Source organism: Mus caroli, unplaced genomic scaffold (assembly GCF_978045245.1).
Source record: "Mus caroli unplaced genomic scaffold, Mus_caroli_1 scaffold_5, whole genome shotgun sequence".
Taxonomy (NCBI): domain Eukaryota; kingdom Metazoa; phylum Chordata; class Mammalia; order Rodentia; family Muridae; genus Mus; species Mus caroli.
In genome coordinates, this window is record NW_028227260.1 from 127,476,646 (window position 1) to 127,585,954 (window position 109,309).

At 37.2% G+C, this 109,309-nt stretch overlaps 1 protein-coding gene across 3 annotated transcripts; it reads right to left on the reverse strand.

Annotated features, from left to right (window-relative positions):
• Window positions 1-27,917: 27,917 nt before the first annotated feature.
• Smarca1 (SNF2 related chromatin remodeling ATPase 1) lies at window positions 27,918-101,895 on the reverse strand. Of its 3 annotated transcripts, none has more exons than XM_021152993.3 (24): window positions 101,571-101,895; window positions 96,455-96,556; window positions 93,349-93,515; window positions 92,898-92,998; window positions 92,685-92,785; window positions 88,746-88,925; window positions 85,470-85,625; window positions 84,244-84,375; window positions 82,899-82,967; window positions 78,285-78,394; window positions 77,425-77,651; window positions 75,259-75,380; window positions 71,392-71,544; window positions 69,434-69,566; window positions 68,473-68,621; window positions 65,865-65,984; window positions 57,961-58,071; window positions 57,231-57,344; window positions 47,657-47,779; window positions 45,278-45,410; window positions 42,432-42,550; window positions 42,106-42,318; window positions 29,828-29,938; window positions 27,918-28,790 (listed from the first exon to the last, which is right to left on the reverse strand). In XM_021152993.3, exons 1-24 carry the CDS (start codon window positions 101,739-101,741, stop codon window positions 28,719-28,721), a joined length of 3,189 nt encoding a protein of 1,062 aa, XP_021008652.1. In that variant the 5' UTR covers window positions 101,742-101,895; the 3' UTR covers window positions 27,918-28,718. The 3 variants fall into 3 exon arrangements, with proteins under 3 accessions (XP_021008652.1, XP_021008654.1, XP_021008653.1); XM_021152995.3 differs by having other exon boundaries at window positions 96,470-96,556; window positions 101,571-101,894; XM_021152994.3 differs by having other exon boundaries at window positions 28,712-28,790; window positions 29,797-29,938.
• Between the last annotated feature and the right edge of the window lie 7,414 nt (window positions 101,896-109,309).

Genomic DNA, 109,309 nt, shown 5'->3' on the forward strand with positions numbered 1-109,309 from the left:
GTTGTAGGTTGTTGTTTGGCTACCGATTGGTTGTTGGTTGCTGTTGGTTGCGGTTTGTTAAATAGTCAAGTGCAAGGAAAAAAAGAACAACAGTAAGAAATTAGGTATCCTGAAGGTGAAGATCAAACTTGCCCCCACGAAACTCAAAGCCCTTAACCAGCAGGAAGTAGTATAAAGATAATTTGACACACACACACACCCACACTTTCCCCTCTATCCTTCTTTCTTTCCTATCTAGTGTTATGGAAATGAAAGGGTATGAGAAAAGTGGTGGGGAAGGGTAGAAGTTAAAAGAATCTACAAAGTAGCCAAAGAGAGGCTACAGTTTGCAGACTGAGATTGGGGGCAGGGCTGCAGAAGAGTATGAGGGGGAAAACCAGAAACTTTGGACTTCATCAAAATTTAAAACTGTTGGTATTCAAAAGACATGTAAGGCCAGGTGTAGTGGCAAACACCTATAGCTGCAGCACTCAGGAGACAGATGCAGGAGGATCTCTGTAAGTTCGAGGCCACCTTTATCTACATAAGCAAGTTCCATACCACTCAGGGCTATGCAATGAAAACTTTAAAAAAAAAATAAAAAGATATGAAAATAGAATCAATAGAATGGAAGAAAATATTTGCAAAGCCTGAATCTGATGAAAGATATATTCAGATTATGTAAAGAAAATCAAAAATCAAAATCAAGCAACTCAATTAAAAGTATGTTTGAATGACCTGGAGAGACACTTCTCCAAATATTTGCTACTGACCAAAAGCACATGAAAAGAAGCTCTCCGGCCCTTGGTCCTGTGAAGGCTCAATGCCCCAATATAAGAGAATGCCAGGACCGGGAATGGTAGAGGGTGGGTTGGGGAACAAGGGGAGTGAGGAGGGGATAGGGGATTTTCAGAGGGGAAACTAGGAAAGGGGATAACATTTGAAATGTAAATTTAAAAATCTAATAAAATATTAGTTCATATTTTTAATCTTAAAATAAATGTCACACAACATTTTTAAAAAGAGGCTCTCTGCCGCTGGTTATAAGTGAAATGCAAATCAGAGTCATGATGTAATAATACTTTACACTGACTATGATGACTATAATAACGATAAAGAATAACAAATATTCAAATGATGTAGAGAAATTTAAACTCCCAACTTATACCTGGTAGGACTGTAAAATAGTAGTCACTATGAAAAATTATATGAAAGTTCTCTAAATGACTAAATATATACATACCACAACATCCAGAAATTTCTTCCTAGATATGCATCAAAGAGAAATAAAGATATATGTCCACATGAAAGTTTTCGGATAATCTTAGAGCAGTATTCATAATCAACAGCTTAAATGTCCATCAACTAATGAATGCATAAACAAAATAAAGTATTGTCCCTGTAGTTAAATATTATTTACTCCTGCAAATAAAAATGATTGCTATATGCTATAACATTTATTAACCTTAAAAACAATTTTCTAAGTGAAAGAACTATTGGAATTGATCATATATTGCATGATTATAACATATATTACATTATTTTATTTTTATATAATGTTCATAGCAAACATATTTTTAGAGCATAAACTACATTGGTAGCTGCTTAGGCTTGATTTAGGGAGAAGAAAAATTGGGAGGAAGTACTAATTGTATGGGATTTCTATCAAGAATGATAATTCTGAAACTACATTATTATATAATACTGTGACTATACTAAAACTCACAGACAGATCCTGTCATTTTAACAAGTGAATTAGTATAAATGTTAGTTACATTTTAACAAAACTATTGTTGTGAATTGACTTACATCTCCTCCGAAAAGTATGTTCATTTGTAAATAAGGTATTTAATGCTGAACTCATGTTAAGAAAATCATCAGCTTGATTTCAATTCAAATATGTCTGGGTCCCTATAGAAAAAAGACAATTTGAACAATGACACTCAAGAAAAATGTCATTTGACAAGAGAAGGAGATGGAGTATTGTAGTGCTAACCAGGGACCAAAGATCACAACTAGAATCTAGAAAGACTTAAGAAAGGATCCTTGTGTTCAGTCCCAATGGTTTGCTGCAAGCATCCCCATCTGTATTTGTCAGGCTCTGGCAGAGCCTCTCTAGAGACAGCTATATCAGGCTCCTGTCAGCATGCACATCTTGGCATCAGCAATAGTGTCTGGTTTTGGTGTCTACAGATGGGATGGATCCCTAGGTGGGGTAGTCTCTGGATGGCCTTTCCTTCAGTCTCTGCTCTACTCTTTGTCCCTGTATCTCTTTTAGATGGGAGCAATTCTGGGTTAATATTTTTGAGATGGCTGGGTGGTTCCCTCTCTCAACTAGGGGCCATTCCTAACTTCTGGATATGGTCTCTACAGGTTCTCTCTCTCCTTTGTTGGGTATTTCAGCTAATGTGATTCCTGTTGGATCCTGGGAGCCTCTTGTTTTCCTGACATTTGGGACTTTCTAGAGGCTACCACTAGTAGTACCTCATCCCCCACCTCAATGGATGAGTTAGGGGAAGGACTGAAGAAGCTGAAGGGGTTTGCAACCCCATAGGAAGAACAACAATATCAACCAAACAGATGCCCCAGAGCTCCCAGAGACCAAGAAGTACATGGCTCTAGCTGTTTATGTATCAGAGGATTGCCTTATCTGGCATCAGTGGAAGGAGAGGACTTTGGTCCAGTGGAGGCTTGATGCCCCAGTATATGGGAATGTTAGGGTGGTAAGATGGGAATGGGTGTTGCCCCTCATAGAAGCAGGGGGAGGGGAGGGCATAAGGGGTTTGTGGAGGTGAAACTGGGAAGGGGAATAACATTTGAAATGTAAATATATAAAATAACCAATTAAAAAAGAAGAAAAAAGAAAACCACCAAAAAAGAAAAAAAAAAAAAAAAAGGATTGTCCCCATAGAGGAAAGTGTAGCTATGCTAGCACCTTGATTTTTGAGTGATAACTTCCAAAAATCAGAGGCAATTGATTGTTTTAAGACACACAGTTCATGGTATTCTGGACCTCTAAAAGACAGCTAGATTTTCTATTTACATGTGGTGTTGGAATCAGAACCAAGAACTTGTATATACTAGGTCAGTTCCCCATCAGTGAGTCATATCTTCAGTCTTAAAACCACAATTTGGGGAAAAGAAAGTCCAACAACACAATATGTTTTAGTATGTATGAACTGTCAGAAATGACACTGGGCTAAGAGTTAAGATTCTGTCCCAACTCTGCTCTGACCCCACTCAAGACTTCAGTTCTTTGATTCTGTTTTCCCTTTTATATAGTATATAGATGACTTTGCATGATCACTAATTCCCTTGAAGATGGTATTCCCCCTCATTGACTAGATTCATTTAAAATTCTAAAAACGTGGCAGAAGACCCCAAAGTGAAATAACTCACCAATGAGCTCCTTCATTCTGGATACTATTTTTTTTTCTCATCTTGAATGTTCACTGGGATTAAAGTTAGTCCATTTCTTCTTAGCCACTGTAGTAGCATGATGTCACTCCATAAGGGAATATAAGCTACTTGCTTAGATTCCCAACAATTGTGAGTTAAGAGCCATTGTCCTTCCATTTCCACTCTATAAATGTGTTTTTATGAAACCTATAGAATGGCAGCAACTAAGCCTAATCCAAGAAGGAAAAAAAAAAAACACAACACTGTCTCAGTTCTTGCTTTTACATTCAAAGACGCTTTGTGTAGTTTGTAAACTACTGGTTTTGATATAAATAAAAGAAATCCCATGCTGATATCCTTTGTTATTAAAAATGTACTGCATGTTGCTGCATGACACGGCAAGTGTTCCTAAAGTCATCCCTTCCATGGTTCGTAAGATCTGGTACATAATGCTACACTTTTTTCCTTTTGTGTTTCATTTCTTTTTAATCTTCTTTTTATTCTCCTGCAGTCTTGTGTTTGCAAGAAAAGTCACTTGACCCTATTGACACTGCATTGTAGCTGAAGGAATAGAGTATACATCAGTTCTGCAGATGCTATAAAAATGTCTTCTCTTTAACACAGCGCCATGTGAAGTTTAAATTAACTTTCCAAATCACCACAAACCAGCTGAGTGGTTTTTTTTCACTGACTGAATATTCAGGAAGCAGTTTTATATTTAGCTTCAAAGTAATGAACTCTTCTCTCCTAAGTGCCAATCATTGGCTTTTTGGCAACTCATTATGCAGAACGCCAAAGATAAAACAACAAAACACAATAATCCTACAAAGAAATGACTATTACATCGACAATGGAAGCTCAAATGAAATGGAATGATCACTTCAAAGAGATGAGGGGAAAAATCCTGCTACCCCTGAAGCTTGTTCCTGGCTAAACAATCATTAAGAAATGAGAACAAACAAAAGTCAGTTTCTGATAAACAAGACTTATGAGCATTTTCCACTCACAGACCTTTGCTGAAAGACAATGAAAATATGTACCTCTGTAAGAAACAAGTCACGATTCCAGAAAGAACACTCAGGGCATTAGAAACACTTGGTAAGCAGAGAAAATGAGAGAGATGGTTTCAAATAGAAAAGGCACCGAGTTTTAAAATAAGTAGTACAGTCAGGAATAACTTCATGATAAAATTAGTATACTAGGAAGTAACATGGAAAAGATAGTGAGATTTTTTTTTCATTGTTCAGAGAAAACAGATTTTTATGCCAGGCATGGTGGTAGTTCCAGCATTTGGGAGGCTTAAGCGGGAGAAGCTGGTTGATCAAGAGTTTGAGGCCAGTCTTATCTCCATAGCAAGGCATTGTCTCAACAATATCTATCAGCTCTCTTTAAGTCATATTATTTCTATAATTTTCAAGAAAGAAAGAACTACTTAAAAAGAAGACATGAAATGTCTGATTTCCGAATGAGTAGACGATGGAAACAAAAACAAAGGAAACAAGAACCATCACTGGCAATTCCTCAAAAAGCCTGACAGTTACTATGTGGCCCAGCAATTCCAGGCACAGACGCATAGCCAAGAGAACATGCAAATGTTCTTAGGAGCAATAGCCATAGGAACTAAAGGGGACAAACAACTGAAACACAGATCAATTGATGAACAAGTAATCAAGCCATGGTTTACCAATGTAAGGGAATACAATTTGTCTGCAAAAGATATGATTATCACCCATACTATAAGAGTGAGCCATGAAAACCTGTTGCTGGTGAAAGGAAGCCGAACATAAAAAGGTACGCATTTGGGATTGCATTTTTAAAACAAAAAATAATTTTTAGTCTTTAATATATGCAAAAGTGTTTGCATACAAAATGATTGTTTTAAAATAAATTATGATTTACTACCAGTAAATGTTTAGCTTATATACCTTCTTTTTAATTTCTGAGGGTTCCATAAATGAATACACTGCCTCACTCCAACCCCTCCCTTGCATTTCGATTTTTATGGCTAGTCCAGAATAGGCAAATTCATAGAGACAGCAAGACAGGACAGGTCACCAGAGGTTAGCAGATTCTGTTTCTTACAGCTTGCTTCCTAAATCCCCCCCAAACCAAGCTTTGAACACAGTGGACAGTGCAGGTGGCAGATTAAGATCTGTGTGTGTGTGTGTGTGTGTGTGTGTGTGTGAGTGTGTGTGTGTGTGTGTGTCTGTCTGTCTGTCTATCTGTCTGTCTCACTCCCTTCTCTTCTCTTGTTTCTTCTCTCCTTCCCTCATTTCTTCCTGTCTTCCTCTCCTCCTCTTCCTTCCTTTCTCCCTCTCTCTCCTATGTCTGACTTCACCTTTCTCCTGCTACCATGTGCTGAACAGATTTCCTGCACTGTGCCCTCCTTACTGTCATGTTCTATCCAACTGCAGGCCCAGAAAACAATAGAAAATAGTAGCCAGGGCCTGCAGCATCTAAGACAGTGGGCCAGAAGCAATCTTTCCTCCTGCAGGTTTACTCTCTCAGATCAGCAAAAAGCCACTTAACATACCATTTGTGCAACAAATGGCACAAGTAACCATTTTTAGCAATATGGCTGGATAGCAAATCAACATGTGACCTCATCACATCCCTCTTTCCTTCCATAGAGCTGGCCATGCTAACTTGCTCAGTCTCTGATTCCCAGACCATAACTGCAATGGAAGACAACCCCACTGCTTCCCACTTGTACCTACCAACAGTAAAGCCTCCATGTAGGTAGAGACTTTGGGATCTGGAAAGCAACCAAAAATGGATAGCAGAAGAGGCAGGAGCACTGTGAACAGAAATGAGAACAGGGGCAAAAGGGTATGCCCTGGCTGATTCCACTTGTATCATAAGCTAGCCTTTGAGTGATAAGGAGCCATATTAAGGCCAGTGCATAGCTCACTGACGTCTTCTAAAATGGATCAAGGTTTTCATAGATAGCCTAGAAGCAGAGTTACATATATATATATATATATATATATATATATATAGAAACTCAGTATGTAACAAATGGACTTTTTTGTTCTATTTGCAATAGTAAGGAGAGGGAATCTACCCAGATGTCTATCTACTAATGAACTATGCTTCATATACACAGTGGAATTTTATTTAGGCACAAAAATGAAATTATGAAATCTGCATGAAAGCAGAGGGAACTGGAAAATACTATATCAAAGTTGTTCAGGCTCAAATGGATTTTCTTATATGCAGATCCTGCCTTCTAATCTGAGTTCATGTGCATGTGTGTGTGTGTGTGTGTGTGTGTGTGTGTGTGTGTGTGTGCGTTTAGGGGGCAGGAAACTCAAACCAGAAGTATGGGACTGAAAGAAGAGACTTTGGCAGAATAGAAGCAGGAGAGATGGTGGAATACGAGTTATGCTGAAATGGAAGGAGACATAAAACTGGGGTGGGAAAGTTTAGTGTGGATAGGGATAATGACTAGATAGAGATGGGAAGGAAGAAGGGGGGAGTCTCAATCCAAGCCAAGGTTATATGAAAAGGTCATAAGCAAGCTGCATACTTTGTAAGCTAATTTTAACAAATTAAACATGAGTTTGAACAGAATAATGTAAGTAAATAATGCTGCCTCCAAAAGCCATAGATTATTAAATAAAAATCCCAGTTCTGGGTGTGGGATCTCTTTCTGAACTGTTGTTTAAGAGATTTTAGAGGCTCTTAAAACAATGCAAGCTATTGCCATTTCTATTGGTTGCCCACTAGAACAAGACAATAAAATCCCATTTCTGAGTACAGTACATGCTTTGGTCACAAGACAAAATCAAGCTGGAACTGAACGACAAACTTCCTCCCTACTAGATTAGCCCCCATACTCCCAGAAGCTAGTATTTAGGCAGCTGGGGGATAACTGTCATGACTCATAAGTGAGTCTTACTCACTTATGATCCTATGCTACCTCAACTGGCTAGACCTAGTCAAAGTCTGTGTCTGGAGAAATCATAGGCACTAGTGGGTAAGCTACTGATGTTGTTTTGCTAAATAGACATGATGTGCATAACAAATAAATTTCTTAATATTTTACTATGACCATAAGTCAGTACAGCTGTTATCTTTGGTAAGACTTGTTTTTGCAGTGTATGGCCAAAACAAGTGACATAATGCTGGGGGTGGGAAATATAGTTATCCGATGTTCAGAACAAGAATAGGATCTTGCTAACAGGAACCTTGTGTGGTTATTTCCTGAGAGGCTCTGCCAGAGCCTGACAAATACAAAAGTGTATACTTACATAATTCCATGGGACTTAGCACAGAGATCCCAATGAAGGAGTTAGGGGAAGGACTGAAGAAGCTGAAGGGGTTTGCAACTCCATAGGAAGAACAGCAATATCAACCAACCAGATGCCCCAGAGCTCCTAGGGGCTAAACCACCAACCAAAGAGTACACATGGAGGGACCCATGTCTCCAGCCACATATGTAGCAGAGGATGGCCTTATCTGACATCAATGGAAGGAGAGGGCCTTGGTCTGGTGGAGACTCGATGCTCCAATGTAGAGAAATGCTAGGGTAGTGAGGTGGGAGTGAGTGGGTAAATCCTCTTATAGAAGCAGGGGCAGGAGGAGGGGAAAAGGAGTTTGTGGAGAGGAAACTGGGAAGGGGAATAGCATTTGAAATGTTAATAAATAAAATAACCAATATTTTTTGAAAAGGGACTTGGCTATAGAATTAGCACCCATGGAAGGAGTTACAGAGACAAAGTTTGGAGCTGTGATGAAAGGATGGACCATCTAGAGACTGCCGTATCCAGGGATCCATCCCATAATCAGCTTCTAAACGCTGACACCATTGCATACACTAGCAAGATTTTGCTGAAAGGACCCAAATATAGCTGTCTCTTGTGAGACGATGCTGGGGCCTAGCAAACACAGGAGTGGATGTTCACAGTCAGCTATTGGATGTATCACAGGGCTCCCAATGGAGAAGCTAGAGAAAGTACCCAAGGAGCTAAAGGGATCTGCAACCCTATTGTTGGAACAACGTGATGTACTAACCAGAACCCCGGAGCTCTTGTCTCTAGCTGCATATGTATCGAAGGATGGCCTAGTCGGCCATCAATGGAAAGAGAGGCCCATTGGACTTGCAAACTTTATATGCCCCAATATAGGGGAATGCCAGGGCCAAAAGAATGGGAATGGGTGGGTAGGGAAGTGGGGGGCGCTATGGGGGACTTTTGGGATAGCATTGGAAATGTAATTGAGGAAAATATGTAATAAAAATATTAAAAATCAAAAAAAAAGATCTTATAACCCAAAATTATCTCAAAATAAAAAGACAAACTTAAATACAAAAAAAAAAGAATTAGCAATATAGGAATTAATAGTTGAAATATGAACAATTGATTCCAGATGCAATTTCTTATGCAAAGATATATCAGTAATCAGATTTCTATTCCAGATGGGCAGGTTTTTCCTCTGGAGAAATTAAACTGTCCTAGAACAAAGTCTCCAACCTTCTGACCCTGCTCCCTGCCAAAATTACCCTAAAATGAAACACAGTTGAAAAGCCTTATATAAGCACAGGTCTCCTAAGCAGCTGTATATTATTATAGAAGATGACACTCAGGCATGATCAGACATTTGAAAAAAAGTAATAGAAAACTATTGTTTATAGATAATAAACATGAAAATGGCTCCAAGAGAAACAGCAATAAGAGGGGAAATAAAGAGAACGTCACTACTAGTGAGAACAAAACAGGGACTTCAAGGAGATTGAAGATATTGTAGAACTAGGGACAAATAATATGTATTGCACCTAATCCCCAAGGCTCAGGGACCTGCAGCAGAAGCAAGGGCAGAAAGATTGTAAAAGCCAGCACTTGAAGTGAAACATCATCTTCTGACCATGATAGGACCAAACACCTGTGAACTCAAAGCACCTTTGGTTGCCTACAAAATCCATGCACAAGATCAAGATGGCTAACATCCTAGCACAGGGTGGGAAAGGGTTCAGAGGAGCTACAGGCAGTTGATGATCTCTGAGGGAGGCAGAGTCAGTTTATCTTAAGGGTGTGGTCTTGGTAAGTCAACCATGCTCCATTGAAGGTCCCCAAGCCCATAAACAGCACAAACAGGACTAAGTGGATTATATTTAAAAGTGGGGGGACACAAAGTTGGGAGGGTAGGGAGGTGGGGTGGATCTGAAAGGAGTTAAAGGAAAGGAACAGGGTAAATATGATTTTTAACAGCATTTTTATTACAATTTCAAATTAATAAAAATGTTTGGATAAAAAATACTACAGCCCCAAACCATGAACAAAATGTGAAATCAATGAGCCAATCAGAAGACAAGAAAGAGCTTGTGCAAATTTAAAAGTTTTTTTCCAAAGCAAAATTTGTGATGTTAACCATAAAATTTAGGAAATTACAAGAAAATAGAACAAAAAGGAAAATAAATAAATAAATAAATAAATAAATAAATAAATAAATACAAAGGGCAGGGGGAAATCCATTTTAAAACAAAACAAAAAGTCAGAGAATTTAATGGAATTTCATAAATTATAGTGTCTGTATCAGATGAGATCCTTTAGAACTCAGAACAATAATTCCCACAGCAAGCTGCATCACCCTGGATTTTAGAACATAAAAACAAAGGGAAGTGCTAAAAGCTTTTGAGAAAAATGAAAAGAAAACTGATGGTCTATAGTAATGCAAGCATTGTACCAACAATACCACGCCTCATCAGGAACACTGGGTCCTAAGAGACAATTGAGCCATGCCTTCAACTTCTAAACAAAACTGACTTTCAGCTGAGAATTCTACAGTACAAGCCTATCAATCAAAAATGACAAAAGAATCAAAACAGCTTTCCTCCGAAAGTTTCTATCTCACACATTATTTATTAGGAAGTTACTGGAGGCATGGCTCCAGCTAAACAGAACAGTAAGCCAAGAAAGAAGTCATTGAGATATAATAACCCAGTGGATCCATCCCAAGACTGCAGTGAAAAGAACTCACGGGATGACTGACGTATATTGGTACCAGACAGCAATCATGTCAGACTGAAAAGAGAGGAAAGAAAACTCTAGGAGGGAACTATCAATTGAAAACAACAGGAATCAAGAAACTGTACACCATACTTTAAAAATGAAAACACCTCAGGAAACATATAAGACAGCCTATACTCTACAATTAAGAGAGATATCATGCAATCAAAAACTTAGGTAATATAGTCCCAATGGAACCTTTTGGAAAGAACTCCTTTAGTGATGAAATCTACTCAAGAAAGAGATAATCAAAACTAAAAACATAATGAGATCCTTCAGAGAAATCCATACATTTTCCAAAGTATTAAATCGATGTAAATATAAATCTAAAAACAAGAACCATGGAAATGGGAAAATACAGTTCATCAGTCTACCCAAAATGAACCCAGAGTAAAACAGGGAAGGCAGGTATTTGGGACTGCTGAAATTACTTTGTTTTTACCTTCTTCATCTTTGCTTCTTGTTTGAACCATAGACATACGTAAAACTTCAACAGTCATATTAATCTTGCCAATGAATTTCACACCCTAATCATGGCCAATCAGAAAGCAGCGAGTATCTGGATCTCTAATGAGTCATGGCACCTTGAATATGATCGCTGGACTTGCTTCACATAAGAAATAATTCCTTTTGCTTGATTTTGATTTTGTATAACATGGTCTTTCTGTGTAGCTCAGAGGAGATCTGGCTAGCCTCAAATACAAAATCATCCATCCTGCCTCTATTCCCCAAGTGCTGGGAATTAATGGGGTCAATCACTGAGACTTCATCAAAACTGAATTTGTCTGTGTTAAGTTTCTATAGTTTTTCTTTTACTAACTGGCAAACAAAATCCATAAATGATTCCTTAAACATAAAGCAAATATTACAGTCCTGACAATGTAATGTATCATTTTATAGATAAAATAATATTGAAAAAGAAGAAAATACAAGGGATTTTTCTCATTTGTCATAACAAGGCATCAATCAATAATATCTACAATTGAAAAAAGTTTAAAAAAAAACATAAGAACACCAACTTTTGAGTATTTTCATCACTTTTTCCTCAACTTTAAAGGGATCTGTTGGAAATTGATATCCCTAGCGGGAAATGAATGTTTGTCTCCATTTTATATTATTTTATATATTCCACTAAATCCTAGAAAATTACATTTTTATTAAAATATGTATAATATGATCCAAATTTCATTAAAATGGTTCCTTTTACTTATCACCTGTCTTTAGGTACACAATGATATATAAGGAACGCAGCTAACCTTGTGTTAATAGTAGTCATATCAGGATGGCAAGATTTAAGGGAGTTTTAGCTCTCAACATTTTATTTTGAATGGCTAGAATTTTTATAATGAAAATGTACCATTTTTAGAAGAACAATAAAATCATTTTCAAAATGAGATTAGAGTCTATGGTTTCCAAAGATCTCAAAGCTCTGAAAGTATGATTTAATGTTCTATGAAGGAAACACAGATCCATAATTCAGTGGCAAGATGTTCAATAATCTTTTTGAATAAGCATTATTTCACTGACTCATTTATCCTCCATTGATCACTGATCTTTGTCTAAGCCCAAGGCCTGTAAAAAGAAAAATCACTAGCTGACCTCAAATAACCTTAAAGAACAGTGTATTTTCATCAACTGAAAGCAAAACTTTTAATACAAATGAAAATCTTTAAAATCCTGAGTGAGGTAACTCAGGCCCAAAAGGGCATGCATGGTATGTACTCACTAATAAGTGGATATTAGCCAGAAAAAGAAGAAGAAAAAGAAGAAGAAGAAGAAAAAAAGAAAAAACCCATAGAGAATACACAAGCCACAGTCCACAGAATTCTAAAGGCCCAACAAGCTCAAGTGAGGGTGTCTCAGTCCCTCTTGTGAGAGAGAAGAAAGCAATCACAAATGGGGATGGAGGGAGGGAGGGACTTGGAAGAGAGTGTGAACTGGGTTGGGGGCAGTAGGGGTGTAAAGGGGAACCTGATCTGGTATTGGGTGAGGGAAAAGGGCTGAAGCCCTGAGAGGGCCAGCAGAAAGAATGGAAACAGGCAACCTCAGGAAATAGGAGGTTGGGGGGACCCCCCAGAATGAACCAGAGACCTTGGAGGTGAGAGACTCCCAGTACCCATAGGGAGGGACCTTAGATGAAATGTCCAAGAGTAAGGAGAAGGAACTTACAGAGTCTACCTCCAGCAGGAAGACAGGGCATCAAGTGAGGGATGGGGTTGCCATCCCACAGTCACACCTCTGACCCATAATTATTTCTGTCTGAAAGAATTACAGGGATGGAAATGGAGAGGAGCCTGAGGAAAAGAAGGTCCAGTGACAGAAACAAATTGGGGTTCAGCTCATGGGAGGTCTCAAGGCCTGACATTATTGATGAGGCTACAGAATGCTCACAAAAAGGGATCTATCATGACTGCCCTCTGAAAGACCCAACAAGCAACTGAAAGGGTCAGATGCAGTTATTTGCACCCAACCAATGGACAAAAGCAGCTGACCCCTGTTGTCGAATAAGGGAAAGCTGAAAGAAGCTGAGAAAGAGGGCAACCCTGTAGGGGGACCATCAGTTTCCATAATCTGGACCCCCGAGATCTCTCAAACACTGGACCACCAAACAGGCAGCATACACCAGCTGATATGAGGTCCCCAACACACATACAGTAGAAGACTGCTGGGTCTGTGTTCCGTCAGAGATGAAGCACCTAACCCTCAAGAGACTGGAGGCCCCAGGGAGTTTAGAGGTCAGGTGGGGTGGGGAAGAGGTGTGGGATGTGGAGCAGTCAGATGGTGAATGGGGAGGGGTGGGGAATGGAATATGGAGTGTAAAAAATGAATTACAAATAAAATTAAATTTAAAAAGTCATGTAGCTTATATTATTTTGCATTTTTCCTAGAAAGATGAAGATATATCAATTTACAAATAGTATAATCATAGTATTTAATAGAATTTTCCTCTCCTTATTGAAAGCAAGAGTCCAAATAGATTATCTGATGATTAAAACATTTCTAATTCCCCTAATCTCCAAGCCCTTTCATATTTCTCCCTTTGCACAAATTCTTACATTCTTTCCTGCATCTATATTTGGCCAAATGCCATTTTCTGCAAAACTCAAGAATTTTACTACTACTACTACTACTACTACTACTACTACTACTACTACTACTACTACTACTACTACTACTACAAGCATATGGGAAATATCTCTGTCATAACAGTTCTCAGGACCACCACCTGGAACCGTCAATGAGTTGAAATCCATCCTGATGTCAGCTGCCAAGCTAAGCCAGGCTGTACCTGCCTAAATAAGGTCTTTATATTACATTTGCATAGAAGTATCTTATAATTTTATGTCAACTCTTTCAGCTGTTTGGGTTAAAATCAGAGACAGACTATAGATGCCTCAGTAGGCAAGATCACTTGCTAGATGAGGATGAGAATCTGATTTCAAATCCTGAAGTCCTTAGCACTAACAGAAAAAAAGCCAAGTATGGTTGTATGTAGTTATTAACCCAACAACATTGTGGTGGATATGGAGGATAAGAGGATTGCTGGGCCGCTAGCCTTGTTCAGGTACAGTGAGAGCCAACTTTAAAGAAATATGTTGGAAAATGACAAATGTAGATGCCCAACATTCTTCTCTGTCTTCTGTACAAATGACTAAACACACACACACACACCCCACATTCACAATAATCACACACATGCAGAGAGAGACAGAATGAGTGACGGGGGGGGGACCTCAAAACTATGCAGTGTTCATCCTTTTAGTCCCAGCATGCTCTCAGTTCCTGGCATTTAATAAGGACTTCATGTTTGTTTAATGGGTGCTGAATAAATATAACATGTAACAAAGGTTGCCCAACCCACACCCTCAGGGCCACACTCATGACAGCTATGAATTCAGCCCAACTTGTTTGCAGATCACCACGTCACAATGTCAAATGGTTGGACACTCTCGACAAATTTCTTAACCTATTAAGAACAAAAATAAAAATTGTTAGAAATTTTTTTCTCTCCCTTCATTGAGGTTGAAAAAATATGCTTTCAGTTCAGGGGAGAAAAAAGGGAATATTTATTGAGTAGTGGCTATGTATCAGGAACCTCACTTATACTGTCTCTTTTCATGTTCTCAATAGCCCTACTTATCAAGTCTTCTTAATTGCAATAGCCAAACTATTTAATTAAAAGGATATCATGGACACCAATCAATCAGAGTAGACACTGGTCCAGGAAGAACTGAGCTCAATTATGAACAAGTGTTCTATCCATGCTGCAAATATGAGCTGAATGTCAATCCTAGGCATATCACAGATGGGCACATGGCAGCCAAGTGAAAAAATACAATTAAACTTCATAGTCATTGTATTCCCAAAAGCTGTGTTGTTATAATCCTTACTCCACACATAACATACAAGTACACACGCTGCTTTATACCCTTGCTTTGTTATTTAATAAATAGGAGCTGTATGTTTTTATTACTTTCAACACCAAATGGACCAGCAAAAGATACAATTATTATTAAACAATGCTGTTTTCTCCTTTTGTATTTCCTAAAGTCTATGTTCTTTAAATGAGATCAACAAAATGTAGCTCTTTTCAGAAAACATATTTCATCTGCTGGAAAGTATACCCACCATGATGTTCTGTGGAAGTTCAGAGCAATAGTTTATATCCTATATACTTCACTGTTGTTGATGAATTCTACAATTTTTCAAAGAATTGTGTGTCCAAGGAACCATTATATATCCATCTGGGGACATGGTTATTTACTGCATCCTTCAATCAGCCATTGCATACCATTGTGGCCAGACATTGAACATCATGCCGAATCCCTACTAGGAATAAAAACATTCAACAATGTTTGGTTTGCTCTGATGTTGTTTTTCTATTACAGCCCTGTAGAACATTCTAATAGATTTGCTTCTGCTATGAAATCTATTCTACTCTGCAAAGAACAGAGGAATGTTTTCTTTTGCTCAGTTTTGCTGGTATGTCATATTGATCTACAGCTAATCAGTTCTATTTAGGACCAAATTTATTTTTCAGGCAAAACATAATGAACCTAAGCAAAGATAATCACTTAAAAACAATTTGAACACATGATTTCTCCATGCATGTATATGTGTGTGTGTTTATGTTTAACAAAACTACTGGTAAGTACTTAATTCAGAGTAGGAAATGCTAAAATTGCTTTATTAAAAAATCAACTAAACCTCTAAATACATGGTTTGTAACTATATCAAAATAACTATATACATAGAACATATTATATAAGTATTTTTCTTAGTAATGTAACTTTTGGATCTTCTGTCTATGTAAGTCATGGAAGTGGCATCCAAAATAGTAATTGGTATGACATAAACATCAACAAATCAAAATGGAAGCTAACATTAGCACCAAGAACAAAGTCTAAAGCACAAACAGTCCATAGTTGCTGGCTAGTCAGAGATTACTGTGAGTTGCAGGAATAGATCAGGTCACTTGAGACTTAGCTCAGTTAGTTATTAAATAATTGTTAGTATTATATTTTAATTTGAGTTATAGCCTGTAATATATTATGTATGACTATTACTAAAACCATCAGTATGTTGGCAATAAATTAACCCTCTCAGTCAATTTACAGTACTCAAAATGTCCATTACTACTTTCCAAACACCAAGCCCTCAGTCCAAACACCTACTGCCTAATCAGCTGTATTTATCCTGTGACTCTGGCCTCCACTAGCTAGAGCCATTACAACTCGGGATGAACTCACAATTGGAATCACTCATTAAGTGTGAGGCACATAAAGATAACGTGGTCAGCTGACCACATTCCCAGTCTTGGGAAATTTGATGTACATGGAGGTTAATTCTTTCCAGGCAGGAAATGAAGTTGGAAGACGTTCTGACCATAGTATTACTGAATTCTCCACATGAGGAAATTAATTCTGCAGAGTCTGATAAACCAGCAGTGACTTTCACTGAAGAAAATGCCAGACAAGACAATAGTGATGTTCCTCAAGGCCCACCAGTAGTTTCTTCTAGACCTATAACCAGACTCAAGGCAAAGCAGACCCCTAGAGGGGAGATAGAAAGTGTAGTCCATGAGGAAATTCCACTACACAGTGTGGAATTCCACTGTGTAATGGACGACAAGAACTGGAGATTCATTCACCCAAGAGGCAACAGTTAATCATAAAAGTAGCTACAAAGATACAGACAGGAGCACAAGGGGAAGAAGTGCCAAACCTGCTACCAGGAGGGACAGAACCCAAGGAGACCTGTTTGTGGTTTACAAAATGAAGGGTTCAGAAACTAGCAACTAGGAGACAGCCTTGAGAATATTTTTCTGGGTGTAGCTTAACCAACAATACAGCAAAAACTCACTCCTACTCAGCCACGAAAAGTCTGATTCAAGCCAACATCCAAGAATGATGGGTCTCTATAGTTCCCCAGCAAGGTGAACACCACTTAAAAACTTAGAAGGAATGCAAATCCCTACTGACTTGAAAATGCAGAGGGTGCACTTTAGGAGTCACCGGCTATCCAGGTAGTTCTGATCAAAAATCCAAACTGTAAGTGAACTAAATCTGTAAGTTGGTTTTGCCCAGGGTGCAGGATTACCTAGAAGCAGACCGCTTCTGCCCTTTAGGTATCTCAAAGGCAACACCTCCCTTGAGGCAGATTCTCCAGTTCTCAGAAATGCTGGTGAAAGAGCTCACATCTCTGCAATATATTTATGCTTATTGCCTCCAACTAATAACCATCTCCAAGTAGCTACACAATGCAATATGTACTCTAGGAAATGACAGGCCAAGAAAATTGGAAGCATGAAGACATTCCCTAAAGATTACAGTCGCTATATCTGACAGCCAGTTTTTAATGTGTTCCTTTGGAATTGCTTCCAAATGAAACTGGCTTGTCTTCATTCTGGAGAAGAGGTTTTTGTGGTTAAGGTGTAAGAGTTGAACAAGTCTAGGCAAAGTCAACCCTGTTATTGCATTGTGGAGAATATTAGTGCACTAATTGACAAGAAACAGACTTTAGGGAGGTGTCAGTTGTGGCCTGATAATACACTACTTTGCTGCATCCTGTTGCTTATAATTCCCAGTTTTGTATTACATTGTTTCACCCTTTAGCCATAGAACATGGTCCATGTCCCACCTATAGCTAGGTCAGCAAAGACATGTACCTATAAGTGGCCTTACATAGGAGACAATCTACCTATATGAGCCTCCCATCCAGAATTTGAAAACACTTAACAGGGAGAAATAAGGGCAAAGATTTACAAAAATGTAGCCTAAGGTTAGAAGAAACATGATAAATCATAATAAAATGAAAGAAAATGTATTACACAACATGGAATTCCAAGAAACAAAATCATTGGTCATCCCTTAAGGTGAGGGTAAAGATGGGTAATGCTTTGTCAAAAGCCAAACTTGGGAAATGTACTAGGGAGTGAAGACCGATATTTCAAATATCCACTCTACTAACAACTGAGTCATATTCTTTTGCCTGGCATGTTTCTGTGTAAAGCCATTACTACCACCCTTGTTAGGATTGCCCTATTAGCTGATGTTTTCTTCAGGCATTACTACCTCCACAAAGCCCTCCCTTGATCATCATCCTACAGGAGATTCAGTACCTGTGTGGCTAGAATGAGAATGGATCCATATACCCATAGGTTTTAATGCTTGGTTCCCAGTTAGTGAGAAATTTCCTTGTTTCTGATGGATTTGGGGGTATGGCCTTTTTTGAGGAGGTGCATCACTGGAGGTGGACTCTGGGGTTATAAAAGCCTACCACATTCCAGATTCTCTCTCTCTCTCTCTCTCTCTCTCTCTCTCTCTCTCTCTCTCTCTCTCTCTCTCTCTCTCTCTCTCTCTCTCTCTCTCTCTCTGCCTTGTAAGCTCTGTCAGGTACTGCTTTAGCATTGTGCCTGCCTGCCTGTTGCCATGCTTTCTCCATGATGGCCATGGACTCTAACCCTCTAGATCCATGAACCCCCAAAGTAAATCAATCTGAGGAAACTGAATATCATATATCCTGAAGATCAAATATCCACATTTTTATTCCTAAAAGTAGAAAATTACAATGATGAAGTAGCAACAAAATAATTTTATGGCTGGGTCAGCACAATACGAGGAACTGTGTTTAAGTATACAGTACCAGAGAAAACTGATGAGAGACACAGACCAATGGGAAAACAAAACTGAGACAAACAGTTCATTCCTGCGGCTTCAAAGCTTGAAAGACATTCTGTGGGAAAAGTAGTCATAGACAAAACCCCTTCTCTCAAGGGTTTTGATCTAAAGTCTAGTTGGAAATTAATGTATGAAAGAATAAATAGATGCATGAGTGACAGATGTATAAGTACATTCGAATGAGTGACTAAAATAGGAACATTCATTGGGGAATGCAGAGGTGTCTCTGGACAGGGCATACAGTACAGAAACGTTTTTAATTATCAAATATCAGTAAGTAGAAAGGAATGGAAAGCAATGAGCCAGTCTTTGCTCCAGCCCCTGTAGTCTGACAGACACAGGACTGAATCTATGAGGTAGGAAACTCAACACGAATAGTGTTTCTAAAGAGCTGAAGTGTTTAATTTCTAGAATAGGTTTTACTACAACACCAGTACTTAATAGTGGCCTCAGTAAGGATCTCACTTAGGGGCCAATGAGATGAGAGGGATGTTTTGCCCCTGGACACATCGATTTAGTCATAACAGGTGACAATAAAGCTGCAGCACAAACAACAAGGAAATGGCAATCAAGGGATCACAGACCTTGATAGTTTGGGGAGGAGATACAGGGAGGTGTGAAAGTTTGTTCTGAAGCAGATGCCTTGGATACCAGAGGCGGATGTCTCATGCCTCAAAAGGGATGATTGTAAGCCTGGACCTCGGGGCCTTCTCAGACAAAATGAGATAACCTAGTTTGACCCTGCCGTTTGACTGCAGAAGCATTTTTGTTCTGCATTCTGCACTTTCCTCCACTCAGAATAGAGCCCACTTGAGTTATAATCATCCACCTTTCCTTGGAGTTTCATTTAATACCCCCTTTCAACTCATAAGCATTTCTGTGGATGCATTAAAAAAAAAAACTTAGACAACTGAATACATGACATAGTGGGCTTAACCCAAAGTGCCAACCTAACGAAATTACAAGATAAATATTGTTCTGAGGCACTAGGGTTTAGGGTGATTTGCTATGCCAAAAATCTGATAGAGATTCTAACTAAAGTAAAGCCAAAGCAAACACAGTTGTTGTCAAAGTCTCAGGTTAACAATTCTGAATATAATTCACAATGTTTGCCTTCAGTATAGTGAGTCCAAACCTCCTGCAACACAATCCTAGGGTGCAGGTCCATGAGTCACACATAGTGCATCTTGCCAGGTCACAGCACTTACCTAACACTATTGAACATTACCGCAGGAGGAAATTATGCCATGAAAATTATATATGCATAGTTTAGATTGATTTTCAAAACAACAACAACAACAAAACAATCTATTTCAAAGCCCAGACATATTCAAATTGCAGCAGATGTGTGTTTGTTGTAGCTTATAAAAGGAACTTATTTTCTGCTGGTATGGTGAACAGCAGCAGTTGCCATCTTTCAAAAGACTCAAAATACTGGCATTGATAATACAGTAACACATTGTTCTCAAGGACTTGGGCTCGATGGAAGTCTCATCAATACATTCCACGCCCCCTACACTCACACCAGTATGTGGTAAGAATCTCATGTAGAGGATACCATTCTCATCACAAGCTGAGAGTTTGGGACCTGGGGGAATAATTCACTACTTACTGAGCATATGCAAAGTCCTGGCTGGATTCAATCCTCAGAATTGTACTTGTGTATCAGCATGCTTTTTGTAATACTTCCTATTTTACTCAGTGTTCTAGCCACATAGGAGTGTATACTTAACCATGAGCTGTAGAAAGTGCCCCCATTACAGAATCTGAGCACCCTAAGTTTGGTGACCAAATTGATTTACAAAGAAGTCCAAAGATCCTCTCTGGTCCACTATCCAGCTACCTTCTAAGTAGCAGAAGAGTACTGAAATGATTAGCAATATCCTTGGGCACTGAAGAACAATTTTTAGTGTATGGAGCCTTGAAAATATATAAGCAATACCACATAGATAGGAAGTCTCTATTCTGGTCTGGTAGCTATGATTATTTTTCTTGCTGGAAGAACACATTTAGAAAGTTGATTTTTGGCTTAAGGGGATACTCATTCTTTTTCAGTTTTGAGTTCCAAGCTATCATCCTAAGCCCCCTTAATGATCAAAACTAGATCAGTAGAGTGTTGAACTAAGGTTTGGGGCTAATGTCCTACTTAATAAAATATATGTGCTTCGTGTGTCACCCTTTGGGCACATGAATCCTTTGTGGAATAAAAATGGATGGTAGGGATAACGCAGGACTCAAATATTCTCTGGGCTGGTTATCACCATGATTTATCCCTTAACAGCATCTGGAACTCATCTCCATTGCTCACACACACTTGATCTAAGAAGGTAAGAGCAACTATTTGCCCCTGGCATTGATTTTGGAAAATAAGGTTACAGAGACTAGACAGCCCTCATACATGAATCACTAGTGGTGGAATATTAGGATGTAATCCTGTGTGTACCTGACAAGTGTCAGTTTTCATGAAAACATGACAGTTGAGAAACTAAGATTGGCTTGACCATGATTTGAACCTTCAAGAGCAACAAGATTCCACATCAGCTAAGTCTCTTTCATATAAATAAAATAACTGTGTCTCATACATGTGGCCTATTAGATCATAAAATCCATGTACTCTGGTAGTCAACTAGATGACAAAGTCAAATTGTTCTTCTTTTAAACTGTGCTCAGAGATATGTAAAAACTGACAGTGCAATAAAGTCCTAGGGTGTCACAATATAGTCTCATAAGTCCTTTCCCCAGAAGATATTCTCATATTGGTTTTAATTTGGACAGTGTTAAAACCTACATATTTCTTAACAGCAGATAAAGAAAGAACCAGTAGTGAACTTCAAGGACTAACCAATTGACAACAGACTCCTTATAACTGCTTCTTGATCAAGAATCTTGGCCAAGTATCTAATTATGCTTGTGGATTTCAGAGTCTAAGTGCAAACACTGAAAGCAGGGACAGAGAGTTTACTAACAAAATGGACTGAGTGTTTTTCATGAATTGAGATGGAGAAAGAAACTTAATGAAAGAATAAACAAGACCCAAAGCAAGAAAGACTGTAAATAATGGCTAGGACCAAGAATGCCTTTGCTCTGAGAATTGGGTTGGCCTAGACACCCTTAAAGACCCTTGATTAGCAAACAGTAGCTACAGGATCTATAAAATGAACAAACACACTTGTCCAGGGGGTGTTTTCATTTTAGAAGTTATAAGAGACAAAAAAGAAAATAATTAGGAAATAGAGAAAAAGAAGAAAGTTTAGGATCTTAGAAACCAGAAAAAAACATATGAAAAGACTTGTTGATATACCCACAATGATATACTCAAATCTCAAATTTAATCATAATTAATGGAGGCCATCTACTCAATTGTAAACAATGCAGATAACACATGCTGGGAAGCAGTGGGTGGAATACCATGTAAACCTTAGTAAAAGAAAGACTAATGGTTCTATTCTGGCAAGTCTGATTGCCAACACAAAACTAAACAGCCAACATGTTAAAAACATCACTTGGGAACTAACCAGGGTACCAGAGTAATTGATGATTAGTAAGATACCAAATAGTCTAGTCAATCTGGGCCTTAAGGAAAGAACTTTTTCTGTCTTAGATATGTCAAATAGTCTTTGTCTCCTGAAGGTGACAACATTAATTCAAAACTGTATTTATGATATAAGTTAAAGAGGTGGGTATGATTAGTGCTTACTATCAATGTATTAGAGATGTACAGAGACCATCAAAAGCAACTCACATTATTTACTAGCCTAGCATATTATTAAATTCTAACATTTATATAACAGTGAAAATATCAAAGGTGCAAAAGGCAGGTCTTCTAGGAAATATGGAAAGCAAGGTTTAAAGCTAGGTTAATAGTTTAGGTTGGATCTGACTACAATAGCCTAGAAAATTTTCCCAAGAGAAAGGCAAATGTTTTATTCACTAGACCTATGGCTGAAAAAAATCAAGTGTCACAAGAATTCTTTACTGCTTATACATCATGCCACAAAAAAAGGCCAAGTCCAACCAATAATCAGCCCAACATGAGATCCATCCCATGGGCAAGAACCAATCCCTGACACTATTACTGATACTCTGTTATGCTTGCAGACAGAAGCCTAGCTTAACTGTCCTCTGAGAGACTCCACCCAGCAGCTGACTGAGACAGATACAGATACCCACAGCCAAATGTTGAACAGAGCTTGGGGACTCTTATATGAGAGTTGGAGGAAGGATTGAGGACCCTGAAGGGGATAGGATCTCCATAGGGAGACCAAGAGTCAACTAACCTGGACCCTTTGGGTTTCCAGAGACTGAACCATCAACCAAAGAGCATATGTAGGTTGGACCAAGGCCCACATATGTGGCAGATGTGCAGCTCAGTCCACATGTGGGTTGCCCAACAACTGGAGAAAGGGCTCTCCCTAAAGTGTATCTGTGTAATGCATTCCTCAACAAGGCTGCCTTGCCTGACCTTAGTGGGAGAGGATATACCTAACTGTGCAGAGACTTGATGCATCAGAGTGGGATGATACCCAGGGTGGCTCCTCCCTCTCAGAGAAGAGAAGGTCAATGAATGGAGAGATTCTGTGAGGGAGGGACATGGGGCAGCAATTGGGATGTAAAATATAAAAATAAAACTAATAATTAATAATAATTAGACTGGGTATGTTGTTTATAAGAACTGGATCTGAACTATTTGAGATTGATCATCTCAACAAATTTCTGCTCTGCAGTCTACAGGGACACAGAGTTCAAGATGGAAACTTTTCTACTGTTTCTTACTTCTATTAAAGTGTCAAAAAATTAATAATAAGAAATAATGTATTTTTTGCTCAAAGTTATCTTTTTTAAAAGTTCAAGTAGTCCAACACACCACTGGTTTTGAAAAAGAGTGCCATCTAGCATAGAGAACAATTTGAGACAGTAGCCTGGACACCAACTTTGGCCTTACTAAACCCTTGGGTATCTTGTAAACTGTACCAAATAATTTCCAGTATTAGAGCTATTGATGCTATGAGAATGTTTTCTCAATAGAGAGAAAGTAGTACCCAATGTTGTACCTGTCCCAATGCAGCCACACTGCGTATTAACTCTTCTCAGAGTGCAGTGATTATAAGAACAGATCTGTGATTCGTTATCTGGTCATTACTTTCCTTATCTTTACACATCTTCCAGCTTTTCATGAATTCACTAAGGACAAAGAAGAGGTATCTCTGCAGGATGTATTAGTATGAGTTTCCTCAGAAGCAGGACCTAAGAAGAACAATTCTGACCCCAGAACATGTATTTAAGAACTGACCCCAGAGCCAGTTGTGCTGAAACAGTAGGGTCATAAGTTGCAGGCAAGTTGGAGCTACATAAGCAACCCTAGGGAAAGAAGGGGGAATAGGAACAAGCAAAAGAGAAAGCTAACCTGAGAAAAACACTGTGAAGGGTAGCAAAGTGATAAATTATACAAGAAAATAGTAATCTAGTGGCAATTTGAGGTTTTCAGGAACCGGTAAAAAAACACCTGAAGAGAAAATAATGTGGACTTCAGTATTAATCATGCGCCTGGACATCAGTCAGGGGAACCTAAGTACTGCTAATAGGGGAAACAATTAGACCACATGGACAAACCTTTGACAAAACTTAGGGAAATGGCATTTTATTTCAGCAATCATGGATAATTCTACCAGTTAAATGGAGGGTCTTTTCTTTCAAACCAAAACATGTATCATAGCAAGCAATGTAGTTGTAAATATTCTATTTAGTAAACTGTGATACACAGAGGGTCTCAAAATGTAAAATTTTGTGAACATATTTTCATAGAAAGAAATACAGAATCAGACTGTGCACCAAGGAGATCCAAAGAGTGAGGATGAGAAAGCAATGACTGAGCACCATCATGTGAATGTAAGGCAATTAAGCCAGAGCTTAAGATGACTACTTTACAAGGGACCCTATAAAACCTTGCAGCTTTATTTATAATAGCCAGAAGCTGGAAAGAACCCAGATGTCCCTCAACAGAGGAATGGATACAGAAAATGTGGTATGTTTACACAATGGAGTACTACTCAGCTATTAAAAAGAATGAATTTATGAAATTCCTAGGCAAATGGATGGACCTGGAGGGCATCATCCTGAGTGAGGTAACCCAATCACAAAAGAACTCACACAATATGTACTCACTGACAAGTGGATATTAGTCCAGAAACTTAGAATACCCAAGATATAAGATACAATTTGCAAAACACAGGAAACTCAAGAAGAATGAAGACCAAAGTGTGGACACTTTGCCCCTTCTTAGAATTGGAAACAAAACACCCATGGAAGGAGTTACAGAGACAAAGTTTGGAGCTGAGACGAAAGGATGGACCATCTAGAAACTGCCATATCCGGGGATCCATCCCATAATCGTCTTCCAAACGCTGACACCATTGCATACACTAGCAAGATTTTGCGGAAAGGACCCAGATATAGCTGTCTCTTGTGAGACTATGCCGGGGCCTAGCAAACACATAAGTGGATGCTCACAGTCAGCTACTGGATGGATCACAGAGCCCCCAATGGAGGAGCTAGAGAAAGTAACCAAGGAGCTAAAAGGATCTGCAACCCTATAGGTGGAACAACAATAGGAACTAACCAGTACCCCCCAGAGCTCGTGTCTCTAGCTGCATATGTATCAGAAGATGACCTAGTCAGCCATCAGTGGAAAGAGAGGCCCATTGGTCGTGCAAACTTTATATGCCTCAGTACAGGGGACCACCAGGGCCAAGAAGTGGGAGTGGGTGGGGAAGCATGTGGGGGACTTTTGGGATAGCACTGGAAATGTAAATGAAATAAATACCTAATTTAAATAAATAAATAAATAAATAAATAAATAAATAAATAAATAAATACCTTGCTGTTGTTGGAGGCCTCTGCGGGAATGTGGGTGTAGGGTAAGAAGGGGGAGGGAGAGAGCCCACATCTGGCCAAAGTTCCTGTGCTCTGGGCAGGCAGACACGGGAGGACTGACTGATGTTTTCCACTGGCCCCCATGGTGGGCATCTGGCTCTGTGAAGCCACTGACTCCACATGGCAGGGGGTGGACAAGGGGCAGCCGCTGGTACCAGATTCGCAGTCTCTGGCATCCCACGCTGGATACGACAGAAGAGCTGAAAACAGAATAGGGGGCCCCGGGGTGACACGCAGGCGAGAGTCCTTAGTCCGGGCCTTAATAAACAGAAACAGTCTATGGTTTTAGAGCTTTGTTGTAGAAAGGCAGAGGGAAAGAGAGAAGATAAGAGAGAGAGAGAGAGAGAGAGAGAGAGAGAGAGAGAGAGAGAGAGAGAGAGAGAGAGAGAGAGAGACCAGCCATGTCCAAGAGGAGAGAAGGGGGAAGGGAAAGAGAGAAAGAGAGTTACTCGAGAGTAAGAAAGGTGAAGGCTTAGAGAGAGATAGAGGTAAAACTTAGAGAGAGGGAGAAAGAGAGAGAGAGAGAGCTTAGAGAGATAGTAAGAAAAGTAAAAACTTAAGAGAGAGAGAGAGAGAGAGAGAGAGAGAGAGAGAGAGAGAGCAAGATGGGGCCAAGCAGCCCGTCTTATAGTGGGCTTGTTATCTTGCTGTTGCTAGGTTAGAGTCATCTAGGCTGAAGGTCAGAAGCTTGGGATATTGTCTACATGACTACTAACCACGCTTCTCCTGTGGGGGCTGTGGGAGCGGTAACTTCCACAGGAGCCAGGGGTCCAGGAGACATGAGGGAATGCCTTCGGCCCCATGTAGGTGAAAATTACCACCACCAGGTCCTACCGGAGTTCACAAACTCAGCTCAACTGGAGATCAGCTGTCTGTGCATAGCCCATTGCCTCACAGATCTATCTCATCGGCCATTGTCTTCAGGATAGATTCTTTGAGTGAAGGAGACTCCTAAGGGTCAATGTTTCACAACCCCCTTATCCCTTCACACTTTCCAAACAAAGAATTGGGTTGGCAATCATTTAGAATGCTGTTGCTAGAGAACGGGAGTGCAGGGTCATTGTGCTCTTGTAGAATTCCATGCGCATATGTGGCATTCTGTTCTGCTTCTCCTGGCCTTCAAGCAGCTGATCTGGCAAACTGTCTCTGCATCTTTCTCTCTGGAACATGGCAGCCACCTCTAGGGATATGATTCCCTAAATCTAGACCTCTTGTTTGAAATGTTATTTCTCTACTGGAATTTTAAAATTGTCTATGCCAGTTTGGTTTCTCTGTAAATTTAATAAGTAAAAGGGGTTTTACATTGCCCTCAGTGTGACATTATTTAGATTGTGCTATCATCTGGTGATCGCTGTATATGTGGTCTTCTTAAAAGTTTAAGTCCAGTAATGCAATCACCTATCTTTAAATACAAAAGATATGCTTCACCGTGTATAGTGTGTGGCTTGTGACTCTTACATAAAACCATTTCACAAGTTTCTAAGGATGACATCTCAAGATTTCACTGACAGTCTTTGAGAGCTTGATGCCACAGCTCATGTTATAGACCAAGAAAATAGCCTCATGACAAAGCTTCAAGAACTTACCTGCAAATTTTCTTCCTTACAGCAGAAAACAAACAGCGTATACATTAACCACTTTGAGCTAACAGAGAAAGAATAAGATGTCGAGACGTCCACTTCCACCTGCCCATGTTTCTGCCCTTGATATTCACCCTCCCAGAAAACAAACAAACAAAGGTTCCTCTAATACAAAGAACTTGGGGGCATCCAGTGAACTTCTGGGTATCATTTTCTCCAACTCCGGTAACTGATGGAAGTTTTTCAACTCATTTGAGTGGAAAAATCCCAAAATCTGATTTGAAACTTAATAGCTCTGGATTGCAGTTTGTGGGTCATAGTATGAGTTAGTGAAAGAGTAATGTAGTCATTTTCATGTGTTCCTCTACATTTGCTTATCCTCTTGGAAATACACAGGGTCACGTGGCTAGCTGAGGACAATGTAATCTAAGTAGGTGTGGCATGTGTCACTTCTGGGCTGAAGCAGTAGAGAGCCTGTATAAAATTCTCCAGTCTCTTATTCTTCCCCTACAGTGACAGATGAAAAGGCTGTGTGCACCAGATGGATAAACTACAAAGCAGCAGAACTTCAGTTCAGTGTAGACCCTTGAGTGACTGTGTGAAGCACATTCCTTCCCATCCGATTCTTCCGACCTGAATGGGATTTGCAGTGTGAGCAAGAAACAAATTATTGCTTTTCAAAACCCCTGATGCTCTGAGCTTGCTATGTGAACATGAATGTATCCCTAATGAAAACAGCTTCCCTTCTTCCTCAATGCACAGCACTTATGTCATCATCTTATAATTTAGTTGTAACTAGGTATGTATGTTATACCTAGAGTCCTCTGTATTAGATGTATGGGACAGACGATCATGAACCAATCAGCAAGCAAAGTTTTACCTTTTACCCAAAATACATAGCTGTGGGCAATACAATTCAGGAAACACAATTGCTTTCTACTGTACAAAAAACAGGAAATAATTATATTTCTTATAGACAGTCCTTTATTATATTTTTCCCACTTGAATATTTAGAGAATAATTTAAATGTAACACACACTGACAGCAAACACAGTATCAAATATTAGGGTTTATTTTTAAGATTTTTTTCTTTCTCACCCTTTATTTCCTTAGGAAAAAGTATTTAGATGACCTCAAAGAAACAATTATTATGATAATCACAGTATGCAGTAACACACACACAAACCCAGACTCAATACAAAAGAAAGCAACAAAGAAGTGAGAAAGTCTTTCTCCTCAAATCGTTTTAATTCATTTTTTCCCACAGCCATATAAATGTAAAGTCTGAAACAACAATAATACAGCTATAGAATCTAGGTTCTCTTTCAAAGCGGCGGCATAGAAAACATAGAAAAGCTAAAACCTCAGCACAAGCTTCAAAAAAACAAGGACTGAGAGGAATTTGATGAAGACATGAAATGCACAAAATACAGTACAGAAAATACTAGAATACATAAAATAGAAAGCTACACATTTCAGGTAGAAAGCATTGTAAAATATATAAAATATGCAAGAAATCAAAACCAAAGAGTATTCTTTTTTTTTTCCTTAGAGTACCATGAATACACTGGAACTGGTAATTAGCATTTGAAGATGGGGACAAGAAAATAGCAGTTTCCCATTTAAAACTTTATTTCTAGGCTTTAGGATTTCACCTTCTTGACATCCTTCCTTCCAGAGCTCTCAGTAGCTGACTCTGCTTTTCTTTTCTGTGACTAAAATGGAAACAGATTTAATGTTCTGCTCCAATATGCACACTTTTAAATGGCCCAACAATGTTAAATCTAGGATGTAAATGCATTAAAAATTTTAACATGAATATTCACTTCAATGTTAGACTCACAGTTAATGCTCTATATAGCCCAACAAACTATATAACCCAATGTAAAATAACTTTTAAAGGTGTTTCTTTTTATGAAAAGACATAAAATATCCATCAAAAATAGTCATCAAGTATCTACTTACACATGGCTTATAAATGTACTTTTATCTTAAAGAACTACTTAATATTTAAAGTTTCTGAGGAAATTTTTATTTGTGAGTGTTATTTAATAACGTTAAGATAAATGTTAACACACCATATTTCATATCTTCTATGATGCACATTTCTTTTCCCCATTAGCACCTCTGAAATCAGGATGTACTTTACAACTGATAACAGATGATACTTGGCATCATATCTCTTAGTAGCACAAAAAAGTTTTGTCTTACAACAGAAAGCATCATAGATTTGATGAAATATGGTGCACTACTTAACACACTCAAACAGAATACTTTGAATCATTGATATACACAGTAACCCAACAGGATTAAAATCACATTTTTATCCAGCAGTTAACTTATTGCCAAAACAGGCTATCATGTCTGCTCAGGGTTCTTTTGTATACACAGTTCCACAAAGATCAAACAACTTATTTGATCAACTCAGGTTTCAGTCTTCACACCATCCCATCACTACTCTAACCTTCCGCTGCCCCCACGGCGACCTAGTCTCAATTCATAGGATCTCACTTGTATTGTGCCTCTGCTTAAATTTGCGAGGAATTTCTTAAATACTGAGTCTTGTAACAAGGGAATTCCTAACCACATATTCTTCAAACAAAAAAGAAGTACGTTTATGATGTGATTCTTCTTTGATCTAAAACAAATTAGCATTTCATAAAACCCAGAATTAAACATAGTATAAACATTTGTAATTATGTAAAAAAAAATGAGATCTACCTAAAAGTTAGGAAAATGCTGAAAATTTTACCATTGGAGTTTTAGTTGCCCGTTTCTTCTTTTCTGCTCTCTCTCTTTCCTCAATTTCCATATTTTCTTTTTCAATCAATGAAATCAAAGTATTACAGCGTCTCTGAAATTCCTAAATGAAATAATAAAGAACTTAATTTCTAAAACGTATCCTCTTAAAATCTTTTAAGATAAGATACTTCTTTAATTTTTTTCATTTCTGTACAAGAGTCTTTCCAAAGTTTGTATTTTTTCTCTATCCTCCAATAAAACCAGTATTTTTCAGAACACCATTCCTATAGGGTATTAATAGGTCCCAGTAAAACAGAGGTGGGCTAAGTGTCATTTGATGGATGACAAGTTAAACAACCCAGTCTGTTTTACCATGGAACTGTATTCAACAATAAAATGGAAGGAAGTATTTACACATAAAACATCATGGAGTCCAGAGAATTACGCTGAGTGAAAAATCCAATCACAAAGGTTATGTCTAATATGCTTCCATTTATATAACATGTTTTTGAAGCATGGTGTCATTCTTTAGTCCATGCTAAACTAGAACTCATTTATGTGGTCAGGCTGGCTTTAAAATGTGCAGCAAGCCTCCAGATGCTGTGATGACAGGTATGGGCCACTATGCCATTAAAGGATAGAATTGGAGAATAGAACAGAACAATGTTTGATGCTAAGAAGAGTAGAAAAATCCATGTAGCTAGAGGTAGTACAACTGAGTTGTGGAAACAATGGTTTCTATATGTCTATAAATGGTACCTTTCCATAAAGATACACACACACAATGATGCCTGTACAAATGATATCTCAAGTTCTGTAGATTATACTAATATGAATTTTCATATTGCAATATTACTCTATAGCTACTCAACTCCTGTCCATTGGGACTGAGCTCCACAACTGTATATTTTGATTGGTTGTGGTTTGCTAAAACAGATTTCTTTATTATAGGGCTTTATGGAACCTTCAGAACCTGATGATCACTATGAACCACTAAGAAGGGGATATAAGATACAGCTATTCCCAAAGCTACTTAGCCAACAGAAATCTCAGTATACATCTTATGGGATTTAAGTTTTGGGAATCAGGGATGAACTTGCTAATTCAGAGTAAATACTATCTGAAAAGATTTTTGCATTAACCTTGCCACTACTATATTTTACTGCCAGCAATCAATGCATCCAAACTATAAACAGACTTTATGAATGTATGGTGAGCATTAAAGATATGATTCATTAATATGGAAACTCATTTATTATTAACCCTGTATACTTTGCTGTGTTCAAAGGTAAATAATGGATTAATATTAAAGGATAAATAATGTTTAAATATATGACTCCTTTTCTGTGTTAAAAGAAATGCCTGACAAAACAGAAAACAGTTAAACACTCAAAACAAAACAAAACAACAAAAAAATTGGGAAGCCAAACAACATCATTTCTATAACATTAGTAGTGATGTGCCCATGCTTCTCGAATACTTGAGTGCAGTGTGTGTTCTTGTTTGTAGTAAGATGCAAATGAGACCTTCCATTCACTGATGTTGAATGACAATGTTACTTTTTATAAACCAAACTTTGTCCCAAAAATTAAACAGTTAAAGTGCAAACTGTCATATTTAGGAAATCCATGAGATCTGATGCTATCTTCTGCCTATATTTGAAGATGCATAATTTACAGGAGTATTTAAGGTTAAATGAGTTAAAAGGGGTAGGTACTAACCCTTTCATCGCCTTTTCATCATGTGCAAAAGGTGGCCATCTACCCAATAGATTACCCTTGTTGGCACCTCAATCTTGGATTCTAGTCCCCAGAACAAGACAACAAAAAAAAGAAGTGTTGCCTACCCCATCAAGTCTGTGGTTCTTTGTTACAGCATTAAGTAGAAAACTGATACACTTCCCTTCAAGAAAATGAATTAGAAATAGCAAAGAGATATTTCTAAACTTTTACATCCTGTGACTTAACAATCCCATTCTTAGACACTTACTATAATAAGGAGGTACATAAAATATTTCCAGAAAGTACTTAGAACACTGATAGCAAGAAAACTACTGAACAAAGATGCAGACACTGGAAGTAGCTGAAAGAACACTAACTAGTAGCTGACACTAGCTAGCTCTGAAAATAGCACCAGTGGTGAATTTTGCTTTAAACAGTTAGGTCTGTTTATTCTGCAGAGGATGCATTTACACCAAAGTTCTAAAGACACTTTTGCCATAGCAACTCATTTCTATATTCCCAACTTTTCTAAACTGATCATTTAGGTTTTGAGAAAATTTATAAAGTTGTAAGAAATGGCAAAACAAAAACTTTAAAACACAATTTTATCATTCTAAGTAAGATCTAGAAAACTGCCACACAACATAGGGAATGTTGAAATTGACTATATTATCAACTAACCAAAATTTTTTATACTCTCTAACTCAAGCCCCAAAACAAAAATAAAACAATAGACTAACCAGAAAGATATTTTGCATTAACAAATGTGTGTTTCCTAATTAAAAACAATAAACAATCTTATACAACACCAGAATTTTCAAGTTTCTTAGACATCCATAATTGCCCAAGATTAGATAAACTGATAATAATAACACTGTAATTTGGATTACTTACCAAAGTAATGCTAATACATTGAATATGCAGACTAAATATTCATCATAGTTTCACTCAATAATACATACACATACAAATTAAACTGCATGTTATTCAATGTATCTATTATACAAAGGGCTAAGTTGACCCTGATGAGATCTGATCCTTGGTTTCTAGGGAGACTACATAGATTCTTTATAAAAACCTATTCTTGAATCATTAAGCTATACCCTCTGGCTATTATTATTCTCAATAAGTAATAGTTGCCTGCGATTGCAGATATCTTTAGATACATATTCATGGTACATATGAATGATTCAGGGACATATACTAATACTTTCAGACAGTCTTATATGCATGGAGATAGGATATTACAAAATGATTCAAAATATTCACAAGAAAATTCTCACCATGATTCCTTTGAACCTGTCACTAACTACTCCAAAAAAAAAAAAAAAAAAAAAAACAAAAAAAAAAAACAAAAAAAAACAAAGAACAAAGAATAAAGAATCCTCTTCAGAAAGGCAACAAAGAAAGGATGAGCACTTTTGTTTCTCTCTTTCTTGTCTTCCTATTTTTCTGAGGTTACGGGAATGGTTCATGGAATGTCAAACAACTTCTATAATTCTGTAGTCTAATTATCTCTTTCATCAATTCCCCGCTCTTGATTTAGGAATGAATTTGGAAGAAGGAAAAATAACACAGGGAAGTCAGAAAAGAGATGCCAAAGCAATTAGGGGCAACAGAAGACAATAAGAAACAACAAATTGAAAAACTGTTCTGCTGGGTTGGAAGCTGTGGGAAATGGTTTAAGAATTCTGTGTTCACACGTGTGAGAAACTCAAAGAGGCAAACAAACTTCTCAAAGCTGTTAGCATTCTAATGGAGATTGGAAGTCTCCGTGGCAAGATTCAATGTCAGCATGCCCCAAATCTATTTTTCTGGCACAAAACATGTTTCTGGTTCTGAAATAATGTTTAGTAGATACCGACTTGGCAAATCATACACAAAATAATAGCAGTGGCTAAGGCTGTTATCTACAGCCCAGGAAAAAAAAAAGAATTGAAAGTTTATACATAATTTCACTGGCAAAGGGAGCTCTGTGACAAATTTTTAGCAAGAAGGGAGACACAATCAACGTGTATTTTGTGTTTAGAAACTCCTTTATACGTATTAGCACTTCATAAAAATCTCAGACTCAAAATTAGGAACAGGTTAACATTAAAAAAATGTTCAAGTTGATACAGGAATCCTCAATACTAGATCCTTGCATCTTAGCCATGTATCTGATTCCCTCCAAGGTCAGAGTACTTGCTACCCTCTAAGCCTCACTATTCAACTCTGAAAACCTCAAACACATTTCCTTCTGCAACACTGTAATTTGTTACCTTATCATATCTAACAACTGGTTCCATATCTAACCTGGATAGTCAAACAGAACAAGCCAATTTCCTCTCTGCCTAACAATCCCATGTTTCAAGAGAGCTTTCTCAACCAGAATCATCTGCAGAACCACAAATACCCCATGTTTAGAGTAAATATCCTCTCTTTACCTATCCTTCATGTAAAACGTTTCTTGGAAGATGCATAACACATAAATCTATTTGTGATGGTTTATCTTGACTGTCAACCTGATGGAGTTGAGAAGATCGCAGATTGGTAGAGCACAGCCCTCCATCTGCCTTTGAGAGTGTTTTCATAGAGGATTAAATAGGAAACCCTGACCTGAATGTGCATACAACTATCCCATATGCTGGGGGTGCAGATGGAATGAAATGGGGAAGGAGAGAGACCTGCAGGATGTTTTCTTGATTAATAACCAACATGAAAAGGCCCAGCACACGGTAGGACAGCAGTTCTCAACTTGACAGTCATGACCTCTTTGGTGGCTGCATGTCAGATATCCACTAATGCAAGCATTCTCTCTCTCTCTCTCTCCCTCCTTCTCTCTCTCTCTCTCTCTCTCTCTCTCTCTCTCTCTCTCTCTCTCTCTCTCTCTCTCTCTCTCTCTCTCTCTCTCTCTCTCTCTTTCTCTCTCTCTGCTTCCTGGCCATAATAAAGAAGATACTCTCTCTGCTCCACCACACCCTCCCTACCTTTATGGCCTAAAACCTCTGAAAGTGTTCACAACCATATATCTTTCCTTCCTTGTTTTTCTCATGCATTTATTATCACAATGAAAAGTATAACTGAGAAATGTAATCATACTGTGACTACCTGGTAATGTGCCTCAGACACCTTTACAGACAGCTTATTGGTGGAGTTTGGAAACACTGAAAGAACTTGGGTAGAGAAGAATAAGGAGAGATTAATGAGAGATTCTGCTGGGAGTTCCAAAGACCAGAACACCAGTAAAAGCCTAGAGAGAATCAAGACTGTGCTCATAGGTTTCAGAAGGGAATGAGGATTCTATTAAAACTTGGAATAGATGTCATATATTATACATGGTAAAGACCATACATACACTTTGTTCTTTCCCCAAAATCTTTTAGTAAAGGTTAATTAATGGACTAATTTATCTGTGGAGAAAATTTCAAGGCAGCATAACATTTACTGCCTGGTTTTTTTTGTTTGTTTGTTTTTTGTTTTTTGTTTTTTGTTTTTTGTTTTTTGTTTTGCAAAACTTACATTGGGAACTGGGAACAAAAAGAAGAGTGGTATCCTGGTGTGTGTGTGTGTTGTTGTTTGTCAATTTGACACAAACTGTAGTTATATGGGAAAAGGAGCCTCAATTAAGGAAATGCCTTCATCAGATTGCCTGTAAGTATAATGGATGTGAAAAGGCCTAGCACTCTGTAGAGCAGCAGTTCTCAACTTGAGGGTCATGACCCATTTGGTGGTTGTGTATCAGATATCTTTCATACCAGATATTTACACTAAAATTCATAATAGTAGCTAAATTTGTTATGAAATAGCAACAAAAATAGTTTTATGGCTGGGAGTCACCACAACAAACTGAACTGTATTAAACTGCATTAGGAAGATTAAGAACCTCTGCTGTAGGGGATGCCCTGAGCAGTAGTCTTGATTTCTTTATAAAAGTATAAAGATAATTCTTAGCCTATAAGCCATATGAAACAAGTAGTGGGTTTCAGTTTGTATGTTAGGGTTGAAAGGCAAAAATGATGAATAAGCAAGGAACCAAAAAAAAGTAAATTAAAGAAAGCATCTACACTTCACATGTGTGTCTCTGAATTTGTACATGAAATTCTGTAAGGTTGGAATTTTGGGAACGCCGGGGCCAAGAAGTGGGAGTAGGGGGGTAGGGGAGCAGGGCGGGGGAAGGGTATGGGGAACTTTCGGGATAGCATTTGAAATGTAAATAAAGAAAATATCTAATTTAAAAAAAGAAAAAATTAGGATTTTCAGTATAACAAAAAGGGCATATTTTCTCCTTTGTCATTTTGTTCTTTTATGTAATCCATATACATATCACCCCAAAAAACCTACTTATTTGAAATAAATATCGTCATCTGCAAATCCTACAATATATTTCCCAAACTTGAAAACACTTTTGAACGTCTGTAATACTAACAAAAAAACAATGGCGGTATATAATAGACAGTCATAACCCAACATTGTCGGCAGCTGAATGGAAGTTCATGTTCAAATAAAGGTAGCCTACATTATCCAAATAAGTTTTGTATGGTGGGATATTTTATGTAAGTACTGTCAACTAAAAACTTTATTACTTTATGAAATATTTTTGTTATATCCCACCTAATGATACACTGGTGTAAATACCCAAAATGATCCCTGTTTAGTATACTAACTGTATTTCTGTTTGTTCAAATAATTGAGGATTACAAATGAAACACTATAGCTACATGTGTAGACACAAATGGTATTTGCAAGTGATACACAAACATACCAATAAATAAAAGCCACAGGACTTAAGGTCAAAAGTCTACCAGGATACAGGGTCAGAAATAAACTGTAGCATATTGGTGCAATTCCTTAGATTCCATCCAAAACTTGTTCAGTTGCAGGGGTTGAGACAAACTGAAGCCCAAACAATCTGTGTTGGCTTATTGACCTAATGCCTACTCTGGGTAAGATCCCATGTTGTTCTCCTTGAATAAAACCAGTGTCACTTCAAGATTAAAACTGGTAGGAAAAAAATGACTCAAGGACAGAAAGTCAGTAGTACATTGGTCAAAGGGAGCAAAATAAGATAGGAAACAGGGTGGAAATAAATTTGAGAATTTTTACTATAGCTGTTAAGTGAAGTAAACATCTATAGAGATGTGTTTACAATACATAAATTTGATTGTCCTGATACAATCTGTCATTGTCTCTCCTACTTCCTGTACACTAATGACCCAAATCTAGTCTTCAGTGCAGCGCCGCAGCTTTCTCCATCACTTGACTCCTGGTTACATCTTCTACCACTTCCCCATACATACATTACTAATTTTGGAATATACTGGGCTTATTTATCCCTTTTGCATAATCCTGCTCCCACAAATTGAAATGTACCTCTTCTATGAAGCTATTTCCCTGATTCCTTTGCCACATGGCAAAGTTAATCACTACCTTCTCTATTCTAAGACATTTTCAAAATTAAGGCAGAGAGGGAACATTCTAGTCTTTCAAACACAGGGAACTGAACAAGTTCCTATGAGTTAAAATGTACTTGACTTTACAATGAATTAGGTTTTATTGTGTTTTTCTAAGAAAAATTTGTTTTTGTTGTTTCTCTCGGCCTCCACTTCTTCCTGACCGGACCTTCCTTTTTCTGCCCTCCTACTCCTAAGAGCTTTCTCTCCAGTTTTAGGTCACATACAGTGCCACACTCAAGAAGAACCCATCAGAACATTTATAGGTTATCGATTTTGCCAGCATATTGTTAATCTTTCTTATATTCCATTAAGAACTCAGTCTCCTAAAGTATCAACACTAGATGTTCAATGCAGTTAAGTAATAACGTAATATATTAGAGTCATAAGCAACAAAGCATCACTGCGATTATGGAACAAGCAGGAAATTTCTGTTTCCCTTTTATTCCTCTAAAATATCTAAAAAGAAACATCCTTTCTGACTAGATTGAACAGTATTCTGTGCAGAACCAGTAACCTAATTAGCATTTACTAGCCACTGTGATAACCATATAAAGTGGGAAGCAAGTTCATAAAAAGCTATAACAATAATTTCTAGAAAGTAGTTTTTCTCCTACAGTTCTAATGAGAAATGTCACTTTATTACTTTTAAATAAGGCACAATTTCATTAATAATAAAGATGTGATTTGAAAACAAACTAATAACATGAAATTTTTATTACCCAGTATTCAACAGTGTGTGATTCTCTGAGATGCTATCGCCAAAACTCATTTAAACAACTACAAAAGACAGGGTAATTGTAATGATTAATTACTAATACTCAGCTTCAACTGTAATGTTCTTGGCCACGGGCAAAGCAACACACAGCATCCTGAGCTGGCTGACAAGAAAAAAAAAAATGTTCTTCAGCAATTGAAAGGTAAAAAAAAAGAATTAACTAAAATTGAGAACCAAAGTCATCCTATAGAGGAAACAATAAACGTTTTATCAATGAATGTTTATTTCTGAGAATTAAATTTTACTTTTTCTTCTTTAACTACCTACAAGAAAACTAAGAAAGATTAAGGCATTACTGATTGAAGGCTAGGTTCCTTTCCCATGTGCACTGTCCAATGAACTGACCAATGTCTTATGGCCTTTAGAAGTCTCAGATTCTCTTCAACATGCTATGTCTCATCAGTCACTAATAAATGAACAGAGATGGCAAGAAAATTAATGAGCTAATGTTGATAAGGAGACAGGTCAGCATCCTATAAAAAGACAACTTACATAAGTACAGCATATTAGTAGTTTTTGAACAACCAAATAATAAGGTCCTATTCTAGGATCCCCCGGCACCGAGATGAGAGTGGAAGGCAATTCACATGCTCTGAGCTTAAAAATCCGAGTTCAGCATGTGCTTCCTACTTGTTTATGGAGTTCAATAGAGGCTGATTACTTACTTAAAGACCACACAATTTCTCTGCGCAAAATTCACGATCTTTTTAGCACAGAGAGATGGAAGTGAATCTTATTTTCTCTTTTGTACAGCCAGCAGTTTTAAATGGAGAAGAGCTTCGAAATCTTCAACCTTTAGCCAAAGCCTTTCAAAGTGTGGCATATTTGAAAGTGGGGATTCATTCCTTTAGGCACTTTGTGTGTGTTAGTTAAGTCAGATGTCATGAATTCAGTACTTTGAGATTAGCACATAAAATATAACTATTAATGTTCTTACAAAATATAACTATTCATGTTCTTACTTTTTTTTTCTAAGAAAGATTTCACATTATTTAGTGATGTGTCTGGGAAAGAAAAATCTTTTTAGTAAGCTAAGTTCAATTATTAGAAAGATTTCAATTTAAACACAACTATAGTCACAAAACGAATCAAATTGCATCCTGTATCTCAAAGATAAGATTTTTCAATGATTTTCCAGTGTTGTTTATTACAGAACTCACAGCTGTCTCTCTTAAGATGGTGGATTCTCTCCCTAGATTGTGAAAATGACTCACTAAAAAGAAAATTATTTTTAAAACAATGGAGGTAGAAGATTTACAAATATTAATAAACCATTTTTTACAACTCTATAACTATTGATATTAATGTAATATAAAAAGATGATATAAATATATGCATATTTTAAATATATGACTTGTACTCTAATTCCAGAAATATAAGTAAAAGTTGTCCACTAGTTAGAAGAGAAATCAAATTTTAGCGTAAGAGAAAATTTTACCTAAAACCTATTAAATTAACATATTGAATTATAAAATAAATGGCTATATTTTTAATGAGTCTGTAAAAACTAGAAATTCTACTTTCTAAATGGTAACAAAGGACACAGGCATTCCCAAGTTTAATAGACAAAATACAGGTTTACATTTGTAACCACTCATATAGTTAATATCTGCCTTTCAGCAAATATGCTCTGAAAAATTAAATATCTAGAAAAAGAAAAGGCATGGAGGCAAATGTCTCAAAAAAAAAAAATAATAATAAGATGGAGGAAAACTAAAATTCTTTACGAGGGAGTTCAGAGACATCTAGTGGTTGTTAATATATTGGAGCTTTTTCCTCTCTGTGACTGAGTGTGAAGGCTAAGTAGTTCTATGGTCATCTTATTGCAAACAGCGTCTTTCCTTGCACCTTCAATCTCTTTCATCCTATTGCCTCAGTTTAATAACTGAAGAAATCAGACCCAACATCAATCTTTCAACCTTTTAAAAATTAGTAAAATATCACTGAAATATCACAGAATTCAATAAATGTTTCATCACATAAAAGGGCACGTATGTTTGAAAATGCGATTTCTTGAAAAATGCAGTTAAGCATTTTTTCTTTTAGAAATCATTGGTGCTGCCCTAAATTATGTCATTACATAAAAACAAATAAATAAATAAATAAATAAATAAATAAATAACCCAAGCAGCTAGAAAGCTAAATATGTGGCTTTGAAAAGAGTCATCCGTTATGCATATTCATGGATTCCCTGAATGAGATGACAAACTAACTCAGTCAAAATAAAATCTTATTTCCAAAAGAGAATTTAAAAAAGCAGTTCTACATTTGTTTCAATAATCTCCATCAATGATCCGAAGAACCCTGTCAAACAACTGTTCTTGTCCCTAAGGCCGATCATGGTCCTTTGTGCTGCAGATTAATCCCTATCTTTTTCATTCTTCCTTCAATCCTTCTGTATTGTAGTAATGTACACACCGCTCCTTGTCCTTTCACATAAATACACCATTTGAATGTCATGCTGAAAATGTCAACTAAAACATTATTCCAACTAGCCTAAGTTCTCACAGAACCTGGATTTAAAGGAAGTACTTGCTAACTCTCCCAAAATTATGCCATCTATATGTTTGATGGTAAAGATATATTTATTAATGTTTGAACAAATAATATTGCAAAGCCTTTTCCAAAATAATGCCTTCCACAGAACAACACATATTTTCCTTTTATTCATCAGTGTGAACTGAAGGTATAAAATAAATCAGAAAAAATATGAAGCACTTTTTCATAACCCAAAGAACTTTTAGAAAATAAAATATTTATGAGAACAACTTAAGAAATGGATGCCATTTTACAACTAGTCACAAAACCACTTCTGGGATTGTTGGGTTTAGGCTCTTTTTAGTTTTAGGCAATATAACTCTAGTTTTGTTTTAATGGCCTTGGCTCATGAAAGAACTTCAATGACAACCTTAAAAATGTTTTCATGTGAGGCTGAGCATGGTGGGAAAGGCTGTAATCCCGGGATTTGGGGGGATAATGTAGAAAGAGCTTTAACTCAAGGACAGCCTGGGCTACATAGAAAGTTCTAAGCCAGCTTCAGCTACAAAGTGAGAACCTGTCAATAAATCTGTTTGCTTGTTTGTTTGCTTGTTTGTTTGTTGGTTGGTTGGTTGGTTTATAAGCTGCATGCATTTGAGTGTCATCACAAACAGTGCTGTTCAGGAACAGTAGAATTTACAAAGAGCAGAATTCATGTTGGAAAGCTATAGAGGAAATTGCAGAGGCAAGAAATAAACTAACTTTTACTTAACTATACTTTCTTATGATGTTCTTAGGAAGACCCAGCTTGGGTTACAATCTCTTTTCACTGAAAACAAATCCTCAGGTCATCTCTACACTCTCAAATGTCACCTGATTAGTTACAAAGGGAAAATGTACCATAAAAAGTGGTGAGCCTTGGGAATTATAGCATAAACCAAGTGACCAAATTGAGCAACACAAGTAGTGTGATAATCTGATGCAGTATTCCTAGTGACATGCTGCAAAAGGAGACATATGAAGAACTGCCAGAAGTCTCTTTATGGGATTTTGTATTATTGAGTGAATGCTAATATTTCCATGTGATTATAGTTATTATGTAGAAAGATCTTCTTATGAGATATATATTCTTTTATTTTATTATTCACTTTAAAGGTTTATAATTATTTGTACATATTTGTCTTTCTCTCTGTGTCACATGTATGTGAATGCATGTAGAGATCAGAAGACATATTGGAAGCCCTGGAGCTGGCATTACAGGTGGTTGTGAGCTACTGGGAACCAGTATCTACTGGGAATTCAGGTCCTCTGGAAGAGCAGCAATTATTCTTAGCCAATGAGTCATCTTTCCAGCCCTCCTCGTTTTATTTTCCATGAGTTGGGAAGGGGAGGGCATATGTGTGTGTGTGCCTGTGCAAGTGTGTGTATGCATGTATGTGTGCACATGTGCGTGCATATGTATGCGTGTGCATGTGTGTGTGTGTTTTAGCATATGAGTGGACCCATTGTCTGTGCATGTGCAGTGGAGGCCTGAGGGTGATGTTAGGAATCATCCTATATGCTAAAGTATCTACATTGAAGATTCTACAATGAACAATTTTGTTGTCTGCAACTTACTTTAAAATGGTTCATAAATGTATACACTTACACAAATATATCACATAAACAAATTGTTATTAATATAAAATTAGGTGTTTTTCTGAAGATAGATGTTCTGAAATCTCTGTTACTTTGTGCACATGTATATCTAACTCTATGTTGAAAGAGATGGGAGAGAAAGCTAATAGAATGAAATGTTATCAATCGGGGAACAGAGTAAAAGAGAAACTTTGAAATGTGTACTTTTCCAAAATAAATAAGCAAGAAAGGGGGTACATACCATGGCAGTTCTCGACTTGATGAACCAGTCAAATCTAAACTGGGGAGCATTCCGTACACACTGCCTTAATTCTTCATATACATTTTCTCTGTCAAAACCCATTTTGTGTAACATACAAATCAAGAATCTGTCTTCCTCTTCAGTATAGTTCTTTCCTTTACTGGTTCCATACTGAATACGCAACTGATGAAATGGAGCCTTGTATCTTGCGATCTGTAAGTTTCAAAAAAAAATTGCTCTTTTAATAGAGAGTGCAATAACAAGTCAAAGCTAATCGCTACAGCAAATATAATAATCTACTAATAAACTGAAATAGAATATACTACTTTGGCATCCAGTGCTTTCTTAATACTGATCCTTCGCTGAATTCTTGCTTCTCCACGTTCAATTTGAGCCATAATTTTCTCAATGTCCTGTAATTCATTGCAGCGTTCCCAAAATACAGCTGAAAAGAAAGTGGTTACTTTAAATTACTACCATTTAAGCAAATGAATTTGAGGAATTACAGAATACAGAATTAACAGGCAGCTATGGTGACATCTGTGTGTAAATAGCATATTCAGTAATTAAATGTTCTTAAGTTACCATTTTACCTAAATATGATGCAAAGGAAACAAAAAAATTAATAAAGTGAAACAGAAATAAGATATTCATATAAATGTAAATATAGCTTTCTAGTAAGCAAAAATGAAAATATACTTGCTACCTTTTTCCTATGAAGTGACAATTTCTACAGAAACTGTTGGTTATATCTGCGATCATTCACTAATCTTATAGTTCTAGTCACCTTCTTAAAAGAAGAGATATTTTAACTGGACACCCACCGAAAGATATTTAAATCCCCGAGTCACCCAACCAAATTTTACTGATGACCAAACAATCTGCTGCATTCATGTCACATCTGTTGATTTCAGTGAAAGGCCTTCTAATAACATCTTCTACATCCCAAAATTCTTCCATTTTAGAGCATATCAAGAAAGGTATGTTAGCTCTTGATGGCTTGCATAAGCACTTATGTTCACTTATGCATTCTCTCAGCTACTCATTCAACACACATACATACCTACATACACACACACTCACATACACACACACAGACACACACACACATGCACACACTTATGTATGCAACTTCTTACATTAAGATACAATATACTCATGAACATACGATTTTGTATAATTCTTCTCCTATCAATCAATCAAATAAGCCCACTCAATTCTCCCCCACCTCTGACATGACCTCCAATCTGATGAACCACAATTAAACAGTCCTGCCATCTCTCTCCAGTCTGAAGAAAATCCTTTAGAAAGGCTGGAAGTGTGCACAGAAACAGAAAGGAACACTTGCTTGGACTTAAAGGCCTGGGCTTGCTCCATAGAACTTGAGGATAGAAGAAAGAAAATTCTTCAGAAAATCTCACTATACCTGCCTTTCACACTCATTTCCTCGTGCTTGGTTTAGTGACAATCTTAAGGGAACATCTACCACTGCACTAAAACCCCAGCTCAGTGTATCTTTCTTTTCCTCTCCAGCTTTCTTTCTCTCATTCCTCCTTTCTTTATTTTAGAGCAGTAAGTGGAACCTAGGACCCTTGCCATGACACCTTAGCCCTTATATTTCTAAAACATGACCTCGATATACCCAGGCTGGCCACTAACCTGCTATACAGACTAGGCTGCCATCAACCTCAGGATTCTCCTACCTCAGACTCCATACACTGGGATCACAGAACTGCATCTCCATGCCTAGTTATCTGATGTCTTTTAGAAACAGTTACAACTTACACTTGACCCACATCAATGCCATGTCTCTTTACATCCTTTTCATTCAACTTTCATGAAAATTTTATCTCTTCCATCTATTGCTTCCCAAAAGAACTCATAGTTTTCACCCTTCACATAATTAGTAGTATCCGGTTACTCTTCAAGAAAAAAAAAAAGTTTCATGATTTTGATGTTATATAAAATAAAGTCCAGACAAAATTAACTTTTAAATTCCCTTTTAGGTTTCCATGAGGGAAAATAGAGTAGGTAGGTGTTCTCTAATTACAACTGATTTTCTTTACGTGCTAACTAGTACTCTAAATAAACTAAAAACTATATCTAGTAACAATTAAGCTTTGATTTATTTATGAGTTTTTTAATGTTTTCTTTTATTTGGTTGGTATTTTTATGCTAATAAGCACAGAATTTCAGTAGTTATCTCAAATATCTGGCAGGGAGGGGACAAAGAAACTATACAACTACTTTTTAACATTGCATCCTTTTTATGGAAAACTCTCTCAATTATAAATACCTGATATTCAGACTAAATTTGAAAGGTCAGCCTATTTGAAATTTAACCACACACAGAAAACAGATAGATTAACCTATTTTAATAAAATTTCTCTCCAGAAGCCTGACAGTTTAGATATGCTCTGACACAGGAATTAATATTAACTCCACAGGCTTCTGTGCCGCTATTCTGACTCTGATTGAGGCTAAAGACACAGCTGAGCAGGAGAGGGAAATGATTCAAGGGCCACTGAACAGACTTAGCCAAAAAAATCTTTTTAGATCTATTCTAAATTGCCTTAAGTTAATAGGGCCCGCCACTACCTGATTGAATTCCTTGAGGGCAGTTGAGTCTCTAAATGGGCCTGATAAGAACTCTATATTTCAAAGATGACCTACAATGACTATTTCAAACCACTAAACCAGAAGCCTCGGGATGAGACTTTAGAAAGACCAAATAAGAGAAATGAGAGAATAGAAAAGCCATGCAGTAGCCACTTTTGTTTATGCTTTACTTGGCAATCTTAGTTGACTCCTAGCCAATCATATTACATCATTACTTACATCTCATTCACAAAAGTTTTAACATCTCTGAACAAAGACACAACTAAATTAATGACAAAGAATCAGGAGTTGGAGAGATGGCACAGTGGTTAAGAGCACTTGCTGCTCTTCTAGAGGACCAAAATGTGGTTCCTGGCACCCACACAAGACAGCTCACAACCTGTAACTCCATCTCCAGAGTATCTGATGCCTTCTTCTGTTCTCCGTAGGCACCTGTTCATACATAGGCTACATCCACATGGACACAAACGCACACAGAAAAATAAATGAATCTCTTTTTCAAAAGACAGGCATACATTTAAATAAAAGTATCTATTTGAAGTGACATACAAACCTGAATACTCCATGACCTCCTCGGGGGACTTTCCCTCCACCTCTCGAGCTATATTATCAATGTCATCTCTCCCATACTTCTCATTAGCTTTAATAAACTGGTTAAAATCTCGCTTAGTCCAGTTTGTGAAACCCTATGAATAAAAATTTAAACATCATCAGTAGATGGCAAATTAATAAAGTCAGTTACTATCCTACTTATATCTGCACAATGAAGCATGAAAAGCAGTTTAAAATGCTTAACATGTGCCCTTTTATAAAGTTCATTTCTTTAATGTGGAATCAAAAAGCTGAGTTTGAGTTGTTAAAGAAATAACTGCTTTTTTACTTTAAAGAAAATGTACTTTTCAAGTACTTTAACTTGATTTATAATCTTAAGACATTGTATGGTCTTAATTCCATATTTCCAGATGCCCACATTAAACTACAATTCTGATATAAATTCTAATGTAAATGCTTAAGTTCTGATATCCCAGGGTCTCAATGACTTTTCCCACAGATCTGTTCTCATGTAAATTAAGAGAGATACATGTGGTTGTATTGAATTGAAAGAACACTGAAAGAAAATCCAGGAAGAATGCAAGATGTTCGTTCGATCATTCCTAACTACAATAAATAAATCATTTCTCTTCAAAATTGCATTCATAAGGACCAGCAAGTTGGAACAGAAGTTGAAGGTGCTTGTCATACCAGCCTGAAAACCTGAGTGCGAGCCCCAGATCCCACTGTGGAAACAAAGAGCTGATTCTCAAAAGTTGTCCTATGACCTTTCCGTACATGCTAACCATGCACACACCTCTTTTAATAATAATAAATAACATCACTTTTAAAGACTCTATTCATAAATAGGACCTCTATAAATACTGTAGTCAGGCATCTGAACGGTTTTTACTAAAGTATGTAACAACCAGTGTTTTGGGTCATTTCCAAATATTATTCCATCAATGGTATTGTAAGTCAGTTGGCAGAAACCTTGCCTAGCATGGGTGAAGTCCTGAGTTCAGTTCAGAGCAGCACATAAAACAGACATGGTGGCACATGCCTGTAATTCCAACAGATATGATATGGACTCAGGAGGAACAGAAGTTCAAGGCCATCCTCAGCTACAGGATGAACTCAAGGCCATCATGAGAGGCATGAATCTCTTTAAAAAAAAAAAAAAAACTTGAGCATTAAAGTTGCAGAATCAGGAAAAGATGGCTTAAATTCAACTCTGAGGGACAAAAAAACTTGATTATGCTTCTAATTATAAACTCAATTATCTCAATTGAGATTACATATTCACATTATACTGTATATTCAGAATATATTATAAGCAGTGTAGCATTCAAAAGGCACAACTTTATTTTTGTGCTCAGGAAATAAGTTTTGAAATTAAAATAAAAGCAAACATTAATATATAAATATTTTATCCTGTGGTTGTTCTTAGAACTCTGCCAACTGCAATTATATTACCAGCTAAATTTTGGTGACTTTCAGGCATTTGTTCATAAACTTATTGGAGTATTTTGTCAAAATTCATTCAATAAAATTATGCGATATTAAAAGCAAAAGGTCTGTATCAATATAAAAAAAACCTCTTATTTTACTTTTAATTAATTCATATTCCTGAGACACAGTATGATATTGTAAAGCACATTCTATAACTTGCATATAAATCACCTCAAGCATTAATCCTTCCTTCATGTGAAAAACATTTCAAATTATCAGCTAACAGAGTGGAGAATCCCCTACTACCGTGTCTTGCACATTGTTCCAAAAATAGCTCAAGAAATAAATTTAGCTGGCTAAAGTAGTGTCATAAATTCACATTTTGTTTTATCTTACCAGAACTCATTTCAGAAATGCGATACAAAATTTATTAAAGCAACAATTACTTGAAAGCTTTAAGGTGGAAACCTTCCCTATTTAATATTAGCTTTTAATTACATAATGATCACATTAAAATGCTTCAGGAATTTCTCACTATTGCATTCACGTTCTTTCTTGAGAACTCTTAACTTCCTTCAAAAGGAATTTTTCATAATCAAAGAAAAAATTGTGTAGTACAGTTTCAGGGATCAAGTCAATCAATGAAATTTAATTTTCAGGTATATGTTGGAAATTATTATTTAATAAAATTCAAATCTGGATTCACTGACATTATTATAATTGGTAAAAGTGTGTCTTATTTTTAATAGCTGACAGTTTTGTTTTACATATACATATTCACCCAATATTTCCAAGAGAGCATCTTTTACAAAGAATTTTCTAAAAAGTAAAGATATGTGGTCAAAATGTATGTTTATGGGTATATCAGACCAGAAAACTGTATATACTAAAAAGCGGATTTTTTTCTATTAGTTGACTAAAAGTAGTTCAGCTACTTAAAATAGTTTACTTGTGTGAGAAGTTTATCCTTCTCTTCAGTCTCTTGTGGTGTAAGAGGTTCCGCTCCATCAATCTTTTTTTGCTCTTCTCTTTGAGCTATAGCTGGATTGGGGATCTCAGGATTTCTTGGGACCTAAGATCAAAAGAGAAATGAGTAAACCTATGAGAAAAATTAATCAGAAAAAGTATACATACACATATTAATCTGGAGAGTTGTCTCCACAGTAGACAGTAGAACCTCAGAAGTAGATGGCTCACAGTCTTCTCTGCATTTCTACCACTATGGTTTTATCCTAATTAAAACCATTCTTATTATGGTATAATATTTGAGGATTGTAGCCCATTGATAAATGAATGCCACAGTGTAGTTTACATCTCATTATACTGTGTAACAAAATACATCCCTATCATATGGCATTGTGGAGAATAAACACACATTTTGGTATTTAGTGTCTAAAGACTCCCAGTAGTATACAGCAGGGTATATGCAGAAGCACTACACCTAAAGATGACAGCCAGTGTTCTGGTCGTCTTAAGTCATGGAGACAATAGAATGCTTTTATTCCCTGATAGAGGTTGTAAAGACAGAGTGTTTGATATAAGAAAGGTATTCCAGAGAGAGTGGCAACATAAAGAAGGAAACAAAGCAATGACAAATTTAAGAAGTATGTGTAGAGGGAGTGTATGATAGAGCACACCAACAGCTGTGATGGATCCATCATTCATGGGAGAGAACTTGTGCACTGGCAGTGACCAATAAAGATAATAATAGTGCTCTTTAAAGTACAGAACTTTGACAACTGAAAAGAAAGCATGAACCGGAACCACTGGGGACAAAAGCTGAGATTTCTGCAACTCATAATGGTAGCTCGGAAGGCCTCAGTGCATCAGAGTGTGCACGTGGTCCACTGGAGTTCAGCAGCATTTGGACAGCACTCCTTGTCATGAAAGGACAAATCTGGTTTCCAGCCTTGAAGCCTCCTATCATTACTGCAACATCTGGAAACATGACGCAGCTCAATGATTTAAGACAGCAGGTACAGAACATGTGTAGTACATTTTATAGCATTCCATTAAACATGAAAATTGAAAAGCTTGGCAGTAAGTCTTCACTGTTTGGAAGGCACACGTAATATAAATGACTCATTCCCTAGAAACGTCAAATACACATACCACAATAAAATTATGGCATATATTATAGGACATTTTTTCTCATTGTTATACATACTTTATAGCATTTAAAATTGTATCATTATAACTTAAAGGTAAGCCCTTTAAAAGTGCTATACCCAATAGTTCTTTGGATTAAAAACTTACCAAATAGATACTTAAAAAGAAATACTGGATATGTTAAAAAGCCGATTCATTTGTAACCATAAGTACCAGATAATCAAATCAGTATGTATTGAGTGTATATTATATTCTTAGTACTAAAATAAGTACGGATTGATTTGCTGGACACAACCCTTCCCCACAAGAAATTTCCAAACCTCCTGTGATTTTGACTTAGTTTCACCAGATGTGCTGGCACACAACTGTGATCTTAGGACTAGAAAACCAAAGTAGGAAGACTGTAAGTTTGAGGCCAGCTTGGTCTACCTTGTGAGTTCAAGAATGGCTGGGTTACACAACAAGAGCTAGCTCATAAAAAGAGAAAGGATAGACTGTAGTAGTACACATCCATTTCCCTTAGCAGCTGGGAGGCTGACGCAGGAGAACAGCTCATGAGTAAGACGGAGGAAGAGAGAGGAAGGATGAGAGGGGAGAGTAAAAGAGGGGGAGCAGTGGTAGGAAAAGAAGAGGAAAGAAAAGAAGAGGAAGAATAAATGGAAGAAAAAGAAATGAAAGGACAAGACAGTGACTAAAACCCTAAAGTTCTGGGGAGATGTGAAGCAAAGACTTTTCTAGACTGGCACAATATAAGCAAAAGCATGAAAGCAGAAAGGCACAGGGTTACACAGGAGTTGTATTAGGCATGGGTTAGGCTGAGGAGTGTGAAACTTTGGGTTCTATTGCAAGCACTGTAAAGAGTGTTGGGACTAATATTGAGAAAAGAACAACAACAAGAACAAAAAGCTTGGTACATGGACTCAGAGGGTCCCAAACTCCATGAGGGGCTTTTGATCATGGTAGTAAAGTATCAGAATGACATATTTTCACTATAGTCCTTCCAGTAGATGGAGCAAAGTAGAGAAACTACCTGAAGGCTTCTCTAACAGACCCAGCACATTGCAAAGATAGTACAGGCAGATCTTGCCCTGCCCCCTCCCTTCTCTCTCCCTTATGAAACTATTAGATTCCCTCATCCAGGCACTTCCACATTCCAAACCTAGCCACCAAGGTCCACTCCTTTATCTGGCTTACTTCCTTGGGCCTGACACATTCCTGAGGCTGGTCCAGCTAACCAAGGTCCAGCTAACAAGACACCAAGATCTAGTTATCGAAATGCATTATTTGGCTACACTGACTAACATGTCCAATCAGGACTTATGAACTCATCCTAGCTCAGACTTCCCTCCTTTTCTCCTTAAAAACCATTCCAATCAAAGAAAATACATGGTGGAACTTGTGGCTCTAGCTGTATATGTAGCAGAGGATGGCCTAGTCGGTCATCAATGGGAGGAGAGGTGAAGGTTCTATGCCTCAGTATAGGGGAATGCCAGGACCAGGGATGGGAGTTGGGTGGGTTGGTGAGCAGGCGGAGGGGGAAAGGGATAGGGGGATTTTTGGAGGGGAAACTAGGAAAGGGGATAACATTTGAAATGTAAATAAAGATAATATCTAATAAAAAATGAAAAAAAATAAAAAACAAAAACATTCCAGCAGAGACACCCGCTGCTGTCTTTGCCAGATCCAGAGGTAGTACCCCACCACCCAAGTTGAATCCTCTGAGGTAAAATAAACCTCTTTTGTGCTGAGATTTTGGTGTCTGGGTGTGTTCTGTGCTGGCTCCCAGGCCAGAGGCAGAGAACTGCTGAGACATTATAACTTGGAAATGAAGTACGGTGACAAAAGAAATAGAAAAAGCATAAACCAAACATGAAATGTAGAGGCTGATGAAAGGGCAGTGTCATTCCGAATAGCTCAGCAGATAAAGGCAATCCCTGTAACCCAGATGGTGGTGGAAGGACAGACCTGACTCCCACAAGTTGTCCTTTGACCTCCAGGGTCACACAGTGGTGTGGACTCTATCTCCTCAAATAAATAAATGAATAAAAAGGAGCTAGATTCCACGAGAGAGTAAAAAAAAAAAACTTATTGCTTAGGAGTTCAGCAAGATTTTATAGAAATATGGATTGCTAAATTAAATGTGGCAGCACAGAAAATGAGAGCAGTCTCCTGAAATCAGCTCTCCATAGCTTAACAGGCAGCCCACAATGACACATTACCAAAGCTCACAAAGTGCATGGGACCTCATCCATTTGTCAAATGTTTATATCTGTCCCTAAAGAAATCTTTTGGAGATAGATACAGGAATGTCCTGAAGCTTTGTGGAGCTTTAAATATGGTAAAAACACTTTTCATTCGTGCTCTTAGATCGACTACAAGTTAAAATTTCAGTTGTCACCCTCTTCCAATGATAAGACTTTAGTGAACACATAAGTATATTAATTATCAACTCCTTTAATTGTAGAGAGTAAAAAAGCCTCTGAAGATGTCCCACTTACAGCAAGGTCAAAGCTTGGGTGGGGAAGAATTGACCCCGCCAGCCACAAAGTGATTACACTAAAGCAAATAACCACTCCTCCCAGCCACCAATGAAACCTTTTAACTGAAAATCTTACTAGGCACACTACTGATGTGGCCTCGGTGTACCAAATGTATAAGGAGAGAAAACAAAAAAATTTAATAGCTAATAAGCAGGCTCTCGAGAACATGTATCAACAACTTCAGAACTAGTGAGCCCACAGCAGGTGTATGCCTTTAATCCCAGTACTGGAAGGCAGAGGCAGGCAGAATTCTGGGAGTTTGAGGTTAGTGTGATTTACACAGAGAGTTCCAGGCCAGTCAGCACTGCATAGTGAGACCCTGTCTCAGAACAAAAACATAAGCAAGCAATTGAGCCTCTTACTAGCCCTTTCTTCAATCACTGTAGGGTAACACTTTGGAGTCTCAAAACACACAAATCAGCATTAGCTACAATGTACCCAACTATGGACCATTCCGATTTCCTCTTACCCCATATTCTAACACAAGATTCTTTATTTATTTTTTATAATTATATTGTATGGGTCTTAAGGGTAAACATTAGAGATGACAGGGTCATGCTGAGATGACAAAAGATTGGACAGCCCTGAATGATTACTACTACAAACATCAAAAGGGGACAGAACTCAAGTTTTTGAGAACATGTACATAGAAAACATCAAGTACCTCCACTACAGCAGCTGTGCTCACATAAAAATAAATTATTGCTTCATTTATTTTGTAACTTCGATGAGTTTTCTAGATGCATAAGGTATCAAACAATATTAAGTAAATATTTATCTTTGACTTTTTTGTTTACATTTATGTTGTGTGTGTTTATGTGCAGGTGGGCACATGCTACAGCATGTGTGGGGGGCCAGAGAATAACTTGAGAGAGTCACTTCCCTCCTCCCACCATATGAGTTCCAGAGCTTAAACTCAGGTCCTTGGGCTTAGCAACAAACGATCTTTACTGGCAGAGCCATCTCTCCAGCCCAATCCTAGGAATTTCTTAAGATACGTAGAATGTTATCTTTGAAACTCTGTAGATGATTAACAAGTCATGCTCATCTGTCTGTACTCTGAACTCAATCATGAGACCCTTCCAATTAGATAACCCACCTGAGCTCAGACCCATAGTTCTTAGGAAAAAATGGAAGAGACAAAGTTCAGAAAGTTTTAAGGAACTGGAATATGGTATTTATCTTCTAAATCCTCACCTAGGTATTCCTAAAAGAGACTCCCATCAAATCTTTAGATGCACCGTGGGAGTCCAAGGTGGAACCAAAGAGAGCACAAAGCTAAGAAGAGAACAGCAGAGCAATGGCTCTCCTGTCGTTGCCAATACCGTGCCTGTCACAACTGCAGCCCAAGGTTTCACCGCTGTCTCTCATTTTCATATTTCAACAGTCTTCTGGGTGGTTTTCCTAATAAATGTACTATTCCTCATGTTACATCCAGGATGATAATTTGAAAATATAAGTCAAGTGTCAATGAGATGGCTTAGCATGTAAGGGCTCTTGCCACAAAAGTCTGACAACATGAGTTCAGTTCCTGGATTCACATATGGTAAGAAGGGAAAATCAACTCTCGAATGATGTCATGCTCTGACTTCCTGTGCATAGCATGCACAGGAACATGCACACATGCACACATGCATACACACAGTTTAAATAATTCTGAAAAATGTAAATCTGATCAGCCTTTACCACCTATACATCCTATAACTCTGAGAAAAAGTTTACTATGCCTCAGATCCTCATTTGTAAAATAAAGATGCAGTTCTTATAATGAGGATGCCAGGCTAATATTTATACAGAACTTGGAATTTTATAAAACACTAGGAAATCTTAGATCGGTATCATTTTGCCACCCACATCTCTGCTTTAAAGGAATCTGAGTAGTTTCCTTTACTCTGAAATTAAATTTCACCCTAGTTGTGACCTATACATATCTCCACCTCTGATCACACTCTACCTCTGGAAAACTGCCTCTTCTTCCCCACCTCAGGGCTCTGCTTAGCACAAAGAATATGGTGACCTGATGTCTTCTCTCCTACACTTAACAGACCCAATCCCATCATCTTATAAATCTTGGCTTAAGTGACTCTTCTTCCCTAGAGAGCATTGCCTCCATCTTCTGCACCACTTTGTATACCTACCAAACTGCCTGACAGTCACCCTTCATAAGCACCACTATGAAGTGATAATACCACCGCAATGTAATATCTGTTTATGTCTGTCTCTGGCATTATATTCTAAATTCTCAGAATCTGTCATTTCTTTATTATCATTATTACTAGTAGTACTACTATTACTACTACTGTCAGGACTTTATTGCTTAAGTACATATGTATGCTTATGCCACCAGGGTAGAGGCTGTGACTATATTTCTAATGAATGATCTTGATAGTATTGTATTAATCAGTAAATTTTTCTTTCAGAACCAGATGTAATTTAGTATGTTTATCCTTTAATTTCCCCTGAAGATGCCTACAAACAGCAACTAGTTCCTTAGTTAAATAGTAATGATCTTCAGGAAGGCTGGGAGTATGTCCTTTAGACTTATGAATTCCCGTGATTACATTACCCAGCACAACAGATACTAAAGAGCAGACTGAGTTGATGGAGTCTGGCCCTTCTCCGTCAGTTTGTAAATATGCTGCCTCACACAGGCAGCTGTCAACTCCCTTCAAGCAGCAATACTACACAGCAAAGGGGATTGTCAACAAGAACAGGTCGTTTCCAGGAGCGTGTCTGTGTCCCATCATGGCAGTTATCCAGCAGTCAAGTTTGTTTATCAATTTCTCCCAAGTGCCTATTGCAGCACCTAATACAAACCAGTGCTCAGTGAACCTGTATTAAATGGAGCCAGGCCCCCTTTCACCCTTTGCTGTTCTCTACCACTTTCTGTGAGCTGAGGGAAATGAAACAGCAGAGTGCAAGAATGTGAACTGCATAGCATCTTGCACCTCCCCACTCAAGCTTTTCCTCTCATCTTCCACCCCTTCCCTCTGCCTTTCTCTTAGCTCTTGCAGCTGTCTGTTCATTGCCCTGTCTTATAAGGTTTCTTCCCTCCTCCGTGTTCTTCCAGCTGGCCACCACCCAAATGATCATTCTGAGACCTCGCTCCTAACCACAAACTGTGTGTACTAAAGGCACTGTTTACATTCTAACTGAATCTGTGGCCAGAATGTAGTGGGCATTGGAATTCTCACAGGGAACAAAATCACACTATCTCCAAAGAAGGTGCATGAATAGTTCCATCATTCTGTGATGAAGTGTTTTGTTTTGTTTTGTTTTGTTTTATTGCTGCTACTTGACTACCACTTGGCCCACCTCCCAAATGACATGTCATTACCACTAATAAACACAATCCTTACTTAGGACTACAGAAAAGAATGGGGTTATAGCACACACAGAAGTAGCTGAGGATGTCTGGATAGAAAGAACACAGTATTTAAAGTGTAGTAAGAGGGTTTGAGACAGCAGGGCAACCTCATTAGCTCTGTGACCTTGTACAAAACTGAACCTTGCTGAACTTCAGTTTCCTCACCAATTACAAGGAGACAATCAAACCCATATAATGAGGCTGTTAGGATCAAGTGAAATAGATGTTAAAGTGCTGGGTAAATTAGACAATGTTCTGCACAAATATTTCATTTGGTAGTCACGATCTAGTATTCCAATTAATTCTCCTTTCAAGTCTTACGGATAACAGCTGATAAAAGAAAGTAAAAATAATGTTTATGTCAAGAATAACTACAAGCAAAGGTAAACTTCTATATTCCTGCTTATACTGAGAAATTAACTATTTAATAACTAAGACGTTGCATTTTGCATTTTGTCTCTATATTGCATTTACTTTCTTTGAGAGTGGTCTTATGTATACCCTGAGTGGTCAAACATGGTTGCTTTACTCTGCTACACTGTCCTGAAATGATTCTTTCCAATTTAACCACATTTCTAACAATATCATAACTAACCCATGTATATTCTCTAAGTTCATCAGTTTTCTGAAACAAGATCTCATTGTCCTTGAAGTCACTGTGTTAGTTTGAATACACTTGGCCCAGGAAGTGGCACTATTATGAGTTGTGGCCTTGTTGGAGAAAGTGTGTCACTGTGAGCATAGGCTTTGAGACTCTCCTCCTAGCTTCCTGGAAGTCAGTCTTCCCCTAACAGCTTTCAGATAAAGATGTAGAACTCTCAGTTCGTCCTAAACCACTGCCTGGACACACTGCCGCGTTCCTGCCATGATGATAATGGACTGATCCTCTGACCTTGTTAGCCAGTCCCATTTAAATGTCTTTATGAAAGTTCCATTATTGCAAAGATAAATAAAGTAATTTTGTAGCATTACTGTAATACTGATAACTAGAAAAATAAATATTTATGTGCACCATCCCTATGAACTGTGTTTTATGAAAAAAATTACATGTCAACTATTATTTTTATGTTAACTGTTATTAATGGAAACAAGAATCTTTAAATCTGTTTTAGTGACCCGATATCTGCTATAAATTTATCTAAACTCAAAAAAAAAAAAAAAAAGAGTTGCCTCGGTCATGGTCTCTGCTCACAGCAGTAAAACCCTAAGACAATCACTATGCAGTCTAAACTGCACTCAAACTTGCAATCTTCCTGCCTCAACTTCCCAAGTGCCAGAATTACATAAAGAAATAGACCACTAGAACTTGGGTATGTATATGTTTTTTTAAACCTTCACACATACTGAGTGAGAAAGACTGTTTTGCTCTGATTCAAATACAATACTCCCAGTATACAAAAATACTGTAAATATTCTAGAGGCCCACTCTAGTTCGGGAATAAAATTAATTTTCAAAATATATAGAGTTTTTCTAGGTACATTCAAGCTACTAACCAAATAATTTATCATAGTTACAACTCTAAGGTGGAACAAAATAAATGTTAAAACATAAGTTCCAATTCATAAAACAGAAATTTTCTTGATTACAATTCTGCTGATACTTTAAATTTTTTCCTATGCTCATTGCCTATGAAGCCAACTTTCACATACAGAAATAACCTAGTTTTCTTAATCTTTCTAGGATATAGATATACGATTACAACCCCTAAATTTTATTTATTAAAATTTGCATCTGTATCTGCAAAAAGGAATTTTAAATTCTAAAGATCATTTTATTTTAAAATTATATGAATCATTCTCATATGATTTGTTATCTTTGGCATCTAAGTGACCACTAATTACCAACAGAGCTTTTATTAACTTATGAGCAATAAACATAAAAATACTCTTTCTTAGTTCTATTAAAGAAATCATTTAAAAATTAATCATATATCAAAATTCATTTCCAATCACATGCAAGTTCTTTCTACATACTAAATCTATTAAAATAACATTACAGAAGTTACTGTTGAAATACTGGGAGACCAATTACTTTCATTGATGTCCCTTTTGAGTGATTTGAAAGTTGAATCATTACTTCTGGTTCAAAATGTTCTGTGCTCTTATATTCTTTAATAGTAAATAGAATAGAGTCCATTGTCTATTTTAACCAGTGCTTGCTGTGTTGTAATATTTTAGGACCTATGATTTAGCAATAATATAAGAAAATCAGAATAACAAACCATGTTATAAGAGAATTCTACAACACCAGTATGCTAAAGATTATTGAGACTAGAAGAAATGATTCAGCAGCTGAGAGTACGTTGATGCTTTTCCAGTTTCATTTCCCAGCATCCACACAGTGGCTCACTGTGACCTGTAACTTTTGTTCTAGGGAACCTAATACCCTCTTCTGGCCTGTATGGACACCATGCACATGTATGGTGCACAGAAAAACATGCAGGCAAAACACTCATAACAAACAAAATAATTTTAAAGTATTATATCACACGAATTTGAAAAATTACCTTGTAACCTATAGTCTTCCGATAATAAAGAATTTCCTTTTCCAGGAGCTCAAATAAGCGCGGTGGAAAAAATTGAAAATCTTGAACATTTGGCTGTTTTGGAGGCCGAGGAGCCTGAGAGAGAAAAATATATTACATACTATTACATACATAAGAATTTGTTCTCATAGCATTGGAAATGTAATTGAGGAAAATATGTAATAAAAAAAAAAAGAATTTGTTCTCCTGCAACCCTATAGGTGGAACAACAATATGAACTAACCAGTACCCCAGAGCTCTTGACTCTAGCTGCATATGTATCAAAAGGTGGCCTAGTCGGCCATCACTGCAAAGAGAGGCCCATTGGACTTGCAAACTTTATATGCCCTAGTACAGGGGAACCCCAGGGCCAAAAAGGGGGAGTGGGTGGGTAAGGGATTGGGGGGGTGGGTATGGGGGACTTTTGGGATAGCATTGAAAATGTAAACGAGGAAAATACCTAATAAAAAATAAATTAAAAAAATAATAATAATTTGTTCTCATGAAGTACAGCTAATATAAGTCATGCTGGTGATTTTTTTTTTTTACATTTGGAAAATTAAATACGATAGAATCCATTCATATAGCTACTTCCCATTAAGTTTTTGCTGTGTTGTTATATTTTAGGAAGTAATAAGAAAATCTGAATCACAAACCATGTTATTAGAAAATTCTACAACAGCACGTAAGAAGTGGCCTTGGCCAGTTTTACCTTCGGGATCTTTGGCTCGCTGACACGTAAAGCCTCTCTAAAGTAGGCATCCACTGCATAGTTGGCTTTGCGTTCTCGTTTAGGAGGTTCAATCCATTCCACTGTACCCAGCTACACACAACAAGCAAGAACAAGAGGTTTAATTACTGCAGACTATTTCCTCAGCACCACATGCAATAAGGCAGTAATTAGAAGCAATTAAAACCTGCTTCATAAATCCTACTTCTACCTGCAAAGTTCCACAGCACTGTTGAAGATCAAGTTTAAGAGCGAAGACATTTTTGTTATTGTTGTTTTGCATTTTTGAAAATAATTTTTAAGTTCTTCCCTCAATTAAGTTCTTAATTGAGAATGATCTGGACAGCCCATTTAGCATCTAATGCCAATTTAAGTAAATAAGGAGTAACTCTATAAAAAGAAAAATAATATTGATTCTGGTAACTCTAAACATACAGTAGGTCAGACTAGAAAATGACAAGAAACAGCATGTCAGTCACCCCTTCAAAGCAAGAAAAAAAAGTTCAAAGGGAACTTTCAAGAAAGGTAAGCTGTAGTGCAGTGGAGAAAAGTCACTAGAATCAGAAAGATTCAGATTTGAATCTGAATCCTAGCATTTCACTGGTCATATTGCTTTGAGGATTATCTTTGCTTTTCATGAAATGAGAATACTTAAGACTTACCTGTAGGATTAAATATAACCACAAAGGATCTGGGAATCTAGCTCAGTAGTACAGTATATGATTAACTTGTGCAAGGCCTTGGGTTGGAGCCACAACACCAAACACAGTAACTTCAACAGTTAAATAGAAGGTATTATTACACATGAAAATTAATATTACCATTGGCTTGCAGCATTATAAAACCTACCCCACTGTCAGCTAGAAAGTGCATTTTAATAGTCAACAAACAAAACTGACAACACACAGTTCTGGAGTCCAAGGAAAATTTTTCTCATTCCTGTTTTTCTCAATTTCATAGTTTGTAGCCTAGTGACTTTAAATATAATGAACCATGAGACCTTTAAAAGGCCATTCATGTATCATTAATTGTCCTATCTCTTACCTTAAGGTTGGCTTCAATATGGAACCATAGGCAAAAAGTGGATGGCAAGGCTGCCTATGACTCAGTGGTAGAACAATTGCTTATCATGCACAAGGTCCTTGGTTCAATCCCCAAAACCAGTTAAGAAAATGGTGGATAATAAACTAAGGATAATGAGGGCGGTTAGGGATCTACATGCTTTCACATGGTCCCAAGAAGATAATCCCAAAGTTAGGGTGGATAAGTCAAAGTCTGGGCAATAACAAAGATTAGGGGTTTTTTTATTATTATTTATTTCTAAGATTCAAACCAATGTGCAAAGTTACAAGAAACAACACCATTGTGCAATATAATCTAACACAGCTAGGGGAGTAGCTCAATGGTAGACTGTTTGCCTAGAATACATAAAGACAAGATGACAAACAGTGAAAGGAACTACCCTGAGAGAGGGAGGAATCCCAGCACTTCAGTATTGAAACACAAGCTGTCATCAATTGGAGAAGCTGTAAATGAGATTTTCGTTTTTAATCATATCTGTTTACTTATTTGTGGGTGCACGTGTGTGTATGTGTGCATGCATGTTCATGCCATGTCGCACCTGCGAAGATCAGAGAACAACTTTTAGGAGTCGGTTCTCTCCACCATACGGATTCCAAGGACTGAACTCAGGTTGTCAGGCTTTCACTGAGCCATCTTGCTCACCCTATAAAGTGAGATTTCTTAATTACAAGAAAGGTTAGAGTAAATGGCCTTTAATGTCTCTAAAAGGTTATAAGAACTTATAATGTGGTGCCTAAATAAAATAATATCCACATCTAGGGCTAGAGATGTATGTCAGTAGTAGAGAACTTGGCTAGCATGTAAGAAGCCCAGGGTTCAACACCAAACAAAGGAAGGAAAGAACAGTGGAAGAGAGGGAGGGAAGGACTAAGGTAAAGGAGGGGATGAATTATGGCTTTTGTACCAAATGAATTCACGTATTAGGTGACAGTAATGAGGACAAAAAAGGTTTTATAAATATCTCAGGATATGGCAACAGAGGATTCCCTGGAGGAAGCTGGCAATCTAGCAAACCTGATCAGTGAACTATGATTTCAAGAGAGAAACACTACCTCCATATATAAGGCATCAGATACCAACCTCAGGTCTCCACACATGTGTGAACATACATGTACACCAACATTAATGTGTACATACATACACACATATACATGCTTGTAAAAAAGGTTTTATAAATAGCATACAATTTAACCTTTCAAAAGTAAAACTTTAGACTTGAAACTAACTTTTTAAAAGTAATATATTTGGCCATCCAATCAGTGTTTGTTTGAAAGTCTGGATGTTGAATTTTGAAATAAATGTTAAAGGCCAGTTCTTGAACTTTCAAAACAGAATAAATTATACTGAATTGGCTTGTTTTAGATGAAAGAAAGTATATTAATACTAACATACTCAAGTCGATTTATAGGAGGATTAATGTCAGCTACCATGATTTAACTTACTAGGCATGCTAGTAAAATAATGTAACTGATTCAACAAATCATAAATGGAAGTCTACCTTAACGTATAATTTCTAAGATTTATAAACAATACCTTCAGATTCTTAATTCTCTTTAGAAACAAGGTCAACTTAATTTATGATCCTATCTAGAAAACATGAATGTACAGAAATAGTATGTAACCTCAAAGGAGATTATTCAAAAATCCTTATTTTTGGCTACTACTGTTAATGTTAGATATTCAATTATAAAAGTCATCAAAATAATTAAAATATATCCTATCTGGGACTGGAGACGTGGCACAGCTGTTAAGAACACTGGCTATTCTTCCAAGGGACCCGGGTTCAATTCCCAGCAACCACATGGCAGCTCACAATTGTCTGAGACTCCAGTTCCATAGGATCTGACACCCTCACACATACATACATGTCAGCAGAACACCAATATACATAAAATAAAAATAAATAAAGTATATAGCTTATCTGTAAATTATGACGTTTGCTAGAAATCAAAGCATGGAAATGCTTACTATATTACACATACACAATTATTTTACTAACACTAATCTTATTCTAAAACTGTGAATGAAGCTAGGGATGCAGTTCAGTAGTATAGGATGTGCTGAGCATAAAGGGGTCCCAGGACAAAAAAAAAAAGAAGTTCCAGTGATATTTAGGTTCTACCGATATTTTTTTTCTACTTTATAAAACAGTCTTAGTACTACTAACCCATAGGAATAATTGGAGAATAAATAAAAGTCATATCATATAATTAGATCTAAAAAACATATTAGGCAGGCAATTTCCACCCTGTGCAGAAAGGCCATCACCTCCATCTAAGCAGGATAAAGCACAAAGCAGTCTGAGTTAAAATTGCAAATAAAACAGACAAATATAAGTCAAAAAACAAAACCTATCAGAGGCAGACCACAGCAAGAAAGCTTTGTCAGTATAGTGAGTGTGATGCCACGTAAAAGGGCTTAGCTCTCACTTTTCAGTAAAATCAAGATCTAAAAAGGAGTTCTTCTTTAGTAAAACATCATTTCTATCTGTTCAAAACTGTGTTTTATAGACCAATTTTTAGCTACAACAACAATAAAAACTATTGTACATCAGAAATACACAGACATGAATCTACAGTGATATAAGTAAACAAGGACAGAAATAATTGACAGAGAAGGGGTAGCTTCTTCTTACAGAAATTCCCAAGTAGGAAATAGAGATGGAATAAGGAAATTGCCCTCAGGCAAACACCAAGACAGTAATCCTCCCAACAATCGTTACCAATAACAAGATAGTTACCAATCACAAAAGTACAAATACTAAATTTGTAGGAAAGAAACTCATCAGATGCCTTCCCATCCACAGTAACAGTAAGAATGTCTGGAAAAGTCACAAGGAAATCATACAGTAACTATCTAAAAATACCTATAAGATATACTACACCTGTGTATAGACGGCTTAAGGGAAATCTTCCCATCTCAGCTGGCAATGTTCTCCTAAAGAGGCACAGACTTATCCAATAAAAGCCCCAATATCAGGCATGAGAATTCCTCTTTTGAGTTGTTGGTCAGAGGGGCCCAAGACACTCCCAAAATACTTCAGGGTATTGCTATTAACCTTCGTTGCCCCTAGAATTCAAAGGAACGTCCCTAATGCTGAAGACACCATGCATTTCAGACACAGTTCCTTATCCAGATGTCTCCTCCTTGAAGACTAGCCTCCTTGAGGACTAGCTTTCATGGTACCAGAAGGTGCCATGCAAATTTCCAAAAGAGGAAGACAACCAACAGTCCTACATAGTGATGATATTTATAAACCACAATGATGACCAGCATGGCACAATAGCCCTGAGGGTGTTGGAAGCAACCAACATCTTTTTATTTGGACTTAAAACACATGGAAGAGGAGGGAAATCATGCCTGGTACTAGAAAACCTAGCCAACTACCCAGGGCTAGTGAGGCCATTGTTATTCGCAGAGAACCTACAACCACCACTTTACTAAACCAACGTAAGTTCTAACTGGATTCTGAGTATTAATCCTTATATTCACAGATACAATGTAACTATCACCCTACATTGGGGAGATTTCTCTTTACAACAGAGATCATCATAGAAAACTATAGCCAATCAAACTGCACAGTTGTAGGTCCCAGTCCCAACTGATACATCTATAACACAACTACTGCACCTGAGGCTCCAGGATCATTTCAGAAGAGGAGTGTGGTGGTTTGAATATTCTTGGCCCATGAGAAGTGACACTATTAGGAGATGTGGCCTTGTTTGAATAGGTGTGGCCCAGTTGGAGGAAGTGTGTCACTGTATAGGGGGGCTTTGAGGGCTCCTAGTGCTCAAGCTCCACCCACTGCTGAAGAGAGAGCCTGCTACTGGCTGCCTGAAGAAGCAAGTCTTGGAATCATGATGTAGAAGCCTTGGGATCATGATATAGAACTCTAAGCTTCTCCTCCAGTGCCATGCCTACCTGGATGCTGCCATGCTTCCTGCCTTGATGATAATGGACTAAACCTCTGCACCTGTAAGCTAGCAACAATTGTCCTTTATAAGAGTTGCCTTGGTCATGGTGTCTCTTCATAGCAATGGAAACCCCAACTAAGGCAGAAAAATAAAAAATTTCTAACAGCCAGAAGAAGAGAAAGTTTGCTGTGAGGTTGTGTCTCCTAGAAATGTCTAAAAAACTACACTAACGAAGTTTCACTAACATAAATGCCTAAATACAAGCTGAATAAGAACAACACCAATAGGCATGCTAGTGTAAGCAGGAGGGAAGCTCATATGTCCTAAACCCTACACAAAGAACTACAGGTAACAAAGGAATGCTGACATCAGGAGAAATAGTCTTCCTCAGCAAGAGCAAATGGGTTAGTTATACAGTACCAAATAGTCCGCCCTGAAAGCATACATACAAGTAACATTATACAGACTGAGCAGGTTGTATTTATATATTTAAGAAATTGATTTTAAAGAGAATAGGGTATGGCTTACTGGGAGATAAAAGGGGAAGGGGAAATGATGTAATTATATTACAATCTCAAAAATTAAAATTGCAGAAAAAATAAGGAAAAAACCCTATATACCTATTATAAAGGTGAAATCCAATATTTTGACACCAAAATGCTGGCAAAGAGGTGTACTGAGTTTTCATTTGGTACTGGGAAAATGTGAAATGCCATAGCCACTTTGGAAGAATTAGATTTAATTAGATTTATAAATCTAAACCTACTTTTGTCATAGGACCCAACAAGCATATTCTCTGATATTCCCAAGGGAATCAAAATCTTGTATTTTTAAGACATCCTACATACAGATGTGTACAGAAGATTTATTCATAACCACGTAAACTTGGAAACAACAAAGATGGTCCTTAGTAGGTAGATGAATAAATACACAGCGCACATTCAGAATGTGGAATCTCTCTTGGTGCTAAAAAGAAATTGGGCTATTGACCCATGAAGAAAGACAAAGGCAACTGAACCATGTATTACTAAATGAAGAAAGTCAACCTAAAAAGGCTTCATTTAATGGTATGACATTCTGAAGAATGGGAAACTAAGGAAACAATAAATAAAAAAGATGAGCACTTGTCATGACCCAAGAGAAAAACAGGCAGGGAAGAGTAAAGCTCAAAGTATTTTTAATGCAGTGAAAATACTTGATGATATTAAATAGCAGATGTCTATGCATTTGTTAAAAGCCCTGAAAGAGAGAACCCCGTTGTAAATGAAGTGGTGACAATGTGTTAATGTATGTTCATGATTGTAAAGCATGTACCACTTTAGCATAGGATGTTGATTGTAGAGTGTGTGGTGTATGTCAGAGACAAGGGGTATATGTTCTTTCCATTTGATTTTGTTGGGAGCTTAAAATAAAGTCTAGTTTGTTTTTGGTTCCATTTTGGTTTGGTTTGGTTTTAGTTTTTTGAGACAGGGTCTCTCTATTACGTAGTTTTGGCTGTCTTAGAACTTACTGGCTAGTCCTGGCTAGTCTCACAGAAATTGCCTTTGCCCCCTCTACTCTTGCCTCTGCCTCTGCCTCTGCCTCTGCCTCTGCCTCTGCCTCTGCCTCTGCCTCTGCCTCTGCCTCTGCCTCTGCCTCTGCCTCTGCCTCTGCCTCTGCCTCTGCCTCTGCCTCTGCCTCTGCCTCTGCCTCTGCCTCTGCCTCTAAGTGCTGAGATTAAAGTAAAATACCACTACACAGTACTAAAGTCGTATTTGTTTGTTTGTTGAATGATGCAATGTGGAATCCTAAAATGAAGACACTGGAACAACAAAAAAAAACATTAAGGGGAAATCTAATGGTAATTTGTTAACATTTCAATAATTAAAGTAACACATATGTTAACATTAAACTCTGTAGTATTTTTTTGAAAGCTGACAAAAGCATTTATTGTTTTCTTCCTGATAATGGATACAATGTGATCAACTGCTTTAAGTTCCTTCTGCCTTGATACCCCTGCCATGATGTACTTTTTGAACCTTTCACTGTACACCAATAAACAACCACCCCTTCTTCAAGTTCTTTTATAGACATTTTATTATTCAAATTAGGGGTGTGTGTGTGTGTGTTTGAGAGAGAGAGAGAGAGAGAGAGAGAGAGAGAGAGAGAGAGAGAGAGAGAGAGAGGCAACAGATTTTCTGGAGCTAAGAGATTATAAGTCACCTGGCATGGATGCTGTGAATTGAACTCGTTCTTTGAAAGAGTAGTGCATGTTCCTAACCATTGAACCATCTCTCCAGCCCCATGTAAGTTTTTTTTTTTAATCACAGCAACAGGAAAAGCAACTGAGACACTCACTTGTAGGCATATTGCTAATTACTTTACAAATATTAACCCATTCCCTATGAAAGTCACTCTGTATAACTACTAGAATCTACCTTTGGTACATGAAAAAGCTGAGTACCCATAGGTATTACCTAGTGATGGAGATGAGATCGCCTGTACTCCCTTTCACTAACAAAGGTAGTAGTGAAGCTTGAGCATCCCCATGTAAACAAAACCATCTGACCTCCAAAATGCACCCAAATTCCAAGATTTGAGGAAATTTTTGGAATACTTCAGGCTTCAAATTGTCAGACCAGTAATGTCTCTGCAAATATGCCAAAAACAAGACCAAAAACCAAACAAACCAAACAAAGAAAACAACAACAAAAACCCTCCAAAACATGAAATGCTTTTAATCCAAAACTTGGGACAAGACTATTCCACTAGCAATGACAAAAGCAAATATGACTATCATCATATTAAATCAGATTATATTAAAGCACTACATAAATGCCTATGTTATTTTAATAAATTTTACAAGGAAAAACAAAAACTTGACAGACAAATGGCTGAAAGTATTGTTACCTTTTGTTTTTCTCTGTAATCTTCTCCTTCAAACTTGTACAAACTTTGTTCAAGGTCCATTCTAAAATTTCTTAGAGATGACTCTCCCATTTTCTGCATGCGTTCATTCATCTCTGCAGTCTAAAGTTGAATATATTGAAATGAGAAAATTATCAATGAATCAACTTACAAAATGTGAACTTTCTATTTATCTGGAATCCAGGTTTGACATGAAATATCTGTTCTGCTGAGTTACAAGAGAAGAATGAAATACTAGAGCTGGAGAGATATCCCAGCAGTTTAAGCACTTGTTGCTTTTGTAGAGGCTCAAGTTCAATTCCCAGCACCTACACGGCGGCTAACACATAACTCCAATCCAAGTTTATTTGAAATCCTCTTCTGTCCTCCAGGGTCATCAGGCATGCACACCATGTGCATACATGCAAGAAAATATCCATACACGTAAAATAAATAAAATAAAATAATAAGATAAAAATTCTAAAAATAATGCAGTGCTGAGAGAGAAGAAGGGGCAAGAATATATTTTTTTCTTGACATGATGGTAAAATCATGGTGGTAGAGTACAACATGCAAGGCCCTACATGCTATCTCCAGTCATACACACACACACACACACACACACACACACACACACCTAAGATTTTAACTTCTCTCAAGTATTTGAAAAAAATCAAATGTTTCATTTCCAAATATTTTCACTCAGGGTTTCTTTATAGGACATTTATCACTAAAGATGTTGTCATACTACAATTTCCATTGTATAATTTTAATGAGAGAAATCACTAGTACTATCATAAAGGTAAAGTTAAACTAAAATATTTTTGCATATTGATATAAAATATAGTAACACAAGATTGTTCTATGACCTTTAAAACAAAAGCATTTTGAGAATCAAATTGAACCTTTGCAGGATATACATTTACTACATTTTTGATAATTTTTTGTTTGTTTTCCAAAGGTTATAAACTGCAAGATTGGTCCCCACCATAATGGTATTGAATTTGTGGAACATCAAAGAAATGTTGATTATGTCTTTAAGAGATATTAAGGGTTTTCCCTCAGAAGTGAGTTAGGTCTCAGAGGCCTGCTCTCTAGCTCTTGTGTGACTGGGTTAATTACTATGGCAATGGGTTGTTATAAAGCCAGGAAATCTTCTTCCGGGGTACTCTTACTTCCTCTCTCTTGTGTACTCGCTCCCACCAAACAATGCTATCCTCCACGAGGCCCCACTGGAAGCCAAAGCTAGCACCAGGCTCTTGCACTTCCAAACACCTTTTTTCCCTACAAAGTAGTCAGCCTCAGGTATTTTGTTATAGAAAGAGCAAAAGGACCAAGACAATCCTGAACATGTTTAAAAGAGCCATTGATGTCCAATCCACAAAACCTAAACAATGATTAAGGCAAAAGGCAAACAACCCTGGTTGTTTACCAAGTAAATTGGAGGAAATTACACAAAGATAGGGTGAGCTTATGGGCAACATATTACCCATTGCAGTGAACAGGCTTTACCTGCACTTTTGTAAAGGGGGGAAATATTTCTTTAAGTACAACTAACTAGCTATGAAACACTTAAAAGTTTGAGTCGTTACTGGATATTAAATATCTGATGTCATTAAAAATGCCAAGGAAGTTCGAGGTGAAACAAAGCTGTGTGGTTTTTGGGGGGTGTTTTGTTTTGTTTTGTTTTGTTTTGTTTTGTTTTGTTTTTAAGTAGAAAGGGTGATAAACACATGGAAAATCATTAGAGCATTCTGATCCCCTTTTCTTCTGTTTGAAACTAAGCATCAATTGTGGAACGGCCGCATCAGACATAAAATTGCAATACTGTAAACACTTAGTGTGATTAAAGAATGATTTAATGTCTCATCCTGTTTACAAAACACTTTCAATTGGTCGTATTGTAATACAGTACAAAAAAAAAATCACACAATGACGTCCATCCATGTGTGATTTATTATAAGATGCACTGGTACAGTATTTTCAAAAGGACACAAAGTCACTTAATTTTAAATGCTGCCACCTAGTATTGCTGACCTGAAGAAGAAGAAGAAGAAGAAGAAGAAGAAGAAGAAGAAGAAGAAGAAGAAGAAGAAGAAGAAGAAGAAGAAGAAGAAGAAGAAGAAGAAGAAGAAAGGAGGAGGAGGAGGAGGAGGAGGAGGAGGAGGAGGAGGAGGAGGAGGAGGAGAAGGAGAAGGAGAAGGAGAAGGAGAAGGAGAAGGAGAAGAAGAAGAAGAAGAAGAAGAAGAAGAAGAAGAAGAAGAAGAAGAAGAAGAAGAAGAAGAAGAAGAAGAAGAAGAAGAAGAAGAAGAAGAAGAAGAAGAGGGAGGGGGAGGAGGAGGAGGAGGAAGAAGAAAAGAAGAAGAAGAAGAAGAAGAAGAAGAAGAAGAAGAAGAAGAAGAAGAAGAAGAAGAAGAAGAAGAAGAAGAAGAAGAAGAAGAAGAAGAAAGGAAAGCAGGACCCTATGCTAGCAAAGACAATTCTTCAACTTCTTAGGAAGAACTTAAGTTACTTTGAAACATGCAGTTCAACCCAACTACAACATATATGTAGAAACGTATAAGTTGTAAATAACCTACATTATGGAAATACAGTGCTATTTTCAACTGACCTTCTTTTCTCCTCTTTCCAGAATAGTTACAATGTCCTCATCTGTCAGCTCACTTTCTTTACAGGCAAAAACATGTGTAGCTCCATGACGGATCATTTGTAGCATTTCCTCTTTTGCCAGCTTGTTAGATTGTTGGTCAATGAGTCTTCCTAAAAACGATCAAAATGGAATATGTTAAATTATATTTCAAAGAAAGTACAGTATAATGGTTCTGATCAGGCACATTGGACTAAATCATACTTAAAGAAGCTTTATGAGAAAATTGGCAAGCTTAATATCATCTGCTTAATAAGTAACTAGAAGCTTTTCTTCTACTGCATTTCCTATTCAGTATTTTGTTAATACTTTTTTTAGTGTTCCAGTTTCATTTTTCAGATAACTTTTCTATATGGAAAAGATGCTCTGATGTATGTATATTTGTTTAAATTTTTCAGAAGCAAATATTCTTCTGCTAAATAATAGTATATGATACTACAAAAGTCATGTCATTGACATTCAAGTATAACATTGAATTTATTTCATGTACTGAGGGCATAGGCCTAAATTACAAAAAAATTACAAACATCTTTTCAAAGATTATTTACATATATGTAACATTATATAGACTGAACATATTATATTTAGGAATATGCATATATATGCATGTAATAATAATCAATTAAAAGAGGCCATTAATTTGAAAGAGATAGGAGAAATATATGTGTGTGCATATATACACATATACATGCATATATATATATACATATATGTATATATATATATATATATATATATGAGTTTGGAGGGAAGAAGGGGAAGAAATGACTGAATTATAATAATATGAGCTAAAAATAAAAGGAAAAAAGTTTATTTTCACTGTTTGTAATTTTCAGTCAACCTTAATTGAAAAGCAGTATCCTTTGAAGGAAACTAAATGTGTTTTGCACCTCCTCAAATTAAAGAAGCTTCTACATAGAAATACCTTGCTGTATAACAATTGAATCAAGTCTCAGTTTTATCTCAGCTCTTTCTACAATCCTCTCTTCCACTGTGTTGTCTGTAATGAGACGGAAGACTCGTACTGGCTTCTTCTGACCAATGCGATGTGCCCGATCCTAACAGAAAAAGTCCAACTGTAATATGCTAGCAACTGTAGACAAGACTTAGACATATAACTACAATGCTATAAATATCTGAAAATAAAATTCAGACTTCAATCTCTCTAAACCTATCACTTCTGAAAGGAGGATGATAAATGTTAAGGATTTCCAAAGATTTCTGGGAACAAAGAAATCTTGAAGTGTGCCAGAATGTCATAAGGCAAATCCTCTTTGAGATGAGGACAAACAGCAGCTAAGACTTCTGCACTGAGTTACTGGGTAATGTTAACTCACTAAATGCAAACATCTCCAGGATGAGCAAGGAGTTTTTAAAGGAACAAAGAAGTTAGCAAGGGCTGCTATGTTACAAAAGTCTGCTTTATCTCACCATCAAGCAGTTCTTTCTGCTTACCAAGGCAATTCTGGGATACATAGTAAAAGCTCATAAATATTAATGAGATCTTCATAATTTTAAGATTCTAGAATTGCTCCAATGGTTTATAATTAGCAAAGGTGGCAGGTGGCAACTTCTGGCAAAATATAAGCATGTGGAGAGTGTGTTTAAAATGCAAAAACTGACAGAGCAAATGAGAACAGAGAGGAGGTGGGGAGAATCAAAGAAACAGGCTTGAAAACAGTCCCTGTAGTAAATGGGAAAACAATCCAATCCAATAACCAAGTGGCAATAATCTACTTACAGAGAGGATTCAATACTGTACAAATACCTAAAACTTTAAATTCCAACCAGTAATCTCTGAGTGACCAGATTGTGATAAAAGGTAAAAATAAAACATTATTTTAAATACACACACACACACACAACTCAATGGTTCTGTGGGTAAAGTGCTTGCTTTTCAAGTATTAGGACCTAAGTTGAGGTCTCTAGCACCCACATCAAAGCCAGACATGGTGCCGTTCATTTACAGCTCCAGCACTGAGGCTGAGAGTTGGGGCAGGGCTGGGGGCACTGATCAACCTGTCAAGCCAAAGTGGCAAACTCCAGCTTCAAGGAAAAGAATCTGTCTCAAGCATAAGATAGAGCCGCAGTTGGGGAACACATCCTCATGTCAATCTCGGGCTTCCACATGTGCTCTCTCAGGAAGGAATACACACCCACAGAACATGCACACACAGACAGCACACTTTCTTTTCTTCCATTTTTACCTATTCATCCCAATTATTTTATTGCAAACGTTAAAATCTAACATTTTCAAATTTCAGTACTAAAGTGTTTTGGGGGTTTTTTTTGTTTTTGTTATTTTGTTTTTGGTTTTTTGGTTTTTTTTTTTTTTTAAACAGGATCCAGCCATACAGCCCCAGCTGACTTGGAACTCGTTAGTAGACCTCAAACTCATAGAGAGCCCCCTAGCACTCTGCTTCTGAGTGCTAGGACTAAAAGCCATCATGCCTGACCTAAAAATTTTAATAGGCACTTGTTAAGCAAAATAATGAGATTGTTTATCCTTCTCATTAAATAAACTCAGAAAGCCTCCTCAATACTCAAGATAGGAAAAAGCTGACATACATATAGATTAGATATAAATTAGATATAGATATAACTGATATAGATATAGGTTATATACAAATTAGATATACATATAGGTATATGTATAGATTAGATATAGATAGATAGGTAAGTTTTACACTTTTCTTTGAAGCATATCTGTTAGCTTTTATTTTTTATTTGTTTTCACAATTAATTCAGCAACTTTAACTCTATCTAACCTTTACAAAAATCACTCCAAAACTGTTACACTGTAATAATGCATCATCTTTGTTCTATGTAAACAATAACATTCTGTGGTTCAATGATTTCCTGTTAGCATTAAATGTTACTAACCATAGCTTGTAGATCAACCTGTGGATTCCAGTCTGAATCATATAGGATGACCACATCAGCACTTGCCAAGTTAATTCCGAGTCCTCCAGCCCTAGTACTCAGCATAAAGATGAATTTGCTGCTATTTGGAGCATTGAAGGCATCTATCGCTTCCTTTTTTTAATTAAGAAAGAAATATAAAAAGAGAAAAACTGAATTAAATTCCAAATTTTAAGAAAGAGAAAATACTTTTATACTTTATATATAAAATTCTTCAGAACCTAACAGTTTATAATATTCTTCCATCTTCCACACTGTTTCTCTATACTTACTGTGTAAGTTGCTGGAGAAAAGATGTCTTTATACATGAAATTTGCAAATGTTAACCAATAGAGACAAACATAAAACAATCATACAAATAAGTTTAACTAAGCAAATCATTCGCTTGCATCCTTTGAAAATAATAGTAAAACTATTCCAATTAATTAAAAGCTGAAATATATCTTTGGGGAACATATCAGAATGCCAGTATAAACAAGAGAGAAAAGTTGAGAAATGCAAATGAGAGTAAGATAATCTGTATCAGTGTCATGACAAAGGAAAAATAATTGAGAAAATCGGAGTGACATGTCCAGGAATATTTAGTAATGAATCTTTAAAATTAATACATTGTCAATATCCTCTATACAAAGTTCATGTAGAAATTAATTAGGAAAATGCTGTCTCCAATAAAACAATGAGACTGAAAGGAGAAGAATTTCTACTCACAGAATAAATACAAATATACAAAAACTACTACAAGAATAATGTTAAATTCTCACCAGTTATCAAACAGATGCAAACAGACAATATAATGACATGTTAAAGCTAAATCAAAATATTAATGCTCAAAGCTGATGAGGGAGCAGAGGGACATTGCTTCTGAGAGTGTACATTGGAACAACCTTGCTAGAAAGCAACTTGACAACATGCACCGAGAGCCTTAATACTGTTCATACCCTTTGACCCAGTAATTCCACTTCCAGGAACTTATCCTAAGGAAAAATATCAGAGATGTGCACAAGATATATGTATAATGACTTTCACTGTACTGTTATTTATAACAGTGAAAAATTGGAAACAACCTAAATCATCAGCAATAACGGGACATATTATGTACAGTACATCATTAAGGCTAAATATTTTCCTAAAACTATAGTGATGTATGTACAGTACATCATTAAGGCTAAATATTTTCCTAAAACTATAGTGATGAAGCACAATATAATCCTGACTAAAAGTACTAATATTCTGAACTTTATATATAGCACATATATAAAGTATGGTACCAACTTCTTACATATTATTTCTCATAAAGATTTTCCAGAGATAATTGATTTTGTAAATCTCTCAGTACTCGTATATTAAAATATATAGTCACAAAATGCTCAGTTATTTTTTATTTTTTTTTAATTTTTTTTATTTTATTTATTTATTATACATAAGTACACTGTAGCTGCCTTCAGATCTCATTATGGGTGGTTGTGAGCCACCATGTGGTTGCTGGGATTTGAACTCAGGACCTCCGGAAGAGCAGTCAGTGCTCTTAACCGCTGAGCCATCTCACCAGCTCCTCAGTTATTTTTTAATGCAATAAAAAAAGATGGTCTAAGTTCTAGTGAGACTTGGTGCCTAGCATTACTATAGTCAGTAGAGCACGATACCGTGGAGTACAGAACACAAAAAGGTTCGATGACAGGCACCCTGGTGTAAAGAAAATTGCAAAAACCTGGAAATGAATGACAACTCAGCCATATATCCACATCTGAAACACAAGCCTTTGACTCCTCTGAGACACAATTTAATGTGGCACAAGTTTATCAGTACCTTGACCCAGATTATTGGGAGAATCATTGAGAACCACTGGGTGCCTAGCCTATATTAGCTTCTTGCTAAATGTTAAGTCCGTTCCCTATAAAAGTGAAACCAATTAAGTCCAATGATGATCAGAGGCTGAACTAGCTGAGTTAGTTTCCCATAGGGAAAGGGTAAATGTCTGAACTATAGAGGAGAGGAAAAATCTCCACTGCTGATACACAGAGCAAAGAATCAAATGTAAAAAAGACATGAAATGATTATATGAATAGCAATATAAACAAGACATCTCCCAGAGGAAAGAATGGGTCTGACATCTCTGTACTCAAATGTGATGCCTGTAATTCAAATCTTTGAATGAAGAATAATACTTGAAGATTAAAAAAGAAAAACACACATGCACAAAGAGGAGGAGGAAGGGCAAGAACTCTGTGAGGGGGGATGGGGCAACATTTGGGATATAAATAAATGAAATGAAATGAAATAAATAAATAATAAAAGAAACAACAGAAAAATTTAAAAATTAAAAAAAATTAAAAAACACAAGAATTTCCATATAGCTAGGTAATGAACAGGGAAATAGGTAAGAAGTGACAATAGGCATTTTGAGGCCAGATAATACCTACTAAATACTGCTTTGGTATCCTCTCCATTCTAGCAAGAAAGGGCATTCATCTTGAACAGTAATAAATGTTATGCTTTATGAAGAAATGGGTTCTCAGTACTAAGTCAACAAAAATTTCAATAAAGAACTGTCTCAGAGAACTTCAAGCTATAAGATGGGAAATAATTGAAGGTTTTAAGCATTCTGTTATGTGCAAAAGTTACCATAACTGTTTCCTTTAATAGGTAGCAGAAAAGCCTTAACATAAAAGTCTGTGTGCTGTTGGCAAAGCTGAAGTATGCGATAGCCAGGCTTCAATAAGGGTGTTCATAAGAGACAGAAAGTTTTGTCAATGGAAGGAACTGTGGAAGTAGAGGAACATAAGCTGAGATTCCTGTGGCCTGAGAAGGTGTCCTGAAACAAACAGAAAGACCTGTGTGCAATGTCCTGTCACACAGAACACAGCGCACTGCATGGATATAAACTGTTTGTACCTATTATAGCCACCAACCCTCACACTGTACCTATTATACCCACCACTTGTGATACTATCAACGATACTGAGGTTTATAGAATTAAATAGCCACTAGAAAGTGGTGGTGTTAGTGCTAAAAATTAGGTCTTCAAACCAAGTTCTGGGTACTTCCACTATACCATAAAATCTTCTCCATTTGCCTAGAATGTGAGTATTGAGAGAGAGAGAGAGAAAGAGAGAGAGAGAGAGAGAGAGAGAGAGAGAGAGAGAGAGAGCTAAAGGATCATAGTAAAGAGAGAAAGAAATAGCAAAGCCATCCACAAAGTGATTTAATGGGTTTAAAGTGCCTTTTAATCATGACTTTTGTGATAGATACCTAAAGACTTACAAGAATTTCAAAATGTGAAGAAGACACTGGGTGATAGGTAAGTGTACTTATTCATACTTACAAACCAACATTTTACCACCTAAAATCCCAAACTCATAAGTATCTACACTTATTTTGTCATACTTCATTTTCACAAAAGCCCTCCACAGCCAAGGCTGTTCCTTCAATACTAGAGTTGGTTAATCATAAATCAGCCAAATGACCACTACTAAACTCCACAAATGGCCAGGGTCTACCTTGGGACACAAATTCAGAAAGAAAAGAAACATAATCAGAAGTCAGGGTATCAGTTTGAGAGACAGTAATCAATTGGGGCAGTGGCTAAAAGAGATCATATTCTTAGAAAAGCATATCTCTGAAGAGTCTAGGATGATTTGGGGGGAAAAAATCAGTGGAATGGAAACTAAGGTGGAAGAGTGATGATAGAAGAAAGATCATGGTGGCAGTGAGGAAGTCAGTATCACTGAGCAGTAGAGTAGACCAAAATTGAAAACAACAGTAAAGAAACATTGTGCAACTGAGTGCTAATTTTTGACGTCTTGCTTCACTTTCTTGTCCTGTCCTCACCTCTCTTTCTTCATGTGGGGTTTGTCCATCCAGTCGAGAATACTCATAACCACGCCACATACAATAATCCTCCAAAATGTCTAACAGTCGAGTCATCTGGCTAAATATGAGAACTCTTGATCCTAAAATAGTTCACCAGAAAATAGTTACACAACATGTGTAAAGTATGAAAATTATATAATGAAATACATTATCTGTGTGCAGTTAAGATAGGCAAATGATTTCAGGTACCTTGAAAGCCAAAAAGAAAATAAAGCATCATAAACAATCTAAATAATATGGCATATAAACATGCTAACACAAACAAAGAATGTTACGCAAAATTATCTATTTGTTAAACTAAAAGGTTTTCTTTAGGTCTTAAAAAAATCTTGCAGACATCATGAATCTTGCAGGCAAATAGATAGAACAGGAAAATGTTGTCCTGAGTGATATAACCCAGACCCAAAAAGAAATGCATGGAATGTATACACTTATAAGTGGACATTAGCCATAAAGTGCAGGATTCCCACAATACACCCCCACAGACCCAAAGAAGCTAAACAAGAAGGAAGACCCAAGCGAGGATACTTAAATCACACTTTGGAGAAACAAAATGGTCATGGGAGGAAAGGGAGGAAGGGAACTGGGTGGGAGAGTGGAGAGGTTGGGAAATGGGGGGTCAAGATTAGTTATGGGGAGAGGCCCAGGAGAATTCATGGAAATCTACAGCTGACTGGGGTGAGGGAAAATGGAGAATCACTAGGAAGGCCCAGAGACCAGGGATGGGGGAGTTTCCCAGGAGTCATTGCCAAGAAGATTAACATTACGGATATGAAACCTGCAGAGGCCATTTCCTGTAGTCAGGCTGGACCCCTAGGGCCAACTAATGTACAGCCCAACTCAAAACCCATCCCATGGGCAATCCCTGACATTATTAGTGATACTCTGTTATGCTTGCAGACAGAACCCTAGCATAACTGAGCTCTGAGGGGCTCTACACAGCATCTGACTGAAACAGATATAGAGACCCTCAGCCAAACATTAGACAGAGGTTGTGGACACCTATGGAAGAGTTGGGGGAAGGACTGAAGCCCCTGAAGTAGAGGGAAATTCCACAGGAAGACCAACTAAGACAACAAACCTGAACCCCCGGGAGCTCTCAGAATCTGAACTATGTTGGTAGAACATACACTGGCTGGAATGAGGCCCCCCGGCACATAGGTGGCAGACAGGTAGCTCAGTCTTCATGGCTGCCCTGTCTAGCTTCAGTGGGAGAGGATGCACCTAATCTGGCAGAGATGTGATGTACCAGGGTGAGAGGATACCCAGGGGGGAACCTAATGCTCAGAGGAGAAGGGAAGGAGGGATCAGGGGAGGGGACTTGGTGAGGGAGGGACCTGGAAGAGGAGCAGCATTTGGGATGTAAACAAATAAATAATTTTTTTTTTAAATCTTGCACATATACTACCATGACTTATATTCTGCCTTTTCTTTGTCCCAAGGATCTACAATTGTCCATATGATCTCTCTGGATTATTACTGCAACTGTCTTCACCTTGGCTTCTGGTTTTACTCTCTCATTCCCACAGAGTGCTTCCAGCCTTATCCTCCTGACATCTAATAATGTTACTTCCTATCATCAAGTCTTCTTTAACTCCTCTATATCCAAAATAAAAGTCTTTGAAGTATGGTTTTAAAGACCTTCCATAATTTGATGCATAATATGGCACTATCTATCCTTACCAAATTCACGAAATGCCACACTACGTTACATCCCATAAATGCCTGTGCTGTGGTCCCTGTTTCACTGCCCTAGACAAGCACATCCATCCCATTTTCAATGGCTCACTCCTGCTTTCAAACTCCAGTCTTCACTTCCAATATCATCACTGTAAAGAGGATCCCAATTCCCATTTTCTCAACAGCATGATGAAGTGTACTTAGCACAGTGACCTGCAACTCTTCTTCCTCACTACACTGTGAGCTTCTCCAAAGCAAAGCCATCATTGTAATCTTTGCATTCTTAGACTACAGGAGAATTCCTGGCAAAGAGTAAGTACTCAACACTGTCTTCTAACCTAGTGGATGAATGAATCTAAGACATTTTATTCACATACAAATCATTATCATGAGTTTATTCCATGCTAACTAAAAAAAAAAAAAAAAAAAAAATTCCTCACTCACCCTGTTCTTTAATTCTCGCCAATAGCTTATCCAGAGCGACCATTTTACCACTATTGCCGACAATGTGCTCATCTGTTGTATAAGGTGGACCAGGCTCTGCTCCATCAAACAGATAAGGATGATTACAACACTTTCGGAGCTGCATCAGAATATTCAAGAGTCGCATCTTGTCCATCTTGCCAGAAGAGTTTAAAACATCAATATCTTTCATCAGAATTTTTGTATACCTAAAATGTTAAACTATAATTAATCACTTTTAAGAACGCAATGCCATAAAGAAAGTTTCCACTAGCAACATGGCTGGATTCCTAGTAAGTACGAATAAAGTAGATAAAGGCAGATTTGAATTGAATGCTATATAGTATCAGTCAGTAGTAGATTGCATGCTTAATATTCACAAGTACCCTGGGTTCAATCACAAAAAGAAAAATCTTTTTGATTTGAAAGAAAATATGATCTGAAAAAAAAACAAGGAATTAAAGATTTGAACATTTTGTTTTGTATGTTACTTACTTCCATGTTGCTTACGGGCCTGTGTCCCTTTACTATTGCCATTACTAGAAACTGTCATCAGCTAAGGATTGTTCCAGAACCTACATCTGAGAATTACCTACTAACTACAATACTTGCCAAAAGTTTACAGCCAACTTTTACTTATTTGAGCTATATTCACATTTGAGCTAATAGCAATCTAATTTTTCCCTTTTAAATGGAACACATTGATTTTCTAATAGAATACTTGAACAATATAACTTGCCACTTAAGTAAATTATCACAGCTGAACAATCAACAAATGTGATTTTTATATATGAATAAACTCTTATATATGAATAAATGTTGCCAGATGTAAAATTGCTCACCATTCTCGTTGCATTTTACTCAGGCCCAAGTAAATCTTTATTTCCTTCTTAGGAGGCAAACTCTTCTCTACATCGGTTTTTATACGGCGTAACAAAAATGGTTTTAAAACCTAAAAAAGCAATGTTTATTATAAAAGCATATAAAGCACGTATGATTCCAAATGGTATGTTTTACTAATATTACAGTTTTTAACAGTTAAAACTTCCATCCTGATGTATAATCTAACAAACACCAAGAGTAACCAGAAGCAACAGCTTCCTAATCTCTCAGTAAATAACCACCAAATCATGACCCCTTAAAGAATGAGAATGGAGGCTGTGGTGATGTTCATAAAAGAGAGTGAATGCTCGTCGTTCACAGGACTCTAGGTTCAATTCCCGGATCCTCTAGAAAGGAGGGAGGAAAGTAAACACCCATGACTTACAGGACAAAATATGCTAAAATTTAAGACAAGGCTATTGGCTACTGACTAATCATGGAAGAAGTCTTGTTTTACGTACTGCTCTTAATACAAGGTTTTATAACATGGGGAAAATATGACATGAGAGATTCAGTTTAAATTCTCTCAAAATAAATTTAAAATTCAGTCATTGAAAATAATCCAATAAATGAATGAGGAGAAAAATTCAATTTAAAAAAAATAGTTTAGCTGGGCGTGGTGGCGCACGCCATTAATCCCAGCACTTGGAAGGCAGAGGCAGGTGGATTTCTGAGTTTGAGGCCAGCCTGATCTACACAGTGAGTTCCAGGACAGCCAGGGCTACAGAGAAACCCTGTCTTGGAAAAAAAAAAAAGTTTAGACATTGTTTAAAAAAAAAACAATGAATAGAGAAACAATAAATGCTTATTACTATGTACCTGAAAGAGAGATTTTGTGTTCCTCATTGAGTAGCCACCAGCAATATGCCACATACTGCACCATTAACATTATAGGTAGGAGTTAGTCCTCATAATAAATCATCAAAATAAATGTAAATATTACTTTTTCATTTTTTTTCTGACTTATTTTACTTACTAGCTCAGAGTTTGTTTGTTTGTTTATTTATTTACTACAGTTTTTCCTGTGTGTATGTTTGTGCAACATGTGTACCTGGTACCCCTGAAGGCCAGAATAGAGTGTTATATCCCCTGGAACTAGAGTTATGAATGCTGTGAGCTACCATATAGGTGCCAGGAATCAAGCCTGAGTCTTCTCTATACAGGAGCAACAACCCTCTTAAACTGCTGAATTGTCTATCCAGCTCTGAATATGATTATTTCTTTTTGTTTTGTTTTGTTTTTGAATGGTTGAATGGTTGGTTGGGTGGTTGGTTGGTTTGGTTTTGGTTTGGGTGTTTTTGGAGACAGTGTTTCTCTATGTAGCCTTAGCTGTCATGAAATTCACTTTGTAGACCAGGCTAGCCTCAAACTCACAGATCCAGGAGTGATTAGATTAAAGGTATGTGCCACCACACCTAGTTAAGCATGATTATTTCAACTTCAGTAAATTCACTGGTCACTATACTAATAAGTAGAAGCAGATTTAAAGACTCAGACTTTAATTTTTTTTAATTTACTTCTTCATTCTTCTAAAAATATTTCATTCAGCATATTTAACATATTTTGCATTGAAAATAATAATACCTATTTTCAAGGCTGCTAGAGAAATTTGTAGTAGTTCATACAGAGGTTATTCATGGTAGATATACAATTAACTGTAGCCATTATTATTAGAAATCTTTAAGAGATAATAAGACTGTTGGTTTCTGGCTTGAGCATCTTAAACTTATATAAAAGTTTATTAAGCAAGCTGTCTTTAAGACTTAGAGGCAACCGGGCAGTGGTGGCGCACGCCTTTGATCCCAGCACTCAGGAGACAGAGGTAGGCGGATTTCTGAGTTTGAGGCCAGCTTGGTCTACAAAGTAAGTTCCAGGACAGCCAGGGCTACACAGAGAAACCCTATCTGAAAAAGAAAAAAAAAAAAGACATAGAGGCAAAAATGCTCTGAAGGCAGTAGAAAGTTAACGATTAATCATTGAAAACAGAGTCCAAGATCTCTATAAGATGCTCAAAATAGCAAAATATATACAATCCTACATATAATATGATTTCTCATAGTACATATCTATGATAAATTTAATTTATAAATCCAGCACAGAAATATAGTCAATGATAATAATAAAATAGAACAAACATGTTATAACACAACATAATTATAAATTATATGAATGTATTTTCTTTCAACAGCAGGAAGTATTTTGTACTAAGGATAATGACTGGTATGGAAATTGATGGTATTTAATACATAGAGATTAATCATTGTTTTTAGTTCTATGATTTTCTATATTTTGGGGCTATACTTAATCATGAGTAACTGGAATGATAGAAAGCAAAATTGTAGAAAAAGGGGAGGTACTATATAGATTTATAAGATGCTTATAAGAAGTGAACTTGAGTTAGAAATATATAGGCAAATGTAGGGGAAGCCATAAGAGTGGCTCTCCAGTGAAACCAAGAAATAGTTTCTAATAATGATTAACACATATATTACTGCTAGTATACTCTGAATTTAGCAACTGGAAAGTCATTGAAAACTATGTGCGTAGGTTTCACTCATATGAAATGGAGAACCATCAGCCATTAGTGGGTTTATCAGTAAATAGGAGGTTAGATAGTGAAAATGTAGAGAAAAACTACTTTCAAGGTTAGCTGTCATGAAGAGAAAATCACAGTTAAGGATCCAAAGTTGAAGAAGCAATCATAGATAGATGGATGGATGGGTGGATGGATGGATGGATCAATCAATCAATCGATCAATAGGGGAGAAAGTGCTTGTGCATACAGTTAAGCACTGGAGAACCCAGGAAAATTAAATTCACAGGCATCCTTCAAAGGAAAGGGATGTTTAGCATACCATCTTCGAGGAATGCTGGGAATGGACATAGTTTACAACCCGTTAATCCTTTGCTGTCTGATAAGCCAGGATCTGCCCCCATATCTTGCAGAGTTTATGTTTTACTATCTCAGCCCCTTTCCCCCTAAAACATTGAGCATTACTTCTAGGCCATAAAATGCATCCTTGTGAGAGATATCATTTGTAGTTTGTAAAAGCCTATGTGACTTCTGTTTAAGCTTAGAGGCAGGCCAAATCCTGATTCCCACGGGATTATGTTTACCTCAGTCATTTCCCACAGACCCTCATCTTAAGCATAGTTTCTAAGACTAGAGAACCCGTCTTAGACATGAAGCCACATGGACTTTGTAAAGAGCTTCAATGTAAACATGTCTTAAGCATTGTTGTATTCACAGGGTTGAATCGTTAACAGAAGAACTGTTTTTCCAAAATTGTGCTATGCTTAAATATGGCAAAAATAAAATAAAATAAAATAAAATAAACAAGCTAATGTCAGAGTCCAACTTGTAACTCAGATACTTCTCAAAGACCTCAGGGAAGCTACTTGAGCATGCTTATGTATTGAGGGAAATGAGACATTAGAGAGGGATGAGTAAAAAGTGCTGTTAGTTGTAATACTAAACCATGGAATAAAGTCCCTAAGGAAACCAGAAATGATGAAATTCAGAGTTTGTGTGGAAGAATTTGCCATTGAGCAAAGAAAAAATAATGCTTCCACTCAGGCAACTGACTAACCAAAATGTACAGTGATTTGGAAGACAGGGCCACATGAAGGAATTTATACCTAGTGACTTCTGTTTGGTCATTCAGAAGAGAGTAGTACTACATACTGAGTATGGTGGGGAAGCAAGAAATACCTGACATTGAAGTCTTGAGGTTGGGCAATACCTAAATCAGCTGTTAGAAGAAAAAAGAAAGAAGACTATAGAAGATCATGTTGAAGGAGTCAATACTATGAAATTCCAGCTTATCCTAGAGAACATGAAACCATAGTGGTTTCCATGTGGAGAGTTGTAGAATTTTCTTAGTATTGAGCAGTCTCAGTACAAAGAAGATCTCTATACTCATACAGGAAAATACCATTACATTTTTCCAGTTTGGAGTTGTCAGGGCAGGTGTAACAGAAGAACACGGGTGCAGAAAGTCTCAACAGTAGGAGCAAAAGAGTGATCCAAGTATGGAAAATATTGTTTCAGATTGAAGCAGGGCTCTAGGTATTGGAGGTCTCTTCCATGTTACAAAAGAAATAGAAGGAGTATATATAGATGTAAATATTTATCAAAGAATGAAAAATGTTGACCAGTAAATATGAGGGCATTACCTGTTCATTACCAGATGATACAGAAGACAGTGGGTGGGAGATGGAACCAAAAGAGGTCTCTTGGTTCTAAAACAGAGGTTTACACATACCGTGGAAGAGCAGTAGCTCCGAAAGGTTACTTAGCAACAAGGAGAACACTGATACTATCTGAAGAATTTGTAGGGTATGAGAGTGAAGAGCCTTCACAAGGAAGGACCACAGAATTATTGAGACCTCTGGAGAGGTCAAGGATATAATAGCTTTGTTCAACATAGAGTTATTACAAAGGCTACTTGGGAGAAACAATGAGTCTGAGACAAGCAGGAAGCCCAAAATTTCAAATTCTATGTATGTTTGTTTTCTTGCTCAATTATATTCCATTAAATTGATTATTGACGCTTATGACCACTATTACTTACTGCATGGAGTCTTTCCACAAGCTTTTGATCACCAAGGCAATTTTTAGTATCAAACCAAGAATCAAAGTCCTGTGGAGGGGTAAAAATTCTACAGTAAGTGCACAAGATTTTTAAAACAAACTCTATATTCTATACATTCATATACAACTAGTATACAAATAATCCACTTTAAAAGTACTTTTTAAATACTTTATTGTGATAGTCATAATGTTTTACTTTTATCATGTGAAAATACTGCAACCATTGACAAAATTTTAATGGCAATGTAAAGAAACACCATCACCTTAGAAAATATTAAGTTTTACTGGGAATTATGTTAACTTCCAAGGTCATGGAAATTTTTAGAAGTCACATGTTATGATTATCTATGCTATTGAAGATGGTCTTTTAATTTGGTAATAGCACATGGAGTATGTCAGGAATTATTTCATTAATAAAATTCTTTGACAGGTTTACCTGGTATATGCATGTGAGTTTGTAAATAAATATTAAGTCCTCCTCCAATATAGTGGCCAATATTGTGTGTTACAATTAATTAAGTAACTATAATTAAATACATTAAGAACTTAAAATATTTTCTGAAATGATATAATGTATAAATAAATAATAAAATTTATATATTTTTATCTTAAAAAAAAGAAAATATTGTTTTACTATATCACATAATAGTATATCTAGTTAAGAAGAATAGGATATAAAAATCAAGCCTTAAAACCCCTAAATCATTCCATGTGATTTTCTAATCTCACAAAACTGTGCTGGTAATGAAGAAAAATAATTAGTCTCTCAAATTTAATGAAAAGGTTGAATACACCACTATGAACTGAGTCTCTCTTATCAGTGTGGTAACAATGTGCTATATACAAAATAACAGACAGAATTATCAGAAGAAGAGAAACATACAACTTCCCAAAATATACTTGAGAAAACTAAAATAAGCAAATGAAAGAATCACAAATGGAAAATGTGTAAAATTTAACCTATTTTCTATACTTTGAAAACAGATGTCTCAGGCCAGCAAGATGGCTCTCAGGGTCAGCATAATAACATGAGTTCGATTCCCCAAAACCCACATAAAGATGCTAGAAGAGAACTGACTAGATCGAGTTTTCCTCTGATCTCCACACAATAAGAATAACAATAAAGGAGAGGGGGAAAGGTGGAAGGAGGAAGGACTGGAGGGAGGGAAGAAGAGAGCATAGATGATTCTGAACATTAGAAATATATATTAAGATGTATGGCTTTAGGCTGGGATGGGAGATCAATAGTGAAGCATTAGCTAAGCACCCTGGCTTCAACCCTGAGCACCACTCCCCCTCACACAAATACTTTGTTTTAAACTTACATCTGCAGAATTAAAGACATCCGGCAATAAAAAGTTAAGTAATGCCCAGAGCTCATGCAAGTTATTCTGCAAAGGTGTCCCAGTTAGAAGTAAGCGATTAGTTGACTTGAACTCACGAACAATCTCTGAAAGCTAAAATAAAAATAAAAGTTACAGAGGCATTGTTCTGGCTCTTGGAATTCAGTTATATACATCATTAAAATTAATTTTCTATGGAAAGATATCCTACTTCAGTAGGCATTGCCACAACAAAGCACAACCGAACACTACTATCCTAGACATGTCCACACCTGAAAGAATTCAAATCATATTTACATCTGAGATCCCTCCCCCATCGTGAATTTTTTTTAGTTTCTCCATTTTGGGGTTTCAGAAAATCAAATTTCTTCCATTGGATCCAAGCTCTCACTTTATATAACAGTATCTTCTCCCCAACAATCATCTTCATCTACATGCATAGTTAAGCTCCAATTCTGGCCTTTTCACGAACGATTATTTAGCACCAGAATTGATCTCATTTTCCTTGATCCTATGTATTAAGATTTCAAGTTTTAAGACTACCAAAAAAAATGACAAAAACATAAAATCAGTAATTTTACAAAAAAAATCCTATTTTCATAATGTTCTTAATGAAGCGAATCTTTAACATGCGTCCTTTTATCAAGTATTAGTTCCAATGTGAAATTAGTATGCTCCACCTGGTGGTTTTGCTCCAGTTCTGTCCCTGTTTCTCCCAAAAGTAGCCCAGTGATCCAAAGAGAGGTTCATCATTACAAGTGAAGTTTTTCCTACTGTTGATGAAGTTGAATGGCAACAAATAATTTACAATTTTCAATATTAATACCAGACTCTAATTCACATAAATCAGAAAACTCCCTTTTCTAATCCATAGGAATACATACATATAAGGGAAGTAGCTCCTCAATAAAAAAAAAATAAGCCAATGCAAATGATATTTGTACATCAAATATTCTCAGCGATGTTAAAATAATGTAGCATGATAGAGTTAGGCTGCAACAGGACAAACTGCAAATAATATCTAATTTGCATTAAAGCCAGAACTTAACTTTTTTTGGTTCTGTATTGAATAATTTAGCCTTTATGGGCACTTTAAAAACTAATTATCATTCACATTCTGTGAATAAAGCCCAATCTCTGCTACTTAATTTTTATTTTAAACACAGAAAAGTGAACAAGCAAGCAAGATAATGGGACTGAGAACTTACCTTAGATTTTTCATTTTTTATTCTGTGAGCTTCATCGATGACTAAGTATCGCCAGTGAAACTTTTTAAACACAGATTTTTCTTTAATTACCATCTCATAAGAAGTCACGCAAACATCCCACTCTCCTGGCATCATTTCATCACGAATAAAAGCTGCCTAATGCAAAATAAAGTGTGTATATTAGATTATGTTGACAAGGGAATTACTGAAAGAAACTGTCGGGAAAATATTAAGAGCTATATGGAACATCATAGACCATTTTGTCTCATCCATTTGAGAGATAGGAAAATTTCACGAAAAGGCTCAAAGATAACTTTGTGGCCAATGATCTAGCTGTGTTGAGAATATACTTATCAACAAAACAAAATCTCACCTTACATGAACCAGAAGAACACTTCATATCATGAGAGACTCAAAAGAACATGGGTTGACATAGGATCTTAGTGTCACAAAGATCCAAGCACTAACATAGTCTCATTTAACAAGCATATAATATTTAACACATAGTGACATTTCCTGCCTTTGGAGACATCTTATATTTTCCTTCATTTCCCAACAGATAATAATTACGTATTTTGGTAAGGAGTCCCAGAAGCTCCTTAATATTTTTGTGAGGTTCTTACTGTTATTATAAGGCTATGGATGTGGCTTCATAAAGAGAATCTTCTCTGTGTAGTTAAGGAAGCTATTAAAAACAGAGATACGCTGGTGAGATCACCCAGTGGTTAAGAGCACTGACTGCTCTTCCGGAAATCCTGAGTTCAATTCCCAGCAACCACATGGTAGCTCACAACCATCTTTAATGGGATCAAATGCCCTCTTCTGGGGTATCTGAAGACAGCAACAGTATGCTCACATTAAATAAAGAAATCTCTTTAAAAAAAAAACAGAGATAATATTTACAACTATTTTTTAATCTTCACAGGCAGTAGCCAACATGGTAGCCAACTTGACTGAAAACATCTGTAACTTGTATGAACTTCATTCCAGATATTATGGGCCAAAGTAACACCACAAAATTTTAAAGGAAACAGAAAAATTTATGTGAAAAGGAACTACTTGGTATTATAATTTCAGAGTTATGGCAAATAAACAAAACCAATGGGTTGTTACAAAGCCTCTACTTTATAATTCATAAACATGCACCAAATACATTGTTGATTCATTCAATAATATTTATAAGTATCCAGTATGTATTAAAAGATTTTCTTTTTTTTTAATTTTTTTTTATTTTTAATATTTTTATTACATATTTTCCTCAATTACATTTCCAATGTTATCCCAAAAGTCCCCCATAGCGCCCCCCACTTCCCTACCCACCCATTCCCATTCTTTTGGCCCTGGCATTCCCCTATATTGGGGCATATAAAGTTTGCAAGTCCAATGGGCCTCTCTTTCCATTGATGGCTGACTAGACCATCTTTCGATACATATGCAGCTAGAGACAAGAGCTCCGGGGTTCTGGTTAGTACATCTAGACTAACACAGTGGGCAGAAAAAAAACCTCTGTAGCCACCTTAGTTATATGCTGAGAAATTGTCACATTTTAAAAGGCAATTAAAATTTTAGAGGACTGTTATAGGGGTGGGAAAGATTGGGTACCAGATCTCATTGACCCCTAGTACCACCTTATCCTGTTTCACTCATTGAAAGGTTCAGCATCATGCTTCCTCAAGAACTTCATGGAATTGAGAGTTTTTTTATATTTAACTTAACTCTTTTAGAATTTTGAAACTATTGACAAGATTTAGGGTTAAGTATCTTGATAAAATATTAAAGACCACATGACCCAAAGGCTCTTAGAATTGTGCACATTGAAACTAATTCATTACACAAACAGTAATTATATGGAAAGTTAAACCATATCTGTTTCCATGTCCACTGGATATGGATTTCTCTGTGATAGATAAAGAAAAACAATACTGCAAGAAATTGCATGATGACTTTATTCCAACTAGGATCAAGAGAATCTCTTTTTATAGAGACAGGATCAAGAATATCTCTAATGTCACAACTAAAATGTCTTTTATAGTCATTGAATTTTTCATTAATAAATACTAGCCTCCTAAAATATTTACTAAAAGCCAGAAAAAAATGGGAGGATAAACATATATACCCCAAATGATACCAAGGTCAAATGGGTCTGCCAATGATCATCTAGAATTTTAGATACATCAACATCAATCTCTAAGAAGTGAATATTAAATAGTAGCAATGACCAGAACAGAATTTTAAATGACCAATTTGCTATGGAAAAATAGTAGGCTTCAGGAGGAATCAACCTTATGATTCTAAATTTATGAACTCAGTATTTCAATATTTAAATTATTTATAAGTTAAATTTAAATAAATTTAAGTAATTTTTCTTCAAGCAAAAGAATAACGATAAAATTACATAATTCATTATGGGACTATTCCACTGAGAGTATCTCTTGATAATTCATCTATCTAAATATGTAAAATAATACAAACTTTTATTTTAAACTCTATTCTCTGGAGGCAAAATAAAGACAAATTTCAATAATACTCTTTCTAAGCAAATTATTTTGTGGTTTTGCATAATTTATTACTTTCTGATTGATTCTACAATCTAATTATAGCCTACTAACTGGACAAATAGTTAATATAAATACCTCTTCCTCCATGGCCAAAATCCAAGTTTCTAGTCTTATCTGCGAATATGTACAGGCATGTTACAAGCCTTGCATATACAAAATGGTGAGGTTCTTTGCAGCCACAGAAGATTTCTATGTATGGACAATTATGTGAAGCCAAAACTTTAAATAGCAAAACTTAAGTCATTCCAATTTCCACATTTCTGTCTCCTAAGTACACAAATGATAAAGTGACTAACAGGGTGTGGTGGTGCACGCCTTTAATCCCAGCACTTAGAAAGCAGAGGCAGGCAGATTTCTGAGTTCGAGGCCAGCCTGGTCTACAAAGTGAGTTCCAGGACAGCCAGGGCTACACAGAGAAACCCTGTCTCAAAAAAAAAAAAAAAAAAAAAAAAAAAAAAAAAAAAAAAAAAAAAACACAAAAAACAAAAAAAAAAAAAAACAAGCAAACAAAAAAAGTAAACAGAATTCATAAATGTGGTAAGTAAATGAGTTAGTATATGGACAGTACAACAGAGCCTAGCTAGGAGTCAATCCATCTGAAGTGTCATTTAGTGGTAGTAGTCATAGCTGATGTAAATGTGTTTAACAGGATCGTTATGCAACTGCAGTCTAGAAATAATATTCTTGACCGTCTTTTTAAAAGTAGTTTCTCACTTACTCTCACATCTTTGTCTCCAACGAAACAAATAACACGAAGAGATGGAACCCATCGTTTAAATTCATTCATCCAGTTATGTAAAGTAGACTTGGGAACTAGAACCATGTGGGGTCCAGGAATGTTTCTGTAGTGCTTCAGGTAACCAAGCAAGGCAATGGTTTGTAAAGTCTTCCCAAGACCCTGTATTTGTCATCACAAGGGGGGAAAACATGTAAATACACTTTTTTAATGAAACACTTTTTTAGAAACAACATTACAAAAAAGTTCTTGCCAATCATCTCACATTAGGGATTAGGTTTCCAGCAATGAAAATGAAGCGGGACTTTTTAAAAAGAAGAAAAACACAAAACCATTTCAATTCATTATTTGTTGTGAGTGGAGAAGAAAAGAACCAAAAACCTGCAGTCAAGATATTGCTTAATAAATCACTTTTCCATTTAGAGAATGCTGATTCTGTTGAGGAACAAGCAAAATGATCTGTAATCTTTTCTAGTAGATACAAACCTAGGAATTTGGGGGTGCATGTTTCACAGAAATAGACTTCTTTCTAGAGCCTGTTGAGATAGTGACCTATCTTTCCTATTGTTCTGATCATGACTCCAGCCTAGGCATTAAATATTCAGACTATGCCTTTCAAGAGTCTCATAGCTGTCTATTGATACCCCACACTCTTAAAGACCTTAGGAATCAGAAAGTCACAGAGCACAGCAGTGTGAAGAGACCTTAGAGATCACTAGCTCAGTGTGCTTTTTTTAAAGTAATATATCAAACACCCATGAGCCTGGCGCCTAGCCAGTGGGAACGGGAACTATGCAGTATGCTGTTCAGCCTTTAAAAATAAGAGTCAGCACTTTAAGAGTTAGGGTGTGGCTCAGTGGGGAGCACATGTTTAGTATGAAGCCCTGGGTTTGATCCCAGCCTCCAGAGTAAAAGTAAACACTAAATAATTAAGCAGCTTTTGCTTAATCTCTAAGCAGAGCACAAAACTTCACTCCATGACTCTAAGCTAAGTGCCACTTTTATGGGCTACATCTTATCTGATAAGTCACTTAGGGTGGATTGTTGTGGACAAGATCCACCAAAACCTTAAAATGCTTAAGAAACCGATTCTACTTCCAGGAATTTTATGATAACAACGTGAGAAGCACCGAGAAACTAGCAATAAAATTGTCATAGTAGCACTATTATACTTCACTGCTAACAATCCAAATGGGCAGTGTCAGGAGAGAAGTGGAAGGAATCAGTAGGACCCTCCTTAGGACTAGGCGATGGTCAAAACTTACTTACTTTGACAAAATGTTAGAGATATGAAAAATACATATGAATGTGAAAAGGTCAGAATGCCAAATTATATATACCACGTGATCTCAATTATACATCTAAAAAAAAACAAAAAACAAAAAACAAAAAAAAAAAAACAGTTGTTCCTGTCTGAAAGAACTGCAGGGACAAAAATGGAGAAGAGCCTGAGGAAAAGGAGGTGCAGTGACAGGCCCAAAGTGGGATCCAGCTCAAGGGGAGGTCCCAAGGCCTATTACTGAGGCTATGGAGCGCTCACAAAAAGGGACTTATCATATCTGCCCTCCAAAAGACCCAAAAAGCAGCTGAAAGAGTCAGATGCAGTTATTTGCACGCAACCAATGGACAGAAGCAGCTGACCCCTGTGGTTAAATTAGGAAAGCCTGGAAGAAGCTGAAGAGAAGAGCAATCCTGTAGGAGAACCAGCAGTCTCAATCTGGACCCCCGAGATCTCTCAGATACTGGAACACCAACCAAGCAGCATATACCAGCTGATATGAGGCCCCCAACACATATATAGCAGAGGACTCAGTTGGAGAAGATGCACTTAACCCTCAAGAGACTGGAGACCCCAAGGAGTGGGGAGGTCTGGTGGGGGAGTGGAGACTCAGAAAGGAAGTGTGGTATGTGGAACAGTCAGAGGGTGAACAAGGAAGGGGGATAAAATCTGGACTGTAAAAAAAGATTAAATAAAATTTTTAAAAGATTAAAAAAGAGAAAAATGTCAAAAAAAAACATAGCAAAATGTCAACTGTAGTTATTTCTCAATGGCAGAATTGCTATTAATTGCTATTACTTAATTTCTTTTTTTTCTAAATTACATGTATTCTCTAAAATGCCTTCCTCTCTTTTAGTACTTAAAACAAGTTAAACATGATGGCATACATATGTAATCTCAGCTTAAGGGGAGGCTGAAGCAAGAGAATGACAAGTTTAAAACTTGAGCAATATACTGGGACTTTATCTCAAGACAAAACATATAAAAGGGACTGGTGTGTAGCCTGGTAATCAAGTACTTGCCTAGCACACACAAGGCCTTAGTTTTAAGCTCCAGTTCTGGAAAGGAAAAGGAAAGGAAAGGGGGAAAGATACTAAAAGATAAGATAGAATTTAAACTTAATACGGCATCAGCAGATTCTTGAAGGATCTTTAGATCATTTGTCTTAGACAAGAAGTTCTTGGGGTAAATAATCCTTGTCCTTCTCTTGGCAGATAAACCAAGGACCTCCTACTATGAGCAGAAAATTGCTCTCAACAAAATAATGAGAATATAAGGGGTTACAAATCCTAGCTTTCAAAAAAATGCTCAGCCATATACCAAACAGCTGCTCAGCCAAAGATGAGTGTCTATGGGATAGACTATACTAGATGTCATATGTATTTCATTACTTGGCCTTCTGGATAATAGTGATTGAAAATATGCCTCCTGAGTCTCATAGATATTATATTATTGGGTTAAATAGATATATAAGTCCCTCTGTCCTCTCTTAAGTCTAATTTTAGGAATTTTATCTTAACATACAACTCTGGGCCTTATACAATCCCCTCATCTTATATGACATTAGTTTTTCTTCAGTTATTTTATAAGCCCATGATTCATTAGCTTATCAAAAGACAGACTTGGCACTCTATTGTTATGGAGGCTCAACGCTGAAGCTGAACATTGTGGCTATGACTATAATCTGAACACTCAGAAAGCTAAGGCAAGAGGATTGAAACCCATTAGTCTGTGGACATATAATAATGGCGAGTTACAGAACAACTGGGTCTACATTCATTTATGTATGAATTTGTTCATTTATTTACTTATTGTTTGTTTATATACCCCACTTCATTCCTAAGAAGATGCCAGTTTGCCCGTTATAAAAACATGGGACAAAAATTAATGGTAAAACAGAAATGAAAAGTTATCAGGGAAAATTAGACTAGACGATAAAGCATAAGAAAAGAGAAAAGAAAAGAAAAGAAAAGAAAGGGGAGGGGAGGGGAGGGGAGGGGAGGGGAGGGGAGGGGAGGGGAGGGGAGGGGAGGGGAGGGGAGGGGAGGGGAGGGGAGGGGAGGGGAGGAGAGGAAAACCATCAAGGGCAGACTTAGAGGATGAAGAGATGCTCCCTTTTGGCATTGTACTTTTCTCTGGGCTTCTTGGAAGCCAAAGTTTAAACAAAAACGAGAGCAAAGAGAGGTATTGTACCACTTGAGGAAATCTCCATACGATCTTTGAGCCACGCAAAAGGTTATATTCCACAGGTTATTTGAACAGTTGTAGACGACAAACATTCTTTTGCAGGCGGGAGACATAGTTCAGAGGTTAAGAGCACTTGTTACTCTCACAGAGGACCTGGGTTCAATTACTAGCACTCATGCGGTGACTCACAACCACCCATAAGTCCAGATCCAGGGGATTCTATGCCCTCTTCTCTCCTCCCCGGGCGCTGCAAGCACATGGCCCTCATATAGGCAGGCAAGCCTATATGAGTGCCACACATAAAGTAAAATACATAAATCTTAGAAAGTACATTATTTTGCCACTAAATAAAGCTTTTTGGGCATCGGGCTTGAGGAAAATTCAACACATGTAGTTCAAATTTACATGAAAAACTTGTAGTAACTCAGGACATCCTTTGAATACCAGTGCCTTACCATTTCATCAGCTAAAATACCATTGACTCCATTTTCATACAAAGAAATCAACCAGTTTAGTCCTCGGATCTGATAATCTCTCAGTGGTCCTCCTTTCACATCTGAAAACAAAAAAACGAAGAACCTCTCAGACTTCTATTAGTATACTAAAGAAAATTTGGTTTTCTCCCCCTGAACTGCAAAAGCAAACCATGGGTGTGATGAAGTACTCACAGGAAGGGGAGACCTCGAATCTGACACACACATTCGATGTTTTCCTACTCTCTGAGAGAAGCTCCTCGTCCTCCTCTTGTTCTGTGCGCCTGTGGCGATAGCTAGGGGAAAAGACAAAACCACGAGATCTCACAGTCACAGCCAATGCTGAGACACTAAGTCTTTTATCTAAAAAGGAATGTGATATCTAGTGTCTGGCATAGAATGTGGTAGAAGCAGTCTACAGGGGTTTTTTTGGTTGGTTGGTTGGGTTTTTTTGGTTGGTTGGTTGGTTGATTTTTGAACTAATTAAGTTCTGGTAAGGAAAAAACAATAACAAAGATCACTGTCTCCAAAACATATTTACATTGTCAATAACCATGCTATTCATAGAAAGTTATACTGAGCAAATGGAATGGCGAAGGAGGAGAGAAAAAGGGAAAGGGAAGAAAGTAGAAAGAAGACTGCATACTCTCCAACAGAAATCAAGCTCTGCTTGTCATCTTTCTTTACTCGAGGACGAGCCAGTTTCATGTTGAGAGGAGATGTCGGAGACTTCTGGGCTGAAGGCTGAATGAAATGTGCAAAAAGTTCCGTCTGCTTCAGTAAAAACTCAAATCTCTTTGCTCGGTCTGCTTTCTAATTTACAAACGAGAGGGAAAGGGAAAGATTTGCTTTTTATGTTCATTCAAAGTTAGTTATTAAGCATTTATATTCTGCTTCATTATGCAACATCCTTGGCACTTTTAACATATTAATCTACTGAATTCCCTTTGGAATCCATGAGGTGACCGCTAGGGTCGTACCCATTTTACAGATGATAAAATGGAGGCACAGAATGGGCAAGGAACATTCCAAGCTTCCCCAGATTGTAAGTAATCAAATTTTAAAATGCTATTTCAAGTAGTTTGAACAGAAGAAAAATGACCTGACAAATTTAGTAAATGCTCCCAAAAGAAGTATACCCTTGGGGTTGGAAGTATAGTGCAGTATTCCCAAGGCCAACAGTTCAATTCTCAGTGCCCAATATGACAGAAAGATCAGAAAGTCAAAATTAGAAAATTAATTCTCTTTCTAAAACATGATCTTCTTTTTCTCTAACTAAAAAATTGCATCAATTATGTATGTTCTAAAGATAGAAACACATATATATTGGAACCAGGCATGGTGGTACACAACTTTAATTCTAGCATTGCTCTGCAGAGGTAGAAAAATCTCTACGAGTTCAAAGCCAGCCTGGTTCACAGAGCAAGTTACAGTACAGCTAGGACTACAAAGAGAGACCTTATCTCAAAAATAATTATAAATGAATGAATAAAATACATATGTTATAATCCATACATACTACAAAGTTTGCAAATTACCAAGCTGCATTTAGAAATAACTGAAATCTAGGAATAGACTACCAGCTGCTCTCAAAAATATTTTCAATGTCATGGTACAATAATGTAATGACACTTCTTTGAATTACATCAATCTGAAAATTTATATTTTATGCTACTAGTGTGTAAGATTTCTACACGAGGAAACAGAACTTAGAGAAAAATATATGCACACATACATGTGAAGTAGTTCACATATATTAAGTATTTCCACACTTAATGCTGATGTGTAGTCTAAATTTTCAATAAGTACCTAAGCATTACATATAATCTACACTATCAAAATAAATAGGTTGTTTTATTTTATTTTTATTCTTAGATGCCTATTTGTTTTCTAATAAAAGAAAAAAAGGGTGTGGATTTAGATGGGAGGCGAGGTAGGGAGAATCTGAGGTATTAGAGGAAGGGAAAACATAATCAGAATATAGTAAAAAAAAAACTATTTTCTATATAAGAAAAATAGAAAAATAAAAATAAACTGGTTCACAACAAAATGTTAAAAGATCAAGAGTTTACTTCATCCTAAACAAAGGAAGAAATAAAGATTTTTTCCTTTTACTTAATAGTCACTCTCTGACTATTCAGCAGAGAATACTTGATTACCGGTGAAAAATTAATAACACCAGAAACTTACAGACTTCATTAGCATAGATACAAGACTTAGAAAAGTACATGCAGATCACATGCTGGAAGGAGGCCAAAGCTTCCCCAATTCATGTTATCCTCTCTGGAATGTTGTTCTTAGAACTGTTAAAACATTAACTGTCTCCTTAGATGTGGTCTCAAACATTAAGGCACAGACTCCTGTAAAAATAGCTATCAGCAACTAAAACACATATTTCTTCTCTATTTAGTTTCAAAACTGCAAAAATAGTCCTTCTGGGGGTGGGGAATCAGTTTCAACTAGCTATTTGGTCCTTGGTGTCTGAAAATTAAACAAGTCACAAAAGCAATATATGGGGCTCAACTAAGATTACACTAGTTAACCATGTAATACATAGTATGTAATGAATTGAGTTAATAAGTCTGAATATGCCTCTAATGTTGTATTATCATACTATACATTTTGCTAATGTATAGCATTTGCTTATATATAATTTGAAAAGGAAAAATGCTGATCTGGTATTGTGACTGCATTTCCCACAGGGTACAATGCCACACTGATACTGCCATCCACCGATCCCTTCACCACTGAGTACACAAAATGTCTTTGTCTTACAGCACCTTAGTATTGGATAAAGAACATCAAGAAAAAGTGATGCATGAGTTCTCATCCCAACTATTCCACATAGTTTCTGATATCTTTAATTTTCTCCTTTGAAAATGAGATTATTTTATTCAATAAAATGTAATTGTTGGCTGGGGAGAAGGTTCCATGAGTAAAGTGCTTGTCACAAAGGTATAACACCCTGCGTTCAAATCCCTAACACCCACTTAAAAAGCTAGGTATAGTGGCATACACCTGTATTCCCAGCATCAACAAAGGAAATGCATGGATCTCTAGACTTCACTGGCCATCCAGCCTTATCAAATCTGTAAACTCTTAGTTAAGTCAATGAAAAAAATTAGTTAAGGTGAAGTATAATTAAGAAGGACCTTATCCAGCCGGGCAGTGGTGGCGCACGCTTTTAATCCCAGCACTCGGGAGGCAGAGGCAGGTGGATTTCTGAGTTCGAGGCCAGCCTGGTCTATGAAGTGAGTTCCAGGACAGCCAGGGTTACACAGAGAAACCCTGTCTGGAAAAAAAAAAAAAAAAGAAAGAAAGAAAGAAAAAGAAAAAGAAGGACCTTGTCCAAACCCTTCCTCAAGATAAGTCAGAGGGATCCAAGATCAAAAACTAAGGTGAGCAGTGACAGAAAAATATACCTGACAGGCATTTCTGGCCTACACACACGCACACATGCACGCACGCATGTGTATACATACATACACACACATACACACATGCACGCACACATGTTCGCATGCACAGACACACACATGCACAGAGAAAATGGTTGAGACAATTTAATAAGTAAATTGCATTTATACTCTGAAATCGGATTATGCATCATAAACAGACAAGTCTTTTCATCTTTGATATTTCTGTAAAAGTTATCAAAAAGCCGTGTATGGTAGTGTACATCAATAATCACAGAAATTAGGACTATTTCACAAACAAACAAACAAAGAGAAACATGCTGTTTACCACCTTACCAAGGGTATATTTACCATTTTCTCTTCATATTCTGGATCCATTTCCTGTTCAGATTTAGAAGCTTTAGCAGCAAGTTTGAGTTGAAATGGAGAAGTGATTTTCTAGAATTTCAAAGGAAATAAATATCAGCCAGTTGCAAAGCAAGGTCTTTAAGCTGGTAGATATTCTCCCTTGAAGGAAGATAAAAATAATTAAATAACTTGATAAATAAATCACTGAGGGACACACATTGTAGCAACGATGAAAGTTATGAAGCAAGTCTTATGATTAATCCAGTTCTGTGTACCTGAGATCCAATAAAAAAAAAACTAAAATATCAGAGAGATGGCATTAATTAGAATAAAAATCAAAAATAAAACACTGGGCCTTTTCATCTATTTTTTAATTAAAGCAGAAGAAATGTATAACCATAATATAAGAGACTTAGAAATCCCGAACAGGCTAATGTTCAACCACAAACCAAAGAATTCAAGAAATGTAAATAATAAGTCTCCCAAACAGTTCTTTATGTACTGGAAACAAGCCAGACTTTCAAAATAAAAGACTCTGGCTTCTGTTCCTGAAATGACACTTTTAAATTTTGTTTTCCTAGACTAATTAAAGCATGTATATTTTTATATAGTGCAACACGATCTCATACTCTTAAAATAACCCAATAGTACAGCTTCAAACTGGTCACTTTATTCCCTCTGTAAAGAAAATGATTCTGCATATTCGTGTTACAAGAATATTTTATAGGAGGGATTCATCAGAGCTATCCTCTATTAACTGTTGATACTTTTAAAGTTGTAATTTAGTGAACACTAGCATCGATTAGTTACTTAAAAAGTCTAAAACAACCTAGAAGTTCAGGGTTAATATCCTATGTATCCCACATTTTGTAAAAAAAAAAAAAAAAAAAAAGCAAACCTATTGATTTAAATATCAGGACAGACATAGAGTAAATAGCCTTCTCTAGGAGAAATCAAAAGATAACATAACAAAAGCAAGAACCTATCCATCCAGATCAATACCAAGAATATTTGAGTTTAAACAGACACTTTTCAGAAATTAAAGCAAAACCAAAAGAAGTGAGTTCACATTCGTCACAACTTTTGTCAACGTGCTGTTAAAATCTTACAGAATAATTCAGCATCGGAATAGGACCTTAAGCAAGAAAAAAGAATGCTTCCAATAATTAATGACTGTCTCCCAACATTTGCTAGACGTTTTATTTTGAGGAAATTCAAACAAAAATTATGGACCTTGACCTTGGTCAGAGTCCTACTTTGGAGCACTAATCACATACCAACCATTTTGATTTACAGCGTCTCATGTGTTATGATCAACTTCATGAGATGTCTTGAATGTAATTCTTGGTGTATTGGAATAGAAACTGAGAAAGACACTTTCAAGACCATACTTTCAACATGTCACATATGCTGTGAATCGTGGTACATGCCTGTAATATCAGCACTTGGGAGGCAGAGGCAAGTAGATCTATGTGAATTCAAGGACAGCCTGGTCTGCATAGAGAGTTCCAGAACAGCAAAAGCTATGTAGAGAAACCCTGTCTTAAGCAAATATAAAATGCCACGTATAGTACAAGTCTCATTTTCAAAGCAACTGACTCTTAGATATCAAAATTAACATCTTTATCTTAAAAGATCAATGAGGCGGAGTTTTCAAGTTTTAAAATAGTAACAGTTACTTAACCTTTGTGTGTGTGTGTGTGTGTGTGTGTGTGTGTGTGTGTGTGTAGTGTGAGGAAAACTTCACTTTCAGAGAATTACATCTCAGGAAAATATGTATTCATTACTTCTGTGCTTAAAAATTTAATCACACACTAATTGAATCCCTCATCGTGAGGAGTACTATTAACCACTTCATTGACACGACGTTTTATTTTCTCTCCACAACAAATTCCTTAATTTTTTTTTCAAAAACCTACCTTTTCAACCTTCTTATTTCTATTTGAGTATGTGTCCCAAAATAAATTTCTCATACAAGAAAAGATAAAGGGTAAATAAGATTTGGCTAATGGGATACTTGTTGATTTTACCATCTTGCAGTCTTTAATATATTTTTCGACCATTTCATAAATGTGTATAATACATTTGGTCATTTTCACACCTCTTCTCTATCCCCTCCAACTTCTGGTGAACTCTTCTTTGTCCCAGCTAATGCACGTTCCTGCCTTTTTTTTATATATATGTGCAGATCATATAGTATTGATTCCAAGAGAATGTAACACAAGCTTACCAAAAACGTTTGCCTTAAAGACCATGACTTTGGTGTTTTAACTCCTGCAAAATACTATCTATTTCTACATTCCTAAGTAATCCAACTGTCACTTAGCCAAGTAAGTTCAAGAACTAGAAGGTAAGAAGAAAATACCCCTGTGTGGGCTAAACATCACAATCAGTTCACTGATAGCTCATCTGCTTGATTCAGCATGAAAGCACTCTTCATTCAAAAGTGTATTTACACTTATTTTTATCCAGTTCTACCGCATTTGATAATCTAACTTTGCATGCCCCAAGAAATGAAAGCAGTAGCAAACGACATAGTAAAGACCACCAAAAAAGGTTTATCATGGACACCAGGAATAGATGGCAGAACTCCAAAACTAAAATGCTTCTTCTTGTATAGTAGCATCCTTTATCCTTGGGGTTGGGCTTCACTGGTATTTTCATGATTTTATGGTAGATAAATTTCTTCTGATGAAAGTAGATGAGGTCTTTAAAAGTTGTAAGTGAATAGCTGGCTAGCGAGGAGACAGAAAGAATTATTAGAAACAAATAATTAGAAGTTATTATTACTAAAAAAAAAAAGAGTCCGAGAAATGGTTATTTAGTTGAGGGAAATTAGCATGCTTAATGTCAACTGGCTTTGTAACACTGTCAAAGTACACTAACCTAAGGTTATAGGAAAGGATAAATGTGAACCCCTTACAGATTCAAGTAGTACAAAATATACTTAATATTTTAAAGGATTTATTTATGTGCATTTCTATATATCTGTGTGGGTGTACGCACATGTGGGTGTGATGACCCCAGGTACAGTGTGGAGGGACAGAAGAGAACACCAGGTGTCTTCTATCATTTCCACTTATTCCTTGAGGCAGAGTCTGTCCCTCAACCAAGAACTGCCTTTTCTTCACTAGGCTTGCAGCAACCAAGCCCCAGAAATTGCCCTATCCTATCTCTGTCACTCTTAAAGATGAGGTCTTCGGATGTGTGCTGCTGCGTTATGTAGTTGGTAGAATCCAAATTCTAGTTTTCATGATTATATGTCAAGAGCTCTTAACCTTTTCTCCCATCCCATCCCAAACTTAGCTTTTAAGGACAATTGAAAATTAAATTAAAAAAAAAAAAAAGATTGACCAAAATAAGAATGTTTAGAGATCCAGGAAATGCAGCTTCTATTCTGAGTGGATAAATGAAGTTCCTTCATAATAGCATACAGAGTTCATGAAAATACAGCAATACACTTCATGCTTATTACATGTATTTTTATTGATCTTTTCAAAATGGAAATCCAAAAACTTATACAATTTCAAAATTCAACATTGAGTCCCATGTGAAGAAGAAGAAATAATTAACACTTATATTTGCCTAGTCCAGAGAATAAAAGACACTAGATGCATTTTTAATTTCTTAACCAAATACTTGGTATCTGGTCCAGCTTTAATGATCTGTGCCGTCTTAATGATCTAAGTACCACGCACATCTTACACCCAGTGTTTCCCATGATTTTCACTTAGCACTTTCTGTTTAATCAACTTAACTAACTAATGGATTTAGCATCGTTCTTCTAATTCAAGGCAAAATGTGTTAATTTTCCCCCAAAAGCTATTCATTTAGTCATATGCCATTGTATAATGATTTATACAAAGTCACTTGAGATTCCTAAAGCATAATTTCAATTACCCACCATTTTTTAAATCATCGTGTATATTGTTAAATGGGGGGAAATCCACCTATAAACGATCTGTTCTGCAATTTTATTATACATCAAAACTTCTTATGTTCCACCCTATTCTTTAACATCGATTTTTCAAAGCATTGTATAATTTTACTTGTATATTCATGGGAGATAATACCTACTTCCTGGATTTGTCTGTAATAGGTGTGACAGTGGTCTTCTCTCCTGTGTTCATCCTACAGAGTAGGACTTTACAACGTTTAAAACAAACCTGTCCAGGAGTGAATGGTTCCCCACTAGGCAAGGGAAGTGAAAGGCTGGAAGGCCAAAGACCAGATAAGGGGAGTCATCTGGGTGTCCGAGAGTGAAACACTATACCATCAGGGGCGGGGCAGGAGAGGGAGAGGGTGCAAAGGTTGGATATTTTCCGAAGACAGCATGGTTCCTCAGTGTGAGGGTTGTAAGATAAATCGCAGAGAGGATGTTTTCTTGACATAACACCCCCTCCTCACCATGAGGCAAGGATCAAAGGAACATGAGAGATTATTTTTTTTTATTTCTGTAATCCCAAAGACAGACACTGCCAATCACAGCAAGCATTATCTTCCAACCATTCTCCCTCTTCCCCTCCTGCCCGCCACCACCACCACCAGTAGCACCTTGAAATTTAAATTACAAAAATAAGCCCAAGACAAATCCCCTTCAGCGAGATGGTGGGACTGAAGGGCCCAGATTTCCCAGGCAGAGGCCGACGGGAAGAGGGGGGTAGAAGAGCGAACAAGGAGAGAGAGAGGGAGAGAGAGAGAGAGAGAGAGAGAGAGAGAGAGAGAGAGAGAGAGAGAGAGAGAGAGAGAGAGAGAGAGAGGCGCGGAGGCATTTTCCTGCACAGTCCCATCCCCCACAAGGTTCCCCCAGTTCCGGGAAGGTAGAGGGGGGCCCGAGTCTAGGAGAGACTCGGGGCTCAGGATCGGGATACCCCGCTACCGGGCCGCGCCCCCGCCCTGCCCCGCCCCCGCTCAGCAGGCGGCCAGCAGGAAAGGGGGAGGGGAGGGAATGCTAGATGGTTCTGCCGCCCTGCTGCCCCCATCCCTGCAGTGATCTTGGTACCTGTCGGCGCCAAAAGGTCAGGGTTTGGGCCCCTGTGAGGGGCCAGGCACGGGATGTGTCCAGCACACACAGAGCGCGCGCACACACCCCTTTCCTATTTACCTCCTTCTTCTCGCCCTTCTCAGTGGCCTTGGTGCCTTCGGTGGCGGCGGCAGCTGCTCCCTCCTCTTTAAAGGTGGACGGCCCGGGCTGCTCATCCTCTACAACCACGATTGTGGCTCTGGCATCCGAGACTGCCACGGTGGCTGCCTCTGTGGCCGTGTCCGGCTCCATGGCGTTGGAGCGGGAAAGACGAGGTGGGACGAGGAAGGGGAGAAGGGAGGTTCCTGGGCGACAGCGGTGGCTGCTCTGGAAAGAGCTTGCTAGAGCAGGGGTGGAGAATACTAGCTTCCAACCCCTTCGCTCGCCCCCCACCTTCTTTAAATAACCCTCAACCCTGCCCCACTTCCGTCCACCCACCCTACGTCATGGCCTCCCCCCATCGCCCTCCCCTCTCCGCCCCCCCTCACCAATCGCGAGACTCCCCCTCCCCATCCAGAGCCCAGGCTGGTCCCACAGGACCAACTGTTGCCTGACTGTGGGGTGCACTCGGGGATGGAGAACGAAACCCACAGCTCCCACAGCTCATGGCCCCTTAAAATTTCTACTTCTCCATATGCCCCCAACAGTGAGCCTGAGTTCCCCTGACAGATGTGTGCAGTAGAAATTCTCTTTCCCTTCAATCTGTTCTACCTATTCTGCACCTCTGTACCTTGGGGCGCTCTCCCCTTCTTGCACAAAGAACTCCTCTGCTTATGAGTGCTATTGGTCTTTCTCAGCATAGTGTTTCTTTGGGAAGCCCACAGTCCCTCTAAGGACTGCCCTTTCCCGGGTTTCTGAAAGGATTAGATTGATGGTTAACAGTCACCTTCGGAGACTCTGCTGAAAGAGAACTTGAAACACTTGATGTTAAATATTCTGGTAGAAGGTGAAACCTGACTCACATTTTATGAATAAGCGTTCTGCTTTTCTATCTGATTTTCTCAAATGGCCAATATGCAGGAGTCCCTCTTTTGACAGCACCCCTGAATTTTAAAACTCAAGGGGGACAATGTCTAAGTCTTCCACAAAACCTAGGGCAACTTGTGATAGGTTAACTAATATGGGTCATTGAATTGGACGGCTATGATTTTTTTTTCATTTCTGTTCTGTTTACATCTTTCTATTAATCAATGATCACTGAATGTATTTTGTAAACAGTGCAAGTATGGATAAACAAGTCTATTAACTGTTGCTTCTTTGTCTCCTCATCATTTATCGACAATAGAAAGACTGATATCCTAGCCTTTAAAGTTCTGTCATTAGAGATAACAGACAATATAACATGTAAGAAACGGTATATGAAACAATCACAAAGCATACTGTTTCCAAAATGAAGCAAATACTTTCCAGAGTAGCTGTGGTTTGGTTAACTTCCATCAACACACCTTCCTAAACAACCCATCTAAAAGAAGGTGTGATTTGTACAAATAGTACCATAGCAGTCAAATGACCCCAAATATTATCTATTACTGGGTCATCCATACCTTAGTGTGGTGAATGGCTGAGAGATTCTGTATCTAAACTAGTTTCTCCTTCTCTCTCTCTCTCTCTCTCTCTCTCTCTCTCTCTCTCTCTCTCTCTCTCTCTCTCTCTCTCTCTCTCTCTCTCTCTCCCCCTCTCTCTCTCTCTCCTCCTCCTCCTCCTCCTCTTCCTCCTTCTCCCCCTACCCTTCCTCCTCTCTTTCCCCTCTCTTTTTTTCCCTACTTCCTTCCCTCTCTTCCATCTCTTTCTTTGAAGGTAGGGTCTTGCCCTATAGCCCAAGGTGACCTTTACTTTGCAGCATCTCTGCCTCTGCTTTTCAAGCCCTAGGATTACAGGCATATGCAACCATCCTCCATTCCATGATCAAATTTTAAACACAGAGAAAGAGGCAAGGATTGTGCCAAAGGGAGAGAAGAACTTGATGATAATATCTGCTCATTTTACCTTCATTATTTGCGGATCCCTCCACCCCAGTCCACTGTTCACATTTCTTCACTAAAGTACAATCATTGGGTGCCTTATGACAAGAAGAGCTGGTATTCTTGAGGCATGAGATTCCATGAAAAAGAGGTGGAGGAGGAGGGAATTAAGTCAAATAACTCACCATTTGAATATGAATTTTCTATTATATATGAAAATATATTAAGTGATACAAATTCTTACCCCTCCCTCCACTGCTTGTACAATCTCCTCAATCATTAAGGTCCTTTGCTAAACAAGTTACAGAAGACCTGAAGGGACACAGTAAAATACACATACCTACCAAACAGAGGAAATAGAGGGTTTTTTTTTTCTGTTTTTTATCCAAACTTCAACTGAGAGAAAATAAAATTCCCTTTTTTATCACCTGCAGCTTGTAGAAAAGGTATAAAAGCACAAGAAATATTTGTTACCTGTTGCTGGGTTCCTGATAACAAAGTACTGTGTGACACTCATTGCTACTATACATGTTTATGGTATACCATGGATTAAATGCACTTTCATCAGGAAAACTTTTTCTGTGTGAACATGTGTTCCACATTCCAAGAGAAGAATGTGGGAACTGATTTGGGGGCTGGGAAGAGAACATATTTGTACTTTGGCAATTTCCCACACATATATATTACATGATTCTTCCTTTTTGAGACAGTGCTGAAAGTACATTCAAGTATACACATTTGGCTGTAAAGGTTGATGCTTAGTCAATAGACTTTGCCACAGGACTCATGTAAATATTAGCCTTTGGCTTAGAGCAACAGCTGCTATGTACCCTCCTGTTGTGAATCTGCCTAGAATTCATAATTTGTAGACTTTGTTCAAGTCAGCTTGCTTATGATTCTCAACACCCTGGTCTAGCTGCGGCTGTTCTACCCTAATATGAACTTGTGTTTTGAAATGGTCTTTAGCTTTACAATTCCATTGGGGTTGGAGAACAAGGCAAGTGATTATAAGAACAAGAGCCATTAAGGAATCTCAAATTTAATCTTGCCTCCAATACTAGATGCCTATTTTAACAGATATGAACATCATAGAAGTTACACAATTCAGTAGCTACCAGAATGCACTCATTATTTCACAAAATTCATGAAGGCCACTTCAAGGACTTAGTGTTCCTTCTCTTAGCCTATATCTGAAATTTCTCGTGGGAACCACATGATGGCTTCAAACCACATTATTATCTTTCAAGGCTAGAACACAGGGTTCCGGTCAAAGTATCTTTGTTGCTGCTATGATACCAGTCTGATTGAGCCAACAATCTTTCTCATTTTTTCTTTTGTTCTATTTTAAATTATGGTAGTGGTGATTTTTAAAGCCGTATGTTCTTGGTACTGATGGCGTTAAGAAAAAACTAATGGTCATATTTAACAGACACGTTTTACCCACTTAATCCTGTAACAGATAGTGTACTATATTCTTTCCTCATACTATTTACTTTTTAATCATTTGGCAATTTCATACATTGATTTAAATAATTGGAGCCCCTGCCTTATACCCCTCTTCTCGCTGGAACATGCCTTCTTAGCAAGTCACATTTTACTTTTGCATCTTCCCTTTGTGTGTGACCCACTGAGTTGAGTTAGAAATTTTGCCCACACATGGGTAGGAGGTTATTTACTAAAGCAAGAGTGTGACTTATCAGTGGCTACCACTACCAAAGAAAATTACACTCCTTCCCTGACAACATTTAACAGCCTATACTCCCTCATGGAGAGATGGGACCTTGGTCCCACCTTTCATCCATGATAAAAAGATAATGGGCCCATTCTTGTGCTTATCTTCTGCTTGTAGCCACAGCCTCAGTGCAATAGCTACATCACATACTGAAGACATCTTTCTGCTGCACGTCTCCACATCCTTTGTCTCTTCCAGCCTTTTCCTCCTCTTCTACAATGTTCCTTGACCCTTGGTATACTACATTCTTACTATATGACATTTCTAAACCTTCCAATAATTTTGTCAAATAAAAGTAAACACGTTTGTTTTGCAGATGAAAAAAAAATAGAAATTTAAGGAGGTTAAACTCTAAAGGCCCATAACTGTAAGCATTATAAACCAGATTCAAATCCCAAAGTCATGCCACCTCTCATTCTTTCTTTCATTTCATCTTTATCAAGTTCCCTCTTCTTCATGGGGCTTCCTCCTTAATCATGGAAATTACTGAGAAAATGACTGAAAAGTATCTGTAACCTATCTCCCTGGTGTTTCCAATAAATTATCCAAACAGTAATGATTCTCAGGACAGTTACTACTAAGAAGGGAAAACCCTAATGGAAACAACTTAGCTATTCAAGAAGAGATTGGAAAACAACTATAAAGCACATACACAAACATTAAGAATGATTAGCTGGGGGACAAAGAGATGGTTCACCAGTTAAAAACACTGCTGTTCTTCTAGAGGACACAGTTCAACTCCCAGCACCCATAGAGTGGCTTTCTTAGATCTGGCTCACAACTCCAGGTCTAAGAAATCTGATGCCCTCTCCTGGCCTCCTAGGGCACTGCATGCATACAGTGTACAGGCTTACATGTAGGCAAGACACATAAAATAAAAATAAAAATCAAGAAGTATTTTTAAAGAAGGATTATATAAATCGGTATTTACTGACACAGAAATATTCTCTTAATATAAAGTTAACGAAAGGGAAAGTCAAGAACATAATGTTCTCATTTTAGACAAAAAGGAAAGAAAGAATTTATGTAAATAGTGAAAATTCCTGCTCCAAGTGTTACCAGTAGTTACAGCAATGTGGGAGGACTATGGGAGACTTTTTTTTTTCTTTTCTATTATGTCTAGTTGTTTGTGAAGAAGCTGCTTCTTTATGTAAGGAATAAAGAAAATGATAAAGGTGAAAATTAAAACATTGCTTAAAGCAAGAAGTGTGAACTAGTAGAGTGAGCCAAACACGGGAAAGGAAAACGTGAGTGTGGTAACACACACCAGTAATCACAAGAGAGTGAGGTGAAAAGTTCAAGGGATTAGGACCAGCCTGGGCTACAGAGTGAGAAAACACCATTTTATCCTAAAGAAACAATGTGTCTACAGTGATGTGTGATGTAGTAGAAGCAATCTGGATTGTTTTACTGAGTACAGTAATGTGAGCTGAGGAGTAAGGAACTGCTTTTAACTATAACCATTTTAAACTGCATGAATATAAAGATTTTTCTACTTTTAGAAATTATCACGTAAAACCTAGATGAGAAAAAAAGATACATAAAATTGATATGAGCTTTCCAATCCTGGAATTCGATTGGATCGATACCCTAAGATATAAAACCCTAAGATATATCATGACAAATGATATAAATTGTGTTTGTTAAATGCATAATATCATTCATGGTAAAAAATTATTTCTGGCCGAGTTCAAAAGCTTGAAGTTGGGGCTGGTGAGATGGCTCAGTGGGTAAGAGCACCTGACTGCTCTTCCGAAGGTCCAGAGTTCAAATCCCAGCAACCACATGGTGGCTCACAACCATCCGTAACGAGATCTGGCGCCCTCTTCTGGAGTGTCTGAAGACAGCTACAGTGTACTTACATATAATAAATAAATAAATCTTTAAAAAAAAAAAGCTTGGAGTTCAAATTCTACTCACTTGTTTAATCTCTCTAGCCTCAAACTTGCATCTGCAAAACATATGATAATATATAACAACGTGGTTAATAAAGATACAATATAAAAATGGATGAAAAAAATTTAAATGAATGAAAAGCATGTTGGAAGGTATTAGTGTATAAAGTTGTCAGTGAATGTTAATTAGCAAAAAGATAAAACTCAAGGTAACAGTTTAAGATTCAGATTGAGCCAAGTGTATTTAAAAAAAAAAAAAAACTGACTGGAAGTCATCCCTAAACAGTTGCCAAGTTAGCTGAGTCTATTCTCATTTGTAAGGGTTAGCAATGTAAGGTAATACACTTTTCTAAAGGCAAGTTCCCTAGAAAGGCAGTAAATTAGGCAAAAGAGAGTCAAGAAGACACTTCCCAACTTAGACTGACACCTACCTGAAGGAGAGAACATACCTAATTCGTCTTTAAAAAATACTTTGTATTCGACAGAAGAGGTTACATGTCAGATTCTATAATAGAATGATTCCCTTTTTGAAAATAATGAAGGACTGTTCAGTCTACAGCCTGACAGCATGGCGACATTTAGCTCTTCACCCTCCATACAATACCATTGGACTTCTACGTCAGTTTTTCTTGTTTCTTTCATTTCCCTTCTTTTATCTTTTTTATTTATTTATTTTTTTTTTATTAGGTAACTTCCTCAATTACATTTCCAATGCTATCCAAAATGTCCCCAATACACTCCCCCCCCAGTCCCCCACCCACCCACCCACCCCCACCCCTTGGCCCTGGCATTCCCCTGTACTGGGGCATATAAAGTTGGCAAGTCCAATGGGCCTCTCTTTCCAGTGATGGCCTACTAGGCCATCTTTTGATACAAATGCAGCTAGAGACAAGAGCTCTGGGGTTTTTCGAGACAGGGTTTCTCTGTATAGCCCTGGCTGTCCTCGAACTCACTTTGTAGACCAGGCTGGCCTCGAACTCAGAAATCCGCCTGCCTCTGCCTCCCGAGTGCTGGGATTAAAGGCGTGCGCCACCACGCCCAGCCCCTTCTTTTATCTTGTCCTGGCTTCCCAGTCTTAATAGATGTCACACATACAACAATACAAGGTTCACTTATTCAGGCATCATTCCTAGTTTCTATTACTTATAACTCACTGAAATATAGTTTCCGTTCAAATTATATCTTTACCTTGAATGAATATTCAATGTGGTGGATGTGTTGCTATCTGTACTGATGAGTTACCGCAACTGTTTGTCTCAGGGTTTATGGTACCTTTTAATGTGGGCCATTCATTTTCTAGACAGCTGGGACACTATGGTTTGGAATATCTTCAATCATCCATCAATATGATTCTTGCTCATTTGAAGATCACTTCAGATCTGGTACTGCATTCCATAAATACCATATACCATAGATCTCTCTCTGGCATCATGGCTCTGTACAGAGTCTGAGTAGTATCCAGGCCATGCCATTTGTCTCATGAAATATTCACATCCACATCCTCAAATGACACAGATGTATTCATCCTCTTCACTTCTGAAAAAAAAAAAAATACAGGACTTGGGAACTGCAGCTTCTGGGACACAGAATCCAAACTCAGCCTAGAGACAGCAAAGAGAAAGAGCCATGCATAAAACATCTTCAAGTCTCCTTTACAGTAGCATCAGTTACTTTTCTGCTGTTGTGATAAAATACAAAGAACAGAGTAACTTTCTTTTTTTCATAATTTTAAATTAATTATTTTATTTATTTACATTCCAGCCATTGCTCCCTTAGCCCCCCCCCCCACACACACACACATATACACAGCTCCTCACCCCATTCCCTTGCCTCTGAGAGGGTGTCCACCCCACCCCCCCCCCTTCACTGGGGTCTCAAGTCTCTACAGGATTTGGCACATCTTTTCTCCCTCAGACCAGACCAGGCAGTCCTCTGCTATATATGTGCTAGGAGCCTCAGACCAGCCTGAGTATGCTACCTGGTTTGTGGTTCCATCACTGGTATCTGCTGGGGGTGGGAGGGTCCAAGTTAGTTGAGACTGTTGGCCTTCCTACTGGGTCACCCTCCACTTCAGCTTCTTCAATTCTTCCCCTAATTCAACCATAGGGGTCCCAGACTTCAGTTCAATGGTTGAGTGTAAGAATTTGTATCTGTCTGTCAGCTGCCGATAGAGCCTTTCAGAAGGAAAAGTTTAATTCAGCTTACAATGTAAGAGTGATAAGAGTCCATCCT

Bases quoted from the DNA above. Each gene is read 5' to 3' on its own strand.
- Smarca1 (XM_021152993.3), bottom strand. From the start codon at position 101,741: ATGGAGCCGGACACGGCCACAGAGGCAGCCACCGTGGCAGTCTCGGAT. The intron at 65,985-68,472 runs GTCAGTTGAAAA...ATTCAACTTTAG, and splicing joins TGGAAAGAGGAGAAAAGAAG to ACTGCAGAGATGAATGAACG. The intron at 57,345-57,960 runs GTAAAACTGGCC...TTTCTCTCTCAG, and splicing joins GCGAGCCAAAGATCCCGAAG to GCTCCTCGGCCTCCAAAACA.